Source organism: Carassius gibelio, chromosome B14 (assembly GCF_023724105.1).
Source record: "Carassius gibelio isolate Cgi1373 ecotype wild population from Czech Republic chromosome B14, carGib1.2-hapl.c, whole genome shotgun sequence".
Taxonomy (NCBI): Eukaryota; Metazoa; Chordata; class Actinopteri; order Cypriniformes; family Cyprinidae; genus Carassius; species Carassius gibelio.
In genome coordinates this window covers 24,368,183-24,475,584 of record NC_068409.1, presented here as the reverse complement: position 1 = coordinate 24,475,584, position 107,402 = coordinate 24,368,183, and the positions used below count along the sequence as shown (strand labels likewise).

The 107,402-nt window shown below is 36.5% G+C and overlaps 1 protein-coding gene and 1 long non-coding RNA gene across 2 annotated transcripts; one reads left to right on the top strand and one right to left on the bottom strand.

Moving 5' to 3' along the window:
* Positions 1–2,576: 2,576 nt before the first annotated feature.
* On the bottom strand, positions 2,577–106,878 carry si:dkey-237h12.3 (teneurin-3). Its single transcript, XM_052575020.1, has 31 exons — positions 106,521–106,878; positions 93,461–93,868; positions 90,141–90,401; positions 54,651–54,837; positions 47,374–47,612; positions 46,121–46,240; positions 44,823–45,037; positions 43,807–44,014; positions 42,981–43,082; positions 41,841–42,035; positions 39,702–39,902; positions 34,839–35,024; positions 33,804–33,839; positions 33,430–33,444; positions 32,418–32,564; positions 32,089–32,296; positions 30,181–30,300; positions 24,755–25,016; positions 23,733–24,000; positions 22,811–22,954; positions 16,270–16,519; positions 15,000–15,020; positions 13,697–13,929; positions 12,469–12,623; positions 9,851–10,731; positions 9,045–9,220; positions 8,726–8,961; positions 7,832–8,128; positions 5,112–6,723; positions 4,847–4,977; positions 2,577–4,173 (listed from the first exon to the last, which is right to left on the bottom strand). The coding sequence occupies exons 2-31, from the start codon at positions 93,738–93,740 to the stop codon at positions 3,421–3,423; spliced, it is 8,139 nt and encodes a 2,712-aa protein (XP_052430980.1). The 5' UTR covers positions 93,741–93,868; positions 106,521–106,878; the 3' UTR covers positions 2,577–3,420.
* LOC127971793 (uncharacterized) lies at positions 81,261–83,877 on the top strand. Its single transcript, XR_008156922.1, has 3 exons — positions 81,261–81,411; positions 82,859–82,885; positions 83,745–83,877. It is a non-coding gene; the product is annotated as an uncharacterized LOC127971793 (long non-coding RNA).
* Positions 106,879–107,402: the final 524 nt, after the last annotated feature.

The window sequence follows — 107,402 nt, the reverse complement described above, 5'->3', positions numbered from 1 at the left end:
AGTTCCTGTGGCACGTATATATGTATGGTTTTTCAGTCATGTATTAGGTTCAGATGTCAGTATGTAAAAATCTATTATTTGTTAACCTAGCATTAAGGCATAGCTGCTGAATTTGGCTTTATTACTGCTATATATTTTTGGAATATGGTTCCTGTGGCTCAGTGGTAGAGCATTGTGTTAGCAGCGCAAAAGGTTGTGGCTTCGATTCCCAGAGAGCACACGTTAGGTAAAAAAGGTATAGCCTGAATGCACTCAAAGTTGCTTTTGAGAAAAGCGTCTGCCAAATGTGTGTAGTCTTGTACAGCTAGTGCTATTTTTACAGCAGTGAATTCTACTCGTCTGTAGGAGGCTCTAAACTCACAACACAAAAAAAAAAACTACATACAGTTGCTTTAAATGTGTAGTTTACATTGGAGCATTGTAATTTTGGTTTTTAGAAAAATTTGTCTTGAATGATGCATTATAAATTATGCATTATGTAGTGTACAGATGAGTACACTTCTGGGATTTATTAAAGGGAGGGTGAAATGCTCGTTTTCACTCAATATCCTGTTAATCTTGAGTACCTATAGAGTAGTACTGCATCCTTCATAACTCCAAAAAGTCTTTATTATTATTATATTCATAAGAGAAATAAAGTCTGTACCGATTTTTCCCGGAAAAACACGAGCGCCTAGAGGCGTGACGTGTGGGCGGAGCTAAAGAATCATGAGCGCCAGTAGGCTTTTGTGTTGAGAGCGTCTGGAAGCTGTGACACAGATCCAGAGGCTGATATTTAACAAGAGCAGCATCAGCAAAGGCTTCTCTATGTGGTATGTACTGAAACTGTATATATTTGCTCAGCGGTTTTGGAAAATGACTAAGTTCCACTTGATGTCGTCTTTTTTTTTTTTTTTTTTTTAAGCTGTACATGTGGAAAGTGCAGTTTGATGCCAACATCGCATGTTGTTTACTTGATGTGCTTACGCGCTGATAGCTAAGTTAACAACACAGAGATATTTGAAGCAGTTTTACTCACCGCATACGGTTCCAACACACGATCGTGACCCTTTTTCGTTGGGACTGCATTACCCTTAAGAAATAAACGAAGGAAAATATAAGGAAATTCCGCTCCATCTAACGTCACACAGAGTCATACTCGAAAAAAACTTTCCGAAACTTGTGACAAACCGGAAGAGGTTTTTTTGGAACAAAAATACTCCTTCAAACGTACAACTTAATTTTTGAAACTTTGTCCATGTTTAGCATGGGAATCCAACTCTTTAACAGTGTAAAAACTCAGTATGCATGAAATAGCATTTCACCCCCCCTTTAATGCTAGTTAATTTGTATTTGAAGTGTACTTTTATATTGTTGAAATTTTCAGTGTGAACAAACTACTCACAAAGTACACAAATTGAGACACACTTAATGTTTCTGACATTGCACTTGGCAGTACCCAGTTAAAAATGTTGGGAGATCTTAATTATGGAGCAGTAACTCTAGAATCTGTGTGATGTGGCATGTAAATGAATGTAGAAAGAAATTCTAGCACTAGATTTCTCACTAGATAAGCTGAGCAGGTCTCTTCACAGGTACAAAGGTCAAATATAATCCTGCTTGCTTTTGTTATTATAGATTATAAACTGAAATTATAGATTTTTAGGCACAGTAATTTTTTTTTTCATTATTGTGCTTAATAAGTGTATATTTTTAAAATATTGTTAAAACAACGACGTCTTAACACACATTTCCATAAACCTCTTACACATGTATTTACAACCTAAATGAGGAAAGCCTCAATACACCGTCTGTTGCTGTCTGCACAGCCAGACACTTCCACTTTGCCTGATCATCAACATTATTAGTCTGAGAGCTTGAATAAATCATGAACTTTTGCAGCTGACCAAGTATTATGTTAACTTTAAAGATGATATCTGCAAGAAGACACTGTAAGATAGACACAGTGGTGATCATCGCTCAGTAGATGCATTGTGTCTGTTCATCCAAACAGAAAATCGGAATAAGAAAACATTTGTTTTATGGTCTTAGGATTGCCAGCAGTTAAATGGTGCAATTACCACATCATGTATTGATACAGTTTTGTGATGCACTTGTGTGTTCATAAACCAATTTTAAATGGCTAGAAGGTTGTTGTAGAAATCACATGATAGATAGTGGGTTTACAAGCTGCAGTGACTCAAGCAAATTTTCAGGCTCTGTGATCCTGACTTTCTGCCTTTGATCACTCATTAATCAGATTTAACACAGAGTAATTATGAATTTAAGTTAATATTTAGGGATTACCATTAATCGACGCACTATTGCAGAAGCAGATGAAAGCGAGTTTTACTCATGACTCACGCAGTTTTGTCTTTGATTTAAATGAATTCACACAACCTCTCACATCTAACTTGACTTCCCCAGTGCAATTCTTAGTTCATCAATATAGAAAAAGCAGTTTAGCGCTAGTGGACTAAGCAATTTTTCAAAGGTAATTGTTTTGCCAAGACCATGAAACTAGGCCAAAGTGTATCATGCGCTTAATTATCCTGATTTTAATTTAATCTGTGCTCAAAGAAATAAAAGCTGTAAAATGTAATTTTATCATTTATTTTCTTTTAAGTACAAACAATTTTCATAAATATTTCCCTTGCGACCTGTAACCAAATGAGCAAATAATTGCTTTTCATTTTAAAAATATGCAGGTAAACACCCATTTACATAAATACAGACATTTACATATATTCTGTGCTGTGCTGCCATTTTATTCATTATTTGTACAGTTTATTCAGTTATGTATGATAGCTGCAAATCAAAGTGTCAAATGTCATTTATAAAACACAATCACCTAAAATCACACTTTAGGGGAGTTTTCATTGCACATGACAGGATTGCCAACAAAAGCATTTTTTTTTCTCTATTATGATATTCATGAAATGTACAGGAAAAAAAGAGACAAATCTCAATAAATATAAAAATATTACAGTGTATAGCTGGCTACAGTAACCCACCTGACATCACATGTGGTATTTTTGCAGTGGTACAGTGATATGCATATGTAAACATTTTCTTTTTCCGAAAAGTACGTTTTTCTCTTTAGGGACTTATTTGAATAGTGCTTGTAAAAATGAATCATTAATAAATAGTTAAAGATGTCAACAGCTGTATGAATCCGGCCTGTCTCTTGATGCTGTTAAGTTCATAATTTCATTGTGCTCCACAACTGTAACCTTGTTAAGGCCTTAAATAGGTCTTGAGAAAACACAATGTTTCACAACGCACAGCGTTGTTTTAATGCTCTTTTTCCCCCAGGCAGTACTCTTCTTATTAGACTAAGAGTAGTAGCGTTTTTACAAACTCTGAGAATGTAATAAATGTGTCCGCTTAACTTATTCTTCCATTACAAATTGGACAGAGTGGCTAATCATGGTCTGTTCACTACCTTTTGCCAATCTCATTTTGTCTGAGGAACTGAAGGTTGTTGACGCTGTCGGCTAGCTCAGGATACTGCTCCACCGACAGCACGTAATATCCATCATAGCCTTGCACTCTTCCAGTGCTGAGAAGCTGCCTCTTCTCTCCCTCAGTCCATAGGCGGGATCCTTCCTCTCCGTTTCGCACCCGCTGCTGCTCCTGTGCCCACATGATAGCGAGAGCCCTCTGTCGGGCCATCTCCAAAACACGCACCCTTTCCTCATCCAGAGACGCCCCGTAGCGCACGTGCAGGGTGAGAGCCCCCCTCTGAAACTCCACATCTGCGAAGCGCCGGGTGCGGCCACCTAGCACAGCTGTGGACTGCGACACCGTCACGTTCACCGCATTCTCAAGTTCTTTCCGTCCGCTAGTAAGCCGCAGCGCTGCCAGGTCTGCTTCAGGAGAATTCATTTTAACAAAGAAGTGCGTGTCTCTGCCATCTATGATAAAGTGCAAGTCTTTCAAGTAAAGTGCGCCACTGAGGATGTTGGCAACCTTGACGCAGTCCTCATTAGCCAGGCTTAGTGCGCGAGTTATCACAATGCCCTTGTAAAGGGCCAGCATGATCCCGCGACCTATCAATGAATCGCTTGAGGCAAACCACAGCCAGGGTTTATCAGCCCTTTGGCTATGGCCGAACTCAACCTGTGGCAGATCCCCAAATGTTAGAAATGCTTCAGCTTGTCGAATGACATGCTGCTGGACTGCAAAGCTGGCCTACAAAAGAAGAAAATAAACATTTTATACAAACGTGTGGCTCTAGTTCCATTCTAGTTTCAGATGGTGACATTTTTTCTTTTCAAAAGGATACTACAAGAACTCTGCCCACCAACATGTGATTGGTATAGTCAACGCTACAAAAAACAGCTGTCAAACATCAGCTCCAATGTCATAGATGGTAGAGTCTAAACTGCAGTATGTTTGATGTGATCTACCCTTTTACCATTTTTTTTCTCCTCCCTTTTTAACTCTCTTATCACATTGGCAAAGGCATTTATTTCAATAAAAATAAAGGAAATAACCATAAATCAATACATTATTATTACATGCTGCAATAACGTACTACAATATTGAGGTGCAGATAATTGTCACTATTTGCATTAAGTAGTATAAATAACAGAAAATCCTGCTGTTTTAAAATAGTGTAATCTATAGCTTTTGCACTTAATGTCAATAGCATCTGTCGCTAAATATAAAATTTACACTTAGTGTAGGCATCCATTGCTATCGGCACTGTAAATAGCTTCTATCACTATTTACACTTTTAATAAAATATTTTTTTAAATTAGCATTTCTTTTGTTTCAATTGATTTTTCATAGTTTTAGTTTTAGTAAACTATAATAACCATTATGCTAGAATGTGGAGATATTCATCCAAAAATAAACTTACTGTCAGGTCGTCCCACACTTGGCTTTTGGCCAACTCGTAGGAGGCTTGTGTCATCTCAGAAATGGGGACAGGGAAACCAGGGATACTATTATGGAGATGGAATCCAAATGTGACCAGCCAGCTGTTCACATCTGTAGCAGATATCAATGAATACATTTAAAATCATAATTTGCATGGGGGAAAATATCAATGTATAGCAGATATATTACTTGCAGGACTTGCTGCAATATGTGGATACAGTAGATGCGGTGAATCCATGCCATACCTGTTAAGTAGTCTCTAACTTTCTGCACTTTACTTATAGGGTTGTTGTTTCGGAACATATAGAGATTAAAAGGGCCTGGATTCTTGCTGATTTTCTCCCACTGCATGAAGTCAGGTGCAGTCCAGCGACCTGACATGATGTCATAATCCCGGACTCCAAAATGAAGCAGTTTTGTTAGAGGGTCATAAAGTCCTCCATGAAACCCAATCACCAACTGGATATCAGGATTGGAGTCTGAGTAGACTTCGCCATAAGCCGTATAATGAACTTGCTTGAGGAGGACACCATCGCTGCCAAAGACAGCCAGTGGCGTTCCTATGTTATCACAGGCTATGTAGAACTCTGCTCCACTGCTGATCTCCATTGCAAATAAGTGACCCTGCAGGTCGTAGTATAGAGATGTAATCTGTGAGCTGGAATGGTTGTAGACATGCGTTATCCTGCTTGAGTAGCTTAGATCAGCATAGAAGAACTGCAGGTGTTGTCCCATGCTGGACTTTGTGGAGACTCTTCTTCCCAAACCATCATAACGGTACTGGACTGACCAGCCACTGGATTTACTGTAGACACGTTCTAGGTGGCCATTGGAGTTGTACTGGAAGATCTCAGAGCCTCTCTGGCGAAGAAACCCATCTTCGTCCAACTCATACTGTAGGTCTCCTAGACGTGTTATGCGGTCTCGTAGGTCATAACGTAGGGGCATGATTCGTGCACTGTTTGCTGGACTCAGCAGGTGTATGTTCCCGTTTAAGTCATAGCTGTAGCGCCATGTCATTTTCTCATTGAGGTAGACGGTCTGCAACTGTCCGTCCACGTCATATTCATAGCTATACTTGGTGGCATTGGCGAATGGGCCAATCTTCATCTCCCTTTTGGTGACTCGGCCCATATCGTCATACTGGACCGTGATCCAGAAGAGCAGAGAACGAAAGAGCTCATACTGAATCTCTCGAACCCGACCGTGCCCGTCAAGGTGTTTGGTGTAAGTCATTACAGACGTAGAGATGATCTGGTTGATGTCATAATAGATGACACCAAATTTGCCGAACTGCTCCACCTTCCCTGAGATGTCATCATACTGATAAAGGTCAATAGGCAGGGGGGTTTCATTGATGACCCCCTGAATACTCGTCACACGCAGACTACTGTCATAAGCGTAGTCGAAGCGAGCGTTTACCATCCCGTCCTCGCTGAAGCGGTAGATCTGCCGGTCTACCAGCGGGCCGAGCTGCCTGTATCTAATGGTGCATATAAAACCCTCACTCTGCAGATTGACTGTCTTCAGCACACCTGCCATCTCATCGTAGGTGAAGCTGACGCGAGTGCTGTCGTACAGAACCTCTGAGAGTTTGTTGTGCCAGCGGTACCGGTAAAGGACTCTCCGTCCCGTGCCCAGCTGTGCCACTCTCAGGAGCCTCCCATCCTCACTGTAGTCTACAGCAACAGAAGCGTTGCTCTCAGGCATATGGTAAAGGTTGCGGTAGTAAGACACAGAGCGTATGGTCTCCATAGTGTATCGTGCCACACTAGGCATAGTGACTGCAGAAAGGCCTCCCTGAAGGTCATATTCAAAGACATATTGCCGCTGACTCGCCAGTATCAGGACAGTGGACTAGAAAGAGAAGAAAACAACTTGCATAAACCAGGGAGAATTAAAATTTACTAACTGTATGTCAATTGTCACACTAGTTGGGTAATCTTCATCAGTTACTGGCCCTCATTTCACTTGTTGACACCCATTTTTTTCTTTCCTTTTATCCACCTTATTCCTAAACATGGAAGTAAGCCCATGGACAAGACTTCTGGTTTATTAGCTGCTATAGAGAAGTAATGATAACTATAACTATGTGCATTAATTGTTAAAACTGTTTGCGTTACAAACCAGTGTATTCATAATAGATAATAAACAAAAATAATATGTGACCCTAGACCACAGAACCAGTCTCAAGTCGCTGGGGTATATTTTTAGCAACAGCCAAAAAAACATTGTATGCGACAGAATTATTTATTGTTTTTTATGCCAAAAATCATAAGTATATTGAATAAATATTAGTTCCATGAATATATTTTGTAAATTTCCTACCATAAATATCAAAACTTAATTTTTAATTAGTAATATGCATTGCTAAGAACTTGATTAATCATGTCTCTAGTTAATGAAAGTGAAAGTGACGTGACATACAGCCAAGTATGGTGACCCATACTCATACTCTGCATTTAACCCATCCAAAGTGCACACAGACAGCACTGAACACACGCCGTGAACACACACCCGGAGCAGTAGGCAGCCATTTTAGACAGGGGTGCATGGGGAGCAGCTGGGGGTTTGGTGCCTTTATTCAAGGCGGGAAAGAGCACTGTACATTCACTCCCACACTTTTAATTCCTGCAGGGCCAACACTCAAACTCACAACTTTTTGGATTATGTATCCAACTTTAACCATGAGGTCACGACCTTCCCCTAATCTTGATGTGGTCAACTTCTAGGAAAGAACAGCTTGGGTGTAGATCCAAAATGCTTTCTTTTTTGTTCAATGGAAGAAATAAAACATCATGTGGAAGGTTTGTTTTTTAAAGGATGCATTGAGCAAAGGTGGTTAAGTCAGAAAAGCTTTACATTGGTGGTAAACTGTTTATATGTGGCAGAGTCTACTGACAAAACTCTTGATGTCTACTGCATATCGAAGACATCACTAAAAGCAATTTCAACTGGCCTGTACCTTCTCCAGATAAGTGTAGCTCCAGGTCTTCCCATCAGGAAATGTTCTGGAAAGCAGACGGCCTTGTCCATCATACTCGGCCCTCTCTGAGACAGAGCCCCAGTGTATGGCACTCAACTGGCCATTGCTATTGCGGGTGAGGTTGACAGGCAGCAGCTTGCTACTTGGCATCCAGAGAGTAGGTTGACCTGCTGTGTCATAACCAATCTTCAGAAGGAATTTACGGTGATCATCATAGATCTTTTCAATCCTCAGCGCTCGGTCATAATCAACAGACAAAATGTTCCGTCCATTTACCTTGAAGTGCAGGCGAAAGAGAGACACAAAATTGGTATGGCAACAGTAAAATGGCAGAAAATTGACTAGCAAATTGGCAGATTTTTTCATCTGTCAGAGTTGCCTTGGTTTCCGCCAAAAAGTTTGACTTGTGAAAATGAGTCTCATGATTAATACCGCAACTTTATAAAACTAAGTGGCTCAGTGGCACATTCAAGCTATTAAATCATCTTCCAGTGTAAGCAACATATACATTTTAGAATAAACTTAACCACTGTAAAGCTTTTTTTGTACTCCTAGGTTAGCTGGGTGCCAAATTTACTTAATTGATCTAATTTGTAAGAATTTATATCTAAATATAAAATATAGCAAGAAAGCTTGCAGGATTTTTAAACTGCGTATTATGCCAGGTGCCATTTTCATGCCAAATTTAATTAGCAAGAATTCAAATCAACATAAGTATTTCAAAGAAATCGTGTGTGAGTTTTAAAATACCTGACAAATGTCAAGTGCTTTGATTTAAAAGATTTAAGAACAACACTGTCCTATGGTTTCTTTTAATAGGAAATATTTTTAAATTATTTATTTGTCCTCGATATTTGGGACTTTATTACGTACTCGTAACTTGCGTCCAAACACTGTGACCTTCGTCCTCGTCTGCTCTTTGCGAAAGCGCCATTCCACCAAGTTTTGCCCGCTGTCATCGGGCAGGGTCATGTTTCTTCGTGCCAGTATAGGAGAAGATGCGCCAGCCAGAATGTGTGGCTCAGTCTGGTAGTGAGTGTTCATTCCATTGGCATACAGAATCCACAAGGAATGGTCATAACCAATCACATAGTTGTTCTTCAGCTGATCTGCAAAATATCAAAGACAACATAAATGGCACAGGCAGAAAGGCTAGAAAAAAAAAAAAAATAACATGGAACACGAGGCTTACCTTGATGTAATGTGAGGACATTTTGAATTGCTGACTGGTTTGTGGTTATAGTTGCAGCTTCATCTCGTTCAAAACTTTCTCTTTCTACTGTAGAGACAGTATCCATGTCATAGGCCAGACTGGTCACCACTCCAGTAGGAAAAGTTACATTGGTCAGTCGTCCCTCTGTGTCATAGCTGAAAGAAATGTTAAAAAGCCTACATTTAATGCAAACCATACGAATATGCATTTTTCTACTGGTCTATCTGTCTTAATGTTTATATTACTTCTGTGTCATGATGTTGTTCCCTAGAAATGGTTCAGGTCCTTTTCCAAATGTTCATCAAATATATTTACATGGAGTACTACTGAGATCTAATCATTTTAATGTTATACTTTTATGATTTAGTTAATTATTAGCTTGAAATTAATAATGTAATTTAATGTTTAATGCAGTTCATGTTGTTAATTACAGCGAATGGAATATATTTTCTTACCATTTGTGCTTTTACATTGATATGGTACCAGATTATCCCATTTAAATCAATGTGATAAACGAGTTAGTTTAAAAGTAATCAAAAAAGTAGTCAAGATTATATTGTGTAATGTAATGGATTATGTTACTAATCACAATTTTTGGCATGTAATTTGGAATCAGTAACAATTTGTGATTAATCTACCCAGCTCTTTCTGTAGCCCAAATGGTGCTGGATGAATTCGAGCTGATTAAATTCTTGTTAAGTTCACTGACCCTAAATTTGAGCAATTATAGGGATGTTTGTCCTGGCAAGCAAAGAGTAGCGAGCAAAACTGTCAAACACTCTTACTCATAGAACGTTGTCCATCCATTGGCAGTGCTCTTGGTTGCCAGGAGACCACTGTTGCCATGGTAAGTTAGCAGCACCTGTTCACGCCCCTGTGTGCCAAGGGTCTTCAACCCACCACTCGAGCCTACAGTTAGCCAAATAACCTGGTTGTCAGGTGCAACGATGCGGACAGGAAGGCGGCTGGCATCCCGGCGAATCCGTAGCGTGTTTCCATGACTGTCAGCCACCGAGGTCAGATCTCCCTCATTGCTATAGCTGAAGTTATATTTGAAGTCTCCAGTGATCAGGTTGGCCGTGTGCTGGTGCGTGCCATTACTGTCAAACATGTACACTTCCTCCTCCCCAGAAGATGCCACTTCATACAAGCCCATGCTGTTAAGTGCAGGCTTGTTTTTTCCAATCACTCGAATGCGAATGTTTCCCAGGTCGGCTACATACAGGGTTCCATCCGGAGCTGCCACAAGAGAGGACGGCCCGTTCAGCCGGGCATCTTTAGCGAAGCCGTCTCCTGTAAGGTAACAATCACAGTTGACGTCGGTCTTGCAGTCGCAGTCTGAAGGTGCCCCCGCCAGGTGAGTGATCTCGCCATCTGCTGCCACGCCGCGTATGCGGCTCATCTTCCTCTCGTCTGTCTCCGCGATATACAGCTCTCCACTGAAGGAGATGGCGATGGCACTTGGGGATTCCAGATGGGTATGCGTGGCTCGCTGTGTTTCTGTCACCAGGATGTCTGTAGAAGGCATGGGGCAGTGAAGGGGTCTGCCCGCTGCCACGCTGACCTGCCCCTCCTCAGTGATCCGCAAAACCACACTGCCATCCAGCACAAACAATGAGTTATCCATCGGACTAACAGCCAGATCTGTCGGCCATTCTAAAGACACCTACAGGCAGATGAATAAGAAAAAATTATTTGTTGCCATTATAGTTTATATAACTCCACTTCCATTTTGGGATAGACAGATATTAGTAAATGCTAGTTTTTAATCCTACCCGCATACATAATAGTTTTTTAATCCATTATATTTCAGGCTGTATAAATTATCAATAGATATTTTGTTAACACCAATGTAAAAGCTTTAATGTTAACATTAAGAAACAACAATGAAGAATATTTTTACAGCATATGAATTTAGATTAATGGTATCTTCTACATAATATTATATTTTAAAAAATTATAAATATATAAGGGTTTTATTATGATATAACAACCAACTGGATGTACATTATCATGCTTATTACACAGCTGCTTGCCACATAAGTAAATAATTAGACGCAAAATATTGATTTGAGTTGAAATATTTGAGCGCAAAGCTTCTTTGAGGACAGCAGTTGCGAACAAGCAGCAAATTCAAACTAAACGGACATTTAAGGGAAACGGTGAAGTCAAACAACTTAATACAGAAAATTTCACCTCAAAAATAATTAAGGCAATAAAATAATTAAGACAAAACTGTTTTAAAACCTTACCAGTTTGTTAGTTCTCTTATAATCCATTATATAGTTCAAGCAAGAGTACAGCGCCGACTTCTGTTACTCGGATGAGCCTGTTATTAGCTTTTACCGGTTGTTATTGAGGGGTAACATACCTCTTAATGTCGTGACTGGCCAATCAGAATCAGGTATTCCACAGAGCCATGTAGTAAATATATATATACGGCTGTCTGTCGACTAAAATTTTAAATCTAATTAATTACAGGGTGCTGCGATTAATTAGATTAATTAGTTTTCACCCCCACCTCTTAATGCATTGTGTTTCCTTCAGGAGCATCAGTGAATACTGAACATTTTTTAATAGTTGTGTTTGAGTCCCTCAGTTGTCCTCAGTGTGTAAAGATGGATCTCAAAATAATACAGTCACTGCTGGAAAGGGTTCCAATAAGCAAAAGATGCAGGAAAACTGAAGAATTTGCAGGACATGGAGGATTTTTCAGTGTGTGTGTGACCCTCTTTGAAATCCAGGCTAAAGTCTCAAAATCTATCTATGAGATAACAAGCATTAACGTTTGATTTCAATCTTTAATTTCACTATGATTTCAATCTTTGACATTACTGTCCTTATTCAATGATACACATATCAATGTTACATTTTCACAGAATTGTTTTTTCCTTATAAAGGTTGATTTTATATAGCAAACAGTAAATCACCAAAAATGACTTTTTTTTAGCTTTTTTTAGAGTTTTCACATACAGGGTCATATCTATTTATTCAATAACTTCTTACTCAAACTACTTAAAAAAAAATATATATATTCTTGTTCATTGTTAGTTTAAGATACTGATGCATTTGTGGTTTTGTGTTAAATTAACCTTACTGTAAACTGTTATCAATACTTATTTTTGTACATTTTGAGTAAAATATTTCTGTTCAAAAAATATTTGATATGTCCCATAATATATTGTGTATAAGAGTATTATGTCTAGATTTTTGCATTACTATTGTATACTAAAACACACACACAACAGCTAATCACTGTGGCACTGCACTGTATAGTTAAATTAGATTAAAAAAAGTATAATTAAATCTGAAATATGTACTACGACCAAAACTCATGTAGGTCTCTGAATGGATCATGATAATTGACTTGAGTGTGTTGATTTGAGCAATTTGAACTTTTCACCTGATGGATGTCCATAACCGAGTCGCAGCTCAGGGGTCGAGCAGAGGCAAGGTCATTGGACCCCAGCAGGGTGGAGATGATGCCGTTCTGATCCACCTTCCGGATCACGGTCCCATCCACAAAGTAGATCAGTCCGTTCTTGTCAACAGCGATCCCTGGAGAGAAGAGAGGAAGGAACGGAATGTGCGGGTCACACAGCTGTGCTCTTTGCTTGCCTGATCCAGGCAGCGGGTACATGTGTCGTGTTTGGCTTCCCATTATTCAGGTCACTGCAGAAAGCATCGCCCTCAATTATTCACATCTTGCCTCCCACTGCTGAATTATTTCTTAAGGAGAAAGTGGAATAGGATGTATTAGAACATCCCTCCCTCCCTCTTGCATTTCAGCCTGTGTTCGCTCTCTCTCACTCCGTCTCGGTCTGTCCGTATGTCTGCTCAGGGTATTTGACAAAAGCATGGAGTGGGAAAGCATCAAACCCACTTTTAAACCCAAATTATGAAAGTGTGGGTTGCTATAGTAACCGCGGCTTGGAAAATGTGTGCCTAGCTGAGAGGTAGCACCGAGAGTTTGTGTGCCTGACAAAAACACTGAAGTGAACTGACGTTATAGCAGAAATCTCAGTCTCAACCGAGGAAAATGCATGTATGCATCAATGCCTCTGACTTTTTTAAAGTTGCGACAGCCAGAATATAGATCTCTGCGCACATCCCATCAATTCCACACTTTACGTACCCGTCTACACAGGAAATATGATACCTAATGTATCCATCTTTCAGTGCGTGAATTCGTGTGTGAATGACATTTCATTGAAAAACAATGAAAACATCTCTTTTTCTGCACGACGAGATTATATGCTGAAATAGGTTGTCTATATTCACCAGACAAGTGTGACGTTTTATAATTTATGTCGGTTAAGTAACGAATCGTTCAAAGCAGCTTCATCAATCCGTTGTGTCTGGCTCAGTCAAATAATTTAGTGCCTATCCCGGGGCTGTCAGTTCCCATTTCCCTTGTTGAAGCGCCAATCAAAAACCTCACTACATAATACAGTGTTAAAAGCTCACAGAGCTTTGGGATGAACTTTCATGTCAATCAAAGTGTGTCGTACGCCTCAGAAGATTCATCGCAGCCATTCCAGAAGTTTGAAGAACCCATGTTTCTCAACTTCTTCCTTGAGAAGAATGCATGACCCTTTTGATTATCAGTTATAATTATCCTTTAATAATACCTTTGGGTCCTGTGAGGAGAGCCTCAGTGGCTGGTCCTCCGTCTCCACACTGAGTTTCATCAAAAGGCAGACAGTGATCTCCGGTTCCCACCACAACCTCCACGTTCTGCTGGGACTCAGAACTGGCCAGGAGTGCCTGTGGGCTGTAGATGCGCCTGGAGTTGGTGTCGGACACGTAGAGCCGCCCCGTGATGGGATCCGTGGTCAGGTAGTAGCGGTGAGCGGGATTGTTACTTGGGGGAGAGACATATAAACAGTGGGAGTTATGAGCGAAGACATTAATCTGCTGTCAAGCCGAGCCAGTGCGACTCATAAATTATTGGTCTGACATTGCAATTGGAGATGGCAGATGAAATGAGAGAATGATTAGAATATTAATATCATTAAAGACGTTGAGAGAATCGCAGCATGTTTTTTTCCGCATCTATCAAAAGGGTGTGAGCTCCTGACAGATGGGAAAAAGAAAAAAAAGAATGTGTGAAAGGGAAGTAAATGTGATGTGACTGGAACGTATTTGCGGAGGCTGTGGTGACGACTTCAAGACTGCCAGATCATTTCAATCATTCCTGTTCCCTTGTGGGGAAAGGTTCTCTGCGATGTGCTGATGATATGCATATCTTAATGACTGTCAACAACTGATGGCTTTTCAGAACGCTATGCTTATTTGCATTCATTAATTCTGTCTCCCAATCAGCCTGCTCCTTTCTGAATGAGTTAATGCGGCCCCTCCAGACATGCCATTAGTGGTTAAATGACCAGTCGAGTCGAGACTTTGTGCATGTTGGTGTAGAGATCTGTGACCTTCTCCTCTGGGATCAGGCAAATCTTTTCACGTTTTATCAAAAGTGGTTTTAGGGCAATTCTTGCAGGTTGAGCATACTCTATGCGATCGATATCCTGGTCTATTTGGAAACCAATTCACACTCAGAAGCAATGGCCTGTGTAAAATCCACATGTGAAAATGTGAAACAGTGGTACTTCTTTAAGCTAGAGGCCCAAAGTGTCACCCACTGCATCATAATCCAAAGTCCTCTTACATATAGCCTCAGTAAGTCTTTTAGGCAGTCAAAAAAAGGTGATGTGGAAACATCTCTCATAAAATGTGCCTTGACATCATCTGGGATTAGTAACAAACCTGTGTTAGCTTTCTACAGACACCCTTTGGTCATTTCCATAAAAAAGTGCCCTAAAATGTTGCAACGAGTGATGTTTGTAGAAGGTTGCCCATTTAAAATTCAGTACACAATACATGCATGTCTTTTAAAACACCGGCATTGTGTTACATTTACTAAATGTAACTTACCTGTGCCTGAAATCCTTATTTCTTTGGGTAGTTTGAAAAAAGGAGGGAAACACATAGTAAGAACATACAGTATGACAAGTTTAGATAAAATAGTATACACTTACTCTATTTAATTTACATAACCAGTTGTCAGTCAAGTTCTGAGCACTACTGTATGTATTCTCCACAATTCTATTCTGAGTTTGCAATACCTCTAAAATTAGTCCTTAACAGTGTTTTCATTTTATTTCTATAGAATTTTAGTATTTATTCATAATTGTAATAGTTTTTAATTAATCATTCGATTATTGAATTAATAATATTTGAATATTTTGAGCTTTGATTTATTTTAGTTTCAGTATTTATTTTCATTTCATTTTTAGAAATCTTATTTTTATTTATATTTACCTTTTTATTTTAGTTGTCATTTGAGTTATTTTAGAACTTCAGTTTAAACAAATATTTCGGTTAACTGCTGCAGCAAAATTATACAAAAAGGTATTTAAGTTTTTCTTCTAATATATATCTTTATTTTATTTTATTTCAGCTATACTTCAATTAATGACATTTATTTGTAAAAACAACATTGATTCTTTGAACACTGTATATAACAAAATGTTGAAATAAAATTTGGTAACACTTGACTTTAATGCATTGCATGAACTTACTATTATAATAACAATACATTTTGTATAATTATATGCAAGTTACCCTAAACCAAACCCTAATCTTACCCTAACCATATAGTAAGTCCTGGTAGTTAATTAATATTAATCAGTACTTAAATGTATAACACATAACAATGACACCTTAAAATAAAGTGTAACCTAAAATTGTAAAATTATATTGTAAAATTCTGTAAATTTCAAAGAGAGTAGATTTTAAATAAAATAATGTCTTTGACAGAGTTTACGTTTCTAACAGACTGAAGCACAACACTGTCAAAATGTCTCTAAATTCATCGCCTTTCAAACACTGCTGCCACTTCTATCAAAGCTTTGTTTACAGATTCACAGCATTCAACAATAACTTTCAAGACAATTACTGTCAGACTTCAAAAATTGCCTGCTGTGAGAATTGGTGTCGACATTATGCAAAATTTCAAGGCCTCCTTTTTATGTGGACTATAAAGTTTTGTGGATTAAAAATAGTTATGCTTTTAAATGTTTTGTAGAAAGACAATGTCTAGACCGTGCCTCTCAGCATGCTGTGAGTAGTCACAAAATCTTTCCTCAGGTACTCTGCCAGATTTCCGTACAGCTGATTCGCCCGTCTAGTTGTGCTCACTCACCTGAGCTCCATGACACTAGTGACATTGCCTGATGGATAGATGCGTCTGATGTAATTGAAGTCGCCAACAAACAGGCTCCCGTCGATGCCCCATGCGAGAGCAACAGGAGCCAGCAGTTTATTTCCCTCCGCCTGCCCATTACAGCTCGGACAGGAGATGCTTCTGCGTCTGCCATTACCCATTATGGTGCTGATGATGGGAGGAAGCTGGGAGAGGAAGACGTTCTCACCATTTCCCTTATACAGGATCCCTGAGACACCAGGGAGAGTGGGAGAAAAAAAAAAACATTCTCAAAAATTAAGATTTTCAGATAGACTCAAGAAGAGAAAATTACTACTACTAATACAACTAATAAAAAATAATACTAAAATGAAAAAATTCTATTGCATTTGCAATAAAAAAAACAAAAAAACAAAAAACAGTATGCATGAACTTGATTATTCAGACAAGCAGAGAAATGCTATTCTTATCTGACTTCACAACCTCAAACGCTCTTGTAATCTATAAGAGGGATGGAGAGAAAAAAAAGAGAGAGCAGACTTTTTTTCTGGCTGTAATGGAAAGGCCTGAGCATATAACTCAACTAAAGATGAAAGTTCCTACCCTGGACATCACTATGAAAAGGGGGCACTTAGCGCTGTGATCTTCCCGAACTTCCGTTAGAAACTCCATTAATGTGGACATTGAAGTAGCACTTTGATGAGGAAGCACCAAAAAGAATTAAGCTGCTAAAGGCATCTGAGCGACCATAATGAACATTTTCATTAATATGGATGATTAGATTTCGACTTTTGAAATAAATTTGAGCACTTCTTGAGCAGTCAGTCTAGTTTAAAGCAGAATTTTATCTTTTTATTTTATGTTGCTCTTTGTTATTTTGGTTTAACATCATTTTCCTTTCATTGCAATTTGAAATGGAAATGAGCAGAAGGATTAATATATTTCATCTGCAAAATAAAAGCTATGCTATTGTTTGTGTCATTTCACTAAAAATGTTATTTTCTACATTTAAAATAATCTACAGTTATATTTTCTTGATTATTTTAGCATGTGAATATTATCTATAAAAAAAAAAAAAAAACTTGTTCAGAGAAAAACTTATGCCACACAATAGCAGTTCTTTTGGCAAAACTATGATTTAATTTTTTAAGGATTATGTGTTGTTTGTGCTGTCGAATCAGGGAAAATCTGTCTCAAATGTGCAATATCCCCCCAAAAAAAGAATACGGTCCTCAGGCATTAAATGTACGAACCAGAGACATTTCGATCACCTGAGAGGTGATTGTCTACTCAGCTGTGTGCTCTATTTTCCAGTCCCTATAGATCTCAGCTTCAAAAACCTTTGATCGCTTCAATCATTTCAACACCACTTTCAGTCCAAGACTGAGCGAGGAGCTTGGGTCATTACAGATAAATATTTCAGTCCTGTGAAAATTTAACTTGTTTCTTTTTGGGGTTGGCTTCAAAGAGGAACTTCAAAGGGAAGTGCCATGCCCAGGGCCATAAATTATTCATACTGAGCAACATGTTAGACTTCCAACACTTGCTTTGGCCTATTAATCACATCAATAACACTGCACTGAACTCCACTCCCATTGGCTGGCCACTACAACTCAAGTTCAGTAACTAGCTAACTCAGTGGCTACACACCATCATATCTGCTTTGTAATTGGTTTAGAGGCCGAGTTTTATTAAAACTATAGGAGTCTGAAAATGTTCAGTTTAAAATGTCTTGTCAAGGCTCAAGGTTCAGCCCAGTTTCAAGTTCTCTTTACTTTTATTTTTTTATTATTTGTGCAAGACAAACCAAAGTGTCAGCAGCAGAGCAGAGAGACCTTTTTTGCTTGTTTTCTATTGGAGGTTGGTCTACTCCACTCCGATCATGGAAATGCAGAAAATAGACTTGTTTTCTTTTCTTTTTTCTAGGTAGTTCTGACTAACTCTGCCATTTTTTTTTTTTTGCAGAGGAGTTTTAATTAGCATACATTCAGCATAGTGTGCTTTAGCTGTATAGCGCTTTACATTCATACTTTTATGTACTGTATGTAATTCCTTAACATAGAGTGGTTTTAGGGCTGGACGATATATGACGATGTATAACAAAGGTATAAATGATCTCAGCATTCAAATCTAGCCTTATTGTATTTATTTTGTGTAGCAGATATATCAGACAAATGAGTGAATGTAATTAAAGTCACAAAACTGAAGTAATTTCGGTTGTTTTCACTGAAAGATCGAGGTATGGCATTTTAATTAAACAATGTGAAACTGAATGAAAAAAAAATCAATAAAAAGAATTTAAAAAGTTGCATCTTCAGATACATCCCCTGTTAAAGCACCAGCTATTAAAAAACAGCCATACACATTCAGACAGAAATCTTCGGCTGTTGCATTGCATATTGCGCTGTTTTGACCGTCCTGCCACGAGCATTGTTTTTAAAATGGTATGCCATGCTAAAAAAAAAAGAAAAGTATTTGAAAAACATGTCAAAAGCATATAATTCAGTCGCACTCTGTATAGCTGGTTTTGAACAAAAGAAAGCTGAATGTGAACCTGAAAGCAGGCTAATAATACAGGCCAACTACATGATTTGCAAAATATGTAGATTTGTGCCTATCCTGAATGTATTCTGTCACTGTGTAGACAAATCAAGTGCATCCAGTGCCAAGTCGCATCGGGCATTCCTCTTTAGTGTGATGACTGTCACTTTAGCAGCAAGAGTGGTAAACTGTCATTGGCTGATATCAGCTGTTAATTCACAGAGAGCTTAAATGACCCCAAACCCTCTGCAATTCTGAACTGCATGCGAATCATGGCTAATGTCTTCCCATGTGCAGCTAAGCAGGGTGCATAGCAATTTGTTCCTGCTTGATTAGGGCCTGCCATTGATTAATTGATTGAGAGGAGGACTGGAATGAAGACACAGTCAGAGGGGATCTCGAGAACACCCGGCCCAATAGAAGCTGCTTTTCTTATTCAGAGGTCTACAATGTACCATTAAGTAAGATGAATTGGTCTGGGTGGCTGCTTTTAAATGTGACTCAACACAGCCACTGACCTTGACAGCAAGACAAACCAATGACACTTCTCACTTACTCAAACTGTGTGATTGCTGCATTGCATTGCCCTAATCTTATTATGCACTGCTCACACTACTTATGAACCACTGTTCAAATACTAGGAAGAAAATAATGAACTACTACATCTACAAAGATCTGACGGTAAGTCCTTTGCAAACCCTGTGCTACAAGAACAACATTAACAATATATTGATTGTAATAATCAACATCGCTGCCACAAAGGCATTGTGGGTGGTTGCCAGGACACATTGTTCTGTTTGGTTTCTTACTAACAATGTCCAATATCTCTAAGATACTTTGTTCCATAGATGTGATTCAGCTCATCTCCCTCAGCACAGGTCTATGGGATTAATTTTTCATCATCCTCAAGGAACAATAAAACTAGTTGCTGTCCTCAACAAGTCAAATAATTTAAGATATCCATAGCACAAATTGTGTGCAAACATTGCAAGAACTTCTAATTGCAGTTAAAACAAGGCTGGGACAAACCCAACGATTGGGTTGTTTTCAACCAACTGTTGGGCTAGATGTTTCAAAATGCTGGGTTTGTCAATATTAAACCAGCATTTTTTTTTTTTTTTTGAGTGTACATGCAGCATCACAAAATAATTACCTTTAAAGTGCATGTTTTTGATTAGTGTTTGCCATTAACATGCATGGAGGCTGTAAATTGTGGCCTGATTATCTTGTGACTTTATGGCTAGACCTTTAGGTGAAAAGCAGTCGATTTGTATTGGCCACTCTCAGCTACATGTTAATGTCTATGAAGTACAACAAACTCTATAAATGGAAATTTCATTCAATGTCATCTACAGTAATGCAATGCTTATGCTTATTGATTATTCACTGAGCAAATATGCTGATCAAATAGCAATGGGATAAATAAAACTATGTTGTAAATGTCAAGCAAACAAGCTGAATATCAAATATTCTAGGTGTTCTGCAGCATTCATAAAGAGGTGTCAGACTAAGCAGTCTGCCATTTCGAAAAAAAAAAAAAAAAAACACACACCAAAAAGGTTAAGGATTGACACCTATAGTGGGTCCAAAATTCTGAGACAACTTTTTTCCCCTAAAATTAAACTTTTAGAAAGGAACAAATAAAAAGATAAAATAGAAACATGGAAACATTTCAAATTGTTGTTCTTCACTAAACATATTTTTCCTGTTTAAAACTAGTTAAAACATGAAAATATTTTAAATGAAGTTGAGACTAAAAGAAGAATCACTAATTACATACAATAAGCAACTTAGTAACACTGATCATGTGAACTCATTTATACTGATGGTTAATTATTCTTGCTTTGTTAAAAAGTACAATATGCTCTTTGGGTCATTCTCAAATCGTGCTGCATGATCAGGTTTTACACAAACTTGTGGAATTCACACTGCTTGTGTACTGCTCTCAAAACTACAAACAATATTTATTTCTCAAATTCAGCAAAATGTTTCAGTTCAACCTTTTCATTTAAACTCTTATGTTTTTTATTTGGATTCAAAATAGAAGCATTTTTGTATTCGCTTTGTGGACAATATCATACATTTTCAAGATAAAGATTGTGATTAAATATTTAAAATTTACAAGAGTATGCTTGTGTTATAAGGACAAGCTCATCAGTGGGATGTAGCTTTTGCTCAGACACATACACTTATGCCCAGGCACCCAGTTTGCACAGCCGCTGACTGCTGATCAGACCTGTAAGCCATAGATATGAGACGCTCTGCATTATCAATCAGTGAGACAAATGGGACTGTCAAAGAGAAGATCTCCCTTTGGCAAATTGATTACATTTGTGACATGTTCTTCAGGACAAAATGTTTTCCCATCTCCATCACTTCCCATGCATCGCTTCTGATGTACAGAAACTCACTAAATGAAAAGATTGTAAAGGTGACATGCCCAAATGTGTGCAAAGCTTTCATCTAATAAAAACTCAGATTAAACAGGGTGAGCCAGATTTATGTGCTAAGCTCTTTTAAGCACTATTCTTCTCAAAGTAAACTTATAAGTCGATGCCTAAGTAGATTATAAACGTTTAGACAAATAAGTGAGTAACCCCATGTAAAACTCCTCTAACCACAAACCTGCTAACTGAGTTAAGAAGAACTGGTGATCATGTTATGGATTTATATATAACAGAGCATGAGGACAGATGCTCTACGCTTCAGCGCTTTCCATCAGAATATGCCGTTCCCAAGCTTTTTGTTCCATTGCTTTCAACTGTGTCTGTGAGGTTTTTGACAGATTTAGTTCACAAAAACAGCAAAAACAATGCAGTTAATCTTCTATTCAAAGTCTATGAACTTCAGCAGCTATCAAAAAAATAAAAAAAATCCAAGCAGTATTAAAATCTCCTAATATTTACCATAACAGATAAAAATATGTCAAGATATCATCTGCATGAACTGAGAATAATTATAAAAAGGCAAATCAGTTAAATGCACTATTAACTAATCAGTATTGAGTATGAAATGATACAATTTGAAACACCAAAGCATTTCAATAATAATGGTCTAATCTAAATAAGATAATGATATAAGCTATCTCCGAAAATCTGCAATTGGTTTAATCCACTCTGGCGCTTGAGGTGTAAAATGAGAATTTAAGACTTATTGGCAGAAAGACTGCTTAAACTAGATAAACTGTGTAGAGGTGCAAAAATAAGGCTTGAGCAGACGGCCATGACCATTTGTTCGGCAGGTCATCGGATTAAAGGATGTGGAAATCCCAAGGCCAACTGGGCATTTAGCCAGCAATCAAAAAGAGGCTTAAAATCTTTGGTTCAGGCGTGGAACAATCAGATGTTGTCACACTAACTAACTAAACAACCTGAGACAACTGCACCTGAAAAGTGTCAGTCTAATCTTGTTTTCATTTAGGGCATCGGGATGTGCTTGCACAGCCGACTTCTCCCAAAATGTGCCATTAGATACGACTGCTGGATCTTGTTCAAACTGTGCACACATCGTCATTTACCAAGAACAAAAAGATGCCATTATGTGTGTGAATATGGAGATTTAAGCAGACAGAATGAGCTTCCCTGTCACCCTGTTTCATTATGAAGACAAAGGAACGGGGAATGTCTGGTGGAATAATGCCACATTTCCATATTCAGGCTTGTGTTTTAATGGCACTTTTATTGAATTAAGCTATAAGTATGCATTCTGCGCCTGAAAACTGGATAAAGTTCATTCAGCCAAATCATGTCCCCCATAATGTTGCAGAGCACAGTTCTGACTTGGCACACTGTGTTAATGATTCCGATTTAATCTGTCATCACTGTGAGCGATTAGCCCTTTCAAACTCTGCTTTATTATGTGCAAATGAGGCAATGAACCGTATTTCATGTTAAGATGAATATTTATGACGATGAGTCCAGGTAGAGGCACTGACCCCTGAATTGGTGAGGGGACATTTCCCGTGAGGTGGTTCCGGTGGCGTTTAATAAGCGATTCCTACCGTTTGGCACATCCAAGATGTGATGCTTATCCAGGGTCCATCCGCCCATGCTGGAGGCCTCCAGCTCATATCCTTGCAGCGTGGCTGTCCGCTTTTCCCATAGGATCACATTCAGGCATGATTCATACTCAAAGCCCACGGATACTATAGTATAGAGAAGGAAACAGGGCAAAAGGAATCTATTATCCTTGAATGTATTTTCTACCTAATTTAATATAGGTTTCATGGTTAGACTAATCAATTGAAGCTAATATTTTACATATTTTAGGTATATATAATTGCAAACATTCCATACCAGCAAAATATGTGGTATTGACAATTTACTTTTTATGCACATGGAAAATTGGTACAGTAACTATTTCAGAGCAGCTACGAGTCCAGTCGTAGCAACATTTTCCAAATGGGCCTGTGACCTTCTGAAAGCTGTTTTTTTTTTTCTCCGTGCGCTTCATTTGCAGACTAATTATACATGCAAAGAGCAGTCAGCAATATATAGATGGACTAGAAAAATGCAGCTGCTTATACCTTTTATTTATTGCTAGAACACAGCCCAGTGTCAGTTTAGCAAAAGATGGTTAGGATAACGATTAAGCATGTGCTGGAAATTCAACAAAATGAGATTGGCTTTTGAACTGTGTATTTTCAGCAAGTTTTAAATCATACATTTTGTGCCAGGATTAGAACAAATCCATATTATCGTCCTGTATTCTAGTAGTTCAGAGAAAATTAAGTTCAACCTTCTGGTCTGTTTAATAATCAGTTTGACTTGTACTATCAGTTTAGGAAGATTCATCTCACCACTGAAATATCTGGGTGAAAAAAGATTAATTTGCTCCTGGGTTAAATCAGTTCAAGTTAATAATATATTCATACACCGAGGGCTTTATATAGATCTGTTTCCTCCCATTGTTCCACTACCTACCTACAGCCTCTGCGAGTCCATAGACTCTCTGGCTGTACGCATCTGTCTTGTCCCAGATAAAGCTGTAAGAGAGCCGGGGTGAAGCTGGGAACTGCTTCTGAAACATTCTGCCCTCCACAGCCACCATGAGGTGGACCCGAGCCAAGCCGAAGGGCACGCTGGACTGGGTCAAGATGACCTTCAGAACAGGTTTGTAGGCTGAAGCACGTGAACTCAAGTAAATCAAGTCTAAATCACTCCCTGGAATAGCCGTGTGCTCGTGAAGAACCTGTGATTAAAAATGTGCATGAGAGAGGAAGTTAATTGCCTGTATTGTAAATTTCCTTGTGGCCTATTATCATTTTTATTAAAATTGTCAGATATTTCAAACAAAATGCACTGCTTCATAAATTCACACTGTTAATGAATTGTTCTTGTGCTTGAGTGTTTGGTGTCAGTATGATTTATTTTAATTTTAGATCAAATAAAGGCAGCCTTGGTGAGCATAAGAGACTTACTGACCCCAAAACTTTAAACGGTAGTGTATGGCAACTCTGATCTCAAGGGGAGTGAAAAAAATAAAATAAGTCGCTTTATACACATTAATATTGAAGCTTTTTGAAGAGTTACAAAGACAAACTATGAACATCTTCAGAATGACAGTCGTAAAAAATAATGCATTCCCACAAAAAAATATCTATTTTAATTATGTCTGATCCCTGCTGACTTCCACTTATAGCCTTAAAAGTTATTTATGTTACACGCATAAAATGTGAATTATTTCTGTCACAGGAACATGATAAGGTACGCCACGGTCATCATTAATTCAGTAGCAATATCTGTGTGACAATCTTAAGAATATCTGGTTTTCCTGACTGTACAGTATGTTATGCAAGTAAAAATCACCTGGTTCTCATATTTTGTAGTGTCATTAAATCATACAGCTCAGAGGAGCTTGAGGCACATAGACAAATTTATTTTGATTTGAAGGAAAAATGAACCGAGACTCATTTTACTCCCAGATGTGATGCGGTGTGACTCACCTGTGTCTCAGGAATGATGGGGCTGGCCTCGGGGCTGGAGCGGTAGAAGGTGGAGAGTGGTGACGCTGTGATTCGGGGCGAGGGTCTGTCAAGGCCACTAAATTCACAGGTTGGCATGTCTCTTTCCTCTTTCCTCATCACCAGTGTGTCCATCACATGGAAAACTCTCCATGACAACCAAACTGTGCGATACACAGCAGAGAATGGAGCACGCACGAATCGCAACGTCAATGCTGAGCCTCCATTCACCAATAAATCAAACCTGCAGGTGGATAAACAACAGTCTTCAGAACAGTGCTCAAGCATGCTTGACAAATTTGGGTTGCGCTTTATTTTACAGTACGTGTACTAACATGTACTTATAGTGTACTTACAGTGTATTTATCTAAGAAAGTTCTGGTAACACAAGGTGCAATTAACTACATGGGGTAGGGTTAGGTTTAGGGGTAGGTTCAGGGTTAGTACCTAGTTATTACATAGTTATTGTAATTACTATAATAAGTACATATTATGTAAATAAGGAACAGGACTTGGAGTAATATGGCTACTAAAATTCAGCTTTGTCATTGCAGAAAAAAAAAAAAAATTTAAATCACATTAACATACACATTAACATTTAAATTGTAGTAATATTTCACAATATTACTGTTTTACAGTTTTGCTTGATAAGATACAGAATGTAGCCTTGGTGAGACTCATTTCAAAAACATTGAAACATCTCCAAACTGTTGAACAGTAGTGTATATTTAAATAATATTTCACTATTTATATGGAAGATACAGTTTGTGCCAGAATCTCGCATTGTTTGTGTGGGGGCAGAGGGCATATGAAGGCCAAGTGTGATTCATAATTTCCTGTTATCAGACTCATAAGTGCATGGGTCCTCTCCAAATTACATGGTTTGTTAGCCTCATCAAAGCGCTTAGTTACTGATGTCTTCCACGTTTCATATCCTAATCTAAAAAAGTATCTGATTCATAAATCCAATGAATTCAGTTAAATAACATGGCAGACTTCACTGTCTTTTATCAGTAGTTCGCTGGCACACTTAAGATGTTCTATTAGTTGATGAGAGTAAGGGGTAGAGATGTGATGTAACTTTTTTCCGTTTGGGGGATTTGGATGAAAGATCTGGAGGTAGCAGTTAGAGCAGGACCTATTTTAATTAGCATGCTATAGCGAGGAGGTAGGCGCAGATTTGGAAATGAAGGGGCGTCTCTTTGAAGTCGTGCTCTATATGAGCTGCTGACTCCCCTGCCCGGAAGGGGAGAGATGAACGGTGCAGTGACTTTACACACAAACATACACATCCTTGCAGTGCCACTGCCTTGAAAATTCTCCCTAACTGCTTCTGTCCCTTCATGGCTGGGCCACTGTTCCAGACCATCAGCCTTTAAAGCTGTTTCTTTGCCTCTGTCTCCCCTTGGACACGCTTGCTAACCAAGAGCAGACACCAGCACTGAACAAGCATGATTATCTGATGCCCATTCCCCCTGTGTGAAGGTTTTTAGGAGGGATCTGGATATATCGGATAATCCCCAACATCGGCCTTCCTTCTTTAGAGATGAAGAGCCATCCCTTGAGTATTTTTTTTCTTTCATTAAACTCTAGTGAAGAGAAAATTATGTTTTTAATGCATTACGGTCATGCCTCAGTTAAAGGCATACGGTCGCCACACATACACATGCAAACTCCCACACATGTGACCCTTGAGTAGATGACTCAGAATAACTGCTGATCTGAGTGAATCTTGATAATGATGGATAATGACTAAAGGGATTATTATAAAGGTACAAAAATATCAGATAGCCCCAGAATCAGCTCAGAACTGGAAGTTAAACTCTGCAGACTGCTTTAATCTTGTATAACTACAGTTAAAATGGGGCTTGAAAGTGAATATTTTCACCTTTTTAATGTATGTATGTGGAGATCAGATTTTTGCACTGCACTCTTTAAAATAAAGGTGCTTCAAAAGGTTCTTTACAGCGATGCCATAGAACATGGGTAGGCAACATTGGTCCTGGAGTGTCGATTCCCTGCAGAGTTTAGCCCTAACCCTGAAAAAAACCTCACTTGTTTGTAGCCTTAGTAATCCTGAAGACCTTGATTAGCTTGTTCAGATGTTTTTGATTAGGTTTAGAGCTAAACTCTGCAGGACAGCGGCACTCCAGGTTCGACGTTGCCTACTCCTGCCATAGAAGAACCTTTTTCGATTCCACAAAGAACCATTCAGTCAAAGGTCCTTTTCACCACAAAGAACATTTTGTGAAACAGAAAGGTTCTTCAGATGTTAAAGGTTCTTTATGGAACCATTATTCTATGGCCTCATGAAGCACCTTTATTTTTAAGAGTTTGCTTAATTTAATTGGTCAAATTGTTAATAAATTAACACCTAATTAATGTAAATCATTGTAAGTGTTTTGTGTACCTATGTATTATGATTAAAACAGTGTGTGTGTATATATATGTGTATATATATATATATATATATATATATATATATATATATATATATATATATATATACATATATATATATATATATATATATATATATATATATGTATATATATATATATATATATATATATATATATATATATATATATATATATATATATATATATATATATATAAATGAACCTACCTCATCATAATTATATTATAACGGTATATAGCTGGATAAATGTTTTACTTTATTCCATTTCTTATACAGTAAAAAAACTGTATTTACTTTATTCTTTATTGCCTGTACATAGTGGGGGAAAAAATAGAAGAAAGTATTTAATGTTAAAAATTACAGTTTTTACTACCAAGACGCAGTTTTCTGAGCATGAGTTATTCCATAACGGACACAAACAATACTTTCCCTGAAGAACTGAAACATAAAGGAATTATCATCCATATTACAACATTAATGCTTCGTTGGACTAAACGTGCTCCATGAGATGTTGTTCAATGGACCTTTAACTTTCTAACTAAACCGGGATTTACAGCTGTGGATGTGTTTATGACTCGTTATTACGCCGATTTTGGTATGTACTGCGTTTCCATTATTCATGTTTTTATGTGTACTGCTTACACAAATTTAGCAGATACATTCTTTATAAGCTTTCCATTGAAAAACAGTGATCTGTTGTCGATGCTTGAGGCTAGATCTTTATAATGATATATAGTTTGTCAAGATAAATTAAGTCTCATTTAATTTAATCTATTCATAAACATTGACAAGTGCAAACAAAGACGGTTCATTCTTTAACATATATTAAAATTCTAAATTAGCGTGTTAACGCAGGTGATACGTTTTTTTCAGTTTAACGCAGTTAACCCAGGGGCTGGGCTAATGTTGGATACCCCACTCACAATTGTTGTTTCTATCAAATTTTTCTTCACATGGACCATCGTTTATTTAAAAGTAGAATGTCTTTATAACCACACCTAATCTGAGATGTTTCAGACGCATACTCCAACCTTTCCTGAATGGCAGGCTCGAATCAAACGAGTGCAAAAATGGATCTGCGCCAGCATGTGTTGTAGCCTGTATCATTTCATATCAAATCGCCTATACATGCAGCGTCGTATGTGATCAGTTAAGCCATGAAGTCACCAAAAAGGCAAATAAAGCTGCCTTAAAGGGGGGGTACAATTGTGTTTCGTATATTCAGAGTTGTTCATGGTTTTAAAGAGATGGATTCTCATGCTAAACATGGCCAAAGTTGTAAAAAATTATTTAGAAGAATGACTGAGAATTTCAGTGCCGAAAATCGTACTTCCGGGTTGGTACAAGTTTCGGCTGTTTTTTTTCCGATCGTGGCTCTAATGACGTAGACGAGAACGGAAGTACTTATATGAGCATTTCTCTCGGAAACGCGCACATTTACCAGAGGAGAGCGAGACTACGCACATCAACACGCTTCAAAATCATCAGCAGTGCTGCATAGGATTTGTTTGAGAATGCCTCCAAATAAGTGCATTTTTGGATGTGAGGGAAAGTTTACCGTGTTCAGCTTCCCCAAGAACCCAGCGTTACACGAACAGTGGATGCAGTTTGTTTTTCCAGGGCAGCAACGGAGTGTATCAAGTGTGTTTGTGTGTTCTGGTCATTTGAGTGACGAATGTTTTATAAACAAGGCCCAGGTTGACACTGGATTTGCACATTTGTTTGCTATTAAAACATGGAGCTGTCCCTGTGATAAAAGACCCCATTCATGTAAGTACAATTGCATCAGATTTCTGTATTTTGTTGGAAATCAGCACATAAGAATATATGTTAATGGAAACAACACGAAACATCAGTATTATAGCTCCGCTAACGGCACGCCTCCAGGAGCTCAGCTTTTCCGGAAAGAATCGTAAAGCTGTATATTTCTTTTATAAATAAGATAAAACTAAAGACTTTTTGCATATATAAAGGATGCAGTACTACCCTATAGGTACTCAAGATTAACATGAGATTAGGTCAATCTGTGTATGTTATGTACACTTTAAACTGTACGTGTATGTATTTGTAATACGAGTTACATTTAAGAACATGTCTCTGAAATGCAGTTGTTTTCTATATTGTTCTGGAACAGCCCAGTGCTGTCTCCCTCCTCTAACACACCTAATTAAACTCATTATTAGAGACTTTAAGATCTGATGTGGGTCAGAATAGGTAAAGAGATGCATTTCGTCATGTTCAGTAGTTTAAAGAGCAGGTGCTTTGATATCTATTAATCAAAGATCATAAAAAAAGAAGAAATTTTGTAGCTTTAAGGATTCATCTATATTTAATTTAGATTTTTATCATTTGACAACTTTATTCAATTTCTAACTAAATATATTTATTACTAAATATGACTTATTTCATTGGGTTTATGTGAAGATTGTTTTTAGTTCACTTAAATTTTAAGTTATTTTAAGTAGTCTAATAAACGTTGAAATTGATAGCTCTTGTAATGTTGAATGTCTAGTCAATTGTTAAATATTTGGGAAAGCATTTCCAAGAGACATCAGTGGTATCATTATTGCAGTTGAAAAGTATCTTTTAAAACTTTAATGTTAGGTGGGATTAAAAAAATATTAGAATTTTTATTAGTTAATTATACAAGTATAACGTGTAGATTTTTTTGTTATGCAAAAAACAATATATGCAAATGTGATCTGTAAATTGAACTATCTGGTTCATAAAATGATCATAAAAGGACATTCATGGGTCAAATTGTAATGTGTTGCCTTTGAGTGACAGTATCACTGACACGGGGTTGAGAATTTGCCTATTTGTGTTGATTTGACTTGACTTGTGTGGGAAGCAGCGAGATGTAAATATGAATTTGCATAAAACTATGCAAAATGGTTTTTCACCGACTATCTTAAGGATAGGTATTAGCATAATTATGTGTTTATGAATGTGCTTGTCTGTGTAAGTAAGGCATATTTGTACGTACATGCCGTCCTGTCTGGTGATGGTATAACCCTGCTGGGGGTAATGCAGAAGGGACACATTCACCCCAATCAATGGAGTGCCGTCACTGGTCACCACCTGTCCTCTCACAACGGACACCAGGCTATTAAATAAACACACGTGAAAACAAAGGTAGATTAACCAGCTGTTCACAGCATTCAAATTCAAGGTCAGCAGGCTGTTAATAAACAAGCAGCATTAAATTTGGTATTTTATATATACAATTCATAGATTTTATATATAAAATGTCCATGTCTACTATAAAATGTCTCAATCCATTGCACCTGACCTTCCTCTGCCATTCTGTTTTGAAAATCTTAAGAGACATAATTACAGCACAAATTATTTTACCAAGCACCATTTAGCTGCTGACCTGCAATCTCGCATCTTTACACTAATTGTGTGGTAATTTCTCACTGTGCGAACAAAAGAAACCTCAGGGCAGATGGGCGGGATAAGAAGTTTCCTCATCAAGGCATAATCAAAAGCATAATCAGCCAAGTATCAAGAGATTCTAACAAGTTTTTCTTGACTGCTCCTTTTCTAAGGCAGTGAAGACGAGCAGCAATGTTCATATTGTTAACTTTGTCCAAAAACACCAAAGGGCAAAGAACATATTCACTCAAGTTTCCAAATTGAAGAGGTGCAAAGGTGAGGCGCACAATTTTTTCACTGGAAAAAGTAATCATTTCCTAAAGTACATGGTACGTTAGCTTATGGTACAAATCATACCAATGGTGGATAGCTTTTCCATCTGCAATATGAAAGCAGCAGAAATTAGATAGGACAACAAATAGGGAAACTGAAGTTCTGAATTCCTATCAAAAAGAAAAACCCTATTGTTTATTCTGTATGAGAGTGTCTAGGTCTATTTTCCCATGCTGTTAGATCTACGACCGCAAAATGTTACAAACACTTTAAGATTGTGGGAAATTTTGTGCAACAAATCAAACGGCATCACAATTACTTGAATAGCCTGAAGGACTTTCTATGCATATACATTTAAAATATGTTATGGCACTGATAAATAAAACATAAAATAGAGGTGTTATCGGGATATTAAGCCAAGTGTCTCAGTGAGATATATATATATATATATATATTTGTATGTATGTATATCTTAAGTCGCTGGGTATATTTTTTGCAATAGCCAAAAAAAAATTATCGATTTTTCATTTATGCCAAAAATCATTAGGATATTAAGTACAGATCATGTTCCATGAAGATATTTTAAAAATTCCTAATGTAAATTTATCAAAACTTAATTTTTGATTAGTGATATGCATTGCTAATAATTAATTTGGACAAATTCAAAGGTGATTTCCTCAGTATTTAAATGTTTTAGCACCCTCAGATTCCAGATATTCAAATAGATGCATCTTGGCCAAATATTGTCCGAACCTAATAAACCATACATCAATGGAAAATTTCGAAAAATTGACACTTAAAACATCACATATGTGGTGTGTGTGTGTGTGTTAAACAATTTTGATGGTTGAAATCATTTTTGAATAACGTTAATTTCCTAAAGCAATGAAACTAGCTCATAAAATATGTTTTAACATTTTTTTTTTTTTTTTTTAAGTACTAAAATACAGTTTCTAAGCTAGATTGTAAGTATTAAAGGGATTGTCCACGCACAAATGCCAATTCTGAGATCATTTACTCAAAACCTCTTTAGGAACACAAAAGAAGATATTTTGAAAATAAATAATTTTTCCTACAATAAAAATCCAATGAGAAAAAATAAATTTTCTTTCGTGGTAATATCCATTTTTGGGTGAAGTATCCCTTCAAGCAACATTTTTTAGTTCACTGTAGAATATGTCCCAATACTCCTACTGAATCCAAATCTAGTTGGCTGTTCTTCAGCAGTTCAAGATCTCCTAACCTGCTGTTGAATGTGTTTTCCCCTGGCAGGGTATGTGTGCCCCCCGAAGCTACCAGAAAGCTGACGCGCTGATAGAAGCTCTGAGTGTCTGGTGAAGGTGAGCCGAGGTGTTGCATTGTGCTGGGATCTGGAGCCCCGTGGCAATACGTCTGACCCTGACAGGTGCTATGAATGCAACAGTCTGGGTCCATACAGTCCACCAAACCATCTAAAAGAACAGCAAAGGACTTTAGACCACATATTCAGTGATTTTAAAGTTATGTAGGCATTTTTAGTACAGAAGTGGGAGCACTAATTGTTTAGCCCCCAACTTCTCGTTATTTTCTCACCTCCCTCGTTGTCCTTGCCATCGGAGCAAAGGGTTTCCATGGCAACATCGCACCCCACCCCTCTCCATCCCGACTGGCAGAGGCAGTGCCATCCGTTCTGGTCCAAAATGCACCTGCCGTTGTTGTTACACAGCCCTGGACAGCTATCTACCGGGACAAATTCATCAGTTATACATACAGACCAATCAGCAGCCTACGATGTGTCAAAGGGGTGAAGAACTCACCATAAAGAACTGCATAAACATACAGGGGAAAACACGGTGAATGTGTTTTAGTCAGTCAAATGTTTGGAACTTGACATTTTCAAGACATCGGACAGTACTCAGGGACAGCTGTAATTTCACATGAAACAGCTGGACAAAATATGTGCTGCTTACATATTGTAGAAAATGAAAAAGGATTTTTATTACTTATTATTTTCTGTTCTCCATTTCTAGGAGACTAGATTCATAAATCCAGCTAAATACCAGCTTGGCAAAATGATGCAATGAATGCAAAAACAAAACACATCAAATAATTTTTATCTTATAAAGTAGCTTATAAAGTTGAAAGAACGTTCTTATGAAAAATACTATGAAATTACACATCTAGCAGTGTCCATGTGAATTAACAGCATGCTGAGCTGAACAGCACAAGTGCAGAGATAGTTTATCAGACAGTATACTGAAGTGCTCCATCATATCCTTTGTCACAGAAAAGCGTGAAGTCAAAGGAAATTACATAGGAAATGCTAAATTAAGGAGCTTAGCAGCTGCTAAATATTACATTAAGAGACAGTGAGATGTACAACAATGGGGATTTGGGTAATGCGAATGTGTATATGTGCATGGACTGACTGATGATTTTGTGTGTGTCTTTGTATGCCTGCAGTTACACTATATAAAACAGGAAACCTGAAACCGAACACATGTGGGGACACATTAATACACGGTACATAGACATAATGAAAGTCATGCTTGAGAGACAGAGGGGTCAGAGCCACATGCTCTCTTCAGGGCAGCATGACCTTTACCTCTATATCCTATCCAGTCTGCTATCATGAAGGGAAAAGAATTAAACATGGGGTGTTATACTGCGGTATGCAGTGATTTAGTGTCATTTCCACAGACAGCCCAGGCAGGCTATGCTGGTTACACACACCTAATATGCTGCGGCTTACCCTCTTCCCAGTAAATATGACATTTCATGATATTTGCTTTGTACTGTTGAAGAGCTCGATTAGAGGAAGACTTGAATGCTTTTGAAATTAACTTTTTTTATATATATATATATAAAGCAAGGTCTACATGTGAATCTGTTTTTCGATTTCATAAATGTTTGCATTCAAAGAAAATATGATTAAGGAGGAACTTCACACAGAAAGCAGAACGTGGTTGATGAAAGAAAGCACTGTACCTTTTATTTTGCTGTCCAATAAGTGAGCTGCAGAGATAAAATGAATGAAAGGCAAAGAATGAAAAAAGTCATTCAGGTGCAAAATATAAATTTTTGTGCAATGCCAACTATGCTATAAATGTACCTATTCAGCCAACTAGCAACTGTAATCTCTCGTAAGGAGAATTTGAATATGTTGATGTGCTGACAATGTTTTTGATTTTCAAATTACTCTCAAGAACGGCATGAATGATTTGTCATTTTCAATACGCAGGGCTACTGCACTCCAAACAATACATTTCCATGACCTTATCAGTCATTTTTGATTACTGGATAAGGATGCTTTCAAAATCAAATGAATTTTTCAGATTGTGAACCAGTTGTTCAAAAATATCTGACTGAAAATATTTATTTGTTCACAAAATGGACTTGTGAGCTTTTGTTCTACACAATTTGTAACCAAGAGCAACGTTTAGCTTATGAAATATTTTAGTGCAAAAAAATTCTACTACTATCCAAAAGTTGGAGATGGGCAAGATTTTTTTTTTTGAAAAAAGCCTCACTAAGACTTCATTTATTGGATCAAAAATACAATGAGTAATTGAATGTGTTATTTTACAATTTAATTTATTTCTATGATTGCAAAGCTGTATTGTCAGTGTTAAGTATTGCATGATCATTCAGAAATCATTCTAATATGTTGATTTGCTAATCAAGAAACATTTCACATTATCAATGTTGACAACATTGCGTTTAAATTTTTTTATAGAAACTGTAATACGGTAACGCATTCAACACATTATTGTTGAATAAAAATAATTGCATTTAAAATAATTGTTTTTTTTTACTGGCCCCAAATTTTTAAACCTGTATATTCAATATAGAAATCTGGACTTTTCCATTTGATTTATTTCCATTACTTTTTACTGACCTGTAAAACACCATTTTATTTGTTATATTTCTACGTTTTTACTGTGGGAACACTGAATAGGATACTTTATCAAGCTGATATAACAAAATACAAGGTTCACTACAGGGTGAACTCACCGATATTGCAGTTTTCTCCCGTCCAACCTTGGTGACACTCACAATTCCCTTTTCGACACACGCCGTGCTCCCCACAGTGTGCCTGACACTCCTCCTGTTCACACCCTGCCCCCGACCAGCCGTCCGCACACCGACACACACCTCCAACACACACTCCGTGAGGAGTGCAAGCCGTTGCACACATTTCTGAAACATACAGCATCATGTTTGAGTCATGAAATACAAGCATGCAAGAATACAGGTCACAAAAATCCAGTTTTTAAAACCAACTATACAAATGAAGGATTTTTATTTTATTTTATAAACTCACATAGCTTGCATTAATGTATGCCATTAAAATAACCATTATGGATATGCAGTGTCAGATACTGGTACATTAAACTCAAATTTTACTGTGGGGCATTTATTTGAATTTTAGCTTCATAAAAGGATAGTTCATCCAAAAATCTAAATTCTGTCATCGTTTACTAACCCTTAACCTGTATTGGTTTCTTTTTTCCGATGAACATATATATATATTATCATTATCATCGGCAACTGTGTGTTTCTTCACAGAAGAAATAAATTCATACAGGTTTGGAACAATGTAAGGGTAAGTAATGGCAGAATATTCCGGGTGAACTATCCCTTTAACCTGAGCTTTAGTTGAATTTAACTTAATTTATCCTTGATTAACACATTTATTTATTTATTTTCCACCAAAATTAATTTGCGATCAATAATTTGGGGACCCATGCAGTACTTTTGCAGATCCCCTGTTGAAGAAACCTGATCTACATGTTGCCTCATCTGCTTTGGCAAAACAAATAAGAACTTTCATCTCCTTTACAACAGCACCATGCTGAATTATAACTGCGATGACTGAATGCATCTTTGGCACTCTTAATTCTCACTGCTGAATTGTATTTGAATGTTGGGGAACAAAATTGGCAGTAATCCTTTGATAGTTTTGTGCTATAGCCAATGCACAATGGCTCTGAACTTGTCATCCTGCAAGCTGTGACTGCTAACATTTCTGGAGCTCTCCAGAGCATCCATCAACAAATACATTCACACAGGCATACATTCACACAAGACAGTCTTATTCACATTTTCAAGGACAAACGTCTCTTTTACAGAACCCTGTGTTGTGTTTTTGTGTTTACTGGAACATTTAGTTTAGTGCCTTTAGAAATAAAATCCACCATTATATATATATATATATATATATATATATAGTACTATATATATATATATATATACATTACTATATATATATATATAGTAAAATTCTCTCAATTTTATCTAGAAGAAAATGTAGCAAAAGAAAAGTGATTTGTGACGTGAAGTTTTTATTTATTTATTTATTTATTTTATAATTTGAATTTCAAAATATGGCTACCTGCCAAAGCCAGTTTCCGGGGGTATATTTAATAGATAATTACTTCCATAAAGCATAACTGTATTCTGCAAGTGTCAGCAAACATTGCGCAGTGCTATTCTAGGGAGACATCTCAAATTAGGAAGGCTTGGGTCCATAGATGGTGCTATAGCAACTTCATTACTCAGTTTATATTATACATTCAATTTACCGTCACCTTAAAATTTCCCAGTGGGCTGTAAACTATTAATCTAAATGAATTAATATGCACACTGTAGAATTACATCTGCATGTCTGTTTCCAGTCCAACACCGATCTGCATGTATTAAAACAACCTACAGGTCAAGACAAGATTGTAAGATTACATCTGTATGCGTCAGAGAGCACAAGGCATTTAAATGTTCTGTATGTATTTTATGCAAAAAAAAAAAATTGCATATAAATCAGGCATTGTCAGCATTGAGCTAGAGATTCAGATATAAAAGAATTCAGAACAGAGATTCGGTTTTCAGACGTGCTGCAACCAGACAGCAATGAGTAGGACCTTATAAATGTGTCTGATGACAGATAATGAGAGAAGCTTAGCCTTGGATTGCCCCATCCACCTTCATTTCAACTAATCATTATGTTCTAATGTCGATACAGTAAAGTGAAGTAAAATACAGGCAATAGATTGAAATCTCAAGTTTTTCTTCACCTCCATTTCAAATGTGTTAACATTTTTAGTATGCATATTAACTTAATTCAGATATTGTCTGTCTTGAATTAGAGATCCAGCTATTGAAAGAGAATTCAAGGCTGAAACCGGGCAACTCTGTGCATCTAAACACACCTGATGCTAGATAACGAGGTCAATTTATGGCACTTTTCCACTGGATGGTACGGCACGGTACCTTTCACTTTGGGGGGGTTCCCACTGGGTACAGTACTTGTTACTTTTTTAGTACCACCTCAGTTACCAAAAAGTGATGTGTAAACTCTGCTGATCACTGATTGGCTACACAAACACAACAGAACCGCTAGATTATCAGCACAGCCAGCGAAGGATCGAATGCATTTAAATTGACCTTTTAAGTTGGTTTGCCAACTGCCAATAAAATTGCAAGAAACGAGGAACGAATACAACTGTTTTGAACGTGCTCACCTTTTTTAACAAACAAAAAGTTTTGTCGTCTGCTGAGGAAGTACAGACATTCCTCTCGTTGATAGCAGAAGAGTGGATTCAGCAAGAACCTGATGGGGCGATGCAGAATTAAAAAGTTTTTAAGAAGTCGTGGCAGTAGAGGCAGTGCAACTGTAATGATATGTGAGTAAAGAGGTACTAAGTTACAGTGGAAACGCAAACTCGTGGTGAGTAGTACCGAGCCGAGTCGAACCACGCAGTGGAAATGTGCCATTAGACCTGGCTTGACCCCATCCGCCTTCATTTCAACGAATCATTATGTCCTATGATCACCTCAATGACTCCTAAAAACCCACCGAATAACAGCGTTACAGGCAATCTTTATTTTATAAGGCCATGCTGGAGCCAATTTATCAACGCAGAGAAATTACACCGGTGACTTTTTCAAAGTTCTCCACTGTTGCCCAAGGCAACCTCTCAGGTAAGTGCGGAACTGGTCTTCCATTAAGCCATTTCTTTGTCAAGCAACTTTCAGACTGGAAGGAAAATCCACCTGACAAATAAATAACCCATAAAACCTAAAATTGAGTGTAATGTAGGTAAAGTCTCTTTGATGTTTGTACAGGGGAGCCCTTTTGCTGTCCCACTCATTTTATTTATTTATATATATATATATATATATATATATATATATATATATATATATATATATATATTTTTTTTTTTCAATTGGAAGACCTTGGAGGGTCTGATTAGGTCGTGCTGGCTCTCTGGAATATTAAATTGCTCTAAAAAGGTTAAGGGCTGGTTGATTCATTCAATCTTTTTTTTACGGCCTTCTTTTTCCACACCAGTCGATGTAATCAATTTTTCATTAGCGGCAAGGTGTTTATCTGTTTTTAGCACTTCCAGGTTCCAGCGGGAGGCGGGTCGATCCACGCCACACACCCGTTAATTAAAGTTTATTTAATTGAGGTGGAACAGTGGAGGTAATGAAGAGACAAAACCCCAACTGTGCAAGCAAGTGGACTCCCATTGCTCCCATGACCAGAGCTGCAGCTAGAAGCGGCCTGACGTTAAGCTCACGAACACTCAGATGACAGTACATCTTAAGCAACTATTTTATTCAGTAAAAGCTAAAAGTTTAAATAGAACATTTCTGTAGCATTATTGTTATATTTTATTGCTAATAGATATTAAATAGAAGCATTACAAAATGACTCCGGTTTGGAAAGGTCAGTGTAATATAATATATATTCTATGGTATAGAATATAAGTAAACAAATATAGACTAGCATTAAAAATTTTGGGTCAGAATTTTGATTTTATTTATTTAAAAATACATTTTTATTTTTAGTCAGCAACAACATAAGACTGTATATTGATCAAAAGTGACATTAAAGACATTGATAATGTCACAGTAGATTTCTACTTCAAATAAGTACTGTTCTTTTGAACTATTCATCAAAGAAGCCTGAAAAAAATTATCACTTATTTCCAACATTGAGAATAATGCAAAATGTTTTTTAAGCACCAAATAGGCATATTAGAATGATTTATGAATGACCTTGTGGTACTGAACAAGTAATGGCTGCTGAAAATTCAGCTATGACGTCACAGGAATAAATTATGTTTTAAAATATATTTGCATTAAAAAACAGCTATTTAAAACTAACAATATGTCACATCATTACTGATTTGATAAAAAAATGCATTCTTGGTAAGCATAAAACATAAAAAAAATCCCCAAATATTTGAACAGTAGTGTTAATCTAACTTTAGTTAACATATACAGAATATTTTTTTCTTTCATACTGTAACAAAGCACATAAAATGTAATATGGGGTGATCTCTGTTTTACTATAAGACTTTTTGATAACTCCAGCAGCACATTTATTGCTTGTTATCACATTTACATTTCAAAAATTCCCAAAACCACAGGCACTTACGATGGCATAATTCCCACAACATTCTCTGACGAAACAGTCTGACAGCTACGTTTCTCTTTCTTTTCACCAATTACTTACAGGCATCACAAATGGAAATTAAGCATTATAGTTACTTCTGTAATATTTGCATGCAGTATGTTCATCATGGCTGCAGGAAATGCTGACGTGTTTAAAAGGTTACTCACAACAGGCTAATCAAACTAGAAACATAACAGCACCCAGTGTGTACAGCAAGTCAGAGCACAGACCATTTCCCATAGTAATGATTCAATTACCTACAGTGGGATGCAGAAGTCAGAGACCACACTGAAAATTTCAAAATCGAATTTAAACCTGGAAAGAAAAATAGTTTGGGGTTTTCAAATACAGTAAGCCTCCCAGTGTCAAATCGAGCCATATACTGCATTACATTATCAGTGAATAAGTAGTACCTGTAGAGCAGTCAGGACCGGTCCAGTTGACATCGCAGATGCAGGAGCTGGTCTCACTCTGGAATGTACCGTGGCCAGAGCAGTGTTCTGGACACATAGAGACCCGCGTCTCACAGTTCGATCCGGTCCAGCCTGAGGTACAGTGGCACTGACCATGGAGACAGGAGCCATGGCTGGAACAGGATGGGTCCACACAGTTCACTGTGGAAAACAACCGTGTTTCCAGACCATTATCTTAGAATTGCCTTCACATTTTTGCAATGATTTTAACTAACTGGTCGAACAGTAATGTTTCGTGGCTGTATAAATTCAGTTACCCAGTTCCCCTCAAAGGCTGGTAAGATATTTCAAAAATGTATCAAAAACTATACTATTGTGAAATGCTATTACTATTTAAAATTCGTTTTCAATTTGAATATATTTGTTTACTTGCTGAATAGATTTATTCATTTCTAAAAAAAAATTGATAAAAAAAAATTATAACTGACCATAAACTTTGAAATTATATTTTACTTATTAAAATATATTTTTCTATATAATACAGTTGTAAATTGGCTTTGGCTTTGGTGTTCAAACACTTTCCAGGCCACTGTGTCATCCATTCATATGCCGTCTTTACAGTTTTTTTTCTTTTTCTCAAACAATCATTCTGATAATTATAGCACACATTTATTTCATTTTTTTTTTTTATAAAATCTATTTCAACAGTTTTGACAATTACAAGACTGACAATTACATGCACTCCAGAACATCCTACTGTACAAAGATTCAGTGATGCTAACATATGCTATTTATGCTTCATACGGCTATTCAAGACATCACTCTTGAATTTGAGATATTAAACATGGAATATAGAAACATCATGAGGGAACAATGTCTGGACCATGGGATAAATCTGATCTAGTAAAATGGCTTTTATATTCTTGCCATGCAGTTCTATGATCATGCAGAGCAATCACTGGACCAAATGATGCACATGAGAAGGAAGCACATACCATAACAAATCCATCATCATGTTTTATGTGGGTTTAAGCTATAATTTGGCTTTCCCAAAATGTAAACCCATGCAGGTATCAGAAAAAAGTTTAAAGATGACTTCTCTGAACCCATGAGGTATTTTTTATTTTTTTGGTCTTCTTTTTTTTTTTTCTCTCAATGGTCTGTGCACTGACCATAAATTACTGCAGAAGGAAGCATGATGAACAGTTCTTGTTGAGACTGGGATAGAGGTACTAATTTAATCAAGGTTGCAGTTTTGGGGAATTTGACAGCTATCTAGTCTGTGTGTCACTGAAGGTGTCAAATTGGAAACGCTGTTGCTAAAGTCGGAAAATTTGGTCATCATTTACTCAGTGTCATTTCAAATCTTTTTTAATGCAAAACAAGATATTTCAAATAATTTTTTTACATTTCTCTGACAAAAGTCAACAGTTCATATAAAAGCTTCAAGCTGTTTTGTAAAACGCATATCAAAAGGGTAACAAAGGGCCAATCTCAGATCTCTTTGTAGGTTTTAATTGCCAATCAGTGGCAATTAATTGTATTAATTGTAATTTGGTTGATTCTAAAGCCTTTTTATCAAAAGGTGTTTATTGTTTTGTGCAACTTCATAAAAAAACTGTATTATAAAACAAATGTGTTTGTATTTGCTTTTTAAACAATCTATTGCTAACGAGTCTCTCTTTTCAGGCATCTAACTAGGTGCCTCTCTTTTTGACTTCAAGGTGAGTAACTCATTAAATTCATTGACAATTATAACATTGTTCAAGTGACTTAAACATAGACATCTAAAGATTTTATTCCCAAACCTATTGAATGTGGATCAATAGACTCAATTGATTTTACCCAGCAGGAACAGGAGAAAAAAAAAATCTAAAGACAGGAAACATTTTGTGTGCATGTAAGGGGTATTTTTTTTGGCTTTCTGCCTTATCTCAATCCCATATGTGGAATCCATTTCAGTCAGTGGATGCTGCTAAATGGTGTGGCTAATTTATCACAACAAAAACCAGTCTTTAAGTCAGTACACTCATCCATGTAATTAGCTACTCAGTGGTGTTGAAAAAGTGCTCTCCTCCACTACAATGAGCTACATGTGTTGTGTTTTCTTTGCATAGCTGCTGAGATCCGTCCAGTTACCTTGGTCACAGTTGTCGCCTTTGAAGCCAGGGTTACACATGCAGGAGCCTGTAACACACAGGCCATGACCCCCACACTGAGTGTCCACACACTGACCAGTGGGCACATCGCATTCAATCCCTTTCCATCCGCTATAGCACTGACAGCGCCCGCCGTTGTACTGCCCATTGCCACTGCACAGCACTGGACACGCCGCTAAAAGACGGAAATAAATTAAAGCTAGGAGGATAAAGGTGGACCACAGATGAAAACATGTCCAGGATGTTAGAATTTTGTGATTGCAGTACCAAAAGTCATCCTTTTCAAGCACAGTTATTTCTAGTTTTCCGGACACAGGCCCACAAATCAAATACATGGTCCGTATTTATACATACATACTGTGTGTGTGTGTATATATATATATATATATATATATATATATATATATATATATAGCTTGAATCTGATTGGCTAACGAACGCTCTGCGGTGTGCAATTATTGTCAGGGAAATGCACGACGAATGTAGTTCCAGGCAGCTCTTTGACCGCATTACAGTTCCATATCACTTCGCATAGTTAACTGTAATAACGGTCACACAATTTGCACAAAAAGGTGTTGACTATTTTATCAGTTAGCCTATATAGTGTAGCAACTTAAAGGCTACACATGACTTTTCTCACTAGTGAGGAGACAGCGCTGTTCAGAGACGCAAAGAGGTAGCCTAATTCTCTCTCTGTTTCTCTATGTGTCTCTGTCTCTCTCGCTCTCTTTCTGATAACTTCATTAATAACTTCATTAGAATGCTATCAATGGCTCAACCATCCATTACAAGCTTTAAAATTAAGCTTTGGAACTAGCAAAAGAGGCATTGGATGAGATGCAGAAGAAATAATCCTACTCACAAAAGCGATTTAAGTAAAAAAAAAAGACGAATCCCTTTACATATATCATCTGATCGATGTCTTGAGGTGTAGCAACCGTAGTATAAGCAGAATAATTGACTCCTGGCCATTGAATTATTCAAAAAAGAATGCAGAATTTTTCTAATAATTCAACGGCCCGTCATCAATTATTTCTTACATATAGTGTGGACAGGTTCTTCACAGGTGTTTTGTGAGCATGACAGCGAAAACAATATCATTAGAACACCACACACACACCTCTCGAGCAATATGGCCCAAGGAATCCTGGGAAGCAATTACATGTGCCTGAGACACATTCTCCATTGCCATAGCAATTGTGCGGGCATTCCATCACCGACTCTGCACAAAGAAGGTCAGATAATAAAATTACATTTTTGTTTGTGGCATATTACATTTTTACACTGCTTCATATTTGTGGTCTAACAAGGCATAGAACAAAGACAGAGGGTTAAAAACGTCTACAGTGTTTCTTTACATAAAAAAAATAATAATTAGGAGTCCCTATGGAAACTATGCCCAATACTGAATTGCCACTTCATAAAAAAAATGCATAAATAATTATTTTTGCATATAAAAGTTTCCTTTTCCTTTTTGTTGTAAATAAAAGCAGATCCTCCTCATGGCTGCATACAAATCATATTTGAAGATAAAAACAAACAGCTCAGCAGCTCAAGGCTTAGCGATTTAGTCTTTTGGCCTCCATATTCCCTGGCCTGACAGAAGGAGATAGCGGCAGAATCAAACTTATTGATTAGCCAACAACTCAGGGCATGCTTCTGCACGCCTCATTATCACTGATGCGCTATCTCAGGCACTTGGGTGCAAGACAGAAATATAAAAAGGCCATCTGAAAGCACCTATAAAAGCTTGTTACAAAGGCCCAGTTGTTCTGTCAAGCGTCACATTACCTAATGTTGGGTATGAAATTACATTCTCAGCTTTGATGCATAAATAAGCAAGAAACACAAAATAACCAGCCACTCTGTGGTGCATCAACAAAGACAAACGCGTATGCACTCAATCACATGAAGTCACATGGTTGTAACGGCATGTGCTAGCTCACCTAGTACTATGGTGCTGTATGAGACAGGCTCTACAGTGCGGCCATCATTGTAAAAGGCCAGGTGCCACACACCGCTGTGGAGGTACTGGATAAAGCCTGCCTGCTGAACGCTGACCGGATTCTCCAGTCGGTCCCTGAGCTCCGGATCCAACTGAACGCGCTCTCGTGAGATGAGCCTACTGCCATCTAGAAGCTCCACAAAGTCGTACTGAAACACACACAATTACATTGACCGCTATTACTCAGCTGTTGTCAAATGTGTCACAACCAAATGAAAGGCAAATTTAATATCCAGACACCATGATATTTAGGCTGCCTTTACCCTGTCTGCTCCCAAAATATCATACCAAGAAATTTTTTACATCACAAAGGAAAATAGAGGTCTATTGTCTAGTCATTTAGCATCACAGAGTTTGTTATTCACTAGAACTTCCACTACTTCGAGCAGAACATTCAAATAAACAGATAGACCCACTAACTGAAGACTCTAAATTAAAGTTTCTCCAATTGATTTCCTACTGGTCAGCTACAAAAAGCAATAAGAAGACACATGGCAAATTGGAAGCAGCATTCAATAAGCTTGCTTTAGTTTATTGTGATGGCTTTGGGGACACATTGATTGAACATCTACAATAAGTTGGACAGTTTTCCTCAGCACTTACGAAAGATGCTGCTTTTATTGACAGCTGTGAGTGTTAAAAACCCAGCCAATCACTAAGACAGAGAGAAGACGTCTTTTTGTTGGAGCAGTTTGTTTTGTTTTGTTATGATTAAAGAAGGATTTGTTCTTTCTGGTAAATAACCTTGGATGTCTGATTCCTTCAAGTCCTTTATATTGAATAGCTGTGGTTGTATCTTTCGTTTAATAAATGCTAAATAATGCAGTGAATGCATTCATTTTGAAAGATTAAAAAAGTCCATTGATCTTCTTTTTAAATAACTTAATGATTAACTCATTTTAGCCACTTATGACTTATTTGAGACAATTCAAGTAGAAGACTTTGATGTTGTATTACCTGGGTGTGTGAGGGTGGAAGTCCCCTCCTCCCATAGACTCCAATCAGGGCGTTTTTCTGAATGGAAATATTAAACTTGAGAAAGTGGGGTTGTTCAATGAGAAGTCTGGACCTCCAGAAAACTCCTGGTGGAACGGCATGTGCTACCTGCTGACCCAACTCCACCTGTCCCGTGTCCAGCGTGGAGTTATTCTGTAGCATCACTCCTACTTTTCCTGTGAGCAGACACGTATTAAAATAAAATTATTCCATAAATGAATCCATAAGCCCAGAAAACTGTCACAGTTGCTTTTTACAATATTTGAAGTTTACTCACAATTCACATTTAAGACTTACAGTTTGATATTAAATAAGCGTCTTTATTGCTGGACATTCGTGCTTACTTCATTTTCTTTGTATTATTTGTTTGCCCAAAGTTTATTCAATGTAGCAAACCCAGTAAAATACGAATTCCTATCAATCCAGTCAAAACTTCATTTTTGGATAAAACTAAGGGTTTGCTCTTATTTCAAGCCTAAAATATGCTCAGAGATAAATGGTCTCTTTGATCATTTTCCTGATGAGAGCCTCTAAATGTCAAACATTGCCCTAAAACTTGCAGCAGGCATTTGCCATGCTCTTTCATACTCTCCAAAGGCTATCATTCAGATGACAGATGACACAGGCAAACATCTTTATACTGCACTTCAGAAAGAGGCAGTAAGTCAATTAAAAGAACACAATACAGCTTGGCAGGTTCACAATCAGAATGAGGAAAGTGTCTTTTATTGACTTGCTTCAAACGGATGCTTTCTAAACATGGATATTAGGACAAACCTTCTTTGGAGACCGTCACTCAGTAGAGAAAGATGCTATCACTAGTATTTCTCTGTAGTACTTTAGCAGTCTTTAAAGTAAACAAGAAATGACATTCAGGACCCCTTTCACTTATTTTATCCATTGGGAATTGACTGGATTGAGAAAAATAACACCAGAATAGACCAAGATGGTTAACTGTCCCTCATATATCACAATATAACTTTCTATCTCTCCATTGCAGCATTGTTTCTTTTCTTGTGACTTTATATGTTACAAGGTGACTATGTCTCTGAATTACAACATTGTTTCTTGTAATCTTTTTGCATTTGGGTATTATATTGCACTAAGAACCAGAAAGAAATTGAAAAGGAAACACTGTTCTACAAATAATTATGCAGCTTGAAAGAAATAACTGCAATCTATATAAAATAGCTCATAGAGATATGGAAATGCAGTCCTCTGTGACTGAAAGGTCATTGATTTCGGCCTTGAAATGTTACCATCTGCAGAAATTGCAGTCACAGTGTTGGTCGGGAACGTCACTGGTTTGGCTCGTCCATTCTCAAAGGCGTGATTATCCACATCCTTCAGTTTCCAGTTCAGGCCAAGTACATGCATGGCTGTGAGGGAAGCCAATTAAGATCATGAAACGGAACAGCAAGCACATATCATGTCATGAGACATTCTCATTTGCAAAGGGATATAGTTTAAAAGCTGTTGAAAGCCACTCTGGAAGGTGATTTGCAGTCTCCTTTATGCATGTGTTGGACACAAGTGCAGTGCATATAAAAAGAAAACCTATCCCTCATTAGACTCTCTAAATAGTGCACTAATGTCTTTTTTTACTATTTGAAAACATGTTCTTTCAATTATTGTGAATGGGGCCTTGACACAAACTGTTTTGAATATGCTCCACATTAGTCCTTAGCTTGTCACTGAAAACATTTATTGCAGAGAAAATAGAATTAGATTCCAGTGATTAAAATGAAAAAAAAGAGGGAAAATGCGAAAATCAAAAGCCTGCAGATCAAAGCATGTCTGTGTTATATAATACAGGAGTTTCTCCCATTTTCTCTTCCCCGCTTGCTGTCTCTCCTCTTTCCCCCATTCTCTCTTCAAAACATTCTCTTCTTCATGCACAGCCTTTAAATCTTAGGCAAACACTTTCTAGTTGTTTTTTTTAACCGTTCGATCTGTGTGAAAACAGCTTGGGAAAAGTCTCCTTCAAAGTTCACAGCGAGGGAGCTTGCTGAGGAGGCTGCGCTTCACACACCTCTCTTCCTCTCGGTTTGATCTTTGGAGGGATGAATGTTTCTAACAGGCCTTCAGCGGGGGAGGAGGAGTCTCCAACTGCGGCAAATAACTCACAGTGGGGAAACAATGTTAAAAAAATCGGAGAGAATAAAAAATGGAGGTTATAATGTTTTTGTGGCCTAACGGAGTGAATACAGATTGCTGTGGACAATAAGATCATGCAGCTTTCGCTTCGCTCCAGATATTAATCACTGAACTGATGTCTTTTTTTCCAGTGTCTATGTGTGTATGTGACTTCCTAGCGATAAGGCGACTATTTAGAGTAGAGCACCAGGTGTTTTGGCCACAGATGAAGGCAGAGGAAGGAAAACTCCACCTGATGGGCTATTTCGTTATCTCTTGTGGGGGCAGGCTGGATAAAACAGCTTGCACCTGAGTACCTCATGGTCAAATAAGGACACACAAACACACACACACACACTCACACACAATGAGTTACCTATACAGTAGCAGAGCAGAACAGACAGCAGGGTGGCCACGCCTACAGCACTGAGAGCGGTGCATTTCCACGAACACCGTTTAGGCGACTTGTTAAATTTGAATGCACCTCTTGAAAGCGTGTTGCGTGTTAAGGGACGAGCTGGTGGAGAGTAGACAGCTCCAGTCGCCATAGTATAACCGGGATTAGGAGTTGTGAAGAGAGATGTGGTGCCAGTTCCAGTCTTGAGCAGGAAGTGCCTAGGGAAAGGAAGATACGATATGAGATGATGAAATATAAAAACAATAAACTTGCTGAAAACTTTCAGAGTGAGCTGTGAACAAAACCACAGGTTTAAAAGAAAAAAAGAAACGTAGCAATGTCTTTGTTAAAAGTTTTTATTTTTTTTTATTTTCTGACCTATTGAGAATTTTGAAGTTAAACCTTTTTTATTGATGCATCACTATTTGAATCTGCATCTCCATGGAAACTGCAGTTAAAGTGTGCATTTTCTTTATTGTAGATACTTTATTATTTGTACTGTATGTAACAAAAGCTGTAATTTAATAAGCTGCCATTAAAATCCCAATAGCTTCATTGATTTAGAGGGCTGTCATTGGATCAGTGCCTGTACTTGTATGACATAAATGTCTCTAACGATGGACTATGATGGAAAGAACCACACCAAGTCAAGTCAAAGTGAACTGCGGTTAACTGAGCTCTAGAGTTTATGATGACAAACATAACCCATAATGATGTGTATGCATCAGCATCTGATGACAGTGTTTTCTGTTCTGCTTTTCATCAGTGGCGCTCCACCGCTGCCGAATCTTCAACGCCACAGCAAGATAAATCATTTTTACCTGAGTTGTTAATGTTAAGTTTGCTGTCTGATTTAAATATGGTGAGAAAAACACAAACCACAAAATAATAACAAGACAAGTTTTTAGCTCATAAAAACTTTACAGTTTGAATCAGTCTAATGTACTGTAACTGAATGAACACTGAATGACTTTTCCTGACATCCTTCCTACAATAGCCACATTTTGTGAAAAGGTAAATTCAATTGTCTGGAGTCAGGGACATATTTTTATATAAGTAAATAAATAAATAAATAAATAAAATGTTTATTAAACACATGATTATTATAATGATTTTTTTTTAAGAATCATGTGACAATGAAGTAAAGTAATGGCTCTTTAAAATTGCCATAACAGGAATAGATTACAATTAAAAATATATTAAGATATAATATTTTACGTGTTTTCAGTTCATTTTTGATCATATAAATGCATCCTTTGTGAGCCTTCTTTAAAAAACATTAAGATAAATTGACTGCCCCCAAAATGTTGAATGTAGTGTGTATATACATAAACATTTATTCATTGTAATGTGTATATTAATAGCGGCCTATTATTGTAATTTAAACATATTACACCACATACATGCATATGTTTATAAAACACATTGCATAAAATTAGGCACGGTATGATTGACTTGGATTACAGAAGATCAGGAACTTCTAAAAACATTTTAAAATTTAATTGAAGATATTTTGTTTGCTTTGCTGGCTATGATTCTGCTTCAAAACGAAAGTTTTCTTATATTTTAATTTGTTCCCTTCTGTTGTTTATCTGATTCATTCATACTACACACATCAATAAAACAGACATTCTCAGATTCATTTCCAGGATATTTCCATGTGTTGTTGGTGGTTCTTGTTCACTCTGGCTGGCTGTTATATTGGCGTTCTGCTGCAAGCTCTCTCACACTGGCTGCTGTGTACAGTCTTGTGTCCTGGAGGCATTTTACAGTTGGTCTGCTGTCAGTCCTCCTCACGGCTCTGGATGTAGGTCTTGTTTACGTGGCCATTTTATTTTTTTCATTTAAGTTTACTCTCTGATTTAAATGTGATTAGGAAAAGAAAAATGTAATTAAAAAAAAATAATAATAATAATAATGACAAGAAAATAATTTGAGCTCATAAAAATGCACAAATTATAATCAATTATTTGCTCCTTTGCAGGTCAATTTGAATGAGGGTTTCATATTTTATTTATTTATCAATTCATTTTTTTCACTGTAACTGGAGTGCTTCCTTTATACTTTTGACCAAATTGCTTGCTTGTTTTTTTTTGTTTGTTTTTTCAGTTGTACTAAAATATATACTGTATTATATAAGCATGATAAATGTTGTGCCTATACTGTTATAATGGCTTTTATTGTTCAGAATATATATATATATATATATATATATATATATATATATATATATATATATATATATATATATATATATATATTCTTTTTTTTCTATTTAGGTACACTTACATTTTTTTGTATTTTTGGGAAAGTAACACTAGAAAAAGCATTATACAAAACAAAAAAATGTTCAAACAGCTGATATCTCGTAGTGGCACCTACTGTACGAGAATAAAATGGTTATTATTAGACGAGTCTTCATCTCATCTGTACATTAATTTATCATTTTTGTCAACAATGCAATTCATTTTTAATGTAATTTTTTTTTTCTTTTTATTATGAAGAAACGTACCTGATTCCAGTTTCTACACAAACAGTCCTTGACTGTGTACAATTTCAGATGAGGAAACATTTCAAACTTGCCAGCTCCTAACAGCATTACTCTATAAAAGTTCAAACTTCAACGGTCAGGCAGCACTCAGACGCTTGTTCTTTTGTGCAAATTTCAATACAGGCCTGGTTTAAGATGCCTGCTTTTCATTCAGAAGGACTCCATTGTAAAACTTTATAATCTGCATGGTTATGAGCTGCTGCCACGACTCCAAACACACAGGCACGCACACACATTTTTCACAAGGGCTCAGATAGGTTCCGGGCCACTGCGCACTGAATGAGGCACATTTAAAAGCCTTCACAAACGATTAACAAATACACTGACAGTGTGCCGTTTTGAGGCCAAACAATCCATAATTGATTAGCGGGAGTGTGACGCCAGGCAGAGAAAATGACTAAGCTAATCCTCATTGCCCCTTTCTGTAGGGTGTGAGAGTGTTGTTCGCATTAGGACGACTAAGAAGTAACTTCACCCCAAAGAGTTTTTTTTTTTTTTTTTGCTCTTGTACAATGTGATTCTCTATCAGTGTCCCACCTTTCCTTGTCATTGGTTTGACGCTTGGAATGCTGCGGTGCGAAAGAAGAGGCCCTACAGAAGAAAAAAGGAGGATTTGGAGGTTGAAAGAGAAATTGCAAACAAAAGAATAAAAGTCCTTTCGTGGCATAATCTGATATATAGTGACTGCCGCATTAGATAGGCTAAAGAAAAGAGAGGGCTTTTCAAAGGACTACTTGTTGACTTAAAGAGTTAAAACGATTGAGTATATATGTGAAAAGAGTATGCGACCGGTGGTGCGAGTTTAAGGCAAAGACAAGTCCTCTTTCTGACAAATGCACATGCGAGACTTAAGTTAAATGAGAGGGGGGGAAACTCATTTAAAAAAACAAGGAGGACTTGCATGTATCCTCTCATCTCCAACTAGGATTCAAGCATCCTCTTTGAGGCGGAAGCATCTGTCACCTCAGTAGGGGTCTCGGAGCAGCAGGTGTCTCTCCAGCACTCGGCAGAGTGGCGTTATTTTAAGACACTCCCTGGAGGTTTCTGCGCCACTGCCATTTTAGGACAGTCCCTTTCTGTTGACATGTAAAGATCAGAATCTTCGTGACAGACAGGGGAGTGGAAAGTTTTCAAGATAACACTCTGAGAAAGGTAGAGTAGTGAAAAAAGGAGATGGTGATGGATTGGTGTACTGCGAGACGGAAAGCAAGGAAGCTGAAGGGAGAGAGAGAGAGAGGGAGAGAGAGAGAGGGGTAGTAGAGGAATTCTACTGGGATCATTAATAACAGGAGAAGTCTGTGTTATCTGCCTAGATCTAGACACACAACAAAGATTCTTCACTTGATGTGATTACAAAACATCTTCCCTTCTCATATCCATAAGAAGTATGCTTTCACTAGACTCCTTTGTTTTCTTTCTTTTTGTTGTTGTTTTTTCCTCTCCACAATGGAGCACAACAGCTGTGGCCCGCAAAAGATCAAAAAACCTGACACGTAGCATTGCCAACACTTCTGTTGGTAATGAATGTGTACAGTGCGACTGCAGGGTGGATTTTACATGAAATGCCATTTCATGAAGAGAGAGAGAAAAAAAAAACACTTTAGTGAACAATTTACCAAGTTGAAATCATTTATGAAATATTAAAACTAAATATTAAAACAATCATTGCTGTTCTACATATATTCTTGTACTGATGAAAAATAGACAGTAGGCTATTTCATGTTTAGTAGAGATTTCCAGAGATGTTTTTTTTTTTTTTTTACTAAGTTAATTAAAAGCGTAAAGGAAAAAAAAAAACATGGCCATTATGTTGAAATACCAAGGAAAGAAAAGCCACAGTAAATTACAGGCCAGGCTGATTGTAGACTGAAATTAAATTTGTTTCATTCAAGATGATCCACTCAACACTTATTTTATAATGGCATCCCATTTCTCTATACTCTAAACACACACAAACATGGCTACTTTATTCATAGGTTATACCTTAATGGTTTAATTTTGTGTATTCTAGCCCACACACATTGCAGTCTTTTTATAAAAGAAAGCAACAGTGAATACATTGCTTTAGATACAATGCTGAATATGGCAATTTGAAAAAGTGTTTGAAATTGCTTTATGATTGTTAGAAATATTTCAGCTGCACAGATAAATGTTAGTATTAGTATTTTTCTTCCTTTGGATGACATAAGATATAGCCTTCAACAGTTTTTAAATATTATATAATTTTTTTTTTTTTAAGTTTCAATATATCATCGATCTTGATTTGCATTTAAATTAGATTTAATGGAACCTGTATTTCACAATGCATACAGCTTTTTGTTTATGTCAAAGATAAAATAACACATTGTTTTCTCTCTTGGCTGAAAACTGAAAATTACATTTGTGGTATTTTTGGGGAAAAAAACGATGGCCGTCTAGTAGCTATTTTTCAGTACATTTAGTCACAATCTTAAGATGAACATTTAATGGCACCATGTTTTTTTGTTGTGGAATGATACTGTGAACAGTTTAAATCTGTTATTCATCTTGTTTAACCTTTTGAGTGGGTGGCAGCTCAGGCTCCTCGGGGTACAGTACATGCAGCAATTCAGGGTTATATAAACTGTGCCAGTTTATGACATTATGCGCAATGTATCATCCAGGAAGAATTTAACTCCTTCATGCTGTAAAAAAAAAAAGTTGCCAATTTCCAGCTTCCCTCTCTCTATCTCTCTAAATATATTCACTATATTAGAGTAACACTGAACAAGCATCTGATATGTCGATCATGTATTTTGGGGTTTCTATGTCAAAAATCCAATTTTTTTTTAAATAAGCCATTTTTGCATCTTAGTTTCAGTAAGATCTTTTCTTTTCTGTTTTAAAGAAGTTTTCAGATCTGAAACTGACAGTCTGTTTTTACAATCCAAAAAGTATTTTATTTCAAAAGATCAAGGATGATTTGTTATGATCCCTTTAAGCTAAAAATAAGCATATTCTTTTTGATGTTTTATCCACTTAGTCTAAATATAGGCCGAGTGAATTTCATGAACTGATTGATTTCCGTTCAACTACTAATATTATATTATGAGGAACAACATCTTTCCTTGCGATTTGTGTCCACTACTTAGTCATTTTAATGATATGTGTTTGCATAAAAATTGCACGTATACATAATAGAAATGTTTGCTTGCACATGATGACTTCTGTTTTGGTTAATTAACTCTATTTCCCATACTTTTGCATTCATATTCGTCCTCTGCAGGACCCAGTCTACCGGGACTCTTCCCTTCAGCCTTTTGAAGTGAAAATGCTGATTGTGGCGTTTAGAAATCTGCATATGGGTGTGGAAAATCTATGATGCAGTACATTACTATTTACCCTGTGAGTCGTTTATGAACAAAGGCTGAATTTTGTGAAGGTAGATATCCTTTTGTAAAGACTTGTACTGCACTTTTATTCTTTAATTAAAAAACATTGACTTACAATTAAACAATAAAAAGGTTAAGACTGTGTGCACTATTACAATAAAACATTTTTCGTATTACTATGATAAGAACAAATGTGTGTATACAAATGCTTTTGGGATCCATATGATACGTGTATCTGAAGAAGCCGAGACTAACATGATGTGTATTTATTTATGCTTGATATGATACTCATGCCATGCATACATAAATTCATACTGTCAGGTGGATGCTGGGTAGGCAGCCCTCAGCTTGAGTAGTACACTTCAAGATATCTGTAGTGACAGCAAGGTGCATTATATAAAGGCTTGTCTTGGCAGCTTTTACCACAATATTTGCTCAAAATGAGAAGTGATAACTGATGGAAACTCAATGGGAAATGAATGCCTATATAGAGTCATGATCAAAGATTTTAGACCCAAATCAAACTGATTAAGTGGATTTTTCATATGTACACAGAAAACAGCGATTCATGATACACAATGTTCAAAAGATTGTAAAAGTGACTAATGAGTGTACTAAATCATGTGTTAGCCATTTTGTAGTGTGTCTAAATACCCATATAGTGAATTTCCATATATAGTTCACTCCTTAAGCCATAATGTACACTGACCAAATCTGACACAAACACACACACAAATTCTTGTCTAAAGTTGACAGTATTTCTATAATATCTCTTTTCTTTTTTTATTTGCCAAGTCATAATTTCATTAAAAAAATTATTATAAAGGTAGGTAGCAAGTAATTCTGTTAACCAACAACTATGGAAACAAAATTTTTGTTTCTTCACTTCTTCAACTCAGTAGACTATACAGAGAGGAACTGAAAAGTTGGTGGATGATTTAAATATCCGAGTATCATCTGTAGATAGCATTTTCATCTTTATAAAATAAAATAAAATAAAATAAAATAAAATTAAATTAAATTAAATTAAATTAAATTAAATTAAATAAATCTTTTGTAATATGTTTTCAATGTGCAAAATTATCTAGTTTTATACAATCTTGAACATTGTTTTGATGTTTATTTTCAATAATTCCTCTGTAAAACCAAAAAAGTCAAAACCATGACGAAGATAATTAAAATATACTTAAGATAATACAATGCATGCATGTAATGTTGTTTGTTTTTATTCAGCATCAGCATTCACTCGCTTATTTGCTTTCATTCTTCCTCCATGTAGTCACTGACTACATATAGGACACTGAAAACAGTAAGTGAATGAGTAAGTGAATTTCTGACTGTGTAAAAACACGTACCTGTTCTCCAAGCCTACGTTGCCACCCAGTACCCAGTTTTCTTGCAGCTGCACGCATTCAGATGCACTCTGAAGCTCTGTCGGCTGATTGGCCAGTGACTGGTTGAGGGAGGTAACTGATGGATGCTGCTTGTGTTGATGTGGAGCAGGTGGCAGAGGAGGCGGTCCTGCTTGACTGGGAAGCTGGTCTAGTGGAAGAGGAGAGGCAGAGGTATTAGTGGAGCTTGTTACACAAAACGCAGGCTGATTGTGTGCCTGTACATGATTGTGTTGGGTTAAATGGGATTCTTTACAGGATGATTTGGTCCTATGAACACCTTCAAATCTTCACTTCACTCCGTCCAGCTTCATTTAAGAGAGAGGAGAAGCTAAACACTGCATTATGAGAATCACACGGTTTAAGGAAATGTGATTTAATTTGTGAATTATAATAACATTTTAAAATCAGTATTTAGCATATTTCTGAATGTAATATTGTTGAGTATTACAGGTAATGTTTCAAGTATTATATTTTTTTTTTTTAAGAAATAAAATAATGCGAGGGGTGTAAATTATAATTTCTTTAAAAAATGCTATTTACATAAACTTTTAATGTATTTAAGAGAAATTTGACAGAAGTTTAGGGGAAAAATTACAAAATGTAAAAAATGCATTTAAAGTTTATCAAAATGTAATAATTAATAATAGAAAAGCATATATATATGAATGTTCTACATCTTTTTCTTGTTCTACATCGCTGCATAATTTTTCATCCAAGTTTTTGAAGAAAGAAAAAAATCGAAACAAATATATTTATCAGTATTATTAACAATGAATTAGTAGTAGTAATATTTTACTACAGTCAAAAGACAGAAGATATGTATATCATACATAATTAATTTTGTATGTGACGTCACATACATAATTTTGTATGTTACGAATAAAAATCTTGAATCTTGAATATGCCAGGAAATGTGAACATGATTGGAAGAATGAATCGCAACAATGTGTAACTGTACAACTTACAAAGACTTTAAATTGAGTAGTAATAGTGACACGGTGCTCACCGACTTTTACGACTGAGCAAACGTAAGTCTCCGCAGGCCGTTGCTGGGGAGCAGATGTTTTATAATGGGCTCTTAAACTGAACGCTTCACGTTTGATTACAGCCAGAGACAGACTCTCGTTTAACTAATGACCGGAACCTCCATTAGGACAGCAGGAAAAAAACAGGTTTTCTCATTTCACTCCAAGCTGGGTAATTGCCCCCCAAAATGACACTGTGTGATTATCTCACTGTCCCATCCTGCCGCCGTGCTGACAGGTCTGTTTCCATCTGACTACGGGTGTCCAAACATATGCTGTCACACACTAGACTGTGACAGGGACGTACTGTGCAGGCAAGCCACAGAAATTCAATATTTGCCTTTATTCTCACGCGAAAGCACCGCGAGGAATAACGTGTGCGTGGTGGAATAATTTGTTATGTGCTTTCGTCTCTTTTTTCTCTTCTGAGTTCAATCATTAAAATGTCAAAATGTTACTGGCAATGATCAAATCGTACTTTATAACCTATTATTAACATTTCAAATGCATCAGTCTCAAAATGATAAGCCAGATTTCCTTTTTCTACATAGGTTTCTATGTATAATATTGAATATTATATTATAAAGTGGCTTCAAATATGTTAGGACACCTAAGCCACCTTTAAAAATGTATAATTTATTATCCTAGATAGAGACATAATAAATATCATCACATTAACTATGGACATTGATGATCAGATCACAATCAGATAGTACCTGATCATGATGAAATTATTTTTATTAAAAAATAGCGTGTGATACGATGCAAGGACATTCTGAGCACATCCAATGAAGTGTGAACACTAATGTGTTTTCATGATCCACTATACATGTGATTTGTGATACAGATGCTGCATTACAAATAATCACTATGCATCACTTTGACAGACTTGGTTGTAAATTTTCCATCATGCTCTACTTTATCCATAAATAAAATATTGTAACTCTTGGCATTTTTAATGTGACATTTATATCACAAGAGCTTCTGTAAAAAGAGCTTCTTTAGTCTTACCAAGTGCTCTGTACTTGGGGATAGATCGTGCAGGTTCTGCTTTTATTCTCTCTCTTGTTTTTCTCCCCAGATCCGCACTCAGGTGTCTCTCCCAGGCTGTTTTCACGGGGCCTTTTAAAACTTTATTTTCTTCCCTTTTCTTTGCTCCTAATCCTTATTAGCATCCTTTACTGTGGGAATGTTTATAAAGTAGGCAAACCCAGTAGACCAGACATATTATTTTTATCTGTCAAAATGAAGGAATGCATTTGGAATTATCCCTCAATGTTTTTCAAATTCAGTAAATAATGGAAAAGGTTTGATTAACACAAGCTCAGTTTAAGTGGCGTTTTCCATTTCGTGCAGATGACAGTGATTAGAACTCTATACAGTCACACTGGAGAATGCAAAGTGCAAATGCAATTCAGCTAAGAATATCAAAATACTATCCTGATATAAAACGCAGGTTAATGGCAAAGGAATAGCAACAGTGACCAGATAGTGTCCTTTTTTTGTCTTCAATTAATAGGGATGCACTAATTAGGCCATTCTGTTTCTTTTATTATTATTTTTTACAAGCAGGAAGCCATATGCTTTAGAAATGCTGTACAGACAGCAATCTGGCAATTTATTTTCTCAAATGTCAACATTTATGGGAACATTAATTTAAACAGTTCTGTTGTCAGTGTCAAAGATGTTGCACAGCAACACACTGTGAGATTTCAGGATCACACACAACAAGGATTTGTTTAAAAACAAGACATTTTGAGTACTAAAACTACTCAAGTAAATAATCATTAGAGTCACCTATTTTACTACATCATTAGAAATTTTGTTCAGGTTAAGTAAAACAAATAACTAATAACAAAGCATTTGCGAAAAGCAACTCAGTACAGTTACTGCAGGATAAACTGTTATTGCTGTTATTATGGCGAACATACATCTTTGGCAAGCTCTTAAAATGGGCCTGTCACAGACTAGCACTGTGACAAGTGACTCTGAAGTCAGTGAGTGCAACTGAGAACGTGCATGTGTGCACAAACTACTGTAACAAAACACGTGCAGTATGACTGCTGGTGCCCATGTCACATCAATTATACTCAGGCTTGAATTTGCATCTTTGTTCATTGTTTAATTCACTGCAGTTTATTATTGCAAAAAGGCGATGTTTTAAATCATACACATTTAATATTTCACTTTACATTAAATCAGAATTTATCCTTGGACATGCATGCATGCAGTAACACTGATTCTGATGTAAAGCATGATCATGCAGTAAGAGAAAATAACAATAACCCTAAAGAAATAAACTAGAAACAATAGTTCATATACACCACAGAAGCAGTCATGTCAAGAACTATGAAACGCCAACTAATGCTAAATGGACGGAGGCTGAAGTGAGGAAAGAACAGAAATCATAATGACAGGTGTCTTGCCACATTCATGACAGGGTTCAAATAGGCCTCTGTGACAGGTGCATTAGACAAAGTGTTGGAGAGGAAACACGGTACACACTCCACTCTGTGCGCCTGACACAAAGAGGTCACCCGGTGCAAAGACGGCGATGTTGTGTCGTGCCCAGACATGGCGAACACCATTACACTTTCATGTTGTTTGCATTCGCAAATACATCAAACGGCCCGAGACAGTGGTTGGAAATGAAACAGCCAGCAATCTTAAGAGACAGTGAACTTCTGCGGAGGCACAATTTGCTTTAAATGTGCCCTTAAGGTAACTCATGCCTTTTTGAATGCGACTTAATAGAAAATTGCAACAAATTATTTCCTTCAATCTAGATAAGGAGGCACCGCTCTGATTCAATCTGAGCGCCGCTAGACTCCACATACTAACAAATGATTACACACAGCATGAGCAGAATGTTAAGGCATTCAGACGGCTTTCCATCCAGAATCCGAGGCAATCAGCTTCCTTTAATCAAACTCCCTGAGCAATAAAATACAATTCTCTCTCTCTTGATTGGAAGTACACATGTTGTACACAGATTTCTTTTGAATGTGCATTTCTGTTCTTTGTAAGTTAATGTTTACATTTTGGTTGACTTCCTTTGGCACATCCTGCAAAAAAAAAAAAAGTAAAAAAAAAAAAAAAATGAAATGAAGCGGCAAAGAAAGGAAAATTATTTGTGTTTTTTTTTTCTTTTTCTTTTTCATAAAAGTTTTCATTTGCAATCTGGGAAAGACAGATACAGCTGGCAAGATATTTCTCAAAGTCAAGTTGTTCTGCTATGATTTAACAAGATGCTTTAGAGGGCCATTTTGATTAATATTGGATGGAGCGACTGAAATGACCCATTTTACTGTTAATGCTACTGCTAATGTCTGCATAAAACACTGCTGAGGGGTCATCTACATTTTTTTTCTCTTATGACAGAGAGCCAAGGAAGGCATAAACATGAAAATATTTCATGAACCTGCACTGATACAAATGCATGCTGACAAACATAAATATATTCTTTAGTTTGGACAAATAAAACGGATCAAAACAAACCATTATCTTTTCTGGTTGCCGTATATCAAGCTATTTTTTTTTCCAGTAATAGTAAGAGTAAGACAAATAAATAATTTATGCAGGCTATTGTTTTCTTTCAACAGAGAATGCAAACAATTAGTGTTGTCAAAACCCTCTGCGTAAAAAGCTGTTCTCACAACAACATCTATCATTTATCAAGAAGAAATAAAAATAAAAAAACATCCCCCTGCCCATGATAAGAGTATAACATAAACTGTCATATTTGATAAATGAGACTAAATAGTACCAGAAAAGGGGGTTTGGTATTGCATTTCTGTAAATAATGAAAAGAAAATTGCATTCATGAATTCTGTGGTAAACAGAGGACCCTGTGAGACACCATGAGCATGTTACGGTAACAGATGAATGTGAAATACACATAATAGTCTGTGCATGCCTGAAAGGAGCTATTAAATTATTATTAAATCTCAACACAAATAGTTGAAAAACAGAACATAAAATATCTTTAAAACAAACTCTGAACTTTTTCCTCTAAGTAGTAAGAACACGGGCACATTTGAAGGCAATGAAAATGATGCATTAACACTGAATACACATTATTTGAGTATGTAATTTTTGCTGAATATTTTTGCTCTCTTGAAGAGCTTTTGCACTTACTCCCCCTAAAACAGATTATAACACCATTCTTGATTATTCTGTGCTGAGCACTACCCTATATTTAGACATCTCTCCTTAGCTCTCCTTCCATTGACTTTGCCAGTCGGTATCACATCCAATCACTTGAGAGAAAATGTCACAGTTGGAATAACCCTCCGGAGCATGGAATAACCCAGCAGTTACCAGTGGACTATAATTGTATTTTACGTCAAGTTCGGTCTTCATGAGCCTCTGCCACATCCTCCCAAAAAAAAATAAAAATAAAAAATAAATATGTAAAATAAGAAAGAAATTCTTAAACATCTTATTTTCAAAATCAAACTTAATAGAAACGTTTGAACAAGCTCTCCAATAAAAACAAGTAAAACAAGTGTTTTGGTTGGTTATTCAGTTTCATTACGAAATACTACCTTCATGGCTTATTTACCCCCCAAAAGGGTGCATATTAGTGCCTAAAAGCTACAGATTACCTAAAGTGTACATATTAGCAACTAAATGGTACACCTTTAAAATGGGCAGCGCCCCAGAGACAGCCTTGTGCTTTAAGAGTGCATCATTATGGCAAGAGGTGTCTGTAAACTGAATTATAATATAGGTTGTGATCAAAGAAAATTCAAAAAAAAAAAAAAAAGAAAAGAAAAGAAAAGCAGTTATCCATGCCTTCCAGGCTTTTAGTCTGATCTCACTTTATAGGAAGTATTGAAGAGATGTAGCAGTAGGGCAGAGCCCACCCATGATGAGAGTAAGAGTTGTGGAGGAGTTGGCAGTATAAGACTATAAATCTAGCATAATAGTGAAACTTGTCTACCTGGCATGACAGGCTATTCAGGAAGCATTCAGAGTCCAGCGTAAAGCAGAGCACAAGCATTTAATCAAAGTCACACCGCCGCAGAGCTGAAAGTGTTCCCCGGGACTTACAACCTAACAGAGAAAGATTTCAGTGCCTCTTGGTGTTTTCCTTCAGTCTGATTTCTACTTCTTAATACCTGAATATGCTCTATAGGTAGAATTCTCTAAGATTTGAATGGTAGTTATTTGTCAGTAACAAGGTAACATAACTTTGTCAGAATTTTCTGTCAGACAGGAACTTTAGACTTAAAGGAGAGACGTTTCCTGTGACATGATCACCCTCAAGCCATTCTATCTGAAACTGACATCTGCAATCTGTTTCCAAATGTAAAGCTTCACCAAGACCCCAGTAAAGACAAATCCTACCTACACCACATCTGTCACGATGCTACCGAGAGCCAGTGTTATGCTTTTGTCAATCATTGATTGTTATACTGTTCTTCAAAGAGAACAGTCACCAAAATTATTCACAATAAGTTAAATAATCTGAAGGTAATTCTTTATTTTATCTATCTGAATGCATGGCAACTGTACTATATTGCATCTTGCAGTGAGCAAATATCATTAACCTTCTTCCAAGCAATACTGCCAAAAAATGTCCACATACTGTACATTCGTAGGGTTATGGCAAAGGGGAAAAAAGTGTGCTGATATTGATCTGCAACTGTTGAGTCATTTTACTTTTTCTGCAATCTTGTTTTACAACACTAACCAAAAAAAAAAAAAAAAAGTAAAAACAACCATCAACAGTAAAAAAATGTAAAGGTAGGTAGGTGTATACATGTTTTTCAAGTTTCAATGTAAACAAAAAAAAAGTAAAATTTTGGTGATGGTGATTACGTAGGTTTGAATGTAAAAAAAATTAGCATATCGTGACGTCACTGACTGGGTCTTCAACCCGTGCCTTCGGGCGCATCATTGCAAACCTCATTTTAATGCAGGCTATATATACCACAAACAAATTGAAATATTTGTCAAAAACATGTTTGTTGCATGAATTTCAGGTAAGAAGAAAAAAAAATGAGGTACTGTTATACTGTTTTACTTGCATCCACCGCTAGCTGTCAGTGCAACCTACAAATGAGAGACTGTTTACTTTGCTTTCTTGGGTTGTCACTTTGAAAAAAATGCTGTTTGATTGATGAGTGACAAGTGTTCATTGAATTGATTGTAAAATCGATTTTGCATGTCTAGATGCATTTTTTTTTTACAGCAAATAACACCAAATATAGGTAAATCCATGGACAACAGACAGGACAAATGTAAAGATTCAATATATTGGTAAAGACCAATATTTCTGATGATTTATTGGCGTGAAGTTCCGTGCACAATGACAAACAGGAGTGCAACATTCTCGAAAAACAATAAGCAGAGTGGACTGCCATAACGCAAAACATTTACTGCAGGCTTCAACATAATCGTGTTTACGATTAGAAATGTCAACAACAACAAAAAAAATCGCATATGTAGGTGATTCTAGCCCGAATCTGTATCTGTATGCATGAGACTGTCTGAATACCGGCAGAATTCACATTTCTGTTGTAAAAAAAGAAACACTGTGCAGAAGTATTATTTGCTGTTATGCGTGTGTGCAAAAAAGCGAAAGAAATAAAAATAAATTGAGTCTGTCCTAAATTGACAGGGTCAGTCGGGTTATGGCAAACAATAATATTTTTAAGGATGGCCTGTTGTTATGCACAGCAAACAGTAAAACAAAAAGAACCATACTTTATATTAGGACTGCATAATTAAATCAGCTAAATAATCAAGAATACACTTATAAACTTATTTAAACCCTAACAAGCTTTTGCAATGGCTGAGCACTGTAACCAGTCACAGACATGTCCCTTGTGCACTGCCATGTACTTTTACTTGTTTTATTTCCCTCTTGGCTGGTATGCTTCTTAATTTACTCTGCCTCACCAAGGCAAGTTGCTGTCCGTCAGTGTTACCATATGATCTAAATTCACTGCAATTTCACGTCTGGTTGAATAATGATTAAGGAGAAACTGGCATTCAACAAGCTAATTCAGCATGATTTTGGTTTCCCGCCAACTGTTGTCAATAACGGTATTGTTTTACCAGTGTAATAGTAAAATAAATAAATAAATAAATAAAATCCGTTTAAGCACTTCACCACTGTTCCCCATGAGTTCCTCAGTATCTGATAATGCATCAGTCATTCTTTACAGTTCTGCATGATATTAAAACTTTGCTCAATAATCAATAACTGTGCAGACCCTTCCTGCTGTGCTCAGTTAGAATAAACACAGTATTATAATCCTTCTGTGTGGACGCCAAGATAGTTACTGTTATAGCTTTGATTTCTGGTGTAATGGCCAATAAAAAATGAATGAACAAACTGGTTTTGTTAACCTAAAACGAGGAAACAAATAATTAAAATCTACCCAGGGTTTAATTAAAACAAAATAATCAATGAATAAAACATGTTCACTTACTATGCTGAATTCTTTATTCTTGTCCACAATAGATTTTTCCTCCATGTCATGAGCAGGGTTCCATGCATAATATCATATCAAAAATATTTTGTCATGAATACCTCAGAAAAAAAAAAAAAAAAAAAAAACTCAAAATTAAGCAATCACTACAAAGGTCTGTAGAATAGTACAGGTGGAAACTTTCCTCTAGATCTCTTTTTTTTTCACCTATAGACCTATGGTGAGGTTTATTATTGTCTAAAAATAATTTATGATGTATCGTCTCACCAAGGATCAAAGTTTTACAGAACAGTATAAAAGAAGGAAGAATGTCAGCAAAAACAAGCTCTTCAGACACTGTCTGTTATTCAGCCAGGGAAAGGTCATGCATTTGCACGTTACCTTTGATTTTTCATCAGCATGATGCTTCAAAAACAGCTGTGGTAAAATGTGCTTGGATCAACCAATTTAAATGCTAAACTTCTCCGGGGGAGATTGAAGCTTCTTCTTAAATACACACTGAAAACAAATCACTTGGCCCACTTTGAAGTGCGGAGTGGGAAATTGAATGACCCTAATGTTAAGGTGTATTGTGTCTGGGCTGGAGTAATGGAGATTCTGCTGTCTGTCTGGCCTTAAGAAACAGTTTCATCCTTAAATGTTGTTAGTCCATTTAGTTTCACTGACTCGGAGTCTTTAAATTAAGTTAGTATTGATAGAGCTTTTTGCACTCCAATGGACCTAATTCATTATTCTCTTTGCTTAGTAAGGTATGCATTCATCCATCTAATATTCCTGTTCAAACTAATTAAGATGCCACAAATAAAACCAAATAAAATAAATGCAGTGATTACTGCACTTATCGCATTCGCTGGCATCTGTATTAACCTGTAAGGAAATAAAAAGGCATGCTTTTGCCGTATGAGGAAACGGCAGATAAATGTGGCCACAGGCACACAGCCACAAAACCCAGCTTCAAGATGCATTCCTCAAAAGATCATCTGATCCTTTTTAATGTAAAACATACCCAACATTCTCAACGATCACTTGTAATCTAAACCTGCGCTCCGTGTTCTCGCACTTCACAACTCCGTAGACTACCTGATAACTTTCAGACTTCCTGTACAACCCTACTTTCTGTCAGGTTGGTTTAACGCCTCAGGGTAGAGACTCAAACCTTAAGCTCTCCTCGCATGTCGGAGGAATGCACAAAGGTAATCTTGGCCTGACAGACTGTGCCGTTGTGTACGACTCCGCTGCCTCCTGAATAATGAATCCAGTGCTTCTTCTAGTCATCCTCCAGCAGAGCAGTCTGGAAATAGCTCCACAGCCGTCCAATCTAAAAATCCTCACTGCTGAGCTAGCCTTTAACCCTTTCTATAATCCCAGAAAACACACAAGCACTGCGCCACACTCCAACAAGCATGCAGATTTGTGCTCAATCACGTCAGCCATCAGGTTATATGCAGAAGGTTTTAGATGTTCTTATCATGCTTAAAGAAAGCGAAAAAACAGGATCAAAGTAGGGTAGCAGACTTTCTTTGAATGCTGTTGTGCAAAGCGAGCAGGCATAGTAATGACCAATGGCAGCTCTGAGCGCTGAATGATGGATGACAGTAAAAGGAGGAAGCAGGACGGAGGAGGAGGCTGAGCTTTTGAAAAGCCAGGCCTAATTATTCAAACTGCTTCACCCTATTCCAGGAATTCCTTGGTGAGAGCTCACAGACACACCAAAGTGAGCAGACAAACTCAGAACAGAAATATCGGGATGAGTGTCCCTTCATTAGAAGATCAAAGCGGCTCTTTTTCCCCCCAACGATAGCTGGGATTAATTCAAAGGAAATGGGTCAGGGTGAGCAAACATTCAGTCGCTGCAGAGGCTGACACATCCCAGATTAGCCTGATCGTGTTGAGTGGCTAATCATTCAAAGTATCACCATCAAAACACTTCAATTATACACGAGTTATTTAACAGATTAAGAAAATTCCACTGTTAGAGTAATAAAGTGATTTTATCCATTCTTTGTCAGCTACTAAAAGCCTCAGATTGAAAGCCTCATTATTTGAAATTTGAAATTTAATTAAACATTATACTTTTTTGAATGAATAGACAAACCTTCTGATTTGAGTTGATGTGATGGCTAAAGGTTTATAAGTAATTGCAGTTATATTAGCAGAATCAAACAGTGCCAAAACACTGTGCTCTAAACAGGTGTACTCATGTCTGCCTTAATTTGGTATCAGTAAATTATTGAATGTAATGGAGTAACGGCTGCTGAAAATCCAGCTTTGCCATTATAAGAATAAATTATACTTTATATAACAATTTAGAATTTTAATTTAGAAATTATTTTTCACCAAATTGATGTTCTTTGATCCCAAAGAGCCACAAGAAAAAAAAAAAAACACTTCAATTAATTAAAAAAATGTTTATATGTTGTTGTTGTGACGACCACAAAAGTGTTGTATTTGTTTTTTAAGTATACTCACAATCATTGTCTTTTATTTGAACATAAGTTATTGTATTTTTATTTTTACTATTTTTAAAACAAGTATCTCAAGGGTTTCTATTTTTATGCGATTTTGCTAGTTCAAATTTACTTGTGTAGTGTTTACTCCAGGCCAGCAGGGGCAGGGTCGGGTGACAGGTTTACTGTAGCTGTGTGAGTGTGGTAAGTTTCTCATTACTGCAGAGAGCTCGAACTGATACACAGTCTCCTCGTTTCTCTCCTGTTTTACAGGTGGGTAAATGTACAACAACAACTCAAGACTTAGAATCTAGCCCTGCTGAAATGTACGTGGGATATGAGTGATCCGTTTTAGCGAAATCATTTTCATTAGGGTCTGTTTCTGATTTTGTTTGAAACCAGTTTGAGATGAGAAGCAAAGTCCGACAGAGTAATGGCATACTGATAACGTGCACACTACGTTAGAGAGCAAATTATCTCAACACACACTTTCCCATGCACAGATGTACATGAAGATATTTTTTTTTTTAGATTAAAATGTTAATAGATATGTTTAGCTCAATGTATGTTCGTTCCACACCATTGGTTGGAAATGTTTTTTGCTCAATGAGTGTAGAAAACACTGGTTACAGTTTAAAATGAAGTTTAAAGTTATATTTGAAGCACTTTATTAGTTCTGAGCATGATTTTGCAGTACTGTATTGACATTATACTGATAAAATACTGTGAATGGAAGTTTTTAAGTATTTTTGAAAATAGCTGGTGAGTATTACCATTGTCTTTGCATTTCATTTTGATAAATAGTGTAAACTACAAGCACGAAAAGTAAGTGAACATGCATTTGTGTACTGAGAAGTTTATTTTATTATGGATTTTGTATTGACATGGACACTGAAAATTCATCGTAATGTTAAAAAAATACACAGAATATGTAATATGTGAAACATAAAATGACTCTTATAGAGATGTGTTTGCTGAAGAAAATTCTTTAAATAAATTACTGCAGAGAGCTCGAAACTGATACACTGTCTCCTCGTTTCTCTCCTGTTTTACAGGAGTTAATCTGTTCGCCACGGTACCCGTTACATTGTGAGTTTATTTATTTGTCCCACTTTATACATCACAAATATGTAAAATGTACCTATTGTGTTCATAATAAATTGCATTACACTTTGGCTGCTATTGAAGTGGGATATGGGTAAGGTTAAGGACAGGTTTGGTGGTATGTGTAGGTTTACGGGTTGGTTAGGGTGTAAGTGATGGGCCAACAGTGTAACTTAGATGTTACATGCAGATATTTTTGGAAATATAATTACAAAAAAAAAAAAAACATGAATGCACAGAATAAGTTAATTGTATCAAATGATTAATTGAAATGTAAGTAGTTAAGCCCACCTAATATAAAGTGGGACCTTTTTTTACACTTGTAGTTAGCATTGTTTTAGCACTTTACATTGTGAGGAGGAATTTTAGACTCAAAAGACAATTTAAATATTCAAGTAGTGCTTTTTAAGAGCAATTAGTGCCAGGTTAGGATGGATTGCAGATGGTTCTCAAATATGGTGAATATATGACACTAAAATATTCAGTGAATTCCCCCCATTGTTTATACTCAGTCTACCAACAAATTGCTTGTCTTTGCACATTAAACTAAAATATGAGAAGGTATTCACGTACACACTTCACTTTGAAAAACCAAGTTAACATTTTCCAAACTACACTTCAAAGTTGTGTAATGGCTTTTTAGTTATTACTTGGCAGGCTCGTTCATACTTTAGCATTCTGTTGCTTTACGGGATGCTTCAAACTCATTGGTGCTGTTGTAGTGAAAACACCATAAACAACATTATAGGCTTTCAAGATGAGGACTTCTGTCTCTCTCTCTGCATTAATGTGCCATCCATTCTGATGCAACTTGAGCATTGTCTAAAAAACACAAAAAATCAGTTGGATGCACAAAAAAAATTGTCAAAATCTGGGAGCCATGCCCAACTCTCCTCTTCTCCCCATCACACCCTGTCCTCTCCCTAGTGCCTAGAAATGAAAGTGCAAATCAGCATATAATAAATGAGCCGAGATATTAAAGAAGCACAATAGAAATGCCTACTTAAGGAAATCATGTAAATTACAATGCTTTAACATGCAATAAATTAATGAACACAATTGTGCAAACAGGTGCAGACTGTACATATATGTAGTCATCGTATTCCTACAAAAAAAAACAATGCTGCACACCTCACCTTGTGGCCTGAGCCATAAATCAAATAATAGCCCTGTGAAGGCAACAGAACATTATATAACACTCGGAGCAGGACGATTATGTTACCTTTGTGTTAGTGCTTGAGTATGGAGACCTGTGTCATCTGTAAATATATGTGGATTTGCGTGCACGTGACCCCGCTCGACTCTGCTGTGCATTTCGGCTTGATGTATATGTTCTGCTTACTCTGGCCAGCTCTCTGTACACACCGATTACTCTCTGTCCCGGCTGCTAGTGCTCTACTAAGCACTTCAATCCATCATTGCCACACCTGCCCTGATGCAGGCCCCTTGTTAAATCATAGTCTTCCATACCTAGACCTACAGGACAGGGCAGGGCAGGGCAGCGGCAAACTACAGCAGTGCAGTGCTGCATTTACCAGTTCCTAGAGTGTGAGGGCTGGACACTATATGAAAATGTGTCAGTTGGAACTAATCCTGCTATATCCTGCTAAACGATTGGCGTCAAGCATTAAATCTGACACTAATAGGGTGAATTCAGGTAAAGTGGGACACTTTTGGCTATTGGGATAACTGGGGAACAAAAAACAGCTAAATTATGCAAACTGTGTTGCGACATAAACAGCTCCATTGAGTTCAATGGAAGCAGATTAGGTTTGACGCACCCTAACACTCAAAGTGTAAAAGCAGGTCGTTTATGGTTAACAAATAATGTCACTGCATAGAATACAACTTATATATCAAGGCTCCAGACTGTGACCAAAATGGTTGCATTTTGCGACCATTTTTTCTTCATATGCGACTAAATTTTCTATTTAGAAGTGCTGCCATTTCTGTTGCATGTGTGAAACATCAAATGGCAAACTCAACTGAAAACATAACAAAACCGCACTACTTGTTTGAGCTGTGCAGCGCTTCGAGTGTAGAGCCTGGTTTATACTCGCCGCGTTAGCTGGAGCACTAAGGTGCGCGCAGCAAAAAATTATGCAAATATTGAGGAAACAATGAATGGTTTTTATGCTAAAGTAAAAGACCGCTTCTTAAACCAGAGAAGGTGAACATTTTGGTATTCTTGTGGGTAAAAAAAAACATGCAAGCACTGTCACCGAAAAAAGTTTTTTTTTTCTTTTCATTTGAAAAAAGCTTGTTTTCTTTGCTGTTTAACTCACGTTATGCTATGGAGGCTCTCTTTTATTTATTCTTTTTTTTATTATTTCTCAGTGTTGGCTAAATGTTGTGCAATTTTTTTAGTCGGTATATAATACAGCATGTGGTGTATGTACACCATGCTTACTCGTTTTTGTTCAGAAAAGATTTTTGTTGTACTTTTCAATTAAGAATAAAAATGAATACATTTTTTGTTTTAGTCTTAAAAAGTAGAAGGTGTCTAGATGTAAGTAAAACAGACAATTATATTTTTTCTAAAGCATGTCAACAAGATAGCAAATTTGAAAGCGAAAGCATCCAAAGCCCAGCTTATAACATAGCAAAAGGGGAAGTCCCGTTCACAAAATTCAAATCACAAATAATACTAATGATGAAAAATAACTGGTTGAATGTCACCCACTTCCATTTCCATAAACTATGACAAAAGTTCATCAGCATGCACTGATTAATCCCATGCTGTAGCCCCCCTCACAAAAAAAAAGGTTAGACGCAAAAGAGCGAGCAGTGGGAAGAATGAGTCTGGAGTCCTGTGTATGGTCCCAGGTGTTCATATATTTTACAAGGGCTGCAAATGAGGCTTATTCAATATTCCTAATGTAATGTTGTTTTGGGCCTTTTGATTTGAACTCAAATGTTATACAAGGTGAAGCAGCTGCTGCTGACATTTAGATTTGGTTGCAAGCTTTGGTTATGAATCTTATATGTGTCCATCAGGTTAGAATAAAAAAATAATAATAATAAGTTAATCGAATACAGTGGGGTTAAGATGTTTTTATTATTATTAAGTATTAAAAGAAAATTATACTTTTATTCAGCAAAGATGCATTAAATTGGTCAAAAGCAACAGTGAAGCTGTTTAGGAATTATACACATAAATATAAAACATAAATACAAACCATTATTTTAAATTATGAAACAATTTCATAATATTTATGATCAAATCAGTGCAGCCTTGGGGATCATAAGAATTTTTTTTCAGAAACATTAAAACAAATGTAAAAAAGAAAAAAGGAAAAGGAATACAATAAACATGAAGAAAAACCTTTGAACAGTAGTGTACAGTGAATTAAAAAAAATGTCATGACTACATTGTTTATGGTTACATAATATGTAAGAGTATTTCAGCATGCAAAACATTCTGCAATACACATTTCCTTCCCGCCATCTACCCTTAGATATCTGTGCTTAATGTGAGGGTGTCACATTCAATTTGGCTCTCAGCTAATGCAAACACAGCGATGCCTAATTGAAATCTATTGGAGTTATAACCACTGATTTACTGTGCAGTGTTGGTCATTTTATATGGCACTGTGATTTATAAAAGCATGTATTAGATATTCAGGGACATTTATTTGACATTAAGTAGTGGGTAATCTGAAGTACATTTTTCTTTCTGGTGCTATGAAATAAAATCTTATAAAACATCCTAGTATTAACATTATTTAAATAATGCAGCATGCCTTTGAGAGTACTGAGCAATTCTCCCGACCACTGGTTATTTCACAATATAAACTGAACAGTGTGTTTCGTTCTTTGCTGAATTTCACCTTTCAATGACAAATGTGCATTGGAAATCTTATTCATGTACCAGTGTGTGTGCGCGCGCGCCCTTGGCTAATGTATAACCAGGAAAACTGCTGATGTGTTACAACCAAGAACTAAATATTTACTTCATAATAGTTTTGTAAGAGCACTGTAGTTATACATGCAGTTTCATTTAACACGCTTTCCTCTCAGTTTAACAACACCTGGCTGATGCTCTGAACATTATTTCACCACCTTTCAAGATTCAAAATGAAATAAATAATACAATTTGACATTTTGGGGGAATAATAACAATTGGTCTCTGGCAAATGTTATGTTTTATGACAACAGAAATGCTTTGTAATACAAAAATCACATCAGGTTGTTTGTCATCAGTTGCAGAATTGTAAACTGAATGTGCTCTGTTTGTTAATACTGATTTAAAAACATAAAACTAAAATATTATTAACGTAATGAAGGATTAACCCCTTTGCGTGCAAACATCGCTGACGGCCCCAGTTTATTATTGTTTCACTTTCACAGCACATTAAACATCACTGTCTTACTTCATCTGGACAAACTGTGCATCAATGGAAAGTTTAAAGACTCAAGCTTCGATATTTGACCAATATTTTGATAAAACATTGTTGCAGTGACAGATATTTAGTGATTTATGTCAGGAGTGCAAAATAATAAATCCGTATTATGCCACATTTTGAATAGAAATTCAAAACTCACTCATATTCAGTCACGTCAAGAGCGGTTTATTTGTGTTCACATAGACTCACTGAACAGCGTCAATAAGGATTTACAGACCAAAGATGCATATCTGCGGAGATATATGGATATATTTACTGATGTTTACGTCATATTTCTTCAGACAGAATCGTCATTTCTATTCATTTTCCACGGATTTACGCGATCAGATGATAAACAGCCTCTCCCAGCGATCTGTGTGTGCGTGCAGTAGTCACAGCTCGTGCGGTGTGTGACTCAGACTCTGATTGGGTCTTTCAAACGTCAATCTGAGAGTTTCATATATGGACACCGCCCCATCGTGTCACATGCTTCCTGCACACTTCCTGGTAGTTATCTGGCCAAAACAACACTGAAACACCTCTGTACACACAAAATATCCGAATAATAAACCCGCGATTACGATAGTAAAGCTTGGTATGAGAATTTCTTGAGATCTGGGGCGTTTTTATAAAAAAAAATCGAAAATGTACATCGGAAATGCTAACTTGTGCAGCGATGAAAAAGGCTACAAATAACATATTTTTACAACAGTAAACGACCAAATTCCACCCCTGATCGCTAAAGGAAGTTATTATAAACACTCGATCGGGGTTTAAAGTGAGTTTTGAGTAAAAGTGTACTAATAATTTCATAAATTGTCAGATGTAGCTTGATGCTAACGTTAGCACCAATGCTACTAATAGCAGGTGCTTTTCTTCTTCATAATGCATTTTTGTCTCAATAATTCACGTAAGGTCGTAAGAAAATGTTTTGTTGTATTTTTATAGTAAGACTTTTGATAAATAAGGGCTAAATGCAAAGAGAGACTGAAGTGAGATCGCTGCTTTGTTGCTTTGTAAAGCCTGAAAAACCACAATCAAGGCTAATAAAGGTGGAATAAAAACAAAAGAATAATGATAAAAGAATAATGCGGATAATGTGTCATACTTGGCGGAGGTGTGAAAGAACCGTTTGGTGAGAACAATACAATCATGATTCGGGCAGTTTTCAACAGTGAAACATACACAAAGAGCACAGGAAAGTTTACATGTGAGATCTTACAGAGATGACAAGGGCCATAAATCAATCTGATTAGCCTTCTCTAAAAACACACATGACATGGCCTTAGAAAATATTTCATAAAATTCGCAGTTTTACAGATTCGATTATGAAATTTTTTATGAAGTCTTGGAAGACTTGTGGCCTTAGCTACACTGTGTTTTCAAACTCATTTCCTACATCAACATTTTTTTAAATACATTTAAAACATATGTTTTTAATATTTTTATTTTTGTTTTTATGTTTGAGCTTATATATCTCTATTATCATAACAGTCTGAGTGATTCTGATTCCTGAACAGTAAACTTTAAAGTGTCAGCTTTGTGAACAAAGGTTGATTATCTATCTAGTCAGAAAGAATCATGAGCAGAAACCTTTTTATTTTGGGTATGTAATTTCGGTCTCCATGCCAAAAAAGGGGGGTTACTAGTAAGGGGTTAAATATTAATAGCAAAACAAATGAGGCTTTCTATTGGGCTTCACGCAAAATGAACCAACAATGAATAATTATAATAACCAATTATGTATCACAAAGCAACAATCTGCCCCCAGAGCACTGAAAAAAAAAATTAAGCAAAGAAATAAATTCATAATGATAATCCCAGTGCATCAAAGAGTGTGTCTAGCGACAATGCTCACTTGAGATGAACACAAGACTGAAATGGATGCTTTTTTACATTAGAAACTGAGCTCTGGAGAAAAGATCTGACATTATCACTCTCGAGTGCCAAGTATCTAGGGCATAGTTGCCATTTGAATATGATAAATGTCTTACTAAGAACTCTCCTATCGTAACAATCCAGAGATGAATTGGGAATACAATAAACAAAGCGGACATATGCTTCATAGCACACAAACCCCAGGAGACAGTCTATATGGCATTAATCACTCCACTGAAGAGCACTAAAAACTCTCAAAGCACAACATTACCCTGTTTTTATATGGCCAGGATGCAACGATTAACCGTGAGCCGGTTGAAAATCAATTAAAATAAGTTACGATTCAAATCGGTTGAGACGCTAAATAAATAGTGATTCATTTAGGGGTAGGAGTTTACATGAATGTATGTCTGAGTGCAACTGTCTTTAAAAAAGTTTAGATGATTTTTTTTCCTTCCATCTTGCCTCTGTATAATGCATATCACAGTTCATAAGTGCAGTGCTGCAATTATTTACAGCCAAAACCAAGGAAACGCTTTAAGCACCACTTGCTGGCAGAGAGTGAATCTGCATCTCCTTCAGCTCATCTGCTGTTTCTGTTTCATGCAGATATTTTTTATGTATAAAACTGATGTCTAACAATCCTGTTTTTCATTTAAATTTCAAAACTATACAATCTAATTTAGACTAAAAACTGCTCATGTTGCATGAATGCAGCATCTTTGTTTGGATCTTGATTAAAATGCAGTGGTTGCCTCTAATTTTAAATGGAAAGAGCATAGACACACAGATAAAGAGCACAGATAAAGCCTTATTTTGTTTATATGAAGAGCTTGTGTGTGTGTGTGTGTGTGTGTGTGTGTGTGTGTGTGTGTGTGTGTGTGTGTGTGTGTGTGTGTGTTATTTATTTAGCTGATTTGGGGATTGTTTTAAAATTTCAATTTAGATTTGTTATTTATATTTTCATTATATTTCAATTTTGTCATTTAGAAGACGCTTTTATCCAAAGCGACTTACAAATGAAGTCAATCGAAGCAATCAAAACCAACAAAAGAGGAATAATAAGTGCAATATTAGTATATTTTTATAGTGTTATATTTCAATTTCACAAAGAAATGTTCAGCATTTTGTCCAAGCAATAATAAAAGAACACATTAATTTATAATTTGACTTAAATCTCATTTTGTAAAAAAAACAAAAACAAATCATGAATTGTGAATCGAATCATGAGTTTAGTAAATCGTTACATCCCTAGCGTCAAGATGTTCCAGAAGTTACTGCATCAAACAATGCATGAGTGCTGCACGTCCAGAGGTCTCTAATTGGAGCTGCGTTACTAGAGATGGATTGGGGTCGGACTGTCAGGCGGATAAGCATCAGATCAGAGGCATGGTCCGGCAGCATGATGTCTTTGCCTCCGCTGATCCTCTCTCAGCCAGGTCAGGCTTTTCCTGAAAGCCCACTGTGACAGCCAACCACACACATATCGACACACACCTCATTACAAGCACCGCTGATTTAAGCGAAGAGAATTCTGTGGAGAAGGACAGACGGGAAAAGACAGACAAATGTCTCTAAAGGGCTTTTGTGGATATATTTCTAGTGTAGCTCAGAGGCAGTGTGGATCTTGGGCTTGTATACATTGATCTATCAGTAATAAACCAAACCAAACAAGGGCTATTCACATGGGACATGTTCTTGCATTATAAAATACAAAGCTTAGTGTGAGATCCGTGTTCATTTCAATTAAATTACTTTAATTAAAGCAGACTGACAATGTAAATGTGACAAGATAAAAATGCAAGCAGTTAACAATGCTTTATATATATATATATATATATATATATATATATATATATATATATATATATATATATATATATATATATATATATAGGGTACAATTTGGTTTTCTTAAAAGTGCTTTGAAATAAATTAAATTGTAGAAAAATCACATATTAATTAAACTTACTTGGCTAGTCTTGACAATGCAAAACAGTGTTATTTTAAGAAAAATACAGAACTATTAAGATTTTCTAATAATCCAATTATAGTAGACAACACTGAGGACTGACATGCTGTAGTATTTTACATATTACTACCAGGTAGTCATTCCTGATCTTTTAATTAATTCATTTATTTATTTTCATTAGATTCTTTACTTCAAGGTACACTACTTTTCAAAAAATTTGGGTCAGTACAGTGTTTTAAATGTTTTTAAAAGTGTTTTATATTCCCCAAGGTTGCATTTATTTAATAAAAATACAGTAAACATACTAATATTGTGAAATATTACTAATATTACAATTTATAAAAAAAATTGTTTTATATTTTAATATATAATAAAATATATTCATGAATTTTCAGCAGCCATTATGCCAGTCTTTAGTGTTATGTGATCCTTCATTAACCATTCTAATATGCTGATTTGCTGCTTTAAAAAAATGTTAAAAACTGTTCAGAAATACATTTAATGTATATATTAAAATATATAATAATATCAGAAAGTATATGTTATAATAATAACAACAAATAAGAAAAAAAAACCTGAAAAGACACATCACAATCTGTGCATGTTTACTTAGAAAAAACATTTTAAAAAAGTGCAGGAATGTGTGAACTGCCCCTTGAAGGTCTCTCCTCATCCTCACATTCCCTTAATCAGCATTCATGTTTTAGGCGTGTTTGTCCTTGCCTCTTTTCTGAGGGCACACGTAATCAGATCTGCAAGATGTCTTCCCGCCATTAAAGGAGGCAGTTGTTTTGAGAGATGCACATATAATGAAGGGAGCTCAAGATGAGATGCAACAACTTCAGGATGGATGTCAGGATGAAGGGTTTGCATTTAGGTTTGGCAGGGAAGAATATAGCCTCAGTCAGAAGCACAGGTGAATTATGCATCCATTAACTTTAGAAAGAACAATATATAGCTCAGCACCAGAGTGCAACGTACATCGATATTAAATGCAGGGAAGAACACAAATGTGTTTATTTGGGCTCTTTTTCAAGTGGCTTGCACACCTGTGTGCCAGTATCGTGTTTGAGGGACAGAGTCTTTCTTGTTGTTGATCTGATCTACATTATAAGTCACAGCAGGCGTTCCTGTGCAAGAATAATCCGGATTGAAGCGGGTAGTTGACAAGGATGGGAAAAGCAGAGATGAAACCCCCTGCAGCGAGGCATGTCAGACTCTACCCAGGGGGTCTTTTACATTGCACCTGGTTTTCACACCCACCGAAACTGGACAAATGTAACGGAAAAAAGGGGGGGGGCTGCCATTTTGGTCCACACACCACCTCCATCTATACAACATGTTTAAGAAGTCAGAATGATTTTGAATGAATGCAACCTGTAGAGCAACATGTTTCACAACATAGCTCACAAATGATCGTCACAGCAGTGGGTAGTTTAGGTCTAGCTGACTCATTATTCAGCACCTGTTAGACTCAGACACAGTGCAGCTATGGGACCGACTTTCATCGGTGGCAAAATAGATCTTTTCAAATATAGATGAGGCTGCGATTGCAATTTATTACACATCTTGTGATTTATTTTCTGGTTGCTCTCTCAGGAAAACCAATTCAAGCTGGCAGGGGGATACAAGCAAAACCAAGTCACAAGGAGTAATTCTAGCGTTCAAATTGAATGTTACATTCTCTAATAAACAGGTCATGGCCAGGAAATAAAGCCTGGGCACAACAAATATCTCTCCTCAAGTTGTGGAACATGACAAAGAATCTAGGGAACAATCCATAGCTACAAATGACATAGAGAGCATTTTAAGCACCCTCTATTTCTTCTATTATATAGTCATCCAGAAGCAGACTAATCTGAAACCAGTCAAACAACAAAATCGCAAGGATGTCTGTCTGCGGCGAAATTTTGAGCTAAGACTAAGGATTTTAGCTGAGACAGGTGGCAGCTATTAATGCTCTTTTACTTAACAACATGGCAAAAAAAATATATATACTATCACAATATTTTTCCTGTATCATAAAATATATACATTTATTAAAATTATTTTAATTTACAATTACTGGGAAGAGAAATGCTTTCAACATGTTTGTTAGACCTTGAGAATTAATGTAATAATGAACTGCTTGTTCCCATTGAAACTTGTAAGTTAACTTTTAATTTAGGGCCCCATCAAATCCATTTAAATTATTCTTTACTTAGTTTTTTTTCTCGATGTAATGCAAATTTATCATAAAATGTATGTTTAATGAAAATAATTAATAAAACTTTATCCATTTCATATTTTAAAATGTAATCAAATATTACAATTAATTTACAACAAAACTTTACATAAAGTGTACATGTAATTTTTTTGCCAAGAAAGATGCTGCACAACAGAACTGTATAAATTAAAATAATCTTGGTTTAAATTAAAACAATATCTTGGTTGTATGATATTCCTTAATAATAATAATATTATTATTATTAAATTAATTATATATCTGTTAAGTTAAACCAAACTTTTATTTTGGCAGTTTGTCGTGAAGATCTTTTTTTTTTTTTTTTTTTTTTTCATTTGACAGTAGACCGCAGGTTTGTTTTGAACATTAAATATAATTTAGAAAATTTTGTTTTCAAATTAAACTCTAAAGATGAAGAGCTCTAGAGATGAAGTTCATGTGTTCATGTCCTTTATACAGTGATACAGCAGACTCTAAAAAAGTGTCCTTTCAAATATATTAATAGAATAAATAATAACATTGAGAGCATCGGAAGCACCACCAATATCTTCGATCAAAGATAGACTCACCTGAAACCATTCAAACAGAAATGTAAACTTAGTCTAAATCGACGCATCACTAAATTAGCTGATGTAGGTGACAGCTATTGTTGCACTTTTCAAATATTCATTTCTTCGTTTGCGCAGTGTGGTCGATCTCAGTATGCAGAGATGTGAAGCCGTTACATGTTGACTTCTAAGCCCTTGCCATTTTCATGATCGACCTATGTTCAATATCCTGATTGAGGCTAATCATTACACCAGCTTGCTGAGACAATAACTTTCTCTCAGACAGAGGGCTTTGCCAAGGACTCTGGAGATCTAATGTTTTTCCTGTGGCACATGGCCTCATGGCTTTAGGCATTAGGAGATTTCACTACACGCTACAATTTGCACCTTAGAGATATCGATATCAGAGGACGCAGAAATATTTTCATGTGCAAACCAGGGTTTTTCTTTTTTAAATGCTCATTTTGAAACCACTACAAGCAAAGTGCTTGAATTGTTGGGACTAGTCAATAGCCATATCACATTTTACCTAATTTATTGGTTCGATTGAATTCTAGAACATTTTCATTTTAGCAGGGGGCCGTGAAATGAGAACATTCCCACATTGTCATAATAACATTGTGCAGTAGAGGTAGACAATGTAAGGAGAGGACATTGAGAGAGCAGAAGATAGTGAATAATGGTTTGTCCCACTCAGCACTTAAAGGTTGGATCTCTATTACCAGCTGAGATAAAATGTCATTCGCGTCCCGGGGAAGAGTGGATTGTGATATTTAATGGTGGGTCCTGGGACTTGACTTTCTTTCCCAGAGCTCTCTATCTTCCTGCTACATTATTCACAGGGCTGTCAGCGAGCACCTGGCCAACATACAGCAGCACCTACGTCTGCAGACGCACTGAAGGGTAGAAAATGGACTCGTCTCCAGCAAAGCAAAGCTTTTATTGAGAATGATGGTTCTGCCATGATGGCTTCACAGATGCATAGCACTGTCTTCAAAACACCAGTGCCCTGAAAAGACTTGCGTGATTCTTATTCCATTTTGGATACTTTTTTCCTGTTTTCATTGATTTGCCATTGCAAGTTTTCTCCACATGATCTCAAGAAGGCTTGTTGGACTGTTGAGCAACATAATTGGGCGAATTCTGACAAAATACCCATAATCTGTGTGGATGTTATGGCTGCACACTGTCTAAAAACTGATGTTCTCTAATGCATCAAAACTTTGCACAGCATCTGTTTATCAGGCTGTTTTAGAGTATGCATCTAACAGCAAGCTAGTGTCTAAATAAGAACATCACCTGTGCATTCTCCCTACTAATAAGTGCACAAGCATACAAGTATGGTTTAAAAATCAAAACAGCTCTATATGATATACAAAAGCACACTGATGCAGAAACAATTATATTTCCAGACACTCCAGAAAACTTTGATGACTTATTTTGATTTTTGTGTTAGTCAGAAAATAGCTTTTATATTTAATGGTCAAAGGTTTATTCCCCATCAACCCTTTGCCACATGTAGCGGATAAAATGCACTAAAAGTACTACACAAGAATAAAAGGACCCCCTTTAAGTGGCTGATGGACTATGCCATATAATTACAGTTATTTCACCTCATGGAAACCTGTTCAAGATCTATTTTTACCTGATTCATTGTGACCAGAAAACAGCGGCTTTTAAAGCTTTTAAGAAGCTTGACGTGTTAGACAATCTGTCAGTATTTGGAGAAACAGTAAGTCCTGCTTTTTGTCAGTTTTGTTTTGGTGCACTGTTTGTTTATTGTGAATTTGCATAGTCTATAAAACAGAAAAAACTCATCACTTGCTGAGATAGATTAATGTAGTGTGCTGCTATATTTGCGAGCAAAGCTCAGCCATGGCAAAATCTGTATGTCACACAGCAGAGAGAGGAAAACAAATCCACCATAAAGCAAATTTAATGAAGTCCCAACTGCAATACCACTGAATATATCTCTCTGGCTTTAAAGACAAGAAACATCCCACAACACCACAAACTGCCCTTCAATGTGTTTCTAAAGTAATGCAGAATGTGAACAGTACATCTAGAAGTAGGGCTGCATGGTATGCCTCTACTAAAAAAGTACTGAACTTCCAAAAAATCTTAATTCTGCAGTTTGGTACATGACCCAGACAGCAATGTTTTGCTATTCAATGGAGCCGACAGCTACTTGTTATTATTTGTGTAGAACTGAAAGCCCATTCACCTCTACCGTTCACATCATCACTCATGTAATAACTGAGCAGAAGTGGATTTAACACATAAGCTCTGTGACAACACCTGCTGTTTACCTAGACAGCAGTTTAAAGCATCCAAAAACTGTTTGTGTTGCCTTCTTAGATACCTTGTATGGTCAAAAAACTACAATTTAAGATGTGAATGAATGAATAAACAAATAATATATTTGCTCCAATTGGACCAACTGTTTTCAACATGAATACTATTAAGAAATGTTTATTGAGCATATTAGAGTGATTTCCCTTTAAGCTGGGAAGAGAAAACCACATTGACATTGACTAAATGACTTTTAAAATCTCTTTAGTAGAAAAGTTTCTGCTAAGAATATAAATGCAGATGCAAATGTAAATGAATATGGATTTTGATACATGGCCTTGTTATACTTCAGACTGTTGATATTTTGCTGCATTTGTTCAAAACCATCTGTTAAATTATGGTGGCAGAATTCTGAAGAGATTTGTGCTTCCGAGTAGAGCGTGCCACCAAGCAAAACAAAAGAATGTCAATCTGAATGTTGCTCAACACAGCTTCAAAAAATGTGATTTGTGGATTTCTGGTGTTTGCACTGCCAAGTTGGGCCTGAGCCCATCATTAGTGCCAAAGATCTGGCAGATACTGTTCCCAATTTCCAGACAACTGTACAGCTGCCTGATTGTTTAACAGACGAAAGAATTTATTTGAAGTCTCTAAACAAAGTTGCAAGACCATCTTCACGGAATTAGACTGACACAATTTGGAAAGAAACCAAAGGCACCTGCTCTAATATCCATTTTACACTAGATTAGCCTTATTTGCTTCAAAGCATACACTACTTTTAACGATCTGAAGGATAAGAGAAGAAATAATTAGTTAGGGTAAATGAAACAGCTCTGGATAAAATTAAACTTAAAGTGAACCTTTCTTAAACAAGAAGCGTAGCCATATCCAATCAGGCGGCACTGAAAGCCACATTGCAATCAAACAACATCCAGATGGCATTGTGAGCCACACACTGGCAAGGATCAAGAATAGGCTGTGGCTAGAGCAGGAAGATAACACCACCATCATTAGTTTGTTATCCAACAGTGTCGTCTCGAGATAATGGACATTTATGGATTCGAAATGATGGATGAAAAGAGCCTTTTCTGAGAGTCGCCTTGCTGCAGCGAACCCAAATTACATTGTGAATGACGTGCAAATAATGTAATGCTGGTGCCTTCAACATTTAATGTGATTTAAGGGACTGTTCTGAAGTCGATTCGCTGTAGAGTCTCGAAATTGTCTTGCTTTTTAAATCCAGGATGAAAGATCCAATGGAGTCCGAGACGAGTGACAAGTGCCACCAAAGACCCATGACCTCTATATCCAATTCCACTATGAGGGGCGCAATAAAAGGATACGGAGAGGGCAAATGAGTTGTGACCCCCAACTTCCTTGATTCATCTCGGCATCCTATAAAGTAGGCAGCAGAGGTCCTGACCTGCATACGTTCACCTCACACACAAAGCAACAAATCAATATCTTACAGGAAGAAAAGTACCCAATAGACCGACACATGGTTGGGTAGGGACATTTTGTAAGTATGTTGTGTTGTTGGTGGTTTTAAATAAATAAATAAATAGAAAGGAGACCAAGTCTCAAAAGAATGGAAAAGTGGATTAATATTAAAAGTAGCACGCAATCAAATATGAATAAATAATCTCTGGACCTTCTATAACAGAAGATTATTAATAGATCTAGACTGTTTATACAAAGGAATAAACAAATTCCTCCTCCCGTAAATAAGAGTTTGGATGATTGGTATTGGCAAGCTCGTTTGTGCACTTTGCATATTCAAGTTGGAGTGCCAGATTTCACACACCCGAGTGAGAGTGGGAAGTTTTTATTCATAAGACAAAAGAGAAAGAATGATAGATTTTGTATAACACCATCAGATGAGTCCGAATTCTTTTTCTCACCACTCTATCTGTGATAGGAGATTTAAAACCTTGAGTCTCAAGTCATTTGGTGAGGAAGAATGTTTGCATTTGGCAAGTGAGAGGCTATTATTGACATGCTGGATAGAGAATGATGTAGTTGGCTACCAAAATATTAATGTGCTTTAAGAACAAAGATGATGTTCTCACTCTGCAATCACATGCAATCTCATGCAATTCTTAAGGGGGGAATATATATATATAGAATATATTAGACAAATAGGAATCACACAAGCAATTAGTAAGTGCTTGAGTGAAAGTGTGATTGACTGAGCATCTGAACATTCAGACATGTTTTTTAACTGACCTTGGCTAGGTTTCCCCAAACAGCAAGCAGAACATTGATGGAATGTAAAGTGTACTTAATCTCAACGTCATGTTTCCCAAAAGCATTGTTATCCAAGTCGTAAGTAAAACGCTAAAGCTTCAGACTAACTTAAATGGATATTTCTGCCCTTCTTTTACAGTTTATCAGAGACATCAGGCACAAAATAAAGAATATTAATGCACTTTGGTTATCACAAAGCCCTGGTAGACTAAATTCGAGAATAAAAGACGCACTGTTATAAAATGCTTTTAGAATGGTACTCTGCAGTCTGTCATGTGACATGATAGACCTGAATTATACATTATAGACAACAAAATAGAACTTTATGTAGGCCTACTAACTGGGAATGAGAACTAATGATATCTAACTACAACAGTGGCCATAATTCATAAAAAAGTCTTAATTTACTCTACAATGGTGAAAAAAAAAATTAAACGAACTTTAACAAATCACATTTCACATGGACTATTACATCTATATGTTATAGACATATATACATATGTAGCTCTAAGTAAATGCTAACACATAACAGTGTAACATATTGTTTTTTTTAAGTCAGTGCTAACCACAATGTACATTTTTTGTTGTTGTTGTTTGCACAGGAAAGTTATGTGTACAGTGACATGATGGTAAGTAAAGGATGCCGATTTTTATTTTGGCTGAACTGTGCTTTTAAATTCAGATTAAGTGTCCAACAATACAACCAGGACAAGCAAGATAAGCCAAAACTCTTAAAAAAATCCAATAAACAACTAATTCCGGGTGCCCTTTAGTTGAGCTACATTTAATATTTAATATTCATTTGTGTTGACCTTTAATATTTATTAACAAAGCCCATCTTATTCATCCTACTCACCTAATGTTTTAATAACGTAACTTTAAATGTCTCAACAACATAACATACAATTTCCATGTGTAGTATTTTGCTAAATTTACATGCTGGGGAGACTAGCCACTGAATATGTTTTGGACTTATTTCAGCACCTTTAGGCCTTATGATTCCTATAATGATGCACTTAAATTCTACTTCATGAGTGTCCTAATTTGGGTGGGGTGGTTAGGGGTGGAGCTTCATCATAAAGTAACACAGTACATGGTATATGAAGATTATTTTATAAGTATGATTAGTAATGTTTTCAGGAAATACTTTTATACTTTACAGTGATGTGAAGTTTTTTTTTTTTTTTTTCAATATTTGACTCCATACAAAGTGAACAAGTTTACCATTGTAATACATTTATCAATTACTATAGTACACATTTTACACTTATTGATTCTTGAATTATGCAATAATAATAATCAACATTTTGTGCAATAGCAATTGTGAATCTGTGCAATTATAATAATTTTAACAGTGTAATAACCTAGTGCAATGTATTTGTTTGACAGAGTAATTATTGTTATGGTTGTTGTCATTGTTGTTTTGCAGATATTTTTGAGTATTTGCTTCATATTTTCTTATATTTGCACTTATTTTTTCTGCTGTAGCATGGAAATTTCCCCATTGTGGGATCTTATCTTCTCATCTCATCTCATCTCATCTCATCTCATCTCATCTCATCTCATCTTATGCTAACAGTGGGAGAGGAGAATTTATATTAAGGCTACAGTAAATATGCAATAAAATGTGTTCCTATTTAAACCAATGCTCTTGAAGACAAATGCTAAAGCATGCTAGAACTGGATACGTATGCTTGATTTACGTTCAAAACGAAAAATTTAATAATGCAAAATTTATTTTAACAAGAAAATGATTTCTTATTTGTGCCTGAAATGCAATCTCATTCCTCTTTTTTGTGCAATTGTGCAATGGAACACAAGAAAATGTTGCTTGTGTTTTATAATACATGCCATTTTTTGTTTCCTTTCCACTACCCCAGTTCCTTTTATCAGTATTACAAAATAGCAAAAAAACACAAAATCTTTCATTTTCATGGCAACGTTTAAAGATTTCTCCCCTCATCACAAAACACAGTCATCTAGGCTCACAGTTGGACAATTAAAAATACCAAAAAAAAGGTCCAAGTCAGTTTCTAAAATTGATTCCAAAACAATATTGTATTTATAATTGAGAGCAACACTTTCCAAAAACCCTAAAGCCCAGATAAAGACACCCTCCATCTGTGCTGTGGGATACAGAAAAAGCCTTTTTAAGAATCGCACAAGCGCGTCATCTTTTTTAGGCCATCAAAACCTAATCCTGCTATAAGCCGATCAATTGCATTATATATAGCTATAGACTGTAACCTTTAAGGCGAAGCCCTCTTGCTGAACTGTAATAGAAAAAGCAGAACAGACAAAAAGACAATTTGACACATAGTAATTATCTCTATCAGTCCTCATGCTGCTTATGAAGCTAAACCCGCACTGGCACTCCGTGTGACCCGTTTCGCTCGTATTACTCTGTACTTATACCATCAGACTAGACCCAGAGTAATGAGAATGCATCAAACACAGGGCTCATCAGCCTTTCCGTTTGAAGTTCCATTTAAAAAAAAAAAAAAAAAAACTTTGAAAACTACACTTGAATGGCTTGCTGGCCATGTTGAGATTGTATCCAATTTTTTTTTACATTGTGAGAGAGACTCATTCAATCTCTTAGCTGCCACAGATGGTTGTACACTCCTGGACATTCTGGGCATTGTTGTGGAAAAATGGAAATGCATATGGAAAACAAGCTGGCCTTGGTGTCTGCAATGATCAATGGAGCAAACACCTTGATGTCATAGAGAGAGGCGGGGAAATGTTCGCAGACGTGACAGATGCTTGGTTAAGCATCCTGCTGACGGGTGAGGGACGGCCTACATGGACACACATACCCAAACCTGCTTCTGGCTGCCCCTCTGGGAGTGCGATGAAGTTTTTCCTGGTAGTAATGATATGCATTTCAATAGAGCTATTTCCCACCATTCCAAATCGCTATAGTTGATATAGATAATGTGCATTAGCAACGGATTCTCCATCAGTGCACTAAATAGAAATGTGGAGCAGATATTGCAGTGCACAAGGGAAATGCGGTCTCAGTTCTTAAACATCATTATAAGATCAGAGATTCCTCTCTGATCTTAAAATTATGTTTAAGAACTGAGACTGCATCCCTCATTGGCCTTAGGGGGGTGCGAATGTATACACACACAGAGCCTATATATACACTCCTCTCATGTGAAAACACAGTGCAAACACCCACATGCACAAGGAAGAGAGAAAGAAAGACAGAGAGAAAGCTTCACAGGCACTGAAGATCCTGATAGGGGTCATTTATCCTCTGATAATAGCGACCAGGCCAGACAAAAGCAGGGGGCAGCTGGGTTTCCAGGCTATTTCCTGGCCAAACGAAGAGCTTCTCTTACTTTTGTTCACAGTGATGACTTTTGTCACAATGTCTTTCTTGGCCAGACTGTAGAGGCTTCTAACATGCCTTGCAGGAATACAAATTAGCTAAAGTTCCTTTAAGGGGGAAAAAAAAGTTCTTCTTACTTTGAAACCAAACCTGGCTCATACGTTGGATCTATTGTTTTGACAACAATTTTTTGTATGTGGGAGGTCTTGCTTGAAGGTTCACTTAATAAGTAAGTCTCCAACCTTAATTAATTCCCTTTATAGCTCCTTTAAATATGCACACATGTTCACTTAGTCATGAATATAATCTTTCAGCTCACTGACTGGCCTTGTCTGATAATAAAGTGTTTTATTCAGAACAAGATCCAAATGAATATCAGAGAGAAACACTTTCACATGAACATCCAGTTGAAGCTTAGAGAAAGCAAAAATGTGGACGTATTTACAGCAGCAGCACCGCTGAAATATTGTTTTATTGCCTATTTTGAAAGAAGCCTTGTTTGGATGTTCCCTGAGCCTCTAGATCTCAGACTGTGCAATATATCTTCAAGCGCTTCATTAAAAATGGATCAGCTTAAATGATACCAGCAATGAATATGGTTTATAGCTAAAACAGATTCTGATATATGACGCTCTACAGAGGTTATATTTATGTCAAAAGAGAGGTGGATTTCCTACTTAAAGGGATAATTCACCCAAAAATCTAAATTCTCAATATTTATACACCCTCAAGTAATTCCAAACCTGTGCATTGAATATGCATTGTTCAATATACCTGATATAAAGATCTGACCGAAGATACAGTATCTGAATAAAAAAAAGATTTTTCAAAAGATCTTCTTTTATGTTCTTCAGAGGAAATAAAGTCATACAGGTTTGGAAGAACATAAGGGGAAAATTGAGTAAAGGATGACGCTTTTCATATTTGGGGGAGCTATCCCTTTAAATGCCTAATAAAAGGATGCATTTGTTCACTGTGAACAGGAGAAGTACCCATAAGGGAGTATGTATACTTGGTCACTTCACTGATCAAATGTGTACCATTCACTTATATACTGACCACATACATATGTGCAAAACAGATCTAAATCCAAACTACTATTCCTCTGCTATATGCAATGATAATGTCTGCTGAATGCTCTCTCTGCTCCATTAGTATTTGAGTTTTGAGATTGCTCAATCCACGTGTTTCATCCATGATTGCTTGTTCACGCATGGATTACAAGGCTCCCAAATCTCCATATGTGATATGGTGAAGCTTACATATCTAAACAGCCAAAATGCATTAAGTTTTCATGATTAGACCTGTAAATAAATAATTTATAATATAGAATAATTTATAATAAATATATTTTATTTATATATTTGTTTATAGACAATCTGACAATTTAAAAAAATCTACACTAAATAAATATGGCCTATATACTTTTTATATTTATAATGAATGTGAATAAATATATAATATTCTGTAAATACTGCCATAAAGCATTATGGTCCTTTTTATGTCAATTTATTTTCTCAGTGTGATGCAATATGTCCTGTCTTACATTTATTTAGTCGACCCTGCAGATACAAATTGACTTTTAATAATTGCTTAGACAGGTAGTAAAGGACAATCAAAATGTCAGAAGCTGACAGAATGCACCGAAAGTCACAGCAGATAAATAAATCTGAGAAAGGGGTCATTGCTGCTAAATGAGTAATGAAGATAGATAATGATCTATGACATATGAATCTGCATATTTATTTAATTTATTGCTAACAAAGCCAGAACTACCGGATACACAAGACAGAGAATTATGATTAATATTATTTTAGAGAGAGATGGAGATGGAAGTCTAACAGGTGTGCTATAAGGATGATGTTTTAAGCAGTGCTTTTCACCCTGCAGCTGAGCGGCTCTGAGAGCATTACCCACAGCATTTTAACTGCTGCTGCTTTCTTTCCAAAGGTACCGTCCAACACAGCATATACACCGCAAGCAAACGGTGCAATGCAATGCAACAAAAGCGAAGGAAAACCAAAGACTGTTGCAACGGCAAGCTGTGCAGTCAACGTTGCTGAGTTGCAGTCAGTTTTGTTGATTATAATGACAGTGACTGGTTTTATGTCGTCAAGGGGAAACAACAAGAATGTGGTATTGTTGATTCATCCACAGTGATTCTGTAATTAAAGTGTTGCTGATTTTCATTTGTTCATCTATGTGGATGAATCTGCAAATTTTCACCTCTATGTTAGTGCATAATATGCACAAACAAACAAAGACAAAGAAATGTCTTCAATAGGAAAAGATATACAGTGAGATTCAGACCTTGCTTTATATGGGTTGCCAAAGATCCGTCTCAGAACAATTTACAGTCAGCCTCAATGAGGTCTCTGTGGAAACTCATCCCACACCTTTAAAAGTGCAGCTTAATTGTTCCAGTAAATCACACAGTGTGTCACATTTGCACACATTCTTCAAAGAATGAAGTCCTACTGTAAGAGATTCTGGAATCCAGACAAATAAATCTCTTTGCATCATATTTATAAAGCCATTTTCATCATTTGATTTTTATTAAAATATTTGTAGCATTATGTACCACTAAAAATTTAAAGGGTTGCTTTACCCTAAGACCACATACTGTGAAACCCTAGAAATACATCAAACACTGACTGTACAAAATGTAGACTTATCATTAATGAAAAATGTCCTTTTTATATTTTAACACCCGACTGACTAACAAATAAGCATAGTCACTCTCCAGAGTCATCTATAACTTTATATAATAATGACTAGTCCCTCCGAGGAGACTGGATACATAGAGCACAGTGCTATAATACAGCTTTAGCGTATTTTGCATAGCAGACTGGAGAGATTTCGGGAAAGATGGGGAGAGATACAGAAGCTGAACGACTGTGCAGAGAAATTTGACCTCATTCTCTTAATGGAGTGCTGTGAAGCAGACAGCCTGCTCTCAGCTACATCATTATATTTTGACTCAAACGGACCAAGTCCCAGACCTAGCCCACAGCAAAGAAAAAGAAGAATAATTGCTTTGAATATGCTGGTCAAATACTACGGCTCACCTGCATGTCTGAATCAAACATTTCAAATAACTTTTGCCAGGGTATTTTGAAAAAACAAAACAAAAAAACACTAGGCTATTTATACACAAGGTCCCTACACAAGGGACAAATTTCACACACAGTGGGCTCCAAAAGTTTGAGACTACAGTGACATTTTTTATAATTAAAAAAAATAAATAAATAATGTAATTGTAAAGTATACGTACTAACATATTATTTCCACTATTAAATTCAATTTTAAATCCGAGATTTTTTTTACTCAGACTTTTGCATCTCTCTGCTTAAATCTAAATATTAAATGTTAGTGAACTTAAATAGCACTATATTAGTGAACATATTCTAAACTATAATCTGACAAGAGCTTCTCAAGAGTGAATTACTGCATTATATTAAACATTATATCACACCAAATGAGGAGGCAGCAGCAGTAAATAGTGTCTAATGTGACATGTAAATTGAGCATGTGCATTTCAGATGCGGTTTTCTTTGATCAATGCAGTGAATGCTGAACATGAGACACCATAGATCTCCATTAGAAACGTTTAGCCTACAATGAGTACATTTCACTCCCCTATTTTTCCCCTTTCCCTTTTAAAACAACATTTCTGCAACAAATTACCATATTGTCAAAAATATCTACTGCAAGGCAGAACAAACTATTTTAAAATCTTTACTTTCTTTTTTCCCCCTACTTATCTTGCATATGCTGCAGTAACTCACTAGTGAATGTATGAATGTGAATAATGAAAAAAAAAGAGCTTGGCACAGACTATTCCGTTTTTTTCCTTTGAAAGTAAAACCAACTAGACACATTGCAACAACAGCAAATAAACTTAGTCAAAAACAGTCCACCATGCTCACTGCAAGAAACAAGCTATTTATGCGTCTTCAGAAAAAAAGAAAGAAAGAATCTAATTAAAATACAGATGTATGTGCTTTGACATGCATGTATTTCATATAAAGACAATTTGCTTTTTCAAACACACTCCCTAATCCGTAAGGCATTAAGGAATCCAACGCACACCAATTTGCACTTCAAACCGATGGGCCCCTCTTCATCCACCGTAGCGTGTGTTCGCAGGCCCAGCAACACCCTGTGGATCTGCACACAAATATGAGTGACTTTAACAAAGCCATCTACGATTCGGCACAGACCCAGAGGAAGTGTCAAGCAGTTCTCTGCATCGTTTGCTCATATGCTTCAGGAAATTGTTATTTTCTCTGAAATGCCTATAACTCCCCCCGTCCCCCTTAGGTTGCGAACGTAACCAGTCGATCCATTAATATTGTCACCTCAACCAGTCACTGGCTACCGATTGTTAGCTCTAACCAATTATATCCTTGCCCTTGAGTGACTCAAGGTGACTTTATCTTGACGTGCTCAAGGGTATTTTCCCATTTTCACCAACATTTACTATCGGGGAGTTTTGCTCATTTGTGAGGTTACTATTGAGAATAAAACACAGATGGACTTACCATTCTCCTGATCCGATTTGTTGTCCTGCTCTGTGTCTGTGAGTGTTAAAACAGAGTTGGACCGGCTGGACAGCTGCGAGTCCCGTCCGTGTGCCTTAACCCATAGCATGGCGCAGTCTGGAGAAATGCCCCCTGCGTTCTGGATAGGGTCTGCTCCGCTGAGCTGTGTATGATGACTGAGTCCGGTCTCAGCGCAGAAGCTCAGACCACGACGAGGTGCAGGGCCACATATCCCAAGCTGCCTCAGAGACAGACTCTGGCCTGCAGGATTCAAAGTGCATACTTAATAAAGGGAGTGTATGCATAAAAAGTAGTAAACAAAGTAACTGTGAACTTGCTGAAAACACACGCACACACCGTTTAATTATTTAAACTTGCATTCAAACTCTTGCAGTATATCCACTTTTATATTAAAATATTTAAAGCATTTAAATAAAGACGCTGCAAAAACAACAGCAGTTTTATGTTCCCAAGTTCACGTTTGTCATTTCTGTGGTGACTATGGTGACCAGGGAATGAATATATATAATTTTTAAATTTCTTTTGATATGTGTTTTACATTTGTATTTTTTTTCTCCCTACCAATGCAAAGACTGATTTGATGTAGAAAACTATTAAACAAAACACAAAATAGGTAAACTACAAAGAATAAATTATGAAAAGTGTTTTTTGTGTGTTGCATATTTTCTTTGATATTTTTATTGCTACCCTTTCATAGAGAACATATCTATTTAGATAACAGTGTATACTCAATTCAAAGTGGCCTTTGTTTAAAATAATAATGTCACACAAACAGAATAAACCTTATCAATACATTTTTACTCAGTATACAAAATGATAAACCAAGCGAAACTAACAAGTAGCAGTAACATCCAATACAGTTTTGGCAGAACAAAATATAATATTGATTACCTAATTATGGGCACATTTTGAGATCAAAAATAATGTTTAGTTGAACCTGGGGAGTCTCTTTTATGTGTTTGTTTTAACACAGTATCAGAAATATACTTTCATTTTTTTCATTAATATTCCTGTTATACTATTTTCATGCTTTCATTTACGTTCATTAAAAAATATATATACCTACTAAAAATAAAAAAGTTTAGTATTTTATAATCCTTTGTATTTTATTCTTAATAGTGTGCATTATTTGTTGTAAAGGTTTATTTCACTGGTACTAACTGAATTACCTTCTGATTTACCGATCTTCTTTTCTGTTTCAGCAGGTGAATATCTGTTCAGCTGAATCTGAATGAGGGTAAGCTCTACCTCTTCCAACACAAGAAAATCTGAGGATTTACTACACAGTACAAAATAGAAACTGTTCCACTTCAGATTGAAATTCACCTTGAGACTCAACAGCCCTCTGCTTCCTTCAGCTCTGCTTTTAAAACCATATTCCTGTACCTGCTAGCATATGCTGAGTGCTTTATGACTAAAAGCCCACGGAGTAGGTGACACGTGAAAATGAATACACCAGAATTTAAATTATGAGTACACTCATAGATACGAAACAAAATAACTCAACACAAGTGCTGACATTAATTACCACATGAGGGCATTATCTGAAATACACATTTTGAAATACTGCAAACTCTGGAAGCCAATGCAGGGCAAACTGCCATGATTTAGCCAGGCTGTGATTAAAATAAAATGACGGAGGAACATTTGTATCATGAATACCGGCAAGATCTCTCTCCTCCGGCTTTTGTGCCGATCAGGCACAAACACGGCTGCTAATTAAAGACGTGCCCCTAAGTGTAACAGCCTAAGGTTTTGGAGTGCACTATAAAGCACAATTAACCAACTAAGTGTATTTCTAATGAAATCAAATTTGAATGAGCAGTATCCTACTCTTCCACTTAAAAGTGATCATCATAAACCATCAAATATTTATGAAATAGTTTGAATAGTTTGTGAATAATCAGCAAATGAGTGTCTGGTGGGCTTTATGAAATATCAAAATGAAACGAAAATGAAGGTGACTAACCTGAATACAGCTACATCTAACAAAAGTGTTTTGACTAACTGTTCTGTACTGATTGAAAATACTTTAATTTAGACTGCCTCAATGACAGGCTGAAATAATATATGTAACATTTTCAATTAATCTAATCAAAATTTTATTGAAGGGCATACATTCTAGGTATTCAGTTCTTTGCAAAAAACAAAACAAAAAAGCAACAACCTCTACTAATTTTGTGGCTTAGGTAACAGAATATAAAAGATGTTCAAGGTATAGGAAAAAAAAAAAAAAAATGATGTTGGATCACAGTGCATTAACAGCTGTTAAATTGCTGTTTGCAATCCATATGATCGGACATTTATTTATCTGGAAAAAAATGAACAATATTAAAGTTTAAAGTTTAAAGTTAATTATTAAATGAACAATAAATGGTCGGCAATGTAGTTCTTTTAAGAGTTATAAAGAGATTGGCTACCTATGTTTTATTGTATGTAGTTGCTGTTAATAAAAAAAATAGAGGGAAAATACAAAAATAGGACTGAAAGCATACATATCTGGTAACAATTTTGCAACCATAGTGATATTTAAGATTTATTTATTATTTTTCTTTTATTAATTGTTTTATTGTAGAAATAATACCTGTATGTCATTGTATGTGTTTTATTGAACAGAAAAATACTAAAATAAAAAAAATACTAGCTTTACTTTCTTCAAATAAAATTATTTGTTCGTTATTTTACTTATTAATATTATTATTATCATTATTATTATGGCTGTTAGTGTGGGTGTGATTGCACATCAAATTAAGACAAGCTTTATGAAAATGATCTTTGATCTAAATGTACTTGAAAAATAGTGTCTTCTTTTTACGGTCTAGAATGTTTTGTCAAGGACATGGAATTAACTGCTGGACCAAATTTAATTAAATCTGAAAATTTAGCTCCTGTTTGGGTTAGAGGTCAAGGTTACTGACCTTTCATGTATCCCAGTACACTATAATGGTCTTATTTAATTTAGAAAGATATAGTTTGATCCTTATTACAATATTACAATATGCAAGCTGAAAAAAAAAAAAAAAAAAATATATATATATATATATATATATATATATATATATATATATATATATATATATATATATATATATATATATATTATAAAATCTTTTTGACTGAATATATGTCTATAGATACATGTTTATTCAGTTTAGTGCTGTATACTGCATTTCTTCTTTTTTATTTAGCATTTCAAATGCCTGTTTTTCTTTTCCATGTTGGTTTTAAAACATCACATTTGCAAGCCTGAAGGACTCCAGAGTCTGCTGTCCATATGGTGAATGTTAAAGAGCACTTACCTGGAGCTCTGTATTCCTCAGTGTCCCTTGGCACCATGTCTGGCATGCGATGCCCATAAAGCCCCTGGGTGGATGGGTGTTGATCAAAGGCCTTCAGCGTCTCACTGGAGCTATAGGACTTCTGGGTTAGGACGGAGGATGAGCTGGTGTGACGGTGGTTGCTGGGACCCTCCCTGTAGCCCTCCCCCTCCTCTCTGTCTCCTTCCCTCTCCCAGTCTCTCCCTCGTTCCCTCTTGCTCCGGGAGAGAGAGCAGTAAGGCCGACGCTCCTTCACCTCCATGCTACATTCATGCTGTGTTCCTCCTCTTCTACGCTTCTCTCTTGCTGCTGTCTGTTCTAGTTTGCTTCTTTCCAGCTGTCGGTCTGTCTCCGCACCTCTTTCTCCACTCTAAGTTCCACTCCCACCTGCTTAGAGACACAAAAACACTGCTTAGAGAGAGAAAGAAACAGATAAAGTAGGCAGCAAAATAAGAAAGAGAAGACAAGTAGGATGCTGAAACAAAGCCCTAGCGAGATGTCGCTCCTGCTTAGTTCATCGTGTTCCTTGTACAGCCTTTAAAGAACAATTAGTCAGTAAGATAAAGTAAGAGAGGGCGCAGCGACTGGTATTTTTCTGATAACACTGTTGAACCATATAATTAATCTCTTGAGGGTTGTAAGCACCTACTTTTTTGCATTTACATTCTCAAAATGTGTTAAGCACACTATTTTCTCCCAAAATAGATTCAAAAATTATTTTTTATATTATATTATATGTGTACATTTTATTGCATTTTATATATATATATATATATATATATATATATATATATAAACACACACACACACACTGTATAAGAACAACTGTTTTTGTCAATACAATGAAAGTCAATAGGGTCCAAAATGTACCAAAGTGAATTTAATTGTTTTATTATACTTGTATTGTTATATTGTTACTTAATTATTTAAAAACAAAAATGACTTAAAAACAAAAATCTTCAGTTATTTTCTATTGTATTCCACAAAAGAAAGTAAAATTTTAATGACTCCGTGAACTATTTCTTTCATTCGAGCATGTTGAAACAGAATTCACCTCAGTCTTCCACAGAGAGAAAAAGTCTGTGTTTTCCAGCAAAGGCAAAGTCAAATGAAGTGATACTAAAAATGCTCGCTTTCATTGCACTGGCTTTGTCATGAGAGATCCTCACATACTTGTAAGCCTTTAGTAGGTTTCCTGGGAGGTTTGTGCCAAAACCGTTTGACAAAGCTCTGGAGAATTGGTTGAGTTTCACTGGGGTGTGAGTTTTAAGGATATTCCAGTCCTTTTTCTCGAGTGTCGTCTATCTTATCTAGTGGAACAGTCGACACACGGATAACGCATTTGCCTAGAGACCCCACTGTCAGTTTAAAGCAGTATAAAGAGGACAAGAGAAACAATGAGGATAATAAAACACTGTAGGAGGAAACAGAGGAGACTAGGTCAGCATTACTGCATACGGCCACAGTAATGGGATACGATTGGGGTAAAATAAATGATGCGCCAGTATCAAAATGTTCTTGTCAGAAAAAGAGAGTGAGCTATAGTTTATTGGACAGTATTTCAGCCAGATAAATTAAATGTAGCTCTCTTTATAGCACTGGTCATTTGATTCTCTTGTGTGAGTGCGATGTTGCGCAAAGGCGCAGTAGGCCGACTGAACAAACCAGCAGAAACCCTCTATCCTTCATTGCATTGGACAGCACCCACTGAGTTATCCTCGGGTAACACGGCCCCCAGATTCGGATCAATTTAGATTAGCCAGGAGCTAGGGAGTCTCAGACATACTGATCTAGCCTTAAACACCCTTAAAACTGGTCTCAGAGTCTGTAAGATTATCACTGGATTAATTTCCAAGACAAAAAGAACGATGGCTGATTAGTGAGCAATCAAATGCACTGAAATAAATTACTAATGAAATTGCGCTCCTAAATTTCCTTCAATCATTCAGAGCTTGGTTAGAAATATTAAACCTTTCCATCAAGGAAAACGTCTTTGGCAAGAGTTTTAGCAAATATAGGCTAGGAATCATGCGCTTACAAAAGTTTTGAAGGAATGAGAAGCAGAGATATAAATCACGGTAGAGCTCTGGCGGTCATATCATGCTCAGATGGGCACTGACCCATGGGGCCATTGAAAAGCAAAGACTCAGCAGTGAGCAGAGAGGCCAATGGGAACTATACTGTAGCAAGAGCCAACCAGGCAAGAAGATGTCACTTGACTATACCTCACTTACGATGATCTAATGGCAATGGTTTCACTAAATCAGATGCCCGACCATCTGGCGTAACTGAAGAAAGGTGAGAATGAAAGCGGTCATGACCTCGGGCTCTACAGATGACCAACAAAACAGAGGAAAAAAATTGACTACAGTCATAAATGATCTGCTAAATGACAAGCAAATAAAACATTTTACTTTTAAGGTAAAGTGATAGTTTATTAAAAAATAAAAATTAAAGAAGGAAAGCTGTACACATTTTTAAAAATACAGATTTCAAAAGCATGTTTGCATAGCAATGCCATCGATTTTTGTATTTATTTATTTTATTTTTTTTATGGGTTGGTCAAAGAATCTTTCAGCAAATGAGAATAGCCATTTCATTTTAACTGAAATCATATGTGATGTTTGTCCACACCTAATGGATTCACAATCATTGAGAGCACCCTCAGATAAGGCACCAATTGCAATCACCCATAGTTAAATAAATTGTTGGCAACCTTCATGACCCATCTTTCTTACCTGAAGCACATTGCGTATTCTGCAGATGGCGTGAGAGCGTGGGTCTGATGGCTGAAAGTGCACATCTACAGCAAGTCTCTTTGTTCGGTAATTACATTTCATTGGGACTAGCTGCGGATATCGGATTCCACCTCTGACCCCAAACTCCATAAATAATGATCATCATAGCAATGTCAGCCTCCAAGCCTAGTACTACCATCCAGATGCTGTGTGCCTGCCCTCCTATCTTCATCTCACTTCGTTAACCCCAGATCCATCTTATCAACCTTTTCACACCCAAGCAGTACATTTCTCATGTATTTTCATCATCTGACACCACAGTATTTTTTCTGGACATGTTATGGTTCAGCCTTATTATTTTCTTTTCATGGTTGCATTATATTTAGCAGCAAAAGCAATTTATGTGCATCCTTGAAAATCTTCTTCTAAAAGAACTAATCGATGGTATGTATCCCAAATGCATTCTTTTGCTTAACCTCCATCATTTCTCACCAAACTTCTTTAAAATCAGCTTCCATATCCTAATCATTAGTTTAATTCTGTTAACTCATTTTGTTCCTATTCAAACTGTAACCTAGGGTTCATTAATAATTCATGAGAAAAAATATGAAAAGTAAATATAAATAGAAATAATGATGTATCCTACCTAATAAGCAAACTTCCAGGCAAATGGGTTAGTCATCACAGCACTATGATTCTTCTGCTTTGTGTAGACTAATTTGGTATGGAAACATATTACTGGAAATAGATAAAATATAGGCTTTTTAAAGAGACCACAGACTTTAACAGTATCCAGTTACTTCTCTGGAGTATAGAAATTTGCTTTAAAGCTGCTCATCCAGTGAGACATGGGATGGTAGCTTGGTGAGAGGAGGCCAAGGGGGAGATGGTCTGGCTGTAAAAACTCCAGCTCATAGTGCCAGCAGATAGGATAACTAACAAGCTTTTCAACTGGAACATTGCACACAATCTTCCTTAGTAAAAAAGTAACTTTGAGTAAACTTCTAAGAGGCTGCTGTATGTATCTTCAGAAGCATGCTGCAATGCAGTGTAACTGTATGCAGAAACATTTCTCAAAAACAATGACAAATAAGCCAAAGAAACATGAATACAAAGATCAGAAAATTTAAATACAAAGAAAAAGGGCAGACAGAAAACTTACAATAATTTTCATTTCAGTTTTTTTTTTTTTTTTTGATGGTTCTATTAAGAATCTTTAACACTATTTACAGTAGGCAAAGGTTCTTGAGAGTCTTTAAAATGTTCTTCACATTAAGACAAAAAAAATGGTCCTTTTAAAAACTGTTCACTAAAAGGTTCTTTGTTCTACAGCATCGCTGTGAAAACTCTTTTTAAATCTTTATTTTTAAGAGTGTAAAGTCAACTTTTTGGGGCACACTGCTTATTATTGAAGACTCTATTTTATTCAGATATATTGTCGCATTTAATTGTAACAGAGTTATAGACTCATTTCTTATTTTATCACAGACAGTAAAAATGTGAAAATGAAAGAGATTTAACTCAGACGAGAAATTTGCATAGGAGAAATAGGACCAAAACAGAGTTGAATATATCTGATGCTCTCAATATATGTTTATAGTCTATAGTTTGTAGTCTCACTATAATCTCATCAAATAATATTTGCTGTATTTTCTTTATTAGTAGCACTCACAATAACAAAACACATTGTCCCACAGGTCCATCAGAAACCTGAGACTGAAACAAACATCCAGAGTTAAATCTGCAATTCCCTGATTTATATATTTACCTGATGCAACTTAACAATGGGTCAAATCACACATCACTCCAAATGGGTTGCATCTTGGGAGAGGGGTTGCTGCGAACAAAATGCACAAAATAAAATAACCTGATACAGTAAGTTTCTATTTCGCTCTCCGATTTCTAGAAAACGCTCAAGTGGTCAATAATGGAATGGTTTCAACATACAGACAATTAGTAATCCTGCTCATTATTTAGTAGGGTGTACATAATAAATTCTTGGTGGTAGTCTATAAGATCTCTCTCTGTGACAGAGTACCCAGATGGCACAGCACTGTTGTTAACATCCATGGCGGCTGCATTGTTTATTTATGCCTATGATTATATAGAACTGCACAAGCATAAATTTTATAACTCCCCACATTAAGATTAAGGTTAAGAATTCATTTTAACACCCACCATTCTGCAAACAGTAAAGGTGAATATACACAGTAAGTCGGTTTCTCCAGCGTTAGCATCTCATTAGGATGCATTACACTTTAATTGAATCAAAATCATTTTTATGTGTGCATCAGCAGCATCCTCCTCCATCATTTTACTACCTTACTCTTCCATCTGGAAGCCTTTCTTTAATCCTCCTGCCCAAATCTTTCAAATCAGCCTCCACAGTCCGCGACCAGCCACTAAAGTTCGCTCCAGGATACTAAGTGCACATAGCCCAAAGAAATACAGAACCCCTCCCCTCCAACGCCGCCACCCGCCACTCAGCCTGTTCTGAGCTTTAGTGTGGCCGCCACCACCGACAATAGCTTGCTTTGACAGCTTTGCATAATTCATGTGCTGCACTGCTCTCCCTGAGCCCAGCCCATCCACTCGCTCGCTGTGAGACAACGGGAAGAAAAAATACAGACGGGAAACAAGGGCACGCTTCCATTAGCCGGTGCCTGTTCCCACACTACACTGCTGCACCCTGGGATAGTGCCACTATTGTCTGGGGGTCGTCATTTTCACCACCCCCGCATCACAGTGGAGATGCGACGCAGAAGACACAGATGTGCACAGGCCTGGAGGAAGACACATCCACTTGTGTTCCTCTTTTTCAGTATTCATGACCTCAAGGCTGTGCTTTTCTTGGACGTGTTTGGAGTGTGAGGTTTTCCGGTGAGGTTTAATTTAGAGCATTAAATGGTTATGTCTGATATTCTGACTAAAAACATTGACTAGGATGTGCAGCTTCTTTAGAGATGACTAAATGGTTTGAGTGATCCCAAATTATTGTTTTAAGACTAGTAAGACATCCACTATTTTCTTAAATTAGCCTACATAATAATGCACAAAAGTCCTTTTGAAAGATGACGATGTCCTCAACGGCTGTTTTGAAGAAGTGTTTTAATTACTGCACTTCCAATTAAATGGGCAATTTCTTCATGAAAACGTGTTCCAGCATGGGCCTTAAAATGATCAAGCAAAACTTTCTCTTCATGTCAGCATTTGAAGAGGTGGGTGCTGATGTTATGTAGGTCATGATAGCACACTCAATATCAGAATACACAGATCACAAGTTATTTAAAATATATTTTTTTTTTTTACTGAAATGTCTCACGTGGCACACTGAGGTTTTTTTTTTTTTTTTTTTTTTTTCTCATGCCATCAGTTTCTGCAGCTAAAATTCCTCAAGAAAATCATATTTGTTTATGAATATATATATGCATTCAGTACGCATGCATTTAAGTCAACCCGGACAAAAATGCATTGTTGAACGCACAAAAATAGATCAGTTGCATCTGTGTACACATTATTACATTAAAAAATCATCTAAAATATCTGTCAAATTTACAATTTACAAAAAAATGTACCATTTACAAACAATATAAACATTACATGCATTTTAGTTCCCCTCACTCCACAACAAATCTATTCAGAACAGAACAGGGATGAAAAAATCTAAATTATAAAGCATACATAAATTGTAGTGGCAAGCCTAAAATAACTTATTTAAAGCAAAACTGAAACTACCGGCGTGTAGAAAATGTGTTGTACAAATAAACTTGGGCTCACATATCTCCCACATTCAGGTCAAATCTAAGTCACTTTGGAATATAAGGGAATATAATGGATAAAGGTACAGTTTTCTGTTTATGTGTTTCTGGATATATAATACATGTGAATATATCCAGAAACACGCAGAAACAGAAAACAGTACATTCATTCATACTTTCACACATATGCACATAGATTGAATGCATTTAAATTCAATATATAGGGCCCAATGAAATACGTTTTATATTTTCCCAAATTCCAGAGGCAGAGTGTCGCTCGCTTCAGTATATGTGTGGTAAACGGAACCATGTGTCTGGCCATTCATTCACACAAAGACACGCAGAACGTGCAGGATTTATATTTAAAGGTGTCATATTATGCAATTGCAAGTTTTCCTTTCTCTTTGGATTGTTACAAGCTGTGGATAAGATCCTGAAAGTAAATAGATACCTAAAGTTGCAAAGACTAAAATCTCAAACCCAAAGAGATATTCTTTATAAAAGTTAAGACTCGTCCACGCCCCCCTAAAATGCCTCTTTTAAACATGCCCCCACATGTCTACATCACATTGTGGGAAGATTTGCATAACTGCCTAAATGTTCACACAAAGGAAGAAGGCGTAACTGTTGCTGCCACCATGTTGTGGAGATGCTATGTGTTTCATTGTGAAAGCAAAAATACTTTGTTTGGCCTTCCAAAAGAAGACACAACTAGAAATCAGTGGTTAAGTGGTTAAGTTACTTTAGACTACAATGCTGGCTGTTCTGTGTCACAATCTGTAAGTGTGTTTACATATATACAGGATTTGCCACTGATGATTCAAATGTGAGTTTTGAGCAGTGTAGAGTAGCCCTTGTTTGTCCTGTCATGCAGACATGGTTTTATGTTTACACGGCCGATGCAAAGCAATGTGTGAAAAGACAGTACAAGTCATTATAATCCGTAATCATGTCCCCCACTGGATGCAACAAATGGCTCGTTTGTAATGGGTTTTATTGTTTTTATCTTGTCATGCCCGTATTCTGACTGGGAAACGCATTACAGTATGGCAAGGAGCGTAACATTTCCATCAAACACTTGAGGTATTCGTCCAATCACAACACACTGGATAGCTTGCCAATCAGAGCACACCCCGCTCTTAAGAACGATGAGTTTTGTTAAAAAACTATGTGTTTCAGAAAGGCGGGGTATAGAGGAGAAACAATAATATACAGTATGTGAAAAATAATGTTTTTTAACCATAAACCTCATAAACAATTTTTTTTTTTCAAGTGCACAAACATACTTTTGATTTATTCATTCAAATCATTAATTCATCCATTGGCAAATTCTGTGATATTCTGCGTTATACAGTAAATTAAATTTTATGACTGGATTCCGTGATTCCGTCCACGTTTTCTGTATCACAGATATTATATGGCTCTAAATATATAGTCTTGATTGCTAGCATTATGGCCAACAGTGTTACCTTGAGATGTGATGCAGGTTTTTAGATAAACACAGTCTTGTAAATCTAAATGCATAGACTGTACCGAATGCAACATTTTGTGGTTACATAAACTTAAAGATGACCTACCAAGTTTTCATTCACTTGAAAAGTTAAATGAAAAGAGAGAACTGACAGGGGAAGCTCAGGTAAAAACATGCAGCAGTATTGAGCAAATCCGGTGACAGAAGAGGAAAGCAAGTGAACACACCAATTTGCCTTGACTTGATATCAAGAAGAAGATTGAAGGGAAAATAACTTTGATTTAAACATGGAACATTTTTGTCAGTTAATTGTCAATTAATCACCTGAAACTGTTTTCACCTTAAATTATAAAGTGACATTGGCTTTTCCTCTTAGCTGTTTTTCAAGTATTCAGCAGCAAAGAAACCTAATCACACCACGCTACACATCCTAATCAAATTAATGCACTCCATCCTAAACTGAATTTAATAATAAAAAAAAATCATTATAGAATATAATTTGTGCCACATGCATCTCCTAACTCATTTCTCATATTATACCCATTCCCATTTTTCTCTTCATTTTTTGTTCTCATATATAGCTTTAGCTTTTGACTGTCATCTCTGCAGGACATTAATGTAAATCCCTTGGTTCCAGAGCTGAGGCAGTTTGGAAGAAGGATACCAGCGAGCTTCATTGCCTGGTCAGCGCACTTTCTGCCTGTGGCAAATTATAGGCTGCCTCCAACACAGCAGGAGGCAGGCAAGAGAGCTCCACAGCAAATTGGAGAGTGGTGTGGAGGGGTGTGGGAGGGCGGGTGAAGATGGGGGGAAGTGAGGAAAAAGAACAAGAGAATTTAAGAATGATAGGAAAAGAAACAAGGATGTTATGGAGGTTGGGAAAGTGTACTGCAGGCAGCCTAGTCTGTCATGGACTTTAGGACATCTATAGCACACAGAGAATGTCTGTCTAACTTGTAGCAGCTTGCACACACACACACACAAGCATAATCCACAATGTTCATATCCCTTAGGGTGAAACAAAATACATGACCAGAAATGCATAGACACTTTCTAGATGCTACAAAGAGACAGAAAGTTGTGAGATACAACTGCAATAGCAATACATCACACCACTGGCTCTTGTAAAATCATGTAAAGTGTCATGTAAAAGACAGATGTTGCAGGTAGCAATCCATCACATTTCAGTGCTAATAAGCACACAGATGCACAATGCACTTGAGACCTTGGCTGACGTTTATTTCAGCTTGTCTCACATTGAAATATGCCTGGTTTTTAGCTAATAAAAGCAGATTGGATATACAATACAAGCAAAGAGGAAAGAAAAAAACTTCAGGATCACATAGATTCAATTTCAAGCATGCTTTAACAACAAATCAAGTGCCTAATTTACTGTAGAACACTACATAACAACTTTATTGCAACACCTTATTTATTAGAGGACCAGTATTTGGCCCATATCTCCCTCAAAAGCACTTGCTCTTACTGAAACAGTCCAGTCCTTTGAGACTTACTTTGCATGTGTTTGCGTCACTGCATTTTTTGAAAAACCTAATTTTGTCCCCCACTCGGCAAGCCAATTTTAAATGACACCAGTTTAAAGAGTAATCAATATGTGTAAAGTCTTGTTGATGTTCTGGAGTTCACGAGGGAAATCATATGTCAATTTGGCCGTAGGATCCTGTAACTGCAACTGCTGGCAAACAGTACATCTCTGATTTTCCAACAGTGACTTTAAATTGATTAGCCTTTGATTCTCTGAGGTGTTAAACTTTGTTGCTTTAAGCAAATATTGCAAAAGATGTATTTGTGCCTGCCTTTTGGCTTACTTGTTTGTTATAGCATTCATTTGTGTGCTTGTTAGTCGAAGCATGTAATGGCTATAAATGGATAAATCTTATGCAAATGCTATAAATGGATTTCAGCCAAAGACAATTTTCAAATCCTCCACGTTTTAAAAATATGGCATATGTGGACGATAAATGTGTGTAGACGATAAATCTGATTAATCCTTTACAGGCTGTGATAACCTGGACAATGTTAAGCCGACAGAGATCGGGTCTGTCCACTGTGATTATGCAGAATAAATATAGTGTAAATGTGATACGCAAAGGCTGGCATGCTGGCAGTGTGTGTTTGTCAGGGTACATTAACCTGCGCCTGTTTGCTTAGCACTGTTGAAATAGGCACTGATGGCTGAACTACTTTCATAGACACACACACAGTCTTACTCACTCTATCTTTCTCTGTGCTGGACTAAAAAGCACCTTCACCAGGAGTGCTCAAGCAAATAAACAAATATTGAAAGAAGTGACCCGGAATTTCGTACTCAATAAGCTGCCAAAAATGTCACTGTAGGATTGACTGGTTCTTCAGGGCATGTTTCAAACAAGCAGAATGCATAAAAGTATAATTTACAGATGGAAAGATTGAAGAAATACCAAGGAAAGAATAGACTGACTACAGTAGCATTATTTAAGAGTCCTTTCATTAAGATTTAGTTCTGCAAAAAAAAAAAAAATTATTTTAAAATGTCATAAATGGTCCTCGATGGTGCAGCATATTCGTTTTTTACTCCGCAGTAAACACACTAAATAAGAGGGCCACATGATTTATGAAGCATGGAGCATGGCTGAATGCAACCTTTCACTTCATTGAAGCTTGACTTCTGCTCTCTTCTCTTTTACTTGCCCTGGTTGTTATCTGAACCGTTTGATATAAGGTAAAAGGCTATGACACTCTCATCCTGCCTGAATATGTGATACATGAGAGAGACAATATCTTCTAAATAAGCAGCTGACATGGGTGACCTTTCATTTTGTTTTATCCCTCGCTTTGATTTTTTTTTCCCTTACTTTCTTCCCTTTTTCAGCCCCCAACCAGGCAATGTGTGTGCTCTTCCCTAATCAGGGGATGATGCAGCCATATATTTTCTCTGCAATCAAGGGTCTATATTCACAATGTGACCTCTATTTTCAACGTGCCACAAAAACTGTAAAATCATAACATGAACTGGCTTAGAATTTGTTGGGCTTCAATGCGTCACTGTCTTATTTTCAAGGTGTCAAAAGAGTATGGATCTAGAGAACATGAATGTAAGAATCAACTACACACTGCTTCTGTTTCATGATCGAGATAATCAGAGCACAAATCAAAATGGCAGGCCTCTACTGTGAGTACCTTTTCGGTCACAACAAATCCTGATGTTGTGCTTCTTTCGTTCCGCCATGTTGTATCGCAGTGAATCCTACTGTAGCTTTTCATGCCATGCAAAAGCCTTTTGGGATAAAATATGGATATGTGGAATTATATGTGGAAACTAAGATCGTGATCACAATATATATTTCATGAGACACATTAAGGAGTTGTCAGTGTTACAAAAGAACTGAAATGGATTAGGTTTGAATGAATAAATGTTAATAAAAAAGCTTTGAAAATCAATTTAAGTCATACCTTACTTGGTAACTGTTCAATAATCTATATCTGAGTCTATAATGAGTGTCCGATAATATAAGCTTTGTTGAACTGATTTGATGATGTATTGTCTTGTAAATCGCTTTGTGCCACCAGTGCCCTTGATGACAAATGAGCTCAATTAGTGATATGCTCATCTCCATGTATAAGTAATCTGAGACAATAATGTAACTGCGACCGTGTTTAATCGAACTCGCAAATGAGCGGTTCAGTCACTCGTATGGACTGGCTCCTTTAAGAAGCCTAAGAACCAAGGATCAGATTAACTAGACCAGTGCAATCTGGATTCAAAGATAATTTCTCAATTCTCTGTGTCTCATACACAAAGGGAACATTAAAATGATGGCTGTAATGCATGTGTCTTGTAATTGTAATTGAGAGCTCGTTATCATGTTTCACTGATGATTCTAAAGGCTCTTGAGCTTGCACGAGTCCAGCATCAGGTCAGAGAATTGAAACTGCAGATAAGAATGACAGATTTAAATAAATACGACAACCTACTGTGGAAGTAACATGTAATTATTCAAATCGCCGTGTAGTCTAACATTTCTGGTCATCCAAATTTGAATCAGATTTTTCTTTAATGTAATAATTATACCTACTATTACTTTTTAAACAGATGGTTATTTAAAGGAAATATTTTAATATTTTATGCGTATGTAAAATTACCCAAAAGGGAATTTATAAAGCTGCAGTCTGTGGAAACTGCCCTGGCGATGGAGTTCATTACTTGATGTTTAGCTAACTGTGTTAAGTGGCGCCAATCAGAAAGAGAGAGAAAAAAACCTTTTTAAACACAACACCAAATGTTTTTTGGTGTATTTGTAATATGTTTCTTAAAGAAAGTTAAAATTTTAAATAAAAAATGAAAAATGATACATAATATGAGTGATTTTGTCTATCGACCTACCGCCTGAAACTGAGCCCAATGCGCTTTTTGTTCACTACAGATGGCAACATATGTGCTCTGACTAACTTGTCCCATGTCTAACTTTGTATCATCACGCTACTAAAAACTCTGAGACCTTTTTTGCATGGAATAAAAATGGCTAACTTCTGCTAAGACCTCTCCAACCTTTTGACTTCCTTTAGGTCTTAATACACCCCCATAATCCAGACCATGGTTTTATGCACTAAAGATAAATGATTAACTACCTGTTTGTGCTCGATTACATTTTATAAATATTTTTATGGCATGTCAAGTACAGAAGAGGCTGTGGGACGTAGGACAGCTCCTCAATCCACTCCGAGACTTTCCTATTCACGGTTTCCAATATAATGCAAATCCCAAGGATGCAAAAAGCTGTAAATTTGTGTCTGGCTATTTCCTGTACAGCTGGGCGGAATTCAATACCATTAAAGTGTATGAGGACGCTGAGTATTTCAACTTGCAAATTACAGCTGCAAACGGGTCAATAAAATACTCTCTAGCCTACTTGAAAGGCTGTACATTTATTTATATACAATAAAAATAAAAACACTGGTATCTCTGTATAATTCCCCGAACGGACATACACGTTAACCGACTGTTACTACTAACAAGTCATGACAACATTAAACAAAAGTAACCTGACTCTAATGTTTCTCATATAATTTCTTACCTCGTAAATTCGGCTTAGATCCCCATTGTAGTGGAACGAGATGAATAAAAACTTTACAGTTGGAATCCAAACTAATTAAAAGCAGCAGCTGTAAGGTGAGGTAAAATAACGGTTAGGACAATAAATTTCCCGCAGTCACGCCTTCCCGCGTCTCCCAAAAACTGAGTGCTCTCAAGCGCGGGGAAATTCCTCCGCAAACGACCAGCCACACACACTGTCTAAATTACGAGACAACGACCTGGACCCGGCGAACCCAGAGGCACAAAGTCCAGAAGCGTTAGTTCTAGCTGTGTCAGAAACACATGTGATGGAGCCAAGGACTGTACCACTCCTCTGTTCTCCCTGTGTGTGTGCGCGCGCTGCGGTGCTGATGAGAGGACGGGTCGTTTGCGCGGGATCCGCGCGATACTAGTGAGGCAGTGTCATTAACAGCACAAGGACCAGGGGCATCGCGGAATGCGACAAGAACTGAACAAACCTTGTTTTCTCTTTCATTTGAAATTATATTTAAGTGTGTATTTTCCACAAGAACCTTAATCTTCAAAAATGGATGGAAACTTACTGTTATCACATACACCTAATGACAATTACGTGCCTGTTTTATTAAACCTCATATTCTGTTTTGGGATTTATTGGTATATGCTTGTAAATATAATAATATTAACCCTATTTTCCATTTTATGGTATGTTCCTCTGCCTTAACATAAACTTAAAAGCCCTTATCCAAAATCAGTCCTCATTGCTATTTCAGTATACCCTAACCTTGTTGCAACAAAAACATATTGTAGAAAAATAAAATGAAAAAAATAAATACTACAGTAAGTGCCTGTTTACACTGCATACACAGTCAAAGAATCTTATGCGAAAACTCACCGCATTCAT

Excerpts from the sequence above, each read along its gene's own strand:
- si:dkey-237h12.3 (XM_052575020.1), bottom strand. The coding sequence starts at position 93,740 with ATGGAGGTGAAGGAGCGTCGGCCTTACTGCTCTCTCTCCCGGAGCAAG. Across the intron at positions 42,036-42,980 it reads TGGGCCATATTGCTCGAGAG|CGGCGTGTCCAGTGCTGTGC; the intron begins GTGTGTGTGTGG and ends TCCGTCTTTTAG. Across the intron at positions 35,025-39,701 it reads CGGTCCTGACTGCTCTACAG|AAATGTGTGCAACGGCTTGC; the intron begins GTACTACTTATT and ends TGTATGTTTCAG.